The following is a 144,179-nucleotide window of genomic DNA, read 5'->3' on the forward strand; positions in this document are numbered from 1 at the left end:
ATTTTTGGAAAAACTTTCCATTTTGTATTGGAAAAAGGACCTAAAATGTTTTTAAGAATTTTCTCCACTGTTGATTTTGTGATAGTTTCAAGCCAATGAGTATAACAAGAAATGAGTCAACATCTGACTCACTAAAAAAAATATCTCCAACATCAACTCTCTATTTCTTTACATTTATATTTTTTGGAGAAAAGTAATCTTTGCTTGGATATTCTTAGTTCTGACATCTTTATTCTGTCTTTCTCACCCCAATCCATGGTACCCACATCACATCAGACCCAACTCCCATCTACATTTTGGTAAAATTATACAGACTCTTATGAAATGCTAATTTAAATAGAAAATTAGAATAACATTTCTTCTAAGATAGGAGAATGGATGTGGAAAACTCTTACTGGGAACTCTACAGACTTAAAACCAGATAGTGACAACTCTAAGCCCATCCATATATTTAAGTGGGGATTGGTTCTATGAAGAAACAGAGCCTAAGTGATTGTTATGGAGAAAGTAGAACACCAATATAGAAATGAAGGTTCTGAATATATAAAGCTTACCATCCTTATAATGCAAGCCACAAATTAAATTCCAAAGGCCACTGGCATTTCAGGAACTTGTAATAAACTTTAGAATCTTGACTGAATTTGCAGGCAGTTGAGGTGTAATTAGAAGGGTAAGACTAAAAAAAGAGAGCCTCCTGTTTCTGTACCAAGGCTCTGCTAATGCCAAACTCCTAATGAAGTTAAAGTCTTCCTCTGTGGTAGCCCTTTCAGTCAGAGAGATATATAGGTGCAGGGAGAATAACATGGAGAAGATGACAAGGATTCTGGCAACAGAGACAAAGTATAGCTTACAAAGACCATGTGTGAAGCCATGTGAGAAATAGGCACTTTGAGAAATTGGAGAGCCATGGGATTTTTGAGGATTTATGCAACAGAGCTGTGCTGAGAGAGGATTGTTTAACATTGCTTATTTCCTTGACTTTTTCTAAAGATATATTTTGCTCTATTGAGTCTGGCATATCTCAGAATTTAGAGCTATACAACAGACGGATTATTTTTTGAGAGGAAGAAAATAGATCGGATCTTAATCCAATGAAAATATATACGGCAAAATTATATAGCAAGCTATTAAATTGATTTTGTCTTCATTGAAATTCTCTTTTTACTGATTAATTGGAAGTCCAGGCTTTGTGATAGCTTGTCCCAGGTAATATTTTCAGGGTGCCAAGAAACAGGAAGTCTCTGAAATATTATACATTTTAAAAAGCCTAAATTATATAAAGAGAAAATTATTTTTTAAAGAGGAAATTCTTAATTTCGACCCATAGATGAGAACTTACAGCTTCTGTGAATGTAAATGGAAAACATTACATCATTTTTGTCTCAGTTAGCCTTGACTACAATTTAGCATTTCTTTCAATTATGAATGTCAACAATACTAACAGTACCTGGGACTTTGTTACCAATAGACATTACAAATATTTTCTATCATGTCATAGTTGTTGCAGATACCTCAGAATACTTTTGATGATTATCATGACTTCAAAATCACTATAAGAACCATCTTTATATTATATTTGTTACTATGTTAATGAAGGTACTCAATATCATATCACAAATTGTTTAGAATATTTTGATAATGTGTTTCAATATAATTGGTCTTCCTTCTTTTTTTTTTTAAAGCATTAGTAGTATTATTCTGAGAATGGATTCATATGCATCACCAGGATGTCAAAAGGGTCAATGGCACGCAAATGGCTAGGAACTTTGATTTAAAAGTATTCTGAAGTGTTAATGTTTTTTTAGAGATGTCTCAAACTGGGAAGACAGAAAACAGTGAGTCCTATAAGCACCAGAAGCCGGGGCAGCATATTGTAGGCAGTGTCATGGGAGACACCAAGTCCTCAGAGATACGGGCTAACTTTAACACCCAAGAAAATGTATTGTAGGCAATGAATATTTCAGACTCAAAATAGAGTCTTATGTCCCTCTAATGACCCCAAATCAGTACAGGGTCATCTAGTCTGAAGGAATCATATGGCAGAAGAATGGCTATCTCAAGTAAGATTAGGATGGAGCAATGATATATAATCAGTGGTTTTTCCCAGCTACTTTACAACATCTTTAAGAGCAAACCTTGTCATACAGGGCTGGCAATGTATAAAAATGTCTGAGTTTAAAATCTCTATGAAAAAAAAAATAAAAATAAAATAAAATCTCTATGAAAAAATAAAATCTGTATAAACCTGGTGCATAGGGAACACAGAAAGTTTATTTAAATAGAACTGTATGAAAAATTGCAGATCATACCTGTATTTGGGGATGAAATATAAAATTACTACACATGATATCTTTAAGAATAAAAATTTAAAAAACTGAAATACAAAATTATTACACATATCTTTACAAATGTAGTCACATATCCAAAGTTTAGTAAGTTAACCCTAACAAACTTTACCAAAGCATACAGTTTTATGGATAAAAAAGTAGCATCAGTCATTTTCAGTTTTGAGAGAGGGAGTGTGTGTGTGTTTGTGTGTATGTGTGTGCACGCACACGCATACATGCACTTTTGTTAAGTGAACCAATTCTATCCTAAGATTCATGTTAGCCAAATTTAAATGTTGGCTTTTGGTCTCATGAAAGATTAATAAATTCACTGGCTTTTTCATTCTTTACCCTGCAGGAAAGACTTGTTTCTCTTTTTCTATCTGTGGTCATTCTCTACTGTACAATAAATAAAAGTCAAGAGGAACTTTGGTTCACTTCCCTCAGGTGCTCTGAATCACTCTTCTAAAGCTGTTATTACATTGAAGGACGTAAATGCTAGTACATTTACTTAGAATTTGCTTTGAGCTTTTCCAGTGAACAGATATGAATAAGGCCTTAATTTTGCAACCATCTGTTTTCCTTCCACAGCTACAGTTAATAAGAAATATATTCTGATTTTTGACTTGTAATTCTCTTTTCTGAGTTAGATTTTTCCTTTGCTTTTCCAAAGTCTTAGGTACTGAAAAACTACTCCGATGTCAGTAAAAAGTGCTAAGTACAAACACAATTATCAAGGAGGCGGATGGAAAATTTTGCTAATTAATTGTGAACTCTGCCAAGTACAATATGCATTGTTACTCAATGCCAGATATATTAACAGTGTATATTTTTAATGAGATATGACATTTTTTCTCAGAAAGTGTGCATGCTTTAAAAAATAAATAAATTCTCGGGGCAAATTTTCCTCATTAGTGAAAGGTTACTTACCACAAACAAGGCTGAGAGCAGTGTCCTTACTTCCCATCTTTCCCTTTCTATTCCTCCTAGTTTGCTTCACTGTTTTAAATTTAAGATGAAAATGAGTCGTGAATTTTCTGATTGTATAATTAGCCTATAAAACTGGTAAAAATATTTGATTAACAGTTTTTGAATGTGCTGTCAAATTTTGCATGTGATTACTAGATACACCTGCTAAATGTAAAGATCTGCCTGACGCCTATTAGTCAAGGAAATTCAGAGTGTGTCATGCTTCTTTAAACTGGAAGCACTTGGTAGCAGTAGTGGGCTAGGAAGGAAAAGAAGTTTCATTTTATATAATCTCATGAGTCTATTTCAGGAATCCAAATTTCATTAGTATTTCAGTTTATGTATTACAAAAGAAAAAGAGAGAAAGAGAGTTGGTACTGGTAGATGGTAAATTTTGATGTGGTTCCAGGAGAAGAAAAATGCTAATTCTACATAAAAAACTATTAAGTATATACAACTAGATGCACCCCACATCTTTTGAGAAATAAATAATTCTGAAAATCCATAGGAAATTAAATAGAAGAATATTTATTTTATTATGTTTTAAAGATTTTATTTATTTATTCATGAGAGATACACAGAGAGAGAGAGACAGATACAGGCAGAGGGAGAAGCAGGCTCCCTGCAGGGAGCCCGACGTGGGACTCAATCCTGGGTCTACAGGATCGCACCGTAGGCGGAAGATGGCGCTAAACCACTGAGCCACCCAGGCTGCCCAATAGAAGAATATTTAAACCATAACTCTTCTGGCATATCTAGTAAGGGTCATGAAATATACTTGTATTAGAAAGTCTGGAGTTAAATCAATCAGAGTTCTTTATCTGTCAAGAATTTCTCTGTTGACCTCAATAATCTGTTTCATGTAACCCTTTTCTTTATAAGAATGTTAGCAAATTTGATACATGGATTTTTTTCGGTCTGTTTTTTCCCTATAATGTTCCTATTCTTGACATATTTCTGAGTTTTTCCCCCAAAGGCAGACCACATGATGTTTCACAGTCACGTACAATAGACACAGCATTCAATTTGGAAGATTTATGAATTTCCTAATTAAACTCATTAATTGGAAAGGCATCATAAATATAATGGAAAATAAATTCTGTTTTTACTACCATCCATAGGTATGTTACTTATGTACAATTTTGCTAAATGAGCCAGAAATGCATTCCAGAGTATTACCTATTCAATCTTTCTATTTAATTGAGATTAAAGGTTAAATAAGAAAGTCAAGCCAAAGAAACAGAGCATCAAAGTAGCAAGGCATAAGAAGAAAAATCAGTGAAGTGAAACCAGGCCCAGCCACATGCTTCTTGTTAGAAACTCAAATGTTTTCCATAAAGTCACAGAGCATTGTCCACATGATGAAGATTTTACCTTGAGAATATTACAATCACTCCAAAATAAGAAAAATAGCAAAAGCAGATACTCCAGGTATAGTGGAATCTGTGCATGCTTATGTGAAAATGCTTGGTATCTGACATTTCAGAATTTCTCTGCTGGCCAAGTAGAGGAACCAATCAGGGTGGATTTAACAGTATATGAGCAGTGGTTCCTAATGATTGTACACAGCTGGCAGCAACATTACAGAGACAGTACAGGGGAAGAGAATGACAGGGAGACCAAGGGGCCCTGTGAGTTCTCCAGAGACAATGTCATTATATGAAATGCTCTGGCCCATATGGAAGGGATGTTGATCATTGGCCTTTGACAAAATTTAAGTATTTTTAACAGTATCTGAATCTTTTATATGATTGATTACTGTATATGTTAGAGCTTCAAGAAAGATATCTATTTAAATCTCAAGAGTAGAGATCAAATTGTAGTTTACAATTATTTTTTGGTAAGTGATAATAAGAGTGAAATGAAGACTATATTTTTATTTTTTTATTTTTTTGAGATTTTATTTATTTATTCATGAGAGAGAGAGAGAGAAAGGCAGAGACAGAGGCAGAGGTAGAAACAGATTCCATGCAGGGAGCCCGATGCAGGACTCGATCCCAGAACTCTGGGATCATGCCCTGGGCCAAAGGCAGACACTCATTTGCTGAGCCACCCAGGCATCCCTATTTTTTTTTTTTAACTACTCTCTTAATTAAAAGTTGTAAATAAAGTATAATTACTTTTAAATTTCTAAACAAGAACAATAGATTGTAAACCATCCCTGTCATTCAGAAGAGCCAAACATAATCCCCAGAGGACACATCTAAGAATGATTGTTACATTAAGTTTTCTGAGATAATTTGAAGACACTCTGCTCAGTCCAGATTTCTGATACACCCAAATGTAAACACAAATTGCCTGTGTCTTCTAAGTAGTTAGGACTACATTTAAATGGTAAAATTCACATGCTTTGAGTGTACCTTAGTACAAGTCTGCATTCCTAGTGGTAACAAAAAGATGTTATACTTTAATGTTTTGGGGAAAAATCCCCAAAACATGAGAGTTATAACTTATTGGTCAAACATCTTGACTTACATATTAATACTGACCTGAAGATAACCATACATGTTTACAACTACACAAAAACACTTCAACTTAAATTCCTATTTTACATAGGTTAATTGTAGATAGAGGTAATTTGGTTAGTTCAGAAAGGCTTTTCTGATCTCAGGAGTCGAGGCATTGGTAGAAATGATCTGGCCAAGGTATAATACCTTTAGGACCCATTGAAATATCTGCCATTTGAGACACCTTATGAAGTTAATAAAATTAATGATACTTTGGAAAATAAAAGGGATTCATAAATGCTATTCATCTCAGAGTTTTTATAGTCAAATCTTCTATCTGCTCTCTTACTGGAAACCAATAACATATATTTTGGAGATTATCTATGATTTATTTTGGGTAACTTTTAAATGTTAAACTCTTTTTTCTCTCTACCAAGTTTGGAAAATTTTTCACAGTCTTATCTTACAGTTAGATATTCTCTCTTCTGCTTCATCGAGTCTATAGTCTTAGAAAACAAACTATTCATTTTATATAAATATCATGTCCATATTTCTATTCCTAAAATTTCAGATTTGTTCTTTTTTACATTTTCATATACTTATTCCATTGTCTCTTAAATGTTTTTTCTTTATCTCATTGGATGATCTTAAGTCAATTGCTGTATATTTTACATTCCTTCTAATAAGATTTTTTGTTGGCTTTTCGAACTGATGTTCATAACTTCAGAATATCTCATGAGCTTTCTAATGTTTATTGAAAGCACTACCCATGGAAGTTTCTTCCAGCACATCAGTGGTATGGATTTGAGGTTGCATTTGCCATGATTCCATAAAATACACAAGAAATGTATAATCTTAGTGGTTGTTTTTATGGTTTATGTAAGGAAGAATATTACAGACGGTTTAAGGACAGATTCAAGCTTCATCCAGGGAAATTTTTGTCATGATTTCATAGAAGAACTAGCTGGGTGCTTTGAGTTTACAGAGCATAGATAAAAATGTGTCAAACACATCTGAATGCAAGAAAAACTCATAGATGTTATCTCTACCTAGGTCAATTTGTAAACAAGAAGAAAGCCTTCTCTTTCTTCTTTTTTGATATTTTGAGTAAATAATTAGCAATGGTCATAAATTATAAACATTTAAGCTTGATATGTCATAGTTTGTTTATATCATATGGAGTTTATTTATAAATTTTTTTCTAATTAGAAAAAGAAATTTTATATATAAAATGGCCACCATTAAAAGTTTTTTACATATGGCCCTATATATATGGTTATTAAAAATATAAGTTACATATATAAATATTTGAAATATATTTATACATAAATTATATATATTATATACATATATACATTACATACATATTATTACATACATATATAATCCTCCTCTAATTTGGAGTTTGAAGTTTTTTTCTGAAATTTTGGCAATTAATTAATTAGTGGTTGACATGATTAATACAGTTGTTTAACATTATGATTTAAAGATATAGCATCGTTAGAGAAGCAGACTTTTATATGATAAATAAATGCCTTGTTCTTTCATATTCATATAATCTTAACTATAAAAGCAACAAGGAGACCTACTGAACTCATAGCATATGTAAACTATACAGTAGAAACACTGACAGCTTTAAAAGATAAATGACATATAACTTGAAAAAAACAAATACATACTTCATTTAAAAATATATTTTTTCCTTGTATGTAAGTGATGAATTACTAAATTCTACTCCTGAAACTAACATTACATTAAAAAAATATTTTATTTATTTATTCATGAGAGACACAGAAAGAGGCAGAGACATAGACAGGGGGAGAAGCAGGCTCCTTGCAGGGAGCCTGATGTAGGACTGGATCCCAGAATCCCTGGATCAAGCCCTGAGCCAAAAGTGTAGATGCTCAACCACTGAGCCACCCAGGCGTCCCCTAATATTACATTAAATGTTAACCAACTAGGATTGAAATAAAAACTTGAAAGAAATATATATATATATATATTTTCCCAACAGACATATATGATCTTCAAATGTCTTATTTCAGTTCCATGTGCCGATTGTGGTGACTGTTCTCATTTACTGTCTTTTTGACAATTTTGAACTTCTATTTCAAAAATATTTTAAGTGCAATATTTTGAATATTATATAATTTGTGATTTGATTATAAAGCAAATAGTTAATGTAGTCATTTAAGATAGTAGTTTTGAACTAGAGTTTCATAGGAAATCCTGCCTATGCATATATTTGGCTTTATCTATTCTTGTATGAGTATGTGTGTACTTGTTTGTTGAACAATTTGAGTGAAAATGGTAGACATCAATCCACTTTACTTCCTATTTAATGTAAACATGTGTATTACAAAATATCAAAAGCAAGAACATTCTTCTACATAACCTCATGCCATTATCACTGCAAAGATACAATATTTTGTGGTATAGGCATCATATTCAAATTTCATTTACTATCATTATTAAATCTACTTGTTCATTTTTTATCTTTTGCAATCTATGATTCTCTTAAAGCTCCTCCATTGCATTTGATATCACAGCTTTTTAAGATTTCTTTAATATAAAATATTAATCATATATATATATATGATTCTTACTATTGACATCATGAAGAGTTCAAGCTACATGTCTGGATTGTATCCTAATGATTGGATTCAACTTCTAGATAGAGATACTAAAAATATATTGTATTTACATTGCATACTTCTAAGGGCAAACTACGATGAAGAGAATGAAATATGAGATATAGAGTGGTATGGGGGATCCCTGAGATATTACTTTTAATGGAATTGTCAGATTTATTTCCTGATGAATGTGCATATATTTCAACTCTACCCTCCAAAAAATAATAAATAAAAGTCATGAAATTACAGTTGCTATAAGTGCCTTAATGGTTAGAATTTGACTTTTAAACACCACCCCAGGTCTGTGGCAGGATATGTTCAAGATGAGCCTGGAACATCTTACAGTCTTAAAAAGCAAAGAAATGTTCACAAATGAGCACAATTTAAAAGAACATAAGAACTGGCTTTATTTTAAATTTTGGCACAATTTTGAAATCAAAAGAAATAACAGTGGTAAAAAATTTGACAAGTTGAGTTAAAAAAAACACTTTATGTTACCATGCTGCTTAAGAGAAAGTTATGAGACACAGTAGTGAACTCTTCTAGAAAATAATGCCAAATTATAAGAGTAGATGAAATGTACATAGCCAATAGGCATAATATATGTGTATATATGTCAGAAATGTAGTTCAAATTTCAAAATAGTTTTTACTGTCTTACGTATATTGGTTAAAATGGACATTTCTCTATTATTATATTTTTGTTTCAGAAAGACTATATGTTAAAGTTAACATGAATAGGCTCTGCCCCATTAACTGAATGTTTTACATATCTAAATTATTAAATTACTATTTTAAAAATATTAATCAAATGTTATGCAACCTGTGGAAAATATTTTAAGTTGTGACGTATAATTAATGTTTGTCTTTTGTTAAGTTTATTTGAATGATTAGAAGTATCAAGGAGCTGTCCAAGGGAATGTCTCTAAAAAGAGCTGATGTTTCAGAAACTAAACTGTCTCAATTAACTTATAGACAAATATTTGTTTTGTTACCATAACAAGTGATTAGAAATTATTCTTTTATAATTTTTGGCAATTTTTATTAATGCTTAAATATTTCACTTAAAAAGAAGAAAAATTAGGTGGTTTTCACTGTTTCTCAGTATCTTAGTTTGAGTACCTTAAAAAACTAGCCTGAACCCAAATATACATGCAATTGATTTATTGCAGTAGGTGGGGGCACGGTCTAATCCTAGAGTGAGGGCAAAAAGGACCTAGGTAGGTAAGGAAGGAAAACAACAAAAGGAAGTGTGTTACCAACCCTTAGCTTCATAAAGAAACACACTTGTTGGCTGTCACAGGAGGCTGCGGCAGGAGTTGTTTAGAAACACTATATATGAAATCATTTCCTCAGCATCCAAGAAGGGAGAACAACGTATCCACCATTCTTCTTTCTAGTTTCCTATTAACTGAAGTTCACGTGCATGAAAACGAGAAGCACTGAGGGTGGGAGCAGAGCTACAATACGTGATGTTTGAAGGCAGTAGCAGAACTCAATAAGTCTGTCTCTGTGTCGTGGAAATCCAAACTTCTACTTTGTAACCCAAGAATGGCTACGTAATTTGTGAACATAAGTGTGAAATGAAAATGTGGACCTCTTATTGAAAAATTATTAAGAATTTCATCATGGCACAACAGAATATGAACCTAGCCCAGGGTCCTTCTGAGCACAGAGCCCTCTATGACTGCACAGGTGAGACACATGTGAAGCCATCTCTGCCTTGGCCTATGCAAATGTAATTGTTGCCAAGTGATTTTCCTGGAAGGTTAGAAAGATTCTGTCCTTCACCAAAGTCTAGCCAGGCTTATTGGACCTATCTTCTTAACTAGGCCTAAACCTTGGCCTATAAAGTCTTGAACAGAACTCTAACATAGTTTCTAGTGGCCACATCCCTCAGAAGACCTGACCTCCTTCAGAAAAGGAAGCAGAAAACTCAAGGCAACCAGAAGAATTTACTGTTTCTTCCAGAAATCACTTAAAGATAGTGGGTCCCTACATCCCAGTCCCTGCGAGAGCATAGGAACTTAAATTCCATAAGCAGCAATTAACAATGCAAGATGGCTTTTACCTAGATCAACAAACATCTTTTCCCTTTTTTTGTTAATTTTTTTCATTTTCCTGACCCAGTGAGCACCTGCTCAACTTCCTTCTTATTCTCCTGTTCTCCCTTTAAGACTCTCTGCCATCTTTGTAAAAATTGAAGTTGAGTTCAGTTTACCCTTCAATCTGTTTTCTTTATTTTTTGTTTTTTATTATTATTTTTTTTTATTTATGATAGTCACAGAGAGAGAGAGAGAGAGAGAGAGAGGCAGAGACATAGGCAGAGGGAGAAGCAGGCTCCATGCACCGGGAGCCCGACATGGGATTCGATCCCTGGTCTCCAGGATCGCGCCCTGGGCCAAAGGCAGGCGCCAAACCGCTGCGCCACCCAGGGATCCCTCAATCTGTTTTCTATTGCAATAGAATCTTACTGATTAAAATCTGTATTTACCGCTTTAAATAGTATCAATCTTTGTTTATCTTTGACAAAGGTCATTGGAAGCATGGATCAGAAAACTATGGCCCAGTGAATCTGGGGAGGCCCTGAGTCAGGATCTATTACCCCGAAAAACTAGTTTTTGAAAGAAATACTTTTAGATTAGATGAAAATTACTTTTGCACATCTTTTCTGTTAGCTTCTTAATTATTATTTCTTAAAAGCATTCATTATTGGTAGTTTTCATTGAATAAACTCTATAAATCATGAATCATTGGCAATTATGACAAGTTAGGAAAGCATTTAACTTATTGAATTTCCTGGCAGTGAAGCCTTTTTTGCCTTTCTTCAAATTCATTTCTGAATTTGTCTGTGTCACATTTGAAGAATAGTACATTTGTGATACAATATTGGTAATGTGTAATGGGATTAAAACATCAGGGATCATTTGTCTTAAGGCTTGTACCTGATTCAAATATTTATATGTTTTTTTTTCCCCCTACATCTCTTAGTACATTTTTAGAAGTTGGACTTTACAAGTTCTGGCTTCAGACTTCAACGTCATATAAAGAGTAGTATTTTTCATATTTTAATTTTGTCCCAAGTACCCTGAATACAGCTTCAAGAAGTTAAAAAGTGGGTATTTACATTAAACAAACATATTGGACCAATTTGAATAAATCAGATCTTATTTAAATCAAAATTAGTTATGTGCAACTTTTTAAAAATACTTTATACAAGTATGCATGGTTTTACAAAAAATGAGATCTTTTTTACTTGGAAATATATATGAAATTCAACATATACTTTTTTTAAATGACATGATCAAATCAGTTTATTTTATTAGTTTCACTGTTAAGATTTTTCTTGTTTAAGTAACAACTTAAAGGTTGTTAATATGTTTCTTTACTATTGTTAGCTCCATTCATAATTATGTCTCCTTGAATTTATTAGCATCATATTTTTCTTTTGGTATTATAATCCTGATTATAAAAATTGCATTATTTATAATACTTTAAAATATTTCCTCTTATTCTAAAAAAACAATGTCTCAGATACTTTGTATGACAATATTAAAATTCAATCAGGTAAATTAAGGCTAATTTAAAGTTGTATATCTTCATCAAAAAATGAAATTACATATGAAAATATGGATTGATTGCTTGAATACATTACCCACACACATATATATATATTTTTTTAAGATTTTATTTATTCTTGAGAAACAGAAAGGCAGAGACATAGGCAGAGGGAGAAGCAGGCTCCCTGCAGGGTGCCCAATGGATCATGATTGATCCCAATGGATCATGATTTGCCTGAGCCAAAGGCAGATCCTCAACCACTGAGCCACCCAGGTGCACCAACACAAACATATAAATTGTTTACAGACCTATGATTGGACTACAGACAGATTCTCCATTGCTTCTGACTTCAATATTTTTTTCTCTTTCAATTCAATTTTTAATTGTTGATACACTGATAGTATATTTCATTAACTAGACTTACCATTAGACCTTCAAATTCTTCAAAAACTGCTCTGGTTAGAGTAAATAGCTTCTAGAAACTTTTTACCATATTTTTTCTATCAAGAAATTTAATCAAATTTGTTGAGATATTAAGATGTATTGTTATGATCGAGATGTTTTAAATAGTTTAATATTATGTAGAAAGATGTTTTATTTCCTTAAAAGTATTATTTTAAACAGAAGTTACTTTGAGAAACCATCACTACTCTGGGATTTTTTTTTTTTTTTTTGGCAAGTCACCAAAACAGAACAGAGAGTTCTAGAACCAGGAAAAAAGCCCCTAAGATCCTGAATGGAAAATAAAGTATGTATTATTTTTTGTCCTGTAGTCTAGTCTTACTATATTTTTCCCAGTTGGGAAAATACTGTTCTAACAAATGTCATCTTATGTGACTTCATAAAAATAAAAATTAATTAATTAATAATAAATAAATACATATATAAATAAAAACCAGAAGAAATGAAAAAAAAATATGGAATTAAAAGAAGCCTTTATTGTCTGTTTTGTTTTGTTAATTAAAGAATCCTTCATGTTCACAGTGGGATGTCCTCATTGCCTTTCTCTTATTTCTAGACATTTAGGAAAAGGATCATAGAAATTGACCCAGCACATCAGAATACTCACATAGGGGAGGCAATATATATTTTTACTACTGATAGATACACCAATACAACAACAAAAAACTATCAATAAAAGCTGAGCCTTTTGCTTTTACTTGTCTCTTATAATTTTTGTCTTTTTACTTCAGCATTATAGGCTCACATTTATTTTCTTAGAAATGCAAACCTATTTTATCAAATGTAAATCTCAAAGTTCAAACTTGAGCTGTGTATTATTGACAAGCCAATTTCCATTAGTTTATTTATTTATTTATTATTTTTTTTTCCCATTAGTTTATTTTTAAAGGAATTTTGACTATCCACATTTATTATCTCTAAAATATGATGATTCTGTGGTGTGGAAAACTTTGATTATCTAATATCCCCAAAATAGTCTATCTCAAAGTAGACTCAGAGAAAAATTCACTAGTTTATTTTAAACAGAGTTACTGATCAAAACTTAACCAAAACACAATGATTTAAGAATTCAACAATTTTGTCATAAATTTAATATTTATAATCAAAAAGTTTTATCGAGTGTACACTGTACTCCAAAATATTGTAAGGACTGAAACAAAAGTGAATAAAATATGGCTCCTGTTCTGAAAAAGTTAAAAAAAAATGTCAGACTGTTTTATTTTTTTGACTGCTTTATATTTATTCAAAATGCATTAAATATTTGTAAGGGCATTAGAAGATGGACCATAAGATATAACCTAAAAGAAAACCACTGTATAACAACTTTATCTTAGGGTAAATAATAATTTACAATTGAAACCTAGTTTCTTCTGCACTTGAGGGCCTATAAAATTAATAATAGATCATGTTAACAGTACTATTCAAAATGTGCTACTTTCTAACTATAGCTACTTATATCATATCTCCAGATATCCTAAAAATATTAGTTATTTCTGAACATTCCCAAGTGTTGTCTCATGTGTACACACAAAGAATACTTATGGTTGTAGTTACAGCAAGAGCATATAAAATGGTCTTAATCTCTTGCTCTAGTCCTTCATTTCAATCTGTTGCTTGTAAAGTCCTCTGCCCTTTAGTTGCAACTTTTGTCAATTCAATAAACACTGATGGCTATGTGAAGGTGGTGCTTCTCCATGCACAAAATGCTCATACCTCTAAAAGTACCAGATTGTCACTATGTTTTTGGCATATGCAATATGTTAAAGCTTCTGGGCCTGTTCAAAAGTAGACCAACCATCACACTGCAGAATACAGAAGCAAAGCTGCAGAAAAAACAAAAGGGTGCAAGGTGACAAAAGGTACTTCAGATTCTGTGTTAACTCTTTCTCCATGAGGCTCAGTAAGAGTCTCAAGGTTTGGTCTGGGATGTGACACATGTGAAAAATAATCTCTGCTTTACTCTACTTTTTCTAGCATGCAGGTCTTTAAACTCTTACAATTAATTTACTGAAATAGATGCTTCAGGGTCACCCTGATACCTAAGTTCATCAGATACACATTGTGATATCTGAATGTGGTCAGTGAACTAAACCTGAGCTTATAGTAGAAAATTAGGTTAATTTAAAAATTTTTAGGATGTTTGTATTTTTCTTGAAATTACCACTGACTTTCTGCATACTGTTATAGAAGATTAAGTACTGATAGTAAGCTACTTTGGGTAAATATTTCATTTTGTTCAACTTTAAAAATTCAAACATAGAGTTCTAGCCTTTCAATGTTTAATATTGCTCTTCCTTGACTTATGATGGTTTATGCCCCAATAAACCCACAGTAACTTGAAAATATCGTTAGGTTGAAATGTGTTTAATACAGCTAACCTACTGAACATCATAGCTTAGCCTAGCCTCCCTTGAATGTGCTCAGAACATGTATGTTGGCCTAGAGTTTGGCAAAATCATCTAACACAAAGCTGTTTAATAAATTGTTGAAAATTTCATGTAATTTTTGCATACTATACTAAAACTGAAAAAAAGAATGTTGTGTGGTATAGAATGGTTCTGAGTATATTGGTTGAATTTCACCTTCAGGTTTGTGTGGCTGACTGGGACCTATGATTCGCTGCCACTGCCCAGCAAATGAGAGAATATCATACCAGTAGTAAATCACTAGCCTGGAAAGAGATCAAAATTCAAAATAGTTTCTACTACTAAATGTTTAACACTTTTTCACCATTGTAATGTCAAAAAATAATAAGTAGAGCTATTGTAAGTCAAGGGCTGTCTATATGGCTGAACAATTTTCAAATAATGCTAATTATGAGCAAAGTGGCTCTATTTAATCATTAATAGCCTGAGTTACATCCAAAAAAGTCCAAGAATTGTACTTTGCTCAAAAGATAACAGCTAAATAATTCAACTCTGGAAGCACAATATGTATCAAAGGAATAGCTGATTACTATACCACTACAACTGGCTCATAAAGATCCATGCTCTACTATATCAAATATGCAAAAAATGTGAATAATAAATTCAAATCAATGTTCTGTTGATTGGGATATTAAAGGACTTTTTTCTCTTTCTTCCAAACAGGATGATAGCTATATTTTATGCCAAGTATGTCTCTATTTCTTCAAATTATCTAGCAATATATCATGATACCCTTGTGAAATAAGTTGAGGAAAGTGAAGAGAATGAGAATATTAAGGAAATTGATAATATGATGAATTAGGTAGTCAGTACCCATAAAGTTGATGTCAATCTAGAAAGTGATCTCTAGTGGACAATCCAAGTCTCTGCCTCAGGCTTTTCCTAATCAATAATTTTTGTATATACTTTGGTGAGGATAATGATGGTATACAAAAGGATTACAGATGACAAAAAAATTTAAAATATCACAAATAAAAATATAACAAATATATAGAAGTAGAGAGTCAGCGTAAAAGAAAAACCTGGATAATAGGTAAATAAGAGGCAATAGGTTAAATTTATTTATTTATTTATTTATTTATTCATTCATTCATTCATTCATTCATCTATCATCTATCTATCTATATCTATCTATCTATTTATTTTAAAGGCTTCATTCACGAGAGACACAGAGAGAGAGGCAGAGACATAGGCAGAGGGAGAAGGAGGGAGCCTGATGTGGGTCTTAATCCCAGGACCTGAGTGGAAGGCAGATGTTCAACCACTGAACCACTGAGGCATCCCTCAATAGGTTTAATTTAATACATGAAACATATATATTCTTTACTTTGAATGCATTAAGAATGTAGGAATTCTCCTAAAGCAGTTGGTATGAAAACCAAAGGGATTGGGATCCCTGGGTGGCGCAGCGGTTTGGCGCCTGCCTTTGGCCCAGGGCGTGATCCTGGAGACCCGGCATCGAATCCCACATCGGGCTCCCGGTGCATGGAGCCTGCTTCTCCCTCTGCCTGTGTCTCTGCCTCTCTCTCTCTCTCTCTGTGTGACTATCATAAATAAATAAAAATTAAAAAAAAAAAAGAAAACCAAAGGGATTGATTAAATGAAATATAAATCAATAGTGCAAATTGTCTTTCAAATATTCTAATTGATATGTCAGGTATATCTAGTTAAACTTATTGTGATAGTCTCCCCCTCTATAGATGTGTTAGATGAACCACACCTGAAACATTGTGTTCACTTCCAGGCATCACACTTGAGAGGAAATATAATGTACTGATATTGTCTTGAGACTAGTAACAAGAATTTTAAGGAAAGCAGAGACCAGGAAGGGGAGGGAAAGCAAAAAACAAAACAAAAAACAAACTAATTGTTCACTGATTATCTACTCATTACCACATTTTCTCATAAACATTATCCACTTACATTTGCATATGCCCTACAAGATAGGTAATACTTTATCTTATTTATAGGTGAATAAACAGAGAAATAGGGAGTTGAGATAATGGGTCATGGTCAAAGATTTGTTAAGAGTTACAGCCAAATTAAAAAAAAAAAAAAAAAAAGAGTTACAGCCAAATTTGAATGTATACCTGTCTGATTGTCAATGACTGTTACTGGGCGGGGGGGGACTATGTTGTCCCTTCACTACATGAAATTTAAAATGTTAAGTGAGGATCATATTCCCTTAAATTTATTTAAAATATTTGGAAGTCTGTCAGGTTTCAAGCACTGAGAATACTCTTTACAGTGAGGAGTTTATGATCTTGCCATGGGGATTGACTTCCAAACATATAAATCCTGGAATTAGGGAATGATAATATAATCCTAATCTGTTCCCCTTTGATTATGTTGTTTTGTTTGTTGTTTTGTTTTGCTTTTTTTTTTCTTCTTCTTCTCCCCATAAATCAGGATTGAAAGAATTGCTTAGATTTGAGAGGCAAAATAGGATTGGATTTCTGGAACACTCTCCTCTGTACCAGAACTAGGAATTGGATCAGGGATAAAGGGGTGTATACAGAGAGAAAGTTTAGCTGGACAGCTGCTGCCTCACATTCTGTTAAGTGAAGACTCAAAGAGCACAAAAGAGGGATGGTTTCTCACTGTTTTACTACGCTAGGTCTACACGGACAGATAAATGGGACCGATGTTTGTCAAATTTGATGTAGCTCATCCATCAGCTACTATATATTTCTCTTAATGTGCGGGAAGAGTAAGAAGTGAAATAGACCATCAGATATATGGTGTATTTCATACTCAACATGAATTCTCACAGCTAAAAACTCTGCTTTTTTCTGACTTCTCTCTGATTAGGTATATGAATGTAAATAGGCTTTCAAACCATGCACTGATGCAAGGTTTGAAAGGTGGAATGTAGATGGAAGCAATATTCCTGCTGCTTTTTGCAGGTTTCTGCTGGCAAGCCAGATTGCAGAGATGTGAGATTTTCTGAAGTGGCACTGCTAGATCCAAGCTCCTGTGTGGCTGTTGGAATAGCTGATAACCTTTTTGTTCCTAACCTTTTGCAACCCCTAAACTCAGCAGTGTATTCTTAAGCTAATGCAGCCAGTAGCATTTTTCTGATTCCCTTCCTTCCTCTTCGGGCAGAGGGAGTAGAACCTCTGGCAGGTTAATTCTTTGATATTTTGGGAACTGTGTCAAGACACCTAATTAGTTGGGCTACTCCAGCATGTCCAACACTATTTAAGCATCTATTTCTTGCTTTTGTGCCATTTTCTGTCTGAAATACTAGAATTACATCTGTTTTCTTCAGTGAATGCAAAATGATAGTATGTTGAGAGATGCACTCTCCCTATTGCCATAAATGAGAAGAAATTTCTTTCTTTTGGATAATTGAGAGGGTGAGAGAAGAAAAGACATTCTACCTCCAGTGACTACATTACATATGGCACTAAAAAAATACAATAATCATAGATGAAGAAGCTATTAATTCTGCCTGCAGGATCAGGGAGGCTTTACAGTAGATTTGACATTTGAATGCAGTGTTGAAAAAAAGAAAAAGGATTTTATGAGGATGACATGGTGGAGGTGGAATATTTTAGCTCAAAGAAATAGCTAAAATAGATGCAGGGCCAGTTGAAAGTTCATAATGTATTTAGGGAGTCATGGATCAGCCTATGGCTTATGTGATTGAAGAAGTGGACAAAAGTTTAAGCATGGTGGGAGATAAGATTGGAAAGCACATTTGGGGCCTGAAGCTCAAGTATTTTGATATGATTTTAACACCAGAGAAATAGTTAAATACTTTTTCTTGAACAATATTTATATGTTTGTGTATTACAAGCTGATTTTAAATGATTACACATCTATTTGTTAAAGAAATAGCTCTTTGTTATGGCTGCAGAGAGAAATTTAGGAATCAGGAAGCAAAAGTTATAGCTGTTAGATGTGGTAGGTTGGAGTATTGTTTCCAATTCTTTACTTTCTATATCAGAATTATACCTCTATACTTCTAGCCATGTGTCCATGCAGCCCTTCCACTTAAAGTAGATGATATAGTTCTCTGCCTTCTTGATAATAGGCAAACTTTGGAAAAGTTTGAGTTTGCTATGGAAGATAAGTGGTTTGAAGGAACAGGGTTCCAGTTCCGAGGAAAAATTCAAACACACTAACGCAGTTTGCCTTGCCCTCTGGTACTTTTTGTAACTTCCATGAGAAGAACACTTCTTGAATAACCAGCCTTACAAGGATCCTGGGAATGTACAAAGCATACCTGGCCTCAGCCCAGAATCTTGGGCCAAGTCCATCCAAATCTAGCAAAGTCAAGCTGACCTGCGTACCACCAAGAAGAAAATAAAGGTTTGCTGTTGTTATGAGATTTGAGAGTACTTATTATGAAGCAAAAAAACAGACTCATTCTCCAGAAAAGCCATTTAACAATCCAACCTCTTTGAAATAAATAAGAAAACTTTGGAGGCACTGTTTTCAGGATTATTCAACTAGAAGCTGGCGTTCTTTCTTTTCATCTCAACTGCTATATACCTAGGGTTAGCCATTGTTACTTCTCCTTGGAAGACTCTAAAAGCCAGTAAATACATCCGGTTATTTAAACCATGTGTCACATGGCAGCAAGAATGACTTTTTACAAAGTTGCTGATTTATTTTATCCCTTTAAAAGAAAATACTTAGACAGAAACCCAAACTCCCAACAAGACCTTGCATGATCCTCTACCATTTCTTCCTCTTATTTCTGTGCACCCTATCCTTTCCTACTGCACTTGAATCACATTCAACTTTTTCTATGTGATTAACATGCTTGTCTCATTCTCATATAGTGTCATTGGAATTACTTTCTGCCAGATGTTCTTTTCCCTTCATCCTCCTATTGCTGGTTCTTTCTCATCCTTCATATATCACCATAAATCTCCTTTTTGTGCCTTTCCTAGTCATGCTGTCATTCTTTATTTCAAAACCAGCAATTTGTTTATTTACTTAGTTAATTTCACCACATAAATGTATGTTTGGTATAAGTAAGAACCATATTTGTGTTGTAACCTTATTGTCTAGATTTGGTGTGTGTATATTTGCCCAGCAAAAGAAAAAAAAGATTAATGAGTAAATAATATGTCATTAGAGACATAATGGTGTGGGCCAAATTATTGGATAAAGATTGAATAAAATGAACTCTAAGATCATTTTATTTCAAAAACCTTTTGTGTAATTAGACTTGCATGCTTTATTAGAATGTTACTGGGAGAATTTAAGACCATATCTAAGTCCCTTCTTTCTGCATTAGTTTTGAATGGTAAACTTTGAACTAACACAAAGGGAATAGTGGTGAAAAGGAAATAGTTCTCCTGTACTATTTCTGATCTCTCCAAATTGTACCAGAAAGCCACCAAAGCATTCTTTGCAAATTACAGCACTTATAACGTATATGAAAGAGGAAGGCATTTCCGTATTTCAGATGGCATGTTCTTCTCCAATGTGGGCTTGACTTCATTTTTCTTGATAATTTATTGACCTCTAGAGACATGCATGCAATTAAATAAACAGGCTGTCTGAAACACAGTGGTGTGACAATTAAATTAGGCTTGGAGGATCATGTAAATTTTAAATCTTAAGTATTGGAGCAACAGAACCTACTGCCACCGGTTAAGCACCATACTGTATCAGCAACTTCTCCTTATAATCTATTTCATAGGAGAGAGAGAGAGAGAGAGAGAGAGAGAGAGAGAGAGAGAGAGAGATGTACTATTTCAAATTTGAAACATTAAGATAAACAGGCTTAGGCAAAGATGCATTAAAAGGCTTGGGAAGATACCTAACAGCCAAAAACTGGAAATAGCACAAAAGTCCATTAACTGATGAATGGGTAAATACAATGTATTATATCTATACAATGGAATATTATTCAACATAAAAGGAATAAAGTAATGATACATTATATAAAAGAAGCCAGTCACAAAATTATACAAATGTAAGATTGCATTAAATGAAATGTCCAGAATAACAAATCCATAGAGATAAGTAGATTAGTAGTTGCCAGGATTTAGGGAAAGAGGAAATAGGGAGTGACAACTAAATGAGCGTAGGATTTCTCTGAGGGTGCCAAAATAGTCTAAAATGAGATAATGGTGATAGTTGCATAAAGCCACTGAACTATATACATTAAAGAGGCTGAATTTTATAGTATTTAAAATATATATCAATAAAGGTGTTATGAAAAAGAATGCTTGTGAGTCAGACCTTAATAGAATAGGGTTATTCTCAAATTAGCTAGAATCATATGGATTTGTTTCTGACAGAAGACATTTTCAAATTAACTTCTCTGCACTTATGGAAATATATCACCAAGATTATTTACTTATTTATATATCCAGCTGTATATCAGTAAATTTTCCACTGAATTTTTCCATATAGAAATGACCTATACTTCACTAATTCTCAATACTTGTTTGCCTCAAGCTCCTTTTAATAAAATAGTTCCTTAGTAGTAGATAAAATATTGATATCATTGAGACTACTAATCTATTCTAGGAAACTGTCAAATAATTAACTCCATACCTAAGTATAAAACAAAAAAAAATGTTTTTTCTATAGAAAAAATAGTGTTGCATAATGTCTGCAATTATTAATTTATAATTTTAAATGCCACTTGATTTAGCCTGGGTTTTGAGGGCAAAGATTAAATCTTACTCTTTATATCTTTAGCCCCCAGAAGAGTCTGACACATGTTGGGTATTTTAAAAACGCTTGTCAAATATATACTTGATTACAAAGAAACAGAGTATTTTGAATTCTACTAATCAAAGAACATTATATTGAAGTTATAATATGTTCAAAATTTTTTTTCTTTTAGGGCATTTTATCATCCTTAAAATTAGAACTTGCTCACTTTTTGAATATTGTAAACTAAAGTATCATTACTTCTTACACATTTTGTTGATTTATTTTGTGTCTAAACAACCTTTCATTTTAACAACTTTTTTTTTTTTTGAGATTTATTTATTCATTCATGAGAGACACAGGAGAGAGAGAGGCAGAAACATAGGCTGAGTGAGAAGCAGGCTCCCTACTGGAAGCCTGACCGAGATTCTATTCCAGGCCCCGGGATCAAGCCTTGAGCTGAAGGCAGACACTCAACTGCTAAGCCACCCAGGCATCCCAACAACATTTTTTTTTTTAATGTCTAGACAACCTCCCACATTCTAACCCATAAAGCTCAAATTGTTACCTATATATGATAGCCTGTGGGACATGAGTGTAAAGATGTAGCACACGACAGTATTTCTATGGGAACTTTTTCTAAAGCATGTTCCATACAGTACAAATCTCCTGGCCGTGGCTTATTTACTTAAGGAAAAAAAAATAACACAATGAAAGGTGATACATGCAGGTAAAATTAGGCATTTTGCCTACTACTGCTATGCTTCCCAAAGCATCACAAGAATCACTGGAATGCTAAAGACTGAGGCACCTTTGAAAATAAACCTATTACTTCGATTTCCTGGTTGTGATATTATGCTAACGTTTTGCAAGATGTTACTATTGGGGGAAACTGTATGGAATTTATATGGATGTTATCTGTATTGTTTATTACAATGAATGGGAATCTACAATGATCTCAGAATAAAAAGTTAATGAAATACACACAAACAATTTGGAAGCACCCTAGGTTTTGTCCTTTTAGCATCACATAAATATATTTCTTTGTAGCTAAATAGTTTATTTCATTAACAAGCAAATTTATTTAGTTTTGTCTAACCTGGTATTTTCAAAACATATCCTATTGAAGATTTCTTTCAACATTTATGGCACATTTTGCTAAACACTGTCTAGAATATTCCCAGCTGAAATGGTTATGTTTGAATTGCAAAATTTGGGACTCTCCAGTATAAATCAGATTTTTCCCATTTTTTTTTCTTCTGCTACTTGAATCTTATATATTTGGGGATCACAGCTTATCCCAGTAACAACTAAGAATTTCTAGTTTGTCTGTTTAAGGATAAGAATGATTATATATTTTTTTTTGTGCCCCCAATGCCTAATACAAAGCTATGCACAGGATTGGGAATGAGCTAAGGATGCCTGTGCTGGTAGTTTCTGTTTTCCTTCCCACTATAGGGCATAGGAAGGGTGTAATGTTAGTGACCAGGGTGATTTACTAATGTAAATATCACCTAGTCCATTAGAGTCAACACTGGTTTTCAAATGAGGTTTAAGAAAAGTTACCAAGTAGTTTTTGCTAGGGACCTGAAGCTTAAGAAAAAAGATATTAGGGAAATATTTCAATTATTACTTTTGATTCTGTGTCTGAAGATTAAAAAAATAGGACAACTAGATTAATGGAACACAATTTCAGATACATAGTGAAATATATGAATAGTAATTCAGAAAATCAGAAGATAGAGGAAAGAAAGATGTGCTCTGAAAACTCATGATCTTTAATACTGAGAAGTATATGTATTTTAGTCCAAAAACTCATGTATAAGAACTATCAGGTTTTTTTTCCCCCTTCAAATCAATTTCATTGAATTTCTTTTTCACTTATCCTAAGGAAAAATAAATCAATTTTTTTTTGAGGGATCACACTTTCTTTAATATTGTGCAACTTTTCTCACATAGCATGAAGACTGAGTGAATCACACCTTTCTTCTGTTCCCATATCTCTCTTATACATTGTTATTAATATTGGTGTTTCAAATGCTATTTTCATACCTTTGTATATTGCTTTTATTAGCAACCTCAGGACAAGGACTATTTCTTAGTTATCTCTTATTTGATGATTTTTGGACATATCCCATTATACGATAGGCACTGAATATATGATCGATCTCACGTGAAGAGTGCTCAAATGATAATAATTGAGTTGTCACATATGTAAATATTTTCTAAAGAAACTAAAATTTTTCAAAAGGGAGAATATTGTCCTGTGGAACTCAACATCTTGTTATTGGTGATATCATTATTTATATTTCAAATTTAATGCAACATAAATGAATTTATAGAATAGTGAAAAATAAAGCACTTCATTGAATTTATCTAATTGTGCCTGAGGCTGGAAAGGGTTAAATGCCCAGTCTAAAAGAAGAATGTTTCCAATTAAGGAGATTGAAAAAAAAATTTAAAAAAGAGGCCACTAGAACACTGGAAAAATGTATCAGCTACAATTTGCCAGTAGGTTTTATAAGAACAAAAAAATAAAAAAATAAAAAAATAAAAAAGAAAAGAAAAAGAAGAAAAAAAGAATGGGAAAGAAAAGCAAAAGCAAAAGAAAGAACCTACTTTTCTGACTATGGGATACTATTTCTCTGCTTTATCTATTAAAGGCAAATGAAAGTAGAAAATATCATCTTTGCAAACCAGGAAACAGATTCTTCACTATAGAGAACACTTATGGGAGTGGGGGTGGGGATGGGTGAAATAGGTGATGGGTATTAAGGAGGGCAGTTTTTGATGAACACCAGGTGTTGTATGGAAATTGTATATCTGAAGCTACTATTACACTATGTGAACTAACTAACTGGAATTTAAATAAAAGCAAACAAATAAATGCCATCTTTAAACTGTTTCTCCATCTGCTTCCAAGAACAAAATGTCTCCTCATTCTCATTTCCATATAGTCAGCTTAAAATTGTTCTTCTTCACTCTTTGAGGTATTTACCTATCTCATCATCAAACTCTCTAAGCTAACCTTTCTCCCATTCTTGGAAAGCTCACTCTTATTTGAGTTCTCCAACAAGTTTCTCCACCTGCCTGTCATCATCTGACTTTTTCTTGTTTTTCAGTCACACCCTCAACATTACCTCACTGGGGACCTGGACAGTATCAGACATAGTACCAACCTAAAATCACATTTTCCAAAAACATTTCACTGTCAGTTTACAAGCTTCTGATTCATATACTTGCTTAAAATATATAATCAGACAAATACCAGAATTGTCAACCCCATAAAAGCAACTCTATTGATTTCCTAGGACTGCTGTAACAAATTACCACAAACTGGATGATGGATATAACAGAAATTTATTCTCTCTCATTCTCGGAGCTGCAAGTCTGAAACCACTGTGCTGACCTGGCCACATTCCAGTGGTAAAGTCTGTTGATTAGCTGCAATGCTTTGAATATCATCTTTCCTCCCTAAAATTTATGTTCACTCTATCCTCAGAATACAACATTATTGGGAAATACGATCTTTTTAGATTTCATTAGTTACAATAAGGAGATTCTTGTTTAGAGTGGGCCCTATATCTAGTAACTTAGGGTCCTTATAAGAAGAGCACAGTACATAGCCACAAGGAAGGCCATGAGCTATACGGGTAGAGATGGAGTGATGTTGCCACAAGCCAAGGAAACACAAGAAGTCATCAGAATCTGGAAGCTCCCTTCCTTTACTTTCTCCACGCCAAAAAAAATCCCACCAGGTTGTCTAAACCTTTGATTTTATTACCTTTTTGCTATTCTTCTCCTCATGTTCTCCTTTCTAACTTTAATTACTTAGAGTCTATGGTCCATTGATTTCATCCCTCTAGCATGTATGCTCAATGCTCTTCCTCCCCTTCAAAGGAAAATGTGTGAAATTAATCTTAGAAATATCATCTCACATTATTTGATACTCATCTTTTTAAATATGAAAGCAGTCATATATATGTGTCTTATGTTTATATGTGCATATTCACTTATAAAATAATCTGATCATAAGTCTAAGTCTCTTGAAAAATTCCAAATTATAAAACTAGTTATATAATATTATATTAGTCATATACATAAATTTATTTTAAAATGTATTTTCTTCCTTTAATTTTTTTTCTTTTATCACTTTCTATTTTAAATATTTTAGGCTTATTACTCACCTCTGAAACACTCATATTCTTGTTTTTATAATTCAGAGACATTATAGATATAACAATCATACAGTGGATTTTAGAATTCTTTACTATTTATTTTATTTAGGTACAATAAATACACTTTTCCTTTTTCATGGTACAGTTTGTCTTGATGAGTAAGTTCCTTAGTAAGACTTTTATCTCACATTAATTTTTCTGACAGCAATACGTAGAAAAATATTCCAATTTTTAAAATGGAAAGTACTTGAATTTGTAAGCCATTTGGTATTATTCCTGATTTTCAGCGTGAGATACAGATAGAAATTACGTTTTTTCCCCCCTGTGGCTACCAAGATATCCTACCTCATTTTATTGAATACCCCACTTTTCTTTTTATTCATTTTTTTAAAAAATTTATTTATTCATGAGAGAGAGAGAGAGAGAGAGGCAGAGACACAGGCAGAGGGAGAAGTAGGCTCCATGCGGGGAACCGAATACCCCATTTTTTCCTGGCAATTTCATATTCTACTTTTACCATAATGTATATTGCCTTTTCCATTAATATGTTCTTTAATTAATGAAAATGTTTATAATATAAATTATTGTCAAGTCAATTTAGATTCTACCATCCTTTACTTTTTTCTGACATTTTCTGTTTCTACTTTTTTATTGTTCCATATGAATTTTATAATGAACTTGGTAATATTTCCTTTATATCTCAACAAATAAAGCACTATTGGGTTTTTGCAGGAGATATAGAACAATAAACAAATATCTCACTTATTTTCTGTTATCATAAATAGGCTCCTTTCTACAAATCTGTAGCTATTGGGCGATTCTTTTTTCAGCCTCCTTACTCTGATTACCTAAACCACTAATTCAAGAACTTTGGCTAGGCCCTCTATCCATCCTAGTTCCCTCACACAATGTTGCAAAAACATGCTGGAAGAGAGTTTTGTTGGGACTCTTTGAAATCCATTACTCCCTTTGCCAGAAAGTCTCACCACTCATTTTTACTCTTTATGAGCTCCAGCGAAATTTAATTATTTAATTTTTCTGAATTTCCTATTTTAATTTTCTTGTAAATTATAGTTTCTTTTCCTAAAATCATTTTTGTGTTTCTTGGGATGGCTGCTAGTTAACATAATAATTTGCTTCCCCATTTTGTAGAAGAAAGGATAGTAAAAATAATTAGGTTTAGGGGCATTCGCCAAGTTATAATTAACTCATAACTATTATTAATAGCCTTTGTTTAACAAAATAAGATAAAAATGATAAAAAATTACATATTGAAAATCTAGTGTTCATACTTTCATCATATATTTGTGTACAAGCTCTCTATGTTTATATATATATGTATTATACATATATATAATGCCACTTTCTAAATTAAAGATATATACTTATATTAAAGTAACAAATAGTTGTCTACAAATACAATAACTGCACATTGTTTCTTTGTTTCTGGATTTTAATGCATCTGTCAGTTAATAAGACATAATTGTGGTATGTTTTATGGTATAAATTAAATGTCACTGAAAAATTGCTAATATCCTCACTGGGTAATCATGAAATCACCTTCCACATTTACTGTGTTAGATCTCAAGAGGGTATTCCCTTGCATTCTAATAATTTTGGCTAACACAATTTATTACCCAAGACTGTTAGTTTTATCTTTATAGTAGAGATTAATTGACATTCAATTTAAAACCACATTGCTAGGCCTACTTTACTCAAAACCACTGAGGATGTTTCTGGATTAGGTCCCATATGCCAAACTTGTAACCCCAACCAAACTATAAAAGTGAGACTTGGGTAAGAACTAAAGCTTTAAAATCTATTTAAATATTTGCAGATGGATTTTTTATCAATTATCTCTTGAATGGATATGAATATGTTCTTGCTATTGTCTGTCTATATTTTTCACAGCTAGAAGATTTTCTTATCAAAAGACAGATACACAGATGGTAGGAAAATAAATGAACAACCAAAGTATCAAACTTTTAAAAATTTTTTCTAGGACTTCTGTTCCCAACTTCTATTATAGCAACTACTTTATCAAGTCAAAGAATTGCCCATTGATAGAAACTATGATCAATAAGCTTTGTAAGACACTGCTCACTATAGAGAAATGAATTGCACTTATCATTGTAGGTCATCAATGAAAATTAAGAGAAAATGAGTCCATGAAGTCAAACTTGTGAGTTTATTTGTAGAGTTATTATAAATTATTAAATCCATATACATAATTTTTTATTAAAGGTATAGACAGTTTATTCCATGTTTAAGTACAAAAACTCCTGCATTCCTGCATACCATCAGCTCTTAGACTGCTGTTGAGCCTTATTGGAATGACTCATATCAGGAACTCTCATCTACTAACCAGTAATTAATTTAAAAACAGAGATCTTTGAATTCACATTTCATAATTATAAAAACATGACCCAATGGCATGATGTCGTCATTTCTCACAAACTTCATTAGGCATAACTTGAAGATATTGTAGGTTTGATTCCAGACAACCGCATAAAAGTAAGCCAAATGAATTTTTTGGTTTCTTAGTGGATATAAAAGTTATGTTTTCATGATCCTGTATTTTGTGTGCGATAGCATTATCTCTGAAAAATCCCAATGTACATAACTTTATTTAAAAATACTTTTTGTTGGGTGGCCTGGGTGGCTCAGCAGTTTAGCGCCGCCTTCAGCCCAGGGTGTGATCCTAGGTATCCTGAAACGAGTCCTGCACTGAGCTCCCTGCATGGACCCTGCTTCTCCCTCTGCCTATGTCTCTGCTTTTCTCTGTCTCTGTGTCTCTCATGAATCAATAAATAAAATATTAAAAAAATAATTCATTGTTAACAAATGTCAATCATCATCTGAAGTTTCAACAAATTACAATCTTTTTTCTGATGGAGGGTGTTTCCTTGATGTTGATGGCTGCTGACTAATAAGGGTGGTGGTTGCTGAAGGTTGGAGTAGCTGAGGCAATTTCTTAAGATAAGGTTCACCACATTGATTCTGACTTTTATTAACAATCTGTCTGTAGCATGGGATGCTGTTTTTTAGCATTTTATCTATAGTAGAACTTTTTTCAAAATTGAAGTCAATCGTTTCAAACTCTGCCATTCTCAAACCCTCTCAAAACCCTGCTTTAACAACTGAATTTATGTAATATTCTGACTCCTTTGTTGTCATTTCAATGACCTTCACAGAATCTTCCCAAGTTGTAGATTCCATCTCAAGAAATCACTTTCTTTGATCATCCATAAAAAGCAACTCCTTCATCCATCAAAGTTTAATCATGCAATTCAGTCACGTCTTCAGGCTCCATTTCCAATTCTAGTTCTCTTGCTATTTCCACCACATCTGCACTTACTTCCTCCACTGATGTCTTGAAACTTCATTTGTAAAAAATGCAATATCTGCGAAGTGCAATAAAATAAGGTATGACTGTACTGAAGATCTCTCAAGATTCTCTGGGAACAGATGGCATCATGAAGGAGAGAACTTTCTCCAAAACTTCAGATTAAGCAGCAGACTTCCATATGTAGAGAGCTTCCATTCAAGATTCCCAGACAAAGACACTTCAATGCCAAGAGCCACTATCAAACAATTTCTTTGTATCTACCTTCTTTTTATAGGTATCTTCTTAATTTCTTATAGTTCAGATTTCTAGATTATTAGTTATCAATGATATAAACTTTTAATTTTAATTATGTGATTTGATTTTCAAAGTCTAATTCTTGGTATTTTATCAACATCTGACAAATACGATAAAGACTAAAACAAAATGTAATTAAATTTATAAATTGATGACTATGTCAACTTCTGGGTCCTCCAGTTAATAAGTTCAGATGAAGGATGGAGTTGGTGTTCTTTGTTAGGAACACATAATATAGGTGGGTTGCTAAGGGAAACATTTTAAAGCCTTTTAGCAAATCAACTTGCTATCCTTGGCATCTTAGTCCTATGTTCATTGAGTCCTGTGTCTACACAACAGCAAACTCAATATATGATTGAAGTCAACACACATACACACACACACACAAATGAAATCATACAAGAATATAGGATCTCACTCAAAACTCAACTATTCCTAAGCTTATGGATCTCATCAGTTTTTCAAACATATATATTAAGTAGCAGAGAAAATCTGGACTCTGACTCTTTCTTAAGCATGTCGGCCCTGAACCCAATGCTAGATGAAAAGAAAGTCTGAGAAAGACCTTGAAGAACTAAAAATTTCCCCACTGAGCCTTGCAGGACTTTAGCCCTGTCTTAGTTCTGTCTGTTATCACAAAAATACCATAGATTGAATGGGTTAGATAATAGAAATTGATTTCTCACAGTTCTGGAAGCTGAGAAGTCCAAGATCAAGGTGCTGACATATCTGGTGTCTGATAAGAGCTTACTTTGTAGTTTTCACATGGCTCTCTTTTTGTTGTTTCCTCATATGGAAGAGAGCAGAGGGAGAAGCAAGCTCTCTAGTGTCTCTTCTTAAAACGGCAGTCATTCCATAATGAGGGCTCAATCTCAGACTTAATTACCCCACCTCCAAATACCATTTATTGGACATTAATTTTCAACATATGAATTTCGGGAGAGACACAAATATTTGGTCAATGGCCACCCTTAATTGTTCATTTATGATACTTTTGTTAACCTCATATTGTCCTAGCAATATCTGCTAAACTGAGGCTAGTCTTGCTACATTTTTATCTTGGCCCATGACTAATACAACTTCAATTTCCCCATATCTACTGAGGAATTCAATGGCAAACAATTTTCAGAACAAAGTGTACTCTGACCAAATTTCCCCTATCTGTGCTACAAAATCTTTAAATTCTTTGCTTTCTGCAAAACAGTTATTTTAGAGTTTTTCTCAGGTTTTAATAATTTAACAGAGATTTAGCTAGAGGCTTTTGGTCTGTGCATTTTCTTTTCCTGTACACATATATAATAATACATAAACTAAAATTTCATGAAGAATACTTTCAAGTCTTTTAAAAATTTCTTAATTTCATGGAGAATACTTTCAAGTCTTTTTAAAATTTCTTATTTTCTTATTTAATGGGACTAAAGATTAATGCTACTGGTTATTTAAAATAGATGTGGACATCACATCGCTTCAATGGAAATTACTCAACTTTTAGTTAAAGAATAAATCATCAACTAAAAAGCAAGAAAAAAATCACCTTGAGTTAATTTTTCACTAACCATTAACTCTGGTCAAAGGTAGTCTGTGACTGAAATAAATACAAAATAGAGTCCATGCACAGTCTTTGGATTGTACAATGAATATTGAATAGATGATTTAATTATGCTTTTCTTCATTTTTGTTGAAATTTCTTTTTTTTTTTTTTAATTTCCAAGTATCTTTAATGTTTGCAGCTGAAGAACCTGGCACATTTCTATGGAAATACAGAAGGAAGAAGATAAAATACAAAACAGGACACAGGAACATGAAAGTGTTCAGTCTTCACTTGTTTCCATGTCCTGTGCCCAGAACTTTATTAGATTTACCTCAACCATATATTATTATTAAACAAACACTGGAATTCACATATCACTCTTTAGTGTGCATTTAGAGTAAATAACTGTAACGGGTATAGAATATACAAATATGATTAATATATATGGCTGCTGCTTGTGAGAAGCTATACATTTCAGAATAAATTAACATAACTTTCATTTCACATAGTAAAAGGAATCTAAAATCCTTTAGTAACTTGTTTTTAACAAGAGGAATAATAACAATAAAATCCTAGATGAAGTTGACCAAAATTAGCCTAACTGTGTCTATCTCAGATTAAACTGTAGAATTTGTAAGGTAAGTATTAAGATAGTATCATAATAAGATATACTTTTTAGGTATTTATTCTTTAGAAATTATATTTCATTATAATCATCATTATCTACTTATATTTTTGTAACACATCTGGGCCACTGTAATGTTTAAAGAAAAACAAAATATACAAGGTAAATAAAGAGAGAAATAACTGAGTTTGAAAAGCAAAAACCATAATAAAAACCTGAATGTGTTATATAATGTGGTAAACCACAGAATGTCAAAGATAGTTAATAATGTCATTGCTAATTGAAATTTAAAGCATAATCTAGTTTGCTACCTACTTCCACATCTGGCTTTTCTCTTCAATATGCCTTCACATAGCCTTCCAAATTTTGTCCTAGATCAATGAAGATGACTATCCAGAGGCAAAATCAACTTTTACCCACAGGTTGAGTTGGACAGAAAGAAAAGGTCTTTGGATTCTGCACAGCTCCTAAAGTCTTTTTATGATACTTTAAAATTACTTTTTAGAAATTTTGTAGAGAATATTTAATGCCATTTATGGAAATGAAATCCTCCACAACTAGAACTCATATGTCATTAAATAAATCATTGATAATATACACATTTTACTTGCAAATTGCAGTTCTCAAAATGTAATGATAAAGCTAATATTATTTACTCAGTCTATAAAGGTGGACTTTTTTTGTAGTAATGCTACTACAAAAGAACAAGAGAAATGGTAATTTGTTATGTATCAATGAGTAATGGAGTCTGGTAAGAATAACAAACACTTCCATAACATTTATAAGACTCTAAGTACCCGATGTATTATTTACTTAAGGCTCTTAATTAATCCCAATTTAAAGAAGAGAACATTGAGAGCAATGAAGTTTTATAATTTGCACAAGGGAACACATGTATTAAAGGGGAAGCTTAGGTTGAATCCTAGACCACCTAGTCAGAGTCAGTGCTCTTAACAATGATGTCATACAAAAGAGATATGAGGAAAAAGAGTAGAAAGAGAGAACTAGGATGGGAGAAAAGAGAAAGCAGATACAGATGATGATAATGATAGATGATAGATAGATGATAGATAGATAGATAGATAGATAGATAGATAGATAGATATAGATAGATAGTAGATAAGAGGGAGAGAATAAATAGACAAATGGTAGGGAAGCTTACAAATTACTTTGCTCTCTGAATAGTCTCTCGAGATGACACTGACAGGCATAGTTAATCTACATAAGAGTGATGATGACTGGTCCTATCCCTCTTCAGCAGCCTTCCTGTCTGTCTATTCAGAAACACTTGGAAAACATCTCAAGTACAGCATCAGTGAAGCAGTGCCTAGCCTTATAGCCACACATATCACAGGTGGTAAATCAAATGTCCTCATTGTTGATACAAGTAATTTTAACATCTATATTTTAGTTCTGATGGATGAACAGAGGGCATTGGCCTCTTCCTGAATGATTGCAACTGCATAAAAGAGCCATGGCTTTGGGTTATTTTATTATAGAAAGCATCTTTTGCCATGGGTCACTGCAGGTTTTATTTCAAGGAGATTAATCCTCTTGAAGGAGAAAGATAAATTTGTGGTATATTACATCTGAGTAGCTCTCACGGATGTGCAGAATTAACTGGTAATGATGCTTACTGATGCTATTGAGGACAAGGGATATTCAGTCCAGAGCTGCATTCATCATGCAGAGAATAACAGGGACTGTTCAAGGATCCCTTGCACACTTCTTTCCCTATTTCTGTGCAACGTCAGCTATGGACTGTGGGACAAGACTTGACATAGGCTTTAACCAGGGAAAAGAAGTAGATCACTGCTAGTGCAGATATTGTTTAACCTTGCACATACTTATGGATTTCTACACAACAATATTCTCTCAGTTGTTTCAGAACAAAAATGGAGTCAGCTTTACCAATCCAATTCCATACACCAGAAGATAGATTTTTTTTTTCTGGTATATTCTTCTGAAGAGATAGAATTAGATTGACAAAGTGGCACCTGGCCTTGCCTCCAGCTTTCTGCTTAGTGGGGAGTCTGCTTTTCCTTCTCCCTCTGCCTGCCACTCCCCCTACTTGTACTCTCTCTCTGTGTCAGATAAATAAATAAATAAATAAATAAATAAATAAATAAATAAATAAATATTAAATAAATAAGAATTAGACTGAAAAAAATAACTTTTATCTAACATCGGATTGCAATGATTATAGTCTTTTAATTATTCGAATCCTTTAAAAACTGAGTTGAATACTTTTGTATTCTCTTCTCATGTGGGTTAACAAGGACTTAGACTACATTATATATCAAAATGTTAATATATAATTCTTTCTCTTTATATTCCTCTAAAACTTTGTATATTTTAACAATTTTATTTAAATATTTTTTAAACCAATCTTTTTCCATTAAGTATGTCCTCTTAAAATGTTGATAGTCCTTTTAATCTCACCCAACCTGTTTCATGTCCTGCTATGGATCTTTGTACCTGGACTACAACCCACACACTAGAGATGGAGTCATATACCACCTATCCTCAGCCATTTTAAAAGAATCCATTTTTTATCTCTCTCTGTTTTTCTGAGTTACACCTTTTTCTGATTTTCCTCATTTCTTTTTTTCACTAATGTTTCATCCCTCTTTCCTCTAGAGGCATTGCAAAAGTCTTAGTCTCCCTTATTTGCTGTCTAAAATTAAATCATAATTCCTTTTTAAGCTCATTCATTCTGGATGAGACAAGAAGTCACATGCGGTGTTAAGATATGAGACTACCTTCAACAACTATAGAAACAAGAAAGAAATTGACAGTCCTCTTAGTTACAACAAGTAGCTCCTTACATGACCAGAAATTTCTATGTGAGCTTGATACCACTGAATAAACAACGTCTTCTAAAATTAAAAACAACAATAACAGCTACAAAAACTCGATAATCTCTAATCACCTATGCTAAAGTTTGGTATAATAAGAAGGTCCATGAATCTCGAGGGCTGTTAACTCCCAGTCAACCAAAATTCTGAGAATGAGAATAAACATTTCCTGGTTTAATGATACTTACAGTAAATGAGTATTATGAGTGATTTTTCTTTTACAAACATTAAAGAGTTTTTTTTTTTTTTGAAAGGAAGTGAAGAAGGGGGGGCAGAGGGAAAAGGAAAAAGAATCTTAAGCAGGCTCCACACCCAGCAGGGAGCCCCATGCAGAATTCCATCTCACAACCCTAAGATCATGACTTGAGTTGAAATCAAGTCAGACGTTTAAATGACTGAGCCACCCAGGTGCCCCAAAACTTTAAATATTTCAGTCTGCAATCTGTTTAGGTTTTTGGAAAAACTTAAAATGAAATGGAGAGGAAATCAACTACATAAGCAAAAATCAACATTTTGTTGAAAAATATTGGTTTTCAATGACATCATATTATTAGTCTGTCTGGAAAATGTTATCTCAGTCCAAATAAAATTACATTTTATCACACTTTTACTGCCACGTGCCACAACTTTTGCAATTCAAAGTATATTCTTTTCTCTCTACCATGTAGTTATATTTTTAAGGTACATATTAATTCTAATATTTCTATTGTCTTTTAATGACCATAACTCTTCAGTGAAATAGATACAAAATAAATGCTGAAAATTATATGTTTATGTCCTGTATATACATATAGGTGTTATTTTGTATTTTATATATGTTTAAGCAAACTTTAAAACACCTAAACTTTGATAAAATTGTATACTTTTTTCATTAATCTGCAAATGCCACTCATCATATTCTAATATGATTTATGCACAGACTTTGATAAAAAATATTATATTCTAACTAACCTTTAATTCCATTTTAGAGCCTCTGCTCTCCTGCTCTGGGACATAGTATTGAGGCTTCAGGGTAGCCAGAGATTAACATTCTTTCTAGAGTGATTTCTTGAATAGTTTTTAGCTTTTCCCATTCATTTGTACATCATTATTGAGCTCTCATGTGCATAAGATGCCAATCTTAAGTAAATGGAAGACATAGCCATTTCATCAAAGGATGCTTAAGTCATTAAGGGATTTATTAAATTTGAAGGGGAAGTTTCATTATATTGACAGTTTCATTATATTGAACGTACATTATAACAGAAATTTTTACTTTGTGCTATAACCTTACAGAAAAGAAATATTGATGCAGAGGTGTGGAGAAAGCTACCTGTTCTTCAGCTATCCAGAAAAACTGAATCAGAGTTGGCTTATCCAACTATCATTTCTCTCTTCTTATTTTTTCTGAAACCCATTTACACAATATTCAAATTTTCATCTAACTTTACAGATGCATTTGATACATTTGTTCACTTCCATCTTCTTAGACACTTTCTTCACATGGCTACTAAGAACTAACCTTCTTTTTTTCTTTCTGCTACACTGGTGTTTCTTATTTTCCTTCTTCACTGGTGCATCATTTCCCAGACCTCTGATGTTGGACTTTCCCATGACTCAGTGAACTAATTTCTTTCTTCTATCTGTACCCACTTCTTTGGTATTTTTATACTGTTTCAGGACCTTACTTGTCATTTATAGCTAATGATTCATTAATTTAAATCTTCAATTTAGTCTTCTTTCCTGAACTCAGGCTTCTAGATTTTTCTTTTTAAAATTTTATTTATTTCTTCATGAAAGACACACAGAGAGAGGCAGAGACATAGGCATAGGGAGAAGCAGGCTCCATGCAGGAAGAGTGATGCAGGACTCAATCCTGGGACTCCAGGATTATGCCCTGAGCCAAAGACAGATACTGAACTGCTGAGCCAACCAGGCGTCCCTCTGGCTTCTAGATTTTATATTGAACTGCCTCTTCCACATTTCACGGTATCTCAGAATTAATGTGTTTCAAAACAAAATCCCAAGATTCCTTTCCAAATGATCTCTATCTACAATCACCCCAATCTCACTTAGTGGACCTTCTTTGGTGGACTTCCCACCTATTCCGTTGCTCAGGAAAAAATGTCTCTTGAGTTAAAATCAATCCTCATATTCTATTGCTGTGCAGAAGCTTTTTATCTTGATTAAGTCCCAATAGTTCATTTTTGTTTTTGTTTCCTTTGCCTTCATAGATGTATCTTGAAAGAAGTTACTGTGGCCAAGTTCAAAAAGAGTGTTGTCTGTGTTCTCCTCTAGGATTTTGATGGATTCTTTTCTCACATTTAGATCTTTCATCCATTTTGAGTTTATCTTTGTGTATGGTGTAAGAGAATGGCCTAATTTCATTCTTCTGCATGTGGCTGTCCAATTTTCCCAGCACCATTTATTAAAGAGACTGTCTTTTTTCCAGTGGATAGTCTTTCCTGCTTTGTCAAATATTAGTTGACCATAGAGTCGAGGGCCCATTTCTGGGTTCTCTATTCTGTTCCATTGATCTAGGTGTCTGTTTTTTGCGCCAGTACCATACTGTTTGATGATCACAGCTTTGTAATACAGCTTGAAATTCGGCATTGTGATGCCCCCAGCTCTGGTTTTCTTTTTCAATATTCCTCTGGCTATTCAGGGTCTTTTCTGATTCCACACAAATCTTAAGATGGTTTGTTTCAACTCTCGTAAGAAAGTCCATGGTATTTTGATAGGGATTGCATTAAATGTGTAAATTTCCCTGGGTAGCATAGACATTTTCACTATATTAATTCTTCCAATCCATGAGCATGGAATACTTTCCCATCTCTTTGTGTCTTCCTCAATTTCTTTCAGAAGTGTTCTGTAGTTTTTAGGGTATGGATCCTTTACCTCTTTGGTTAGGTTTATTCCCAGGTATCTTATGCTTTTGGGTGCAATTGTAAATGGGATTGACTCCCTAATTTCTCTTTCTTCAGTCTCATTGTTAGTGTATAGAAAACCACTGATTTGGGGGCATTGATTTTGTATCCTGCCACATTGCTGAATTGCTGTATGAGTTCTAGCAATCTTGGGGTGGAGTCTTTTGGGTTTTCTTTATACAGTATCATGTCAATCTTCATATTCTAGAATATAAGCTCCAAGAGGGCAAAAATGTTCTCTTTTTATTCACTGATGTTTCTCCACGACTTAGAAAAATGCTTAATGTATTGTAGGTTCTCAAAAATGTTGAAGTGAAATGAAGATTTATCTTTTAAAGTTTTTTTTTTTTATTATTTTTAATTCATAGAGACACACACAGAGAGAGAGGCAGAGACACAGGCAGAGGGAGAAGCTGGCTCCATGCAGAGAGCCTGATGTGGGACCCAATCCAGGGTCTCCAGGATCACACCCTGGGCTGCAGGCAGAGCTAAACCGCTGCACCACCAGGGCTGCCCGAAATGAATATTTATCTTAAAGTTACACCTAATTAATAAGGATATGAAGTCAGCTTTATTTATTTTTTGAATTACAAAATTGAAGCACATGCTATTATCTACATGGATGCTCCTGTGGTCCAAGTTACCATTATCCTACGGCAAGATTATTGCTATAGCCTATTGTTCCTTTTGTTTTCCTCTATAGTTTATTCCACAAACTGGTAGTTAAAATGGATTAAAACACATATAGCTAATCCTTCTACTCAAACCTCTCCCTTTGTACATCGTATAGCTAACAATAAGACTTATATACTTAAAGCAACCAGTCTGTCTCTTTATAACCTTTCTGAATGCATCTATTATTCTTGGTTTACTGTTATCTGGAATCACATACTCCTCACTGTTTCTCAAACTTCAGGTATACTTCTATCTCTGGGCTTCTGCACTCTGTTTGCTGTATCTGGAATGATCTCCTTTTAGGTATCTGTAGGATGTATCCCCTCGATACTTTATTACAATACTAATAAAGTATTTGAATACTTTACTCAAATATTATGGATGAGGTCTTCTTTAACCTTATCCTTCAAATTACTACCTCTCTCTAAACTCTGATACAACTTCCTTGATTTATAGTTTTCTTTTTTACTTCCTTTGTCTGAACAGCTATTTTGATTTGCTTATTTTTTTATTACCTTTTTTTCCCCACTGAAATGTAAGCTCCATGAGATTAGGAATTTTTTTTTTATTTAATAATAAATCATCAGTGCCAAGAATGGTGCCCAGTACATAGCATGAAACTGCTGTTTCCCCAAACCTCACTTTCTTCCTGAGATTGCCCTGACAATCATATCTGGATCATCTTATAACTAATCTTCCTGTCTCCATTTTTATATCTGTGTAGTAAATGCCTACAGATACATCTTTTTTAATCATGGCTTCTTCCAATTGCTTTCCATCTTTATCTTCTCCTCATAGCTATTTCCTTCACAGCACTAAACAACATCTGAATTTATGTTGTTTATTATCTTTCTCTTTCATTCTCTTTCTTTCTTTCATTCTCTTCTCTTTGTTCCTTCCCTACCTCTTCCTTCCTTCCTTCCTTCCTTCCTTCCTTCCTTCCTTCCTTCCTTTCCTTTTTTCACAAGAAGAAAAAAAACTGCTTTTAGTTTGCTTTATCCCATTATCTTAACAAAATGACTGATGCATAAGTATCCCTCAAAAAGGACTTTTTGAATACATAATTAAAATCGTAACTATAGATACAACTGAAATGTTAAGATTATGATACTTCTGAAATAAAATGCATCTCTATTGTAATAACATGTTTTTCTTTAAATAAAGGAATCTTTAATAATAATTTAAGTTCTATTATCATATGATTAAAATAAATCAAACTACTATAGAAGTATAACACAAATTTGGAACAAAATGAATGTTTAAATGTGATAAACGTCATTTTCTCAAGCATTTAAATTAAATTAGAATTGAATATTACTATTAAAACTTTCACATCTTTGGTACATAACTTTGGAAAATATTGATATGGTAACTATAATTTGCATCATTCCAATCACCTTCTGATGCTAGAAGGGAGTTTTCTTTGTGGACATTGACATGTTCTACTTTAACACATCTTTCAAATTCCCATAATGATTTCTATAGGGCCATTTATGTTTCCTTTCTGTCTGACAATATGGTCAGGCCATTGACCACTTCTCATGAGTTTGTAAAAACAGAGACATCATGTCAAGAAGCATGCAAATTAGCCCATCTTCTTAGATTAGAATGGTAGTCTTCCAAACAGGTTGTTGTCCATTTACCTTGGAACTGACATCCACAAACCAAGCAGCTCCTTGTTGGTCAATTGAATGCTGTTCATAGGGTACAATCCATGTGATGATAGAATCTGGCAGCTCCTCCCACTGCTCCAAAGTCAGTCCTAAAGAAAAAAAAAGAGTCTTCCTACTCATAACTCTTTCCTCCTTGCATTCCCTTCGTACCATGATCCTGTATAAACCATTTTCATTTTATTATAGAACTATTCTAATCATTGTTTCCCCATGAGAATTTTTTTTCTAATATTACCCAAGACATCATATATATTTTAGATTTCAAGACTGCTTAATGCCCTTTGGTCATAGCGGCGGTTTCAATTAGTGTTGGATAGCAAGCTAGTAATTGGCCCTCAAATGGACAATATTTAGTGCAAAGTTCCAGCTGATGTCTTTGAAGGTGCTATCAGGTTTTGTCCATAAGCACCAGTCTATACTCTACATGGAGGTATCAAACAGATAATTTGTCTGTGCCTAGCCTCTATTCTACACTGTAGGGACTCAGGAAACCTTATTTTTCTCCATATAGCATGTTTAATTAATATTGCTTGAAGGAAAAAAAATATTGCTTGAAGGGCAGCTTTACATGCCTTATGTTTTACAGGAATAGTTTCCCTGTCAGATACAATGTATATCCCTAAATATATCCAGGTAAGAGACACAGTCACTTTAAATGTATCAACTTTGTCCCAGCTTTCACCTTAATTTTATTTTTCTTGTACATTGAAATTAAATTCAGAAATGGAATCTTACTATCAAAACTTTCACATCATTGATACATGACTTTGGGAACTGTTTATATGGAAACTCTAATTTGTATCTTCGACAGGATTCATGAATGTAATTTGTTAGGAGATGAGAGGATGAAAGTTAAACATCTGTAAAATAAAATGAAATGGAAAAAAAAGTATGCAAAGTGCAATCTGCTTATAACATATTTTCATTTGTTTCTGTTTGCTTGACTTTCCATCCATAAAGCGAATTAGATTTTGATCTCATATAAATCTCCATAAATTCAAAACTGTGTGAATTTAGTTACAAAGTTTTTAGAGTCAATATAGGTCAATATAGTTCTCATAAATAACTATTTGGATTAAGATGAGTTCTTTGGATTTATATTGTTCTAATTTAAACAGAAATGTAATTTAACTTATTCTCTTTCATTTCATGTAGTGTTAACTAGACCTCAGCTTCATAATTTGGATTGCTGTCTATAAAGAGTCAGAAACAATATATCCACAACAGGAAAAAAAAATGTCAGACTGTGTCATTGTGGCATTTGTAAGAAATAAAGATGAATGGATTTTTGACATCCTGGATGTTTGGATAACATTAAATTCAATAGTTTCTCTAATAAAACCATACACATTCAAGTATTTACTTCCCCTTTCAGTTGCCTCTTTTGGACCTGGAGTCTCCTTAACTAATTTCATAAAGATTTGACAAAAGATAAAAGTACTTTGTAAGAATTTAGACAAGAATAATTCACATTTTTTTCCCCAGAATTGTCCCTTAATAATACTCTTTCTTCTATTTCTGTATTTTTAATTACTCTTTTTTTTTCATTTTACATAAGAATGAGGTAGAAGATGTAGTGAAATTCCTTTTCAAATGATAATTTTAAAAACAAAATCAATACACTATAGAAAAAAACAAAACAAAAGAAATACCTTTCTATCCCATTGGTTCATGAACTTGTCCTTTTATAAAATATCATACTAATTTTCTAATCTTATAATATTTTGATCAATTTTATATAAGTATATTAAAGGCATTCTATGACATCCTTAATGATTATCCAGAATGATTCTATGTCCTTCTTGCCTTTGGAACCAGATGCAGCCTCTCTTACCACATAAATTGGATGTGAGGCCTCAGCAGGTCAACCTAAATGAGCTCAGCCTCTATTGTTCCTAGTGACATACCCAAACCCAGGGAGTCACAACAGGATAATCATTCTGCTTTATGGCTTTAAATCATTTGACAGCTTCTGCTTCCTGTGTGGCAGAAGAAAGTACTGAATATCTCTTTGAGTCCCTAGAATGTGCCATTAACATAAATAGTATTTATTCTCTGTTGGATACAAAACTGATTGAAAACAACATGACCATCTTGTGTCTGATTCATCAAGAATTGTTTCAATTAAAGTGTTAATGCCATGATATTTTCTGTATAGCACTCAGATGGATCATCTTGTACTTCCCAACCTATTATTAACTAAAAATTTATATCTGTCTCCATGCAATTTCCCTTAGATAAAAGGATGGCCATGGACTCGATATACAGTTATACAAAAAGATCTAATTTAACTTATGGTTCTTTTTATTTCACATGCTTATATATTTTTAAAATATTGAGTTAAGGGAAAGGATGGCTACATAGCTCACAGACCTCCAAAGAGATTTAGAATATTCTCTAAATCTCTAAATATGTGTTTACAATTCCAAAAGGGAAAAAAATCCTGAATGGTAAACTCAGAGATACAGTCTTATCTACCCCCTGGAGAAATATATTTACCCTCTGACACGTAAGGACGTATATTTACCCTCTGACACGTAAGACCTTCCTCCACTCTTAGGAGAGTAGCTATTCCCAATTCTATATAATGGAGACATTGGTATTTCTAATTTCCTTTCCTGAAGGGGAATCCTTCTGAACATGTAGGGTAATGACATCTGGCTCTCAGTATATCACCTCTGGGATGTTATCATAGAGGTCCAAACCCACCAAGTTACTTTGCCTAGTGTCTTGGTTCTCATCTCTGAGCAAGGTGCCTCATGTTTCTGCTAGTTAGCTAATAATATCTTTCTATAAGTACAATGTGCACATGTGTGTGTATTAGGTATACTTTAGAATCTTTAGTAATTTTGATTTAATTGAGTATAGATTCCCAGGTTTAGAACCTGTAGTGTTTGTTACTGGGCAGCAGAGTTGATTGATGCTTTCCACCTATACTGAAGAAAAACAGCTCTAAAATTGAGATTCTTAAATAAGTAAATCTTGAGGGAATGTCATTCTCAAAGGCTATTTAAGAATTGTTTCTCTTGGAAACTTGAAGTGGAAGAAAGAAATCTAAATATGTGCACATTTTTGTCTTTGGTACAATAATATCATTCATCATTTTCTTAGCTTCAGCTTCCTTATCTCTTGGAAGATAATGCATGATAATTGTCTGATTTCATTCACAGGACCATCACTAAAATTAAGTTGCAATATGATAGGAACATTTTGTATGCTTTGATGTGTTATCCCAAGAAGTTATTTGAGATAAACTTACCTTTCTATTCTCTACCTTTTTCATGTTCTACATTCATAAAGCTTTGAAGAACAAATATGCAATTTGAGAAATGCTGCATATTTTTCCATTGCTTGAAGGTTTACAACATTGTATAATATAGAGAGTTCTACAAATTCCAATACTGATTTTTTCCTACTTGGAGTTTTACCAAGTTATTTGACCATAGAAAGCTGTTTTCCTTAACAGCTTTCCATGGCATACATATCTTAGTGAACGACAGCAAACCAAGAACTCTCAATAAGTTTTCTTTAGACTCCTTAAGGAATGATGAATATTAATGGCTCCTAGGTCCTGTTGTCTAGTAACTACAAGAAATATTCTCCTTTTGAGGAATCATGTCGACCTTTATAGCTTTCTTTGCTCTTCTATGGGTGGAACTGCTCTTTTTTCATTCCCATATTATTTCTTCTGTCAGCTTGACAGAGGATGCATGAGTCCTGTGAGAGCAGGACTGGAAAAGTCTGAGGGAGGCCCAGTAGTTGTGAAGGAATGCCCTCAATGTCAGCAAATTTTCCAATCTTTATTATATAACATGATTTCTTATTTTCTGAAGGTTAAGATTTCACTTAAAAGAAACAGAAAGATGTTGACTTTGACCATTCACAATTTTGTTACAATTTCAGGTGTTCTGTAATGAAAAGAAAAGAAAAATCTAACTTCGATACCACTTTTATTTCTGTTCTCTGTGCCTCGTTATTTGGCACCAGGAGATGTGCATTGATGCCAAGCTGTTAAATTTTTGACATTGCCAGGTCTGTTGGACTGGTGCTATACGTCCTTAGATTGAAGCTATTACAACTCTTGACTACTTTTCTCCATCTCTTCCTTTCTATGCTTAGCTCCCTAAGGGCTGTTCAATCAAGACTCAATAAAAATTGTTGAACTGTTCAGCTTTTTATTGAGAGTCTTGATGCTTCAGCCCCATAGGAGCCCACTGAAAAGAGGATTAGCCTCGTTACCATAAAGAGGCAAAGAGAATGCCAAGGACAAAGAAAGGCATAAAACTTAAGACTGTAATTGACCAACTTAGTTGATTTTAGAAAGGAGGAAGGTGTGCAAGATACTAACATCAGAGGAAAGCTGATACTCTAAAAAGACAAATAATTTATTAAAAAGAGCTTTCATTTATAGCTTTCATTTATCCATATTTATTTGTATTGATACAAGTGGTACCTGTTAAGTATAATAATTTTCTTCTACTAAATAATTCAGTGTACCTTGATATGGAGGAGTTTAATTATGTGCTAGTGCATACATAAAGCCCCACTACTGAGAGAGGTCATCTTTTGATTCTCAAGTAATAGAAATATAAACACAAAAATAAGGAAATTAAATTTGATATATTATGATCTTCTAATTCATCCTCACCATTTATGATTCACCAAATATTTCAATGATGTCTTTTAGAGTAAAAATGATTCAATTCAAATAATATGTCACATTAGGTATGTCTCTAGCTTGCTTCAATCTTAAACAGCTCCATGGTCTTGCATTGACATTCATGACCTTAAAACTTCTGAAGATTATCAGCAGTTATTTTGAAGAATGGGCCTCTGTTTGGATTTATTTGATGTTTCCTTACTATTTAATTCTGGTAGTGCATCTTTGGCAAAATATCATAAAAATAGAAATAATGATGTATTTTTCTCATTCCATGAGAAAATGGCAGGCACACAATTTAATTTCCCCTGATCACTGATGATATTAACATTGATCTCTTGACTGAGAAGGTGTCTGATGACTCCACTGTAGAGTTACTATTTTTTCTTTTGTAATCAATAAGTATTTTGTGGAAATATTATATAAATATTTCATTATTTGTCAAACTTTCATCCATTAGTTTTAACATCCTTTGATTTGTTTTATTTGGCTGAATTAATTATGAAAATAATGGTTTTGCCTTTGTGATACCCTTTAGCAAGAGATATTAAATCACAGAGTTTGGAACATGTAAAAATAGTTCATATTTACCTCACTTGGTGGAATATTCCCACTTAGAAGGCATTTCCTCTTTTCCTAGACTGGGATTTAATCTATTATTGTCCTGCTAGGCTCTGTTTTAGTATATTAAATATATTTTGTTGCTAAATTTAGAAGTTAAGAATGTGAGTTTCTAAGGAATGTATGCTCAGATCATTGCTGGAACTGCAATTTCACCCATAATAATTGTGCCACCTGGAAACTCTTCTGTGATGTATTGATCATTTCATAATGATCCATGTAATCTTCCCTTCACCAATGTGTCCACATTTCTGGTATAAGCTAAGAGAAAATATTCTCAGAATATTTTCACATTTCAGCCTGCTTCAGAGTAAATTATAAATAGCAAGATAAAAAATAATGAATGTAATATCTATTATTGTTATTGTTGATATTATTATTATTATTAAAATTATTGCCTTAATTAAACAGTTCTTCATGGTTTCCTTGATTTAGGTTTCCTAAGTTGTATTCAGTCCAGTCTGGTCCTTAGAATCTAGTCTCTCTTAATCTATTAAATTTCTTTTATGAGGGTCATTCTTTTTTTTTTTTTTTTCTTTTTCTTTTTTTTTTCTTTTAAAGCAGGCTCCACTCCGGGAGCCCGACGTGGGACTCAATCTCGGGACTCCAGGATCACGCCCTGGGCCAAAGGCAGGCGCCAAACCGCTGAGCCACCCAGGGATCCCCCGAGGGTCATTCTTTTTGATCTAATAGAGGCTAATATATCAAAATGTTTACTTATATTTTAAAAATTCATAAATGTCAAAACAATGAAAAAAAGAAATATTCTAAAATAAGACAATAGGCAAAAAAAATAATGAATGTTATGAGAACTATCAGGAAAATGCATAAATAAGAATTGAGGAGAGTTCAGAAATCCTTGTAAACAATCATGAAAACCAGTTATAATTCCAAATATAGGTACAACAGAAAAACTAATCAGTATGGGGGAGTTTTCTACCACACGGATTAGTGTGAAAATGAAACTGCACATTCAAGGTCACTCTGGGCGTTTTCCTGCATCAAAGAAACAAGAAGTCTGAGGAATTTCATACACACACCCCTTTTCCTGCCTCTCAGACTGAGTTCAGGGACCTTCATTTTGTTTTCCTTCATGATTTCTATTCCCTGACGTGTTCTCAGCTCTCAGGTAATGGAGGTTGCTTTTCTTAAAATCACTTTTATATAGATTATTTCAGAAACTAATCATGTCTTAAAAATATGAAAAGTAAGCATAGGTTTGTAGTATTCATTTACACAAGTGTGCAGATATTGAGTTTTAACTTTTATGTCTAAGGGCAGAACAGAAAAGACAAAGGAACTTTACTAGAGTAGGTCAGGGGTGTGTGTGTGTCTGTGTGTGTGTGTGTGTGTGTATTAACTTTTTACCAGATTGTGGAAGTTAGGAAGGGACAAAATAATTTAAATGAGACACAAAGCACTAGTAAGAATTTCAATTGAAGGGATGTTCAGTTTCTAAGAACAGATCGTGTGTTTATATTGAATACAAAGAATTAAGACAGCACATGGTATATGTAGGATTTAAAACCAATAGTAAATCTGAGTTTAGAGTTAGAAAAAAAGATGTGCCTGGAGAGAAAAAGCAGAAACTGAATTAGAAAAAAATAAAAACAAAAACAACCCAAAACCTTTTATGGTCATCTGGAGGAAACTGGAATTTAACCCAAAAGTTTTGAAAAGGTCATAAACACAGTGAGATATAAGCTTTCAGAAAAGGACTCTGTTGGTCATGCAGTGATAGGACTGGGAAGAGGATATATCAATACACTTGATCTTGAGGCCAGTTGCAAAGCTGTCACTTAATGAAGAATAGCAATTGTTGGGGTATTAATGCAAGTGATCATAGGGAATTTGGATTAGTAGAGTATAGAGATTCTAGAGAAATTTTGGAATGATGTTTATAGGGCAAGATCATTAAATATGGCTGGTGGTTGGTAAATGAAGAATACAAATGACTTGGAGAAGACATACAGTAATCCCTCCTTTCCTATTTCAGCTACTAAATGGATGACGGTAACTTTCACTAATAGAAGGAGCAATAGAGCAAAGGTAGATTTATAGCAAGTTGGGGAGAATTCAAGTTCTGAATTGTCTTTGTTGTAAGTGCCTATAGGGCATTTATGTGGAAAATTTCAGTGGGCATTTAAACCTACAGTGCTAGAACTTACAGGAGAGATTGGAATGGGGATATAGATTTGGAAGTCATAAACAAGAACAAGAACAATAAAATCTCCCAGGGAGAGCAACTAGAAGGATAGGAAAATAACTGTGATAAATGCCAATATTATTAAGGCAAGTCAGAGGGGAGGATGTCACAAAGTCACCTGAAAAGGAACAAGTGAGATAGTAGAGAGCTAGGAGAGAGTAGTGGCACATTATTGAGTGCAAGGCACTTAGCAGAACACTTCAAAGTTACTTCTGATGTTTGAAACCTCAAAGCAAAACAATGTGGTTTGTGCCACAGGGAAGCAATTCTGTGTGGATGCAATTTTTAGTGTAAACAGCTCCAGAAGGATAACATATAAATACAAGAGTATACTTATGTCTGACTCAGGATAAATAACATTGATGGCATGGAAAAGAGAACAAATTGGTTTCAGAATATTTTAAGAAAAATCCAAAACACTAACAGTATATGTGTTTTTTTTAATTGTCAGAAAATGTCTTACTACCTACAATATTTCTTATAGCATAACTCATTAGTGTTTTCATCTTAATAGTATATTTTATCAGAAAAAATAAATATATTGGAAATGCTTCTATTTATGCCTGTGTGGAATTTATTACTCAGGTCTTAATTACCTTATTAAGAGACAGAGCTAAACAGGATAGCACTTCAGATTTCAGCCAGAAATCCTGGCGGAAAAATTCTCACATCTTTCAAAATGACAAGTAAAATGAGTCATCTTCATATACAGTTCCTCCAACATTTTCATTGCCAGCAATTCCATTCTAATTTCAGTGTTTGTAGCTGGCATCACATGACACAATGGCAACTACTGTATATTTCTGATACAGCATGACTATGGCATATTTGATCTCCTTTATTTCCCAGACACACTCAAAGGAAAGAATCCTACTTCTAAAGATGGTGTATTTCAAAAGCAAGAGTTCATATATTGCTATGCAAGCAATGGTCTTACTAAGACATGATATAATTATTGGCTTAATAATACATGTATTTTCAAAATAGATGAGCCAAAAATATTATACTAAATATTGATGTATAACAGTAGATCCTAGTATTCAGTTTCCATCTCCCCTGTCCAAAATCCACTTTTATATGGGCAGCAATATGAATAAATAAATAAATAAATAAATAAATAAATAAACAAACAAATAAATAAATAAATAAATAAATAAATAAATTCCAAGTCTTTTACACAGCTAGTCAGGACTATGAGACTGAGTTCTTGCCAGTGAGCAGTGACCTAAAGCTTTTCGTTAGAATTTCTAGAAAAGTTCTCCAAAGAGGAAGAGACAGCTAATTTATATGTTTTTGCTCTTCTGTCATTCATTCTTCCTAACCCGTGAAATACAGAAATAATAGCTAAAACTCTAGAAGCCATCATTCAGGCATTTGAAAGAGGGTCATATCCTAGGGATAGTGTAGAGATTTCTTGACAACACTGTAGTCCTGTCATTCTAGTCTTTATCTTCTATTCTGGACTTTTCTTTTTAGGATGCTAAAATACTCTTCTTTTTCATCTGAGTTACTGTTTTGGGGTGAATGGTAGGCAGAATATTGAGGTCCCAATCCCGTGAATCTGAATATCACCTTGTATAGCATAAGTGACTTTGCAGGTGTGATTAAATTAAAAAATTTGAAAAGGGAAGATAATCCTTGATTATCTGGGTGGACTCAATTAAGTTGAAAGAATCCTTTAAAAAGGAAGCAGTAGGAGATTTGATTACAGAGACATGCTATCCTGGAGCTGCTGGTTTAGAGATGAGGAAAGGGACATGAGCCAATAGGACATGAGGGAATGCAGCTCTAGAGGTGGGAAAAAAAAAAAACAAGAAAACAGATTCTCCCCTAATTTCCAACAGTAGTGCTGCTCTGCCAACACCTTGATTTGAGTCTAGAGAAATGGATTCTGGATTTCTGACTTCCAGAAATAAACGAAAATTAATTGGCATTGTTTTAAATCCCAAGTTTGTAATAATTTGTTATGGCAGCAATAGTACACTAATACAGAGTTCTTGTTATTTGTAAGGGAGTATAATTCTTAAATAATGCAGTACACAATGATACTCTTAAGCACTAAGGATAAATTGTTTTAATTTGATGTTTTAACCCCTTAAAGAAAAGGAGGATTCTATTAATCTATGTGGCTGACGCTAATAAATAGTAGCTAGAGCATAGGAGGTATTGAATAAACATTTGATAAACTAAAATGGATTTCAGCTTTCTTATCATTGTATGTGTAAGGAAGCAGTGCTTTGAAAAAGAAAACAATTGGTTATTTTCTCCTCCATAATGTGAATATGACATTGGATCATATTTTTCTGTTTTGTGGTTGTACAGGTGTACAATAGCTAACTGTTTAGATATAAATAATATTATAAAATGAAAATGCTTTTTGGAATTCATATGATTACATCAAATGATCAAATTTCTAACTTAAACACTTGTTTATTCAATCTGAATTATTACAACATCTTCCAATAATTTCCAAAATAAAGTATGTTGTTGATTTCAGTTTGACTTAGGTCAAAATCTATTGATATAAATATAGTAAATAAGGTGATATAAACTTCTTGCTGAAGATAAGTTATTTACTTTCTGACATTGTGTCTATGTAAAAATATATACACCACACATAACTACTATGTTTCTCAACAAAAACAGAGCAGATAATCGGAAGTTTAAAGTTTATTAAAAAGTTTAAAAGAGTTATTTTACTCAATTATATTTCTAAATATGTAGTTGATTCTGAAAGTTTTCTAGATTTTAAACTTATTTTGTCTAGTAGATTTTAAACTGTAGGGTAGATAAGAAACAGAATCCATTGTTACAATGGAAATTTGATGCTTTCTTCCTGTGGATTCTAATCCAGTAGGTATGTATAAAATGGAGAAATCTGTATCTGAACAACCTCTCCAAATCATCTGTACACCGTTGGTCAGACATTTGCACCAATGTACTGAAATACAGTTTTGCAGTAACCTTTGCTTGACAATTAAGAGACAATTTGAGTTACATATCTTACTCCAGTACATTTTGTTTTAGTGCAAATATTTTTTCTGAAACTCATAATGAATAGTATTATAATTGGAGAATTTCCATCCTCTAAACAACTGGATCTATTCATAGTCTCCTGTGTAGACAGCTTTATTTGAGGGAGAATTCCCATGGTGAAACATTAAAGAACATCTGTCATCTTTGTAGAACCTCATAAAACAAGGGACCCTGCAAGTTTTAGTAAATGGATTATGCTACATAAAGCACTCTGAAAGTACCTTCATGCATTGAAACACCATGGAGTGCATTTTACAGTCTCCTAGTAGTCAAAGGTGGTTAATATTATACTGTAATCTGCATGATAAATTTTCAGAGACTTGCTGGGAAAAACAAAGTATCTAGGGATTACCATAAAAAAATAGTAAAATTGAACATATTCTTTCAAGTATAAGAGAGTATATTTAATTTTAGATGAACTCTAAAATATTTAAGAATAATTAATATAAATCCAGTTTGTTTCATACACATATGATTCATTATTTTTATAGCTAAAATAATGCATTTATAATTTCTTGAGTTGCTAATAAATAGAAACCTCTGTAAACAATAGAAGCCATATTTACTGTGTCCCAAATATTTACCAGGCACTGTGCTGTACATTTAAGTCATATAATGGACCTGTGAGATATTGTATTAGTCAGCATTCTCCAGAGAAACAGAATCAATAGAATGTATACATATGAAGAGAGATTTATTTTAAGGAACTGGTTCACATAATTGTGGGGGCTGGCAAGTCTGTTATCTATAGGGCAGGACTACAGTCTGGAAATTACAGCAAGAGTTGATGCTACAGATTTGTCTGAAGATTGAGTCTGAAGACAGACTGAGAACAAAATTCTTTTTAGATATTTTCTCTTAAGACCTTCAGTTGATTACATGAGACCCATTCACATTATGGAAGGTGAATTGTTTTACTCACAGTCTAGTGATTTAAATGTTAGTCACATCTAAAAAATAGCTTCTGACCAGTGTCTAGACTAGTGTTTGACCATAAGGTTGGATAGAGTCTCCTAGCTAGGTTAACACATTAAATTAACTATCATAGGTAGGTACTACTATTATTTCACTTTACAGAGGAATAAACTGAGGCAAGGAGAAATTTAAAATTTGTCCAAGATAATAAAATTTGTAAAAGTGAGGTCCAAAACTCAAACCCAGGCTGTGAAATATCTGGAAATATATAATTCAGTTCCCCTTCCAGGAAAGACTTGCAACCCAGCTGTGTGTTGGAGAAGAGACATGAAGTGTGTGGGTGGGTAGGGAGAATTCAGTCAGTGAACAGATAGCCTTCAGTTTCCAATTTCTTTTGGGTCTGCTTCAATTACAGAAATCTACTCTTTCTGGGGAGGTTTTTATCTGAAGAGTAAAGCATGGATATAAAGGCCAGGCCATTTAGGCTCCATGTAGAACAATCCAATGGGCAATAATCATTCTAGAGTTCCCTTCCAAATTACTGTGGCTCTGTTGACACTACATTTGACTTTTATCAGCTACTCTGCCCAACTCTGCTTCTTCTCTTTCTTTCACAGTGGTTAGTTAATTCCTGGGTACCACAAACTCCATCTTAGTGTCTTCTTCCAAAATACTCAAACTGTAACACAGGCCATCTTATCCTGAGCATGAGTTGCTAAACCATTCTTGAAGCATTTTATATGGCATATAGTTATAGCCCTTCTTCTACAAATATAGAGATTCTTGGGCACAAATGTAAGAATTAAATCTTAACAGGCTGTGGAAATTTGGACTTTAGCTGGATAAAATAGAAAATACATTTATCAAAAGGTTTTTGAATCCTACCCTTTTTGACTATCCTACTTTCATGCCTCTTACAACTATAATGAACATGGCAACTATATCTAGTAAGGATCAAGGGCAATTAGAAAAACAGCCCATGGCAAGTAGTTCATTGCAGTGAGATTAATATGGGAAAATAATTGCAAAGGCCTGAAAGAGATGGAAGAGAAGTGTCAGTGAGAAACTCAGAGATTAGAAAATTTAGGAAACACCTTTAGAAATCAATGGTGTTCTTGAGCTCCAATGGGAGGCTGTATGGAGGCAACTAGAACCATAAGGAAGCTCTCTGACAAGAGCTGGGAACACAGAGGGAGATACTGAGAAGGAGCTGAAATATCAAGAAAATGTTTCCTAAAACATGGAGGGCTGGACACACAAATGCTGCCCGCCTCCCTGCCCCCACTCCTCCTTTTCTCCTTCCTTGCATTCCTCTACCAGTGCCACCTAATGGTGAGGAAATCTGGCAAATGTAGTGGGGCTGACCAGCCCTCTGAAAGACTGGACAGAACCGAAGAAAGGGGGAAGGGAAAGGTCTTAAAAGAGATTAATGACAGATGCATCACCGAGATGTCTACTGAAGTCTGTGACAATGATTTTTAATTACAGAGACAAAGACCAAGTCCCATGATATGCTGCCATTCTTATCACTATTATCAGCCTGTGTCAGTGTGATTAACCAATTAATCCCAACACTTCTTCCATAACACATTTCTTCATCTTGCCCACAAGATCTCATGGTATAAGTTAAAAATTTGCAACAGAAATTAAGACATGTTCTCTGGGAGCCATTCATTCATCAAGTAAGCCAGTGGTTGTTATGGAAGAAAGCAAGCTTCACTTGTTTTTCTGTTTTAATCTGCAAGAGTCACAAATTTCTTGCAAGCACTCTGGGAGAAAAAGTAGACACTTGGTTTCTGAGATTTTGTCAGAGTAGCAAAAGAAACTACATAATTTATGTAATAATAGTATAGGTAAATGCAAGGCTATTCAAATTCATTTACTAAAGTGGAAAAAAATCCCTTTCCTGACAACAAACTTCCTTTAGATCATTTGAACATTGTGATGTTTTACATGCTTTCAAGTTGAAGGTTGTTTACAAGATTTAAAAAACATCATGTACTAAATAGCTCAGAACATTTTGTTATCACTTATGAATATCTCAGGAAATTTTTCTTCTGTTCCTTCCCAACAATCATAGTAAGAGAGAGTGAGTAAATAAATCTAAATTCCAATACATTCTTCTCCCACCCTTCTGCTCCCTTTGTTCCATAAGAGCCTAAAGTCATAGATACTCTTATCTTCAGACTCCTTTCTCTTATCAATAACCTAATTATTAACTTGTACATTAAAAATGAGAAGTAATCAATATGTGAGTTTTCTTACTACCTAATAGGTTACTAATACTAGTGTGACTTATAGATTTAAAAAAATTAAATCAGTGTTGTGCCCAAGATTGCGAATCTGAGAAACCACCAAGGAGCCGACACCAATGCAAGTGCACGAGGGTTTATCTACAAGCTCGAGCTTGGGTCCAAGTGGACCCAACAGAGCAGAGCAGGGACTTGGACCCTGAAGTGGGTTACAGCTGGGTTTTTATAGGCTGGTCTAGGGGATTTTCAGAAGAGATGGAGGAATTTCTCAAGTTCTGTTTACATTCTGATATGGGGCCTAAGGGCATTGAGCTCTGTTCTCATTCTAATATGGGACTTTCTACCATGGGCAGGCATGGGCTCTGTTTTCTTTCTGATATGGGATTCCCTGTCAAGAACTTTGAGGACATTCTGCAGTTTTTCCCGTAAAGTTCAGCTCTTATTCACAGGGGCATAAGATGGCTGTACTTGTGCTAATGCTAAACTTTAGGTGGGATGGCCTTAATTTTTCTTGGCCTCCACATTTCCCCTCTCAGAGGAACCTAAGGAAGGACCCAACCATGGGTCCAGGATGGTCTCAGAGTAAGTCAGTGGGTAAGATTAAATCATGATTCAAACCAACCTTGTTGCTGTTCTCGCTCCCGTTTACATCTAGCCAAACCTTTTCTGACTTTTTCCATAGATTCCCAGACTATTCCTGAGTGGTCAGTAAAGAAGCAACACTCCTCATTTGGGGCAACACATAACCCCCACCCCTTGCTTGCAAGAGCCTCTCTACAGTTAGGATGCTCCCATCTTTTTAACCCTTAAAAGACTTTAAAAGCAAGGCTGAATTGGGTGCACATTTAAAAATGGCTAACGGGGAAGCAACATTAGTGGGGTAAGTGAGAACGGCACAGTCTTAGCTTTAGGGGATTGTCCTTGTCTGGTTGGCCTTTCTATTCTGGAACAAAGTCCTTGAGAACAGCATGTGGATCAGCTGGCTGGACGTGGGTGTAGTGGACCCAGGGAGTAATCCCATCGACCTTGAGAGTGGTGGGAGTGGTCAGGATCACAATGTAGGGTGCCTTCCAGCGAGGTTGAAGTGTCTGGTGTTGGTATCTCCACACGTACACCCAGTCACCCAGCCGGTATCGATGGGGGCCCGGGGGTAGCCCAGTCTCGTAGAGGCCCCTCAGCTTAGGCCACACCTGCTCATGGGTTCGTTTTAACATTTGGAGGGAGAAAAGGAGTTGGTGATCAAATTCAGCAAGCACCTCGGGTTTTAAATTGGGGATAATAGGTGGAGGAAAACTGTACATGATCTCATAGGGAGTCAGTCCCATCTTATATGGGGAGTTCCTCACCCTATATAGGGTGAAGGGGAGGAGAGTCACCCAGTCCCTGCCAGTCTCCAGGGCTAATTTAGTTAAGGTCTCCTTTAATGTTCTATTCATCCCCTCCACCTGTCCTGAGCTTTGGGGCCTATATGCACAATGTAATTTCCAATCTGCCCCAAGTATGTAAGTGCCACTCCTCATGTTACCTTAGAAATGAATTCTGGGCCTTTGTCTGATCCAATCTTAACAGGAAAACCATACCTTGGTAAGATGTCTTCCAGCAGTTTCTTGGTCACGGTCTGTGCTGTTTCATGTTTGGTGGGAAAAGCCTCTGTCCATCCTGGCGGACAGTTTGCGGTTGTGGGATCCTCTGCTCTGCAGACCTGGGCTTTTTTAGCTGAGGCCCAGTATCCTAGAGCCGCTATGGTTTGTAGCAAATCCCTGGTGCTTTGCAAGCATGTGTCCTGGTCCTCCACTGCCAACAGGATATCAAATGAGGGTGCTTGGAACGGAACTCACCCAAGTCTTCATGTAAGGCCTCATGGAAGATGGTCGGTGAATTTTTGAATCCTTGTGGTAGTCGAATCCAGGTGAGCTGGCCATTGATGCCTTTCTCAGGGTCCATCCATTCAAAGGCGAAGAGATCTTGGCTTTTGGGTGCTAAAGGCAGGCTGAAAAAGGCATCTTTTAAATAGAAGAGGGTGTATGTGTTTGGGACCATAGGGTGCATATCCTCTACTCGCCGGTTAACTTCCCTTAAGTCCTGGACTGGCCTGTAATCATTAGAGTGGGGTTTTGAACTGGCAGCAAGGGAGTGTTCCATGCTGATTGGCAGGGCCTCAATAGGCCAGAGTCCAGTAGTCGCCGTATGTGGGGTGTGAGTCCCATACGTGTTGCGAGAGACATGGGGTATTGGTGGACCCTGACAGGGTCTGCCCCTGGCTTTAGTTCCTATGTATATGGCCAGTCGGTGCCGAGCCAGCCCAATTCCTCCAGTTTCTGCCCATGCTTGGGAAAATTCCCTCAGCCAATGGTCAATGTCAGTCATTGGGGCCGAGGGCATTTGGTGGAGACTATATTCATCTTCTAAACTCAGGACAAGCACCTGAATAAGGTGCCCCTCCTTGTTTAGGATTTTTGCCCCTTTGGGGTGGAAGCAAATTTGTGCCCCCATCTTGGTGAGCAAATGCCGACCTAACAACAGGTAGGGACACTCAGGGATGACCATGAAGGAGTGGGATACCCAGCCCATGCCAAGATCCACAGTTCTTCGGGTAGTCCATGAGTATTGTTTGGTGCCCATGGCCCCTTGCACCCATGAAGTCTTGTTTGCCAATTTCCCTTGGGGTTGTAATAAAACCAAGTGTTGTGCACCAGTGTCCACTAGGAATTTAATAGATTGCCCCTCCACTCTGAGAGTTGCCCTGGGCTTGGGGAGGGGTGCCAAACCCCAGTTCCCCTAGTTGTCCAGATCCTCCATCTCCAAGATCTTGGCAGGGGCCTTAGGTCTTTTGTTAAGACAGTCTTTCACCCAGTGGTCCTCTTCTTTGCAATAAGCACATTGGTTTTTGTTCAGCTTAGGGCGCTCCCGATGGGGACCAGGGCCATCCTCCTTACCTGTCCCTGAAGCCAGCTTCTTGAGGTGCCTCCGTCTTTCCTGGGGGTCATCCATGGTTGTGGCCAGCAGGATTTTGGCCAGGTTTCGGGTCTGCCAGTCACTTAGTTTGGTTTGTTGCTCTTCCAGACTTTCTTTATTATTATTGACTCTTTTTGCTACTGTAAGTCCTGCAAGCTCTTCTCTCCTAGTATTCTCTCTAAGAAGGCTGCTGGACTCTCAGTCTTACCCTGTCTTACAGAACCATACCTCAGCCAGATTGCTTGTGCCTGGTAGCCTGGAGACCTGCCATTAGAGTCTGGCAGTGGACCCGGAGTCTCTCCTTACCTTCAGCTGAGTGTTGCGCTTTGGGGAGTAAAAATGGTTTTAGCCAAGGAGAGGAATTCTCAATCATGTCCTGCCAGACCAGGATGTAGGGCACCTGGTCAGGGTGGCCATCCGGTTTGTCCCTGAAGATCACAGCCTTAACCTGTAAGATAGTAGGTAGGTGGAAAGTTCCTTCTCAGTGCCATCCCACGCCAAAGGTTGGCCATTCTGACATGCTGTAAGTTTGAAATTTCCCTCTCTTTATGTAAACAGTTATGACAGTTAACAAAGACACAGTAACACAGACAAATGCACAGTTAACAAGGACATAGTAACACAGACAAATATTCTCGTGGTCCGCAGAGACAAAACAGAAAGTAATCCGAAGGGCTGGCAGCCAGCCCTCCTTACAGATGAAGACTCCTGTCCTCCTTACAGATGAGGACCCCATCCTCCTTACAGATGAGGACTCCCGTCCTCCTTACAGATGAGGACCCCGTCCTCCAGGTGGGGGCAAGGGACGTCTCCTCAAGACCCCTGGTTGACAGCCCACCAGTGCGTCTGCCTAAGCCAATGCTGACCCCATACAGATTGGAATTCCTACAGGTAAAAGTACAGTTTAGAGCTCTCAGAGAATATGTGTGCAAAAGGTGGAAAATTTGAGTGCACTCAACATGCGTGAAACCCTCTGGATAGGGTCCTGGAGGTCTCTCAGATACCGGATGAGCCCCCAAATGTTGTGCCCAAGATTGCAAAGCCGAGAAACAACCAAGGAGCCGACACCGATGCAAACACACGAGGGTTTATTTACAAGCTCGAACTTGGGTCCAAGTGCACCCAACACAGCAGAGCAGGGACTTGGACCCCGAGGTGGGTTATAGCTGGGTTTTTATAGGCTGGTCTAGGGGATTTTCAGAAGAGATGGAGGAATTTCTCAAGTTCTGTTTACATTCTGATATGGGGCCTAAGGGCATTGAGCTCTGTTCTCATTCTAATATGGGACTTTCTACCATGGGCGGGCATGGGCTCTGTTGTCTTTCTGATACGGGATTCCCTGCCAAGGACTTTGAGGACATTCTGCAGTTCTTCCCATAAAGTTCAGCTCTTATTCACAGGGGCCTAAGATGGCTGTACTTGTGCTAATGCTAAACTTTAGGTGGGATGGCCTTAATTTTCCTCGGCCTCCACAATCAGGTTTAGGGTAATTAATTTACAATTAAATGTACCCACTGGAGCTGTAGATTTTAGTGAGTTTATATAAATTCATATACTCATCTAACCACCACCATTATTGAAATATAGAACGTTTCCATCACTCTAAAATGGCCCCTCATGTTCCTTCTCAGCTTTACTCCTAGCCCCAGGCAATCACTGATCTTCAGAAGCCCCAGGCCTTCTGTCACTGTAGATTTGAATTGTCTTTTCAGACTTCTATATAAATGGAATCATACAGTAAGTACTCTCTCCTGTCTGGGATCTTTCAATCAATATAATGTTTGTGAAATTCACCTATGTTTTTGCATGTGTCAGCAATCATTTCTATTTATTGTTGACCACTATACCCCTGTTTAGATAATAACACAATTCGTTATCCTTTCATTTGCTGATGGATATTTGGGTTGTTTCTAGTTTTGTCATAATGCAGTTTATATGGGAGAGCTTGGTTCTTGTCTCACAGAGTCAAAGAATGAACCTCGCGGACAAAGTAGAGTGAGTAAAGCTATAGAAGTTTATTATTATTTTTTTTAATTTTTTTATTATTTTTTTAAATTTATTTATGATAGGCACACAGTGAGAGAGAGAGAGGCAGAGACACAGGCAGAGGGAGAAGCAGGCTCCATGCACCGGGAGCCCGATGTGGGATTTGATCCCGGGTCTCCAGGATCGTGCCCTGGGCCAAAGGCAGGCGCTAAACCACTGCGCCACCCAGGGATCCCTATAGAAGTTTATTAAACAAAGATAATACAGAAAGCTCTCAGAAATGAGTCAGCTCCTGACAGGGTTGCCACTGGGGCTTTTAGGGTTGATCTTTTATTGAAGGCCAACTAGGAACCTAAATTCTTTTTAACATATCTAGTGATAGCACCACTGAGTAAGGACTAGCATCTTTAATAGCTTACTTCTTTGGGATCTGGTTATTTTTTATTGGTCACAGATGACTGTCATGAAAAAAAGACACCCTCCTCACCCACACCCAGGCAGGATGGTCTGGCTTGTTCCCTTATCTCTCTGGTTTCCTTACACCTTAGCATTTTGGGGATTTTTGTGAGCCTGATTTCATGGCCCCCTACCTAGCCTTGCCTAGTCCCATTTCTCTCTAACTCACAGTGGGAGTGCAAAATGGTACAACTATATTGGAAAACAATTTGACAATTTTTTATAACTTAAATATAAATTTACTATTGACCAAGATGGCCTTGCTATTTCTTTCAGCTTGACTAAACTTTAGACAAGTTTCTTTCTGATATAGGCCCTTAGCCTCTCTTAGAGCATTATTTTACAAAATCTAGAATAAATGATCAATTTTCCTCTGACCCTTTGAGATATTAGCATTCTCTGGTCTCTTGAAGTTTTAGAATCCTGGGAATGTCTTTCTCTAATACCTGGGAGAAATCTAATCATCATGAAAGATAGAGCCCCTGTCTTTCAGCTTGTGGGACAGGAGGGACCCAACTTTCATATATACCCTACCCATTAGCAATCACATTCACCGACCTTCTTCACTTATCTCTTCCAGGATTTTTACACTAGCTCATAGCAGTGCTCAAAAACCCTCTTGCTGGGATGCCTGGGTGGCTCAGCGGTTGAGCATCTGCCTTTGGCTTGGGGCATAATCCTGGGTTCCCACATCAGGCTCCTACCATGGAGTCTGCTTCTCTTCCCTCTGTGTCTCTGCCTCTCTTTCTGTATCTCTCATGAATAAATAAGTAAAATCTCAAAAACAAACAAACAAAACCCCCTCTTGCCTTTTGTTTCAGTGGAATTGGGTTTAATCTCTCTTCCCTATTGCAATAATCTCAAATAAGTTCTTTCGGTTGCCCACTCATTTTGTCTGGTACAATTTTTCTTTGATACCATATGACTAAGAGATTCCATTTGTAGTTCATTTATCAGAGAAAAATAAAATACCAAGACATGTATTTGAAAATGTTAAATTTTACCAAGACTGTGATGCCTTTTAAACAAATATGTTTAAAAAACTCCCTTTGAGTTGTAGGAAAAGGCTTATTAGAACTACTCTTTCCCTTAAGTCTCACAGATTTCCTCCTTGCTTACCTATGAGAAGGCCAGACACAGATTATCCAAAATACTATAATGTGTCTCATAAATAATTTGCTAAACTATTCATTCATCTCCAGTGATCAGTTGGAACTGTTGTGCCCAAGATTACGTTTCTAAGAAACCACCAAGGAGCGGACACCGATGCAAACACAAGAGGGTTTATTTACAGCTCGAGCTTGGGTCCAAGTATACCTGACACAGCAGAGCAGGGGCTTGGACCCAGAGGTGAGTTTCAGCTTAGTTGTAAGGGCTGGTCTAGGGGACCTCCAGAAGGGGTGGAGGAATTTCTCAAGTTCTGTTTACATTCTGATATGGGGCTTTCAAGGGCATTGAGCTCTGTTCTCATTCTGATGTGCGACTTTCTGCCATGGGCATTGAGCTCTGTTCTTATTCTAATATGGGACTTCCTGCCCTGGCTTGGCCTCTGTTCTTATTCTGATATGGGGCTTTCTAGGATGTTAAGCTGTAAACTGTTTTCTTCCTGTAACTGAAGTAAGGTAAAGTTCAGCTCTTATTCACAGGGGCCTGGGATGGCTGTACTTGTGCTAACACTGAACTTAAAGTGGAATAGCCTTAATTTTCCTCGGCCTCCACAGAACAAAATGCCTTTCAATCTGACTTAATCAAACTTTAGTCAAACTCACCTTCCGCCGTGCTCCTAATCTTTGACCCATCCTCCACTTGAGCCAGCATGTAAACCCTTTTTAACAATCTCTCTGAGAGAGAAGAGACTGACCTCAGAGTAAAACATCCTCTGATCAACTCTTTTAGCACATTACCTGCATTCACTCTTTTCATTTCCTCATACTTCTCCCCCCCACCCCCCAGCATCATAGATTTGTCTTTATGAAAGAAAAGTCTTTTTTCTGTTTGGTGTTTAAGATTCTTTCAGACCTCTCTGTTGGGAGCATTCTCCTCCCCATTGTCATGGTCCTCCCTGCCCCCTCCATTGCAATAATCCATTCAAAGAAACTCTCTCTTTTCTTAAGTCCAGATTTGTTTTTATTTGACAATGCTAATGTTCACAGCTTCTTCTGTTTTTTTTATTTTAAATTATTTTTTGTATATTTTTTTATTGGAGTTTGATTTGCCAACATATAGTGTAACAGCTTCTTTTAATGTTAAACACATTTGATTTGAACACACAATAAAATGTGTTTTGTTTACAATGCCCTTGCCAACAACAGAATCACATTGTCATAGATTTATAAAATGTTCTAGTTAAAAGAGAACTCAAGCAGTGTCTAATATGATCTTTCACTTTTCAGGTGACAAAACAGAAATCAAGAAAATGAGGTATCTTGACTAAGATTACAGAATAAGGAATTTGAAAGATAAAGTTTAGAATCTTGACATTATGGCCCTTTGTCAATGACAAACTTGCTTACAAACCACCTGGTTTATATTTAATACTCAAATTTTGCCAAGGACAACATTTAGTGCATTTTGTCTGTAGATTCCAGAATACATCATTTTCTCATTTATAAAAAGTGCAGTACATTTGCCTGTTTTTAAATTCTGGCCCTCATCCTATTATTCATAATACTTCATAGATAGCCAGCAATGATTGCACAATCACACTCTAAATTATTTATCAAGTCATATTTATAATCTTCAGTGTCAGAGATTTTAATTCATTTAATGTTTTCCTTCACTTGTCACAGGCAAGAGGTCCCTCAACAATAAATCACTAACACTTTCTAGTTTGCAAATTGTTCTCTTTAACAAAGAGAAAAAGCAAACATTATTTTTAGTAGTCCTTTCATTTCTTTAAGATTTGCCTAAAATGGTGAGTATATTCATATTCATAAATGTTCTTGTTCTTTTTGATATATTTTGCAAATGCCAGCTTATTTTTGACAATAGACACAGTGGGACTATTATATTTTCATTCTATTGATGTATTTTTCTATAGTTAAGTATCCTTCTTTTACATAATTAAAAAACTGCATGTATCCTTATTAGAGAAATATCTGAGCTGATACATGGTTTCTTGTTGTTTTATTATTTCTCCTTCACTTATTGAAGTGATAGAATTTCATTATCAAAATCTCTCCATAAGATCCTTTGCCACGATCCTAAGCACTTTATGTATTTCAATTCCTTTAAACTTCACAACAAACCCTCAGGATATGTACTATTATTATTCTTATTTCACAAATAATGCAGATGATTATATCATTAATAAGTGGCAAATTAGCTGCTCTTCAGCACTCTACCATATTGCCTCCAATCTCTGCAGATCCTCCATATTATTACATTTTATTACCACAGGATTGTTCCATTATCTTGAAACTCTTTTAAAATCTCCTTTTTCGCAGAGCAAAATAGTAGAATAATGCTATTGCTATAGTAGTAGAATAGTTTAATGACTATACCCAGAAAGTTAATACTTTTCTCTCCAAATTTCTCATCACTACTCTTCAGTAGGCAGGACTTCTTTTTGCTAAAATTAAGTAAAAACTGAAGTTCCTTGGTTATGTTCCCAATCTTCTGGAAGATGACCCTGTCAGCAAGGCAAATAAAGAATTTATTACATGGTTTTATTAGACATACAGTTGGAAGAAAATGATCCCTTTCTAAAACCTCATCCAAATACATTTTATCATGCTTCCACTATCATTTCATTGATTTAGAACCAAATCAAGATCATTGTTGAAAATTTTATCTGTAGAAATAAAAGCCATACATTTGAAGGTAAAAACTTCAAGTTGTTACTGGAGTCATAGCAGTTTAGATAAGCACTGCAATTCTGTCCTGAAAAGGTGCCTATACTGCCGGGGATGGACCATATTAAGCTTGTGACTGGTTGAGATAAGAAACCAGCCTACTCAGAAAAGAAGAGCCACGAGCTAGGAGTCATGTTCATTTCAGATGGGGAAGTGAGAAAGCAGTCCTTACAGATTCGCCTATTACCACATATGTATATTATTGTTCTGCCAGAATTATATGCTTTCTCATTTTGTTTATAAAGGACTCATCAGAGATTTTTATTTAGGTAAAGTGATGATAATTTACTAAGATCCAGATGACTTATGTAAAACATACTTTCTGAATTTAATTAAGAAGTATTTATATTGTTCCCACTAGTTGTATCAAAGTTTACTGACTCCAGATTACCCAACCCATAGATAAGGATACAAAGAAATATTTCAAAACTACCTACATACATGTCTGAATGAATGTATGCTCCCAGATCAGAACTTCTCTTCACCTGAAGTAATATCTAGAGTTTGGCAGAATGTGTATAGATTCAAAAAGTACAATTGACAAACATCCTTGCTACTTTGCATCCTCAATCTAAATTGTGGATTTTAGTGATTTTTTAAATATAATATTTAATGGAGAAACTGACAATCTGGAAAAAAACTCCAAGAAAGCAGAGAACACAGGCAAGGTCTATGATATCATAATAAATGAAGAACAAGTGGAAATTTCACTCTGAATAAAAGAATATTTAGAAGAACAGGATCAATTCCATAAAGTGAAAATTCCCATAAAAAGGAAGCAGAATATCTGTTCTATGCTTTTGCAAAGTACATATTTAGAACTGAAAATTAGGACATCATAAGAAAGAGTGCATAGGAATGTCTGGCAGCAACAGTAGGTAGCCCATGAGGATTTGAAAGTGAGGTAAACAGAAATCTTTCTACTAGACCAAATATGAAGTTAACACATATGGGATCATTGCAGATATGGAAATTTGTATTAATAGGATAAAATATTTCCCATGATAGCATCAACTTTGATTGTAAACTAATTACCTATACCATTACATTGAAGAATCTAACTAATAGAGAGATGGTTAGTAAGCAATAGAAATCAAAGTGAAACACAAGTCACAAAAAACATTGGATTCTTATAGTTTAAACTGACATACTTCTAACTTAAACATAGAGAAAAAATAATTTGGGGCTCACTTTAATGGAAAGATTAGATATGGTTCTAGTTTTAAAAAATATAAGATCCTGGGTCTCAAAGAATACTAGGAAGCCTCTGAATTCTCTACAAGCTCTGTTTATCTATGATTGCCTGTATTCTAAATGTGGTTTTTCAGTACTGTGAGCTCGTTTAATATCAGCAACCTATGTTCTCTAAGCTTAGAAACATCAGAATAAAGACAACGTTTTAATATTTTTTCTTCAGATATCAATCCCATAAATTAATCTGAGTGACCTTCATTAGATATCAACACCTGCCTTCCCTGAGACCAAGCACTGAGAAACAAAGAAATAATGCTAGGATGATATCCATTATATTGTACACCCGAGCTAACATAACATTGTATGTTAATTATATTTCAATAAAAATATTTTGTAGGAAAAATGAGATAAATTATTAATATTATATATCAAAATCCTTCCAGACATGGAAAACAGCATTTATGATTCTTGCAAAAAATAAATAAATAAACTAACTGATCTTTTTTTAGTAAGCTTTAAGTAGTAAACTTTCTTGTGTTACAAGTTAGATCTTAATAATTTAGGTATTTTTTAAAAGATTTTATTTATTCATGAGAGACATACACACAGAGAGAGAGAGAGGCAGAGACATAGGCAGAGGGAGAAGCAGGCTCTCTGCAGGGAGCCTGATACAGTACTTGATCCTAGGACCCCGGGATCATACCCTAAGGCTAAGGCAAAAGGCATATATGCTCAACCACTGAGCCACCCAGGTGTCCCTTAAAAATTTAAGTATTTTCTATAGCACTCACAAGTTATTCTTGGTCTGAATTAGGGAAGTCTGTGATAGATGTTGATTTTAGCCTAATATAGATTCCATCTATTTATATAAAATATCTTATAATTTTACTAATATTTTGTATACCACAAAATGATTTGGGTCTTGTTTGTTTGCTTTTTCATTTTGGCAACCCATATAAAAAAGAAACACATTTTCAGTTTGTAAACCAAAATATTTAGGTCATTTTATACCCTCCTCATTAACCACCTAGTGAAGAAAACCTGATCTGGGTAAACACAGTGAGTGGGTAAAAATCATAATTTTATTTATACATGAAAAAAGATAATACACAAAATCCTGATGTACAAAACTTGATAAATTTCATCCTCATTCATCTACTGAGTCATTTATTAAGGATTTATTGAGCACAAAGTATGTGCTATGCACAAAACAAATGAATTGATAACTAGAAAAAGCCCTTTCTTCAAGTTACTTATAATGATTAAGGAGTGAAGACAAACTAGAAACCATACAGATTCTGACCAATTGTGTAGAAATAAAGTTCATGCCTATTGGTTGAAAAATGACTAAGGAGACTTCAGAGATTTAGAAGATAACAAATCTCACTGACAAATTTCCTTCTCTGTGGTTTCATGAAATAATGCTTTTAATTCCACGCCTCAGAAAATAAAAATAAAATACGAATGTAAAAATGACACATTGTTAAGAAGAAACTAGAGTGGTTTGTGTTTTCTTGAATAGGGTTATTATTTTTTAATGTAATAGCTATAAACCCCCCCCCCCCCCAAAAAAAAAAAAAGAATTTTTTTCATTAGATTGTCCAGGCCTTGTGGCTGAAGGCCATACTGCGAAAACATTTCCTCAGGTAGTTTTACATTTAATTTTCATCAATTGTGATGAGCACCAGGTGTTGTATGGAAGGACTGAATCACTGAATTCTACACCTAAAACTAATACACAGTGTGTTAACTAACTGGAATTTAAATAAAGACTTGAAACTACAAAAAAAAAAAAATTTAAGACATCAGATATTTATCTTTAATTTTGTCTTTGCCAACCAAAGTTATGAGATTGTAGGCCTAATTGACACAAATAAATGTCTAAGATTATGTAATATTGAATACTACTTAAGATATATCTGTGGCGAAAAAAGCTGTAGCATATGCAATGACTAGATATAGAAGATAAAGGTATCTGAGAACATCGGTATTATCTTAAAGCGTAACAATTTTCAAGGTCTCAAGTTCCAACAGAAAAAGAAATTAATATGAATCCAATACATGCAGTAACCAAATCAGGTATGTTCTGATAACATTAAAATATTGTTTCCTATCATTGTTAGAAAGATAAAATGACAGAATATTCAGAATATTCTAGTGATAAGTTAATATGTAATAATCATTTAAAAAGATTTAATACTTTATTCTAGAAAGAGCAAAATGGTGAATAAGAGACATGAATAGGTGTTATTATTACAATTTATTATTACATTTTTCTAAATTATATTTAAATTAATCTTAGTAGACATAATTCCACTAATACAATTCAACATTATAGAAAGCTCATAGGAATAGAGTGTCTTCTAAAGTTAGGTTACCATAACCTCAAGTATAAGACAACTCCCACTTTCCCAATGAGAATACCCTACCAAGCAGCTTTTTATTAAGTTTGATAATGGAAATTTTGAGGAACTTAAAATTTAACAGCAAACAGTTAAGGGATAATAGTTGATGTTACATATGCATATTTAAAATGACGTATAAATCAATGTTTAGAAATTTTGCCATTTTTAATACTAAAATTCATGTAAAGAAGGTTGTTGTTGTTGTTGTTGTTTAGATGACCAGAAGCATTGAAAAGCATGACTCTCTTTTTTAGCATTATAGCCACTTTCAAGTCATTTAACTTAGATTTCCAGACCAAGTTACCTTTCATTTACCTAAGCTGATTGTGACAATGCACTTCTTGAATATCTTAGGGATGCAGTCACTAGAAATTTTATTCCAATTGACTTTTTATAACACATAATACTTGTATAGTTTTAGAAATTATTATTCATTTTAGATGTACATATTTCTGATCTATAAAATTTAACAATTGTTTTGTTGATTTGTACCATCAGTTTTATTAATTTTTGAAAGCCTCGTATGTTTTAACTTCCAGCACTTGAAATTGTGAGGTCACACATTGAAAAGAGTTACCAAACAAAAAACACATTTTATTTAACCTGCTTTCTCCCTCTCTTCCTTCTGTCTCTTCTTTTTCCTCCGTCTTTCACTCTCCCTTTTCTCTCCTTATAACTCACCACCACTATAAGTATTTAAGACTATCATTCACTTAATAAAAATTTCTTCACTAATTATGATATGTACTATGTGCAAAGCTCTGTTCTAGATCGGGTTATAAATGATTAAGACAAAACAGGAAAAATGCTACTGTCAAAATTATTTGAAAAGCACTACACCATAATTAAACTCAATAAATGTTTACTGATTTATATGATATTATATCTATTTTTACACATATGTACATATCCATATATACACACACATATATACACATGTATACATGCACATATATAGACATACACATGCACATGCACACACATAGAAACAGACACATACACACATATAATATTAAAAGTCTTGGGATGCCTGGGTGGCTCAACGGTTGACCCTCTGCCTTTGGCTCAGGGCATAATCCTGGAATCCCAGGATGGAGTCCCACATCTGGCTTCCTGCATGGAGCCTGCTTCCCCTTCTGCTTGTGTCTCTACCTCTCTCTCTCTGTGTGTGTCTCTCATGAATAAATAAAATCTTAAAAAAAAAGTCTTGTCCTTATGGAACATACATTATATTTTTTAAAATAAAAAGGTAACACTTTATTTTATATATTGCATTTATAGTAGATTGATTAAGCTATGATTATATCTTTATGTAAAAATAAAAAAAGTATCAATTATTATTTTAATGTTGGCTAAAGTAATCATTTATGATTGGATTTTATACCCAAGAACAAAGATCTTACACTTTACTATATAGACAAAGCACTTTTTTATATGTCTGTGTGAAAAGAAGCCACCATCTCATGACGTTATCATGGACCAATTTGGACTTTTAGAAGAAACATTTCTAATATAACTGAGTATATTCTATTTATTTGCAGCTCTTTTATGTATAAACAGAATAAAGACATATTATAGTCTCTCATTTGAGAAGAGGTAATTTCAGTCTAATTTCATATGTTAAAACACAAAGTGTTAACTAACAGGTGACAAAACAGAATTAGGAGCTTCAAACAAGCATCTCATTTAGTCTGCAAATTTTGAAGTAACTGTCAACTTAAGGAAGCTGAGACTTCTCTGTTTTCTCAAAAAGTTCAAATGACATTACAATAATGGTATAAATGGTAGAAATAAATAAAAGCAGAGTGAACAAAGCATGGGAAGAAACCACAGCAACAAGAAAAGCCAACACAATTTTAGAAGATGAAGTATGGGTTGATAAATGCTAGCATTATCAAAGTAAGGGATGCTGAGATCTATCAGTACAGAATGTGAAGGAAATCGATTGAGATCAGGCAGGCCAAAAGTTTCATGAATCAGAATTACCTAATACTTGGATTATGAGGGCTGCAAGGCTTGGAAGGAAACAGAAGAACTGAGTGAAAATAAAGCACAAGAAATATTTAAACTTTCACCTCTCTCCCCAGACCAGGAAGGCAGACAACCATCTGTCTTCCACCCAAGCAGAAAAATGGAGTTTTACTTTCTGCAAAGCTGAATGTAAGGTTTCTAGACTCACTGACACCAAGAAGGGATGGGGTAGGGATGATATTTTATTGAGGCCAAGAGAATTCACTTTGAATCTTCATTCTGAAATATCACCAGATATTTTAACAGCAGTTATAGAAGTTAGGAAACAACAGATGAATGTTTTCAACTTTAGAGGGAAAATTATCAGCAAAATTATAATCAACCCCCAAAAGTTGTGAAGACAATGCAGTATAATCTTCACCGTAACAATAAGCAGGGTTCAAAAACTTAAACCTAGTAAGTGTATTATTGAAATTGTTATTATTGTAATGTTAAGCCTTCACATCTCCCTGTCAAGAAGTACTGTGTTCTCACTACCCGCTCTAAATGTCACCAGGCCCAGTGCTGGCTAGATTCACATGATGGTGTTTGTCTGCTCTGGTTATAAAGGTCGAAAGGGTTGGTTCTGTGTCCACTGGCTATTTAGACTGTTATAACTGAGGAGGAATTCCAGTAAATATAAGTTTATTTAGTACTAGTTTCATTCATTCCCAAATGCACCAGGAAAAATAAGGACAATGGACCATGATCTGTCTCTCTTCTATCCGTGAAAAAGTTACCTGCCCTTTCCACACACACCATTCTACCTTCCCTCCATTTAACTCCCTCTCTCCCAGCAGATAAGAATTCTAATGTGCTGCATTTTGAGAATAGAGTTGGGTTAAGGGTAGGATCTGCTATGTATCTAATTTTTTTTTTTTACAATGTCTTATTTCTGAAAATAACATATTTCAGCGTGAAAGTTTTCAAACCTAATATATCACCAAAACACACATGTTCAGGATACTACTGTGATTATGTGTTTTCTAAATAAGATAGTAAGCAGTCAACAAAGGGTCCAGAAATTGATGCTATATAAGAGATCTAACACAAGAAAGACAGCTTTAAGGGACTCCCAAGGAGATATATATGAAGCTGATCTTGACAACATCCAATCCAGACTAGAGCAGCAGGGAAGAATGCTCAAGGAGGAAAGATACCACTAACAAAATAAAAGTTGTATTATCTGATGTGCTTTGTCACACTGAGTGGAGATTATGAGGCTCTCAGCCAGGCAGGAAAGAGATAAAAAAAATATTCATAGATATAAGGACAAACAAGAAAATAAAAGAATGTTATGATTATTTCTTCTAGAGAAAACTATGAGATATTCAAAAAATAGAACATAAATATACTGTATTTTCTTAGTGCAGATAACATTTACATGGTCCAAGTAATATATTGATTCAACTAGAAACTATAGTATAAATATGCTAGGATGTTGGGGAGAAAGAGGAGAAAGTTTGAAAGCACAGTTAAGAAGGGGTAGTTTTAAGAATATAACACTCTCATTGTCTATATTTGGAAATTAATAAATAATAAAAGACATGAAAACATAAAAGTCAGTAGATTATATTATTTCAAATATGGAAGCAAGTACAAGAAGAAACAATTGAATTAACTGAGAGTCACTTGACTTGTGAGTGTGATCCAGGAGTGAAAATAATTTAGAGAAGGGATTCTTGACTTTGGTTATAAGGCTTAAGGTAGCATTAATTTTTAAATTATGGACATGCATTTTAGAAAATAAAATGGAGGACTCATAGTCTTTAAACATTAGGTCCATCAGAAATAGTGGAATGAGATTCAAGAATGTTAGTTTTAGTCCACTGCTTCTTAATTCTTATGTTTTCCTCAATTTTAAAAGTATTTAATTTAAACATTGTAAGAAAGAAAAAAAGAGAAAATGATAATACTGATTAGAATTAGTTAGGAAAGTTACTGAGAAGAAATCCATATTCTAGAGCTACTCTGCCCAACACAGTAGCTACCAGTCCCTTTTGTTTATTGGAAGACTTGAAATATAGCTAGACATATTTTTGATATTTTAAGTAAAATCAAATATGAATTTGAAACAAAGTTTATCTGTTGAATTTTAATTGTTTAATGTGGCTAGTCTAAAATATAAACTTACATGTGTGGCTCTCATTTGTGGCTTATCTTACATTTTTATTGATATATGTTATTGGGTAAAAGTTAGAAGTGAATAGACAGAAAATAAGGTTCTGGTAAGGAAATATAGGGACATTGTACACAAGAGCACAAATTATCAAAGATCATGTTTTATCTGGAGAATGACATCAGCCAGACTGAAACTGAAGATTTTTTTGTGTGAGAAGGGGAAAATGAACATAGTTTGATGCTCAGTTGGAAGTGACGATAAAACACTTAGGCTCTAACAACAACAAAAGACTTCAAGAGAGCATGGATCATAGAATGGACCCAATAAATACTGTATAGATATAAAAAGAGTAAAAGGGTGCCATGGTGTGTTAAAGGGACTATCCAAGCAGTGGTGTTGCTGATTGCAGTACATATAAGTATTAAGAGATGTAAGAGATCTAAGATGATGTTTAAGCATAAGGTCGTGTTTTCCAAATTAGCTAAGTTGAAAAGAAATTGAATACAAAAAATGCTTTGGAAAAAAAACTCAGAACATATGATAGAGAAGAAAGAAAAATAATTGAAAGGACATAATCCTACTAATTTGAAGTTGTGGTTTTAAATAGACTAGAAAGTCTATAAATAATAAAGGAAAACTCTAAATAAGTATATGTTTAAATGGGAATTCATTTTTTTAAAAGATTTTATTTATTTGAGAGAGAGACAGATCATGTGCACACAAATGGGGAGGAGGAAAGGGAGAGGGAGAAAGAAAATCTCAAGCAGACTCTCTGCTGAGAATGGAGCCCAACACGGGGCTGGATGTGGGGCTCAAGAAGGCGCTCCATCTCACAACCCTGAGACCATGACCTGAGCTGAAATCAAGAGTTGATTGCCTAATCAAGAGCCACCCAAAGGGGAATTCATTTTTTAATACATTAAAGTTTGGTTGCAAACCAATTGTAAATAAAGCTAGAATATGACATTGAAGAAAAGATTAGGAACTATGATGTATGAAATGCATTTTGGAACTATTTACACAAAAATAAGAATTGCAACTGTAAAAGCCAATTATTTTCATAAGTAATAAGTGTGAAAAGCTCAATGAGCATTACCTAGAAATATGTCATAATGTGGTTATGTAGTGATAACATCAATACGTATGAACACACAAAATATGTTAGGCATATTATCACTATTAACAACAAAAATCCTGCACTGACATCCTAGTATTTTAAAATTTTTGGGAAATACCATCGTTGTAGATCAAAAGAAGAAAACAGAGTTTTCAAAGAGATCCTAGAATGACCAGACATCAGAGAACAAGACTGCAGAATGATTAATGATTGATCAGGAGCCATTAGTTGTCTTTGGATAACATGGTCACCATATTTTTAATTTTTACAACTTTATTGAGAAATAACTGACAAATATGGTCCCTGGCAACCTCCATTATATTTTGTGTTTCTATAAAATCAACTTTTTTTTTTTTTTTTTTTTTTTAGATTCCGCATATAAGTGATCACATAAAATAATACAATATTTGCCTTTCTTTTTCTGGTTATTTCCCTCAGCATAATATTCTCAGAGTTTTACATGTTTTGTTACAAAAGGCAGGATTTCTCTCTTTTTTATGGCTGAATAATATTCTAATATATATAAAACATCACATTTTCTTTAGTCATTCATCTTTAAAAGGACACTTAGGAAATGTCCACTTATTGGCTATTGTGAATAATGTTGCAATGAACAGGAAAATACAGATGTCTCCTCAAGATCCTGCTTTCATTTCTTTCAAATCTTTATCTATCTATCTATCTATCTATCTATCTATCTATCTATCTATGAATTGCATTGCTACATAATATGACAGTCCTATATTTAATTTTTTAAGGAGTAGTCATACTGTTTTCCATAATGACTGTACCAGCTTATATTGTTACCAATAGTGTACAAGTGTTCCTTTTTCTCCATATCCTCATCAACATTTATTATATCTTATTTTTTTTATGATAGCCATCCTAGCAGGTATGAGGTGGTATCTCTTTTTTTTTTTTTTTTTTGAGGTGGTATCTCTTTGTGGCTTTGATTTATAATTTCATGTTATTTAGTGAGATTAAGCACCTTTCCATGAACTTGTTGGCCATTTGTATCTCTTCCTTGAAAAATGTCTATTCAGGTCCTTTACTGAATTTTTAAATTAATTTGCTTTTTGTTGCTATTCATTTGTATGAGTTTTTTTCACACATTTTGTATATTAACCTCTTATCCAATATATAGTTTGAAAAAATATTCTTCAATTCTGTAGGTAACCTTTTCAGTGTATTGAATTTTTTTTCTTTTTTTTTTTTTTTTTTTTTTTTTTGCTGTGCAGGAGCTCTTTAGTTAGATGCAGTCTCAATTTTTTTTTTTTTAATTTTAGTTTTTGTTGCCTGCACTTTTAATGACTTATCCAAAAAAATCATTACCCATACATGTGTCAAGGAATTTTTCCCCCTATATTTTCTTCTAGGATCTTCATGATTTCAGGTCTTACATTTAAGTCTTTATTCCATTTTGAGTGATTTTTAATATGGGTCAAGTTTCATTCTTTTGCATTTGGCTGTCTAGTTTTCCCAACACCATTTATTAAAGAAACTATCTTTTTCTCATTACATATTCTTGGTTTCTTTGTTGTTAATTGACCTTATGTGTATGGGTTCATTTCTCTGCTATCTACTCATTTCCATTGATCTATGTGTGTTTTTATGCAAGTACCATGTTTTGATTATTGTAGCTTTGTAATATAGTTTGAAATCCAGAAATATGATGTCTTCACCTTTGTTCCTCTTTCTCAAGATTGCTTTGGCTTTTCGGGATCCTTTTTGGTTCCATATAGATTTTAGGTTTTTTTTTTTCTATTTCTGTAAAAAATGGCCATTGGAATTTTGGTAGGGATTGCATTGATTCCATAGATACTTTTGCATGGAAATTTTCACAACATTAATCCTTGCAATCCAAGAACTTGGGATATCTTTCCATTTATTCATGTCTTCTTCAATTTCTTTCATCAATGTCTTATAGTTTGCATTGTCCAAGTCTCTTTCACCTTCTTGGTTAAATTTATTCCTAAGTAGTTTATTGTTTTTGATGCTATTTTAAATAGGAATGCTTTCTTGATTTTTCTTAGATAGTTCATTGTCAGTGTACAAAAATATAGCTGATTTTCATATGTTGATTTTTGCATCCTGAAACTTTACCAAATTTATTTATTAGTTCTAATAGTTTTTCCTGTGGAATCTTTAGGATTGTCTATGTAAAAGATCGTATTGTCCACAAACAATTTTACTTCTTCCTTTCTAATTTGGGTGCCTTTATTTTCTCCTGGCCTAATTGATCTAGCTAGAACTTTCAGTGCTATGTTGAGTAGAAGTTAGGAGAGCAAGCATCCTTGTCTCATTTCAATCACTATATGCTTTTAAACAAGCTTTCAGTAAAATTCCACATAACACATTAACTTTCTATTATTTTCTATTTCTTTTACACTAAAAATATATGCTGCTTTATTTGTACTAAAATTAATAAAATCAAAAAAGTGGGTCAAAGGAGATACATAAAAGATAAATCGTTAAGCAAAATGACTTTTCAGGATATTAAAGTGATTTTTTAAACATCCAGAAAGGAAAAAGATATTCATGTCATTGGAGTAAGCTGATGACTTGACGTTCTATTTAATTCTACTCTTTAGATAATAACTTTATTATAACTTTATTAATATCTGGAGGAAAAATCACTTAAATCTTTTGCCAAAATAATAGTGCTTGCTTACCATTTAGCAATTTTCTCATTCCTATTTTTTTCCTTGAAGCTGTTTGCATATTCCACAGGCTCATTCGTTATGTTTATCTTTTTTACCATATCTAATTGAATGGAATAGGATGATTTGGCTCATTCTGTGCACAGTGTGGTCTCTGCAGGCATGCTTCTCAATTCATTTTAATATCCTAAAAGAAAACCCTATTCCTGCAAGATAACTTTCAGATTAAAATGTAAACATGCCAGTCTATTGCCTTACCTTGTTTGAAATCACAGGAGTCATAAGACAGAAATTCTTAGGGTCTAATACAAATGTCTTTGAAATAAGGATAATGAACTTTGTATTACAGAGAATAAAGCTCCAGAAGAGTCTTGTACTTTATTCTGGTCGTGTAGAGATGCTATGTATCATATTCATCTAATCTACTTTCATATTGTAGCTGCAGTAAAGGAAATAGACTCTTTGGAAGTTATAAATTAATTTTAACAAAACTCAATAAATAAGAGGAAGGTAGAGACTAAATCAGTGAGTCAAAAAGGACTAAGTAATCAGACATTTATGAGTTTACTGTATCCATTTCTACCATCCAAAGGTCAATGTGTAATAGAGGATGATGGTTAAACAATTAGGGGATTAAATTTAAGGAAAAGGAAATGAGATGATGGATTATTATAAATGTTAAAAACTAATTTAATGTCATAAAATGTAGTAATCAGCTATTTATAATTTCAACTTAAAATAGCAAACATTGGAGCTAGACTAATGACAAGAAGAAGCTTCCTACTCATTTGGAGAAGTTTAAACTTGCTGTTACATATGTGTTTATCTTGCTTGTAGTGGTTGTCCCAAGGCTTTCTCTGTAAAGTATGTGAACATGTTTTCTACTATAATTTTGGTATATGCAAAACAAGAGGATGACAGAAAAAATTATAAATAGGTATAATAGAGGTACATTTTGAGGTAAAAGGCTGTGAAAAAACATAGAAGCAAAGAGATAAAAAATCTCTGTCAACAAAAGGAATGTCCACTTTTATGAGGCTCTATCAACAAGCTATGTCCTATTTCCATCTTAACTCATTTTGGCAGCTGTGTTTCAGAAGCCACTCAAGGTTAAAAAGAACCTTGATTCAAAAGAACTATCTGTCAATGTTATTTGAGAAAATAGTCACAGGATATTTAGTCATTGATTTAACTGTAATGATTGTGACTGAAAAACATTTCCCAGGAAAAATAAATTACCTTGTAGGAAATAATCCTTTGGCAATACTACCTTGAAATGTACATACTGTAGTTTTGTTGCATTTGTTCAAGACAGAGCATAAGGCCTTCTAGTATGCATTTCTGAGATCTCTCTGAGTATTCTGGCTAAGACCAGGGTTTAACTGATATTAAAATAAGCCCAGTAAATGGATAAAACACAGTTTTCAAATTTTAGTATGTGGCCCAGTTACCTGGAAGATTTGTGAAAATACAGGTTGTTAAGTCTAAATTCCAGAGTTTCTGAATCAATAAGTCTAGGGTGGAGCCTGATAATTTACATTTGTAATAATGTCTCAAGTGGTACTGATGCTCCTTGTCTGGAGATCACCTTTTGAGGATTAGTTTTCTAAGACACAGTATAATTATTGTTAGCATGATCATTATGAAAAAGATACTAACCACTTAGATCCAATTAGATGATCTTGATTCATATAATTTTATGTATTTGTATATTATGTGACATTTCTATTATTAATATATATTAAATGATATAAATTATTTAAACTGAACACAGACACATTTGTACTTTCAGGAAAATGAGCATTGGACATACCGTAAATAAAAAATTTGAGTATTATTCCCAATTGATTTGCAAATTTTATGTAATTTTATAAAATCTTCATCATTTGAAACCATATGGAACTCTGCAAAGAAAAATATATTGTTTAAGGTAACTTATATAATCTGTATAAACCTGACTTACTGAAAAATTGCAACATATTACACTGTCATTTGTGGCTAAGTAACCTTATCAGAAAAACTATATGGACTCTTAGGTCACCAGAGTACTTCATAAGAGGAACATTTTCACAAGATAAATAGGGTAATTAATATAACTTAGAAACAAATGGAATATATACACAATGGTGAGTTATGTTACAAGATAAAAATCAATATGATGATCTAATAGTCTTCCTGTGGAGATATTAATGTTTGACCACAGTTTTTAATGAAGCTGTAGTTGACGCTTACAAGCCAATTTTTGCAATGAATAAAATGACAAGGTGCTAAATATATTACAATGTAAACCTATAAATCTCTGTAGAAGTTATTGCTCAAATTTTATTTTTTCTTTTTGTTCAGACTGGATATTCACACTTTTTTAAGTTCCTATCTTGGTTTTATCATTTTCCTCTAAACAGTATTATATAAAAGATAAGATGAGCCACAGGAACAATATGATCTAAGTAACTTTTTAACTTCAAAGAGAGAGCAAGAAATTTAAAGTCACGTTGGATATTTCTAATTATGATTTTTTAATGATCCTTGCTAAGGTAGTTAATATTAACACTTCCTGTCCAAGATAAATCAGGATGGAATTAGAGAAATTAAGCAAGTTATATTCACAGCACCATGTACAAACACAAACACACTCTCCCACACATTATGCACTTCTGTAGAGTAAGTCAATATGAATTGAGGGATCAGACTCATGTTTAAGGAACATAAATCTCAAATGTCAAGCATATTGAAAACCATACAATGGCCATGCCATTATGTATTCTATTTCAGAAGCTTTTTTGCAAAAGGCTCTTCTGTGACATTGGTTTGCCTCCATGGAGAGATATCTATGTTCCCTCTGTCTGAACAGTGACTGACTTCGTAACTATCTTATCCAATGGAATACGGCAGAAAGGACACAATGGGAAATCTAAGAAAAGGTAATAAAAAGTACAGTTTCTACTTGTGACTCTCCTCTGTGTTTGTGTGTGTGTGTTTCATTTTTATCTCTAATGCTTCAAGCTTTTATCTCTAATGCTGCAATGTTTCACATTCTATATCCTTACATTTTTTTGTTCTTGTTAATTTCTGCCCATTTTTGCTGATCTTTTTTTGATACTACAAGGTCAGGTGCACACAAGTTTATTAAAAAAAAATGTTTTGGAGGCTCTTGTTTTCTTTCTTTTAAAACTATCATTCCCATTTGTCCTTCCACAGCTTTTTTATGCTTTAAAAATCATTTGAAGTATACCAATATTATTGTACCAGCTGTCTTCATTTATCATTTAAAACATTTCTATTAGAGTCTGTTTGTAATAATTCTCTTCTAAGAGTGATATAGATCAATCATAGCATCTTTTAAATCTCAGTGTGTGCCTATTAATAAGTATTATTAATTTATTAAAGATAGCTATGATAATAAATATTTGAACTATTTCTAAATGTCACTTTGTATTTTGCTTACAATGTTCCCTGTGTATTATTTTCCCCTCATCTTTAACTGAAAGATATATGTTAATATATATATTTTTCCCATGATGGTTTTCTTCTTTAATAACTTACCTTAAATATTTTTATGCCCCAAAATGTTTATTGTTTCTGTCCTTTCCCAGATTACGACAAGGAACATAACATGTCTTAGTTTTCTCTGAAATGTGTTCCTGGATCTTATTTGTTATTGTTGTATAGTATTTTAGATGAGTCTTTCTTAATTCACCTGCAAACTGATCATTAGTATTTCAAATTAATTAGATGAAAAATCATATGTTATTAAGTATTTGCTAACCACTCTCCCTTTGATTATTTATGTTTTAGCTGATACATACTTTCAGCAAGTTTCAGAGGAGCTATACATTTGTATTGCTAGGCCTAAAAATATTTTTATTTATTTCTTTAAATCTTAGAAGATATATATTTTATTTCCCCTAAGAATTGAAGTGGTATTCCAATGTCTTTTGGAAACTAATTTTAAATATAATATGTATTTAGGGGTGCCTGGGTGGCTCAGTTGGTTAAGTATCTGTCTTCAGTTCAGGTCAGGATTTCAGGCTCAGCAGGGAGTCTGCTTCTCCCTCTCCCTCTGACCCTTCCCACTGCTTGAGCTTTCTCTCTCTTTCTCTCTCATAAATAAATAAAATCTTAAAAAAAAAAAAACTACTGTAAATGTTCATAAAAAAATCTAAATTTTCTCTCTCTAGTTGCCATTAATATTTTCTTATTTACTACATACTTTTTTGCTTCTTTATGTTTGTTTTTATTTATTCATACTTTCCTTCATGTGTCTTTTCAGTTTAAGGACTCATATCTTCTGTAACTTAAGAAACATTTCATATAATATGTAATTGGATATTGTCTTTTCATCATTTCTTATAGTCCTTTTTTTTTAAAGAAGATATTTATTTATTCATGAGAGACAGAGAGAGAGAGAGAGAAGAGAGAGAGAGAGAGGCAGAGACACAGGCAGAGGGAGAAGTAGGCCTCATGCAGGGAACCTGATGTGGGACTCAATCCAGGACCCCAGGATCACAACCTGAGCCGAAGGCAGACGCTTAACCGCTGAGCCACCCAGGCATCCCTCTTATATTCTTTTCTCATAGAATGTTTATTAAATGCCCACTTGAAACTTTCTTTTCTGAATCCACTCTACACTTTATCTCTTATTAATTCATTTTTATTTCAATAACTGATTTTTATTTATATATTTTTCATGCTTATATGTCTTCTATTCATGTTCAGTTTTTTTTCCCTATAAGTTCTTGTCTTTGGTTATGGATGTAAGTATTTCCTTTAGATTTGAGAAACTTAAACACACTGATAAAGAGCCCTTTTCACATTGCATTACAATTGCAATTTCCTCAGGAACAAAATCTTTAATTTATTGATTTTGTTGGAATTGATAGAGATTTTTTCCTCTGGGTTTAACATTATAGCTTGTATGGGCACCTGGATGTTTAATGGTTGAGCATCTGCCTTTGGCTCAGGTCATGATCCTGGGGTCCTGGATGGAGTCCCGCATCAGGCTCCCCTCAGGGAGTGCTTGTCCCTCTGCCAATGTCTCTGCCTCTCTCTCTGTGTCTCTCATGAATAAATAAATAAAATCTTTAAAAAAAAATTATTCCTCAAGCCAGTGCCCTGTTACCCATCTTGTAGGACTGCGTATGATCTATCCTATCACTTTAAAAAAAAACTATTTGTTATGAATAACAGTCTTGAGTAGTGAGTAGTGGGCACGTTTTGTAAATCTTTAGTTCACACAGTGAGCCTGGGTCAAGTCCGAAGCCATTGTTGTCTATTTCCTATTCTAATTTCTACCTCCACAATCTGCTTTATTTGTTTCATTTAAGGTCCACAAAGAGAATTTTTTATAAGTATTATGTTTGGATTTGTCTATAAATTATTAATTTCATTATCTTGACCAGAATTATAAATATATATACACATGCATATATATGTATAAACATATCCACACATACACATATATGTATGTGCATGTATGTGCTATGTGTGTATATATACATATATATGTGTATGTATGTATATATATGTCTTTTTGAGAGAGAGGAGAGAGAGAGAGAGCACTTGCAAGTGGGAGGAGGTGCAAAGGGAGAGAGAAAGAGAGAATCTTAAGCATTCTCCACATCCAGCATGGAGCCCAACTTGGGCTCTATCGCATGACATGACTTGAGCCAAAAACCAAGAGTCAGAGGCTTAGCTGACGAAGCCACCCATATATATGTCTTATTTTAAAGATTATGATATTCTCTTTTGAATTGGGGTGCAGGGTATAGATATTATATGAAAAGGGGATTAACTTTTGTAATGCCTTTTCTATATCTTTATTTCAGTGTTATACTTGTCATAGAATGATATAAAGACTATTCAGTGACTGTTTCCAAAAACTGTGATGCTGTCAGATACTCTTTTTTGCAAGACTGTCAGAGTTCCCAATTTATTCTAGTAATAAAACTTCTAATTTGTGAAATATGACTCCATTTAGGAAATACTTTTCTAAGATGTCTGTTTGCACCATATGCACAGAATTATTAAACATTTCTTCAATAGTTAGGATATGCTACAGTTTGAGAACTGACTAGATCTCAAAATAATGTGTCATCTGATATGTAGACTCATGAAATACTTGGTTTCTAAAAGGAAATATTCTAATGAGATTAAATGTACTTAACAGTGAAGTATATCTGTTGCTAACTGAAAATGTATTATCAAGAAAAATTAACAAATCTTTCCAACTGCCATATACATTCTTGAATATGGTGCATGTGTCTACTTCACCACTTTTTCATATTTTAGATAAATTAGTGGTTAATGTTAGTGTGTATATAAATAGTATATATGCTGTATATACAGTATATTATATACATATACATATCATACATCATAGGATGTATATATATTATATACACACCACAAACTTTCTCACACAAGAATTCTGCACCTTTTGTGCCCCTTCTAACACAACTTTACAGAAATGATCATCTTGTAATTGGATTCTTTATCAAGAATTGTTTGATATAGCAATCTGATTGCAAACATGTTTTGGAGAACTGTCAATCTGAAGAAAAGAAAGGAGAATCATAATAAAAAGTAGAAAACAATAGAGTTCTTCAAGGCAAAGAGAGTATCTGAATAGGGTCTACAAGGGAACCTTTTGTAATGCTGCTACTTAAAGGTTGGAATATTAATCAAAACTAAATATGAGGGATCCCTGGGTGGCGCAGCGGTTTGGCGCCTGCCTTTGACCCAGGGCGTGATCCTGGAGACCCGGGATCGAATCCCATGTCGGGCTCCTGGTGCATGGAGCCTGCTTCTCCCTCTGCCTGTGTCTCTGCCTCTCTCTCTCTCTGTGAGACTATCATAAATAAATAAAAATTTATAAAAAAAAAAAAAAAAACCAAACCTAAATATGAATTCCCTTTCTTACCTTTACATCTGGAACTTTGATTTACTTTTTTAAGCAATCCATATTCACAAGCCTTATTTTTTTTAATTAATTAATTAATTAATTAATTTATTTATTTATTTATGGTAGTCACACAGAGAGAGAGAGAGAGGCAGAGACACAGGCAGAGGGAGAAGCAGGCTGCATGCACTGGGAGCCCGACGTGGGATTCGATCCCGAGTCTCCAGGATCGCGCCCTGGGCCAAAGGCAGGCGCTAAACCGCTGCGCCACCCAGGGATCCTCCCTGCGCCACCCAGGGATCCATACAAGCCTTATTAAAATTAATTCTTCATTTCATTTTTAACATGGCTTCTCAAAAATTATGATTTCAAAACTATAACATTCCTGTTTGCCATCATTATGAACAAAGACCATGAAGACTTTAGAGTGTAGTCAAAGAAAAATCACCTTAAAAAGAAAAATCTACTATAGCTTAAAACAAGGACAAATTAAAATAATCTATTTTTCTTTCTAATGTATTTCTTAAATATCTAGAGCTTAATGTTTTATACTTAAAATTTGTTCATCTAAAATTATTAATAAGCAGCATTTTCTATGAGAGGGTTAACCTCTTGAAAATAAACAATTTACTTATGTTCTAATTCCATAAATTAATTCCATAAATCCATCTAATTCCATAAATTCCATTAAAGCTTTAATTCCATAAATTTGAATAAATTAACTCAGTTGAAGACTTGCCTTATTATTTGGAGGCCCATACACTGTCATAACTTCACAAGTAGGCTATGTGTGCCCTTAATCTCACATTCTTATCATAGATGTATCATGTCACCATCTACTAGGTACACACACAAACATCCTAGAGACATCTTAGACTATCTACTTCCCCTTTTCTCTACCTCCTACGGCTAGTCAATTACCAGCTCATATGCTCTACTCTCTAAACATACTTAAAATCCATCCCTCATCTCCACATTCTTTTTTTTTAACATATTAATACTTTTTATTTAACATTTATATTTAAGTAAGAAGATAGGTACATTTAGATTTTTTTTTTCATTTCCACACTCTTTAATAATTTCCAAAAAGGGGAACATTGTCAAATTTCTCCTTCAGATTCACCGATCCCATCTGGCATAAGTGATTGTTCAAACATTTTCAGATCTCATAATACATTGTTCTTAATAAAACCATTTGAACGGCCCCTCCATTTTCTTTAGAATAAAACTCACTTTCATATTAAGCCCATTTATGATTTTTTCCTCAATGATCTCTTCTGTTTCATTCCTTATCATATATTTACATAATAATTATTTTACATAAATTATTATTACATAAAACATATTTACAGTGCTTGCTAGGTATCATATACTGTTCCAAATGCTTTACAAAACCCTGCCCTGTAAGTTGATGTAGCTCTCATTTCCATTTAACAGATGAGGATGCTGAGGAATAGAGCAGTAAAGTCACTTGGCCATAGTTACAGCTACTAAGTGGCAGAGCCTGAATTTGAATCCAGGTTCCCCTCCAGTTCTAGAATCTTGGCTTTTAATCATCCTTCCTTCTGCCTATGTTCCTTCTACTTCGTGAAAAAATTAATCATACTGGAAAATCATAATTGTAGAGGGTTTTTTTTTTTCTACTAGATGATTCATATTTCCTTTTGCCATGGTGTCTTCAAGTATTCTATACTCTGGAATGTGGGTGTGTGTGCATGTGTGTTTCTCTCTCTCTCTTCTCTCTCTCTCTCTCTCTCATATTTCTCATGTTACAAAATGAACTCAAATAGGAATTCTCTGAGACTTTAAATTTCAAACGTTTCTCTGATTCCTTTTTCCCTTGCCTTCCCACAGTTTAACAAGATATCAAGTGCACACATCTTTAACCTAAGGGGAAAAAAAGAGAAAAAAAAGCAAGCAAGCAAGCAAGCAAGCAAGCAAGAAAGAAAGATTAATATTATCACTTCTCTATTTCCACAAGTATCTGTGTAGTTCTAGTCATACATCCCTATTCACAGGCTGCAAAAAGGACAGTTTAACAGAAGCCAATTCATAGTATGGCTGGGGTAAAGAGAAACCACTTGTATTGATATTTTTATATCAATCATTAAACAAATTGTAATGTGACAAATTAGTTTTATTTGTAAGGTACACAAAGCAACTAGCTGGATATTTTTAGCAGCCCATTGTTATGGATGCCATTTTGGCACAGTTAAATAGATGATTAAGGTAACCAAAGGGGGAAAGATTAGTGTTTTTTAGTCAACTAAAGCAAACAAATGAAAAGAAAGGATATTAGGAGTGCAAATATAAGTTTAGTGACAGTTTCTTTTCTGATTCCTTAAGTAGTATAAGCTTCAAATATTTGTTGTTAGTACACTCAGTGGTTCCTGTATATTTGTTTTGAGAACTGAAATTTAAGCAGGCCTCTAATACTTATACTTTCTTTTGGAATGGATTTTAAAAATGACTATGTATACTGTTGAAGAGAAAGAAAAAAGAATAGTGCTATGAGGATTTATAATGATATAAAGTTTCATATAACAATATAAACTATAAGGTTATTTCTATTATTTCTATATATGGCATTATGTGAATCTAGATTTCTTGCACTTCTAATCTCGCATCCAAAAAACTAGATTAATTATATATGCATAGCTGAGTTGGCAAAAACTTAAGGGATCCCCAGAAATTAAATGCAAAGTGAAATTCCTAATCCTGAGTGATAAGGAAGCAGTCAAGTTGATTTTGCTTTGGAGCAGATTTCAAATCCCAGCAAATTCAGTTTCTGTTTTAACTGCACCCTGAACAATGGACTGGAGAAAAACCTAGGGTTTCACCTTAAGTGAGAGTCTAATAGAAGTCTACATAAAATTGTTTCTACTCTTAGTGTTGGGTGGACCAGAAATAAACCTATTCCAGAGAAGGTGAAATCAAGAAAATTACTTGATTTAAATTTGGCTCTATGGAAAGAGAAAAACATCATCCCTTGAGAAATTACAAGAATAAATTAGATCTCATGAAGTTTTATAGCTGAAATTCTCATAATCTGGACTGAGAGAGTTTCACTTAATTATTTTTAAATAAAACAAAACAAAAGCAAAGGCAAAAGCTAAACAAAACCCTATAAATTGTTGACTAGCATTTCACCTCTCAGCAACAGGAAAAATAAGGGTAAGAAAAAAAATGGAAACATTTCAAAGAATAGGAGAGTGTAAAAAAATGGGCAGAAAATCATAATGAGGAGACTGTTTACATAAGGGGACTAGAATTAATCCATATATATCAGTAATTACATTTAATACAAGGAAGTTAAACTCCTCATTCAAAAGATAAAGATTGTGAGAGTATTTTTTTAAAGCTCATAAAAAGAAGTTACATGTTGTTTACTGTAGACACATCTAAAATGTAAGAACATAGAATGTTTAAGTAGTTGTAATTTGATTTGATAAGCTTTCTCCAAAAGAAAAACATGCCCTTAACTTATGTAAATCAGTAGGTTTAGCAATTTAATCATGTGTTAGGTATATACTGGAAATGTATTATGTGCTTAGAATTGTGCTAGCTTTCCTGAGTAATTTGGGGAAGAATTAGAAAAACAAGTTCTAAAAAAAAAAAAAAGAAAAGAAAAGAAAAGAAAAACATATACTAAGAATAAAGTCATATTTTTTCTGTTGTACCTATAGTGCCCAGACAAGATGAAGAATAAGGCTTGCTTACTTAGGTGAATTGCTTTATAAGAGACTGAGAATAATCATCAAAAATATCTGGGAATTAATCTTATGGAGCAAAGAAAGTTTGCTTATGTGTTTCTTAAATTTGAAAGTTTTTATAAGTTAACAGAAATGTATGACAAATGCATATTAAAGTCTGCATTAAAGATAAAATATACATTTCTTTAAAAAATTCTCAACCTATACATTGTAAACAAAATGTCAAGTGATTAGAAAGCAACAAAGAGATGAATAAGAGGGTTTTTGCTTGTTTATTTTGTTTGTTTAATATATGGCAATATTGTCTATACCTGGAATGCTTTTGAGGGGAAAATATATCCATCGGAATTCATCCAAAACTTAATGCAAGTCCCTATGATAGGGAGAATAATAGTCCCTCAAAGATAACCACATCCTAATCCCCAGAGTTTATGGATATGTTAGTTTATAGGACAAAGTGGAATTAAGGTTGCAGTTGGAATTGAAGTTTCTAATCAGCTGAATTTAAGATAGGAAGTTTATCCTTTGTTACTTGAGTGGATTTAATATAATCATAAGTGTCCTTAAAAGTGAAGGAAGGGGGTCTTGAAACAAGGAATTCAATCATCCACTAGAATCTGGTAAAAGCAAGGAAACACATACTCCCCGAGTGTAGCTAGAAAAATATGCATCCCTACCAACACCTTGATTTTAGTCCCATGAGATTCAGACTTCTGATTCCCAGAACAGTAAAGTAATAAGGTTGTGTTGTTTTAAACTGCTATGTTGGGAATTTGTTACAACAGTAATAAAGGGAATATAGTTCCTAAAAAGAAGATCAGATAATGTGTGACAACTATTACTTCTATTCTAGCATCAGAAAGGTTTAACAAGATCTAAATTATTCAAGTCAATCAAACCTTATTAGAGCACTGCTATGTATTTAACATTTTGCAGTGGCAACAAAAATTAGGTTTAGTCATTTAAAGTCTGTTTAAAGGATTGGAGGAAAGAGAATATACATGCATTAAAATATTAAAGCACCTGTTAAACTAGAGTCAAATATGGCTCAAAGCAATGAGAGTCTGGATGTTCATCAGAGTAAGAACCAGCTCTGGGACTAGTCTGAATGGAATAGGAAAACAGCCACAGTTTACCAATTTATGAATCTCTCTCACACATAACTTCTCACAGGCTATTGCTAGGTGGCTCCATCTCTCATGGTCCCAAAACACAATCTTTCTATCTTTCTTTCTTTCTTTCTTTCTTTTTTCTTTCTTTCTTTCTTTCTTTCTTTCTTCTTTTTGGGGAGGGAGGATTCTTTTTGTTTTTTGGGAGAGGAGGGAGGGGAGTGGGGGGAGGGAGGGAGGCGGGAGGGCGGCGGGAGGAGGGGAGGGAGGAGGGCTTTCTCTTTCTTGAGATCTTTCTTTCTGTTAGGTTCTGGTCTTTCTCTTTCTTTCTTTCTTCTTTCTTTTTCTTTCTTCTTCTTTCTTTCTTTCTCTTTCTTATCTTTCTTCTTCTTTCTTCTTTCTTTTTCTTTCTTCTTTCTTTCTTCTTTCTTTCTTTCTTTCTTTCTTCTTCTTCTTCTTCTTTTTTCTTCTTTCTTTCTTTCTTTCTTTCTTTCTTTCTTTCTTTCTTTCTTTCTTCTTTCTGAGAGAAGCAGGCTCCAAAAGCAGGCGCTAAACCTCTGAGCCACCAAGGTGTCCCATCCTATGGCTTTTCTTAACACCATCCACTGCTGCTTGGCATGCCTTTTCACCTCTTTCAAAATGTAGCAAAAGGATCTTTTCTTTTTTTTTTCAAGGATACTTTTTATATGTATCTCTCTCTTGTATGACTGTTTTGCCTTTTTGTCATAGGACTCAAAACTGGTTTATCAACAAGCCTCTTTTTTCCTATTATCAGTTCTTCAGTGATTCCTCACAAAGTGATTTCTATGAAACCATTCCTTGTATTTCAAAGAAGTAGTGTGTGGCTCAGAGTAGGCATTACAAAAAAGTAGGGAGTGAAGTAAGCATGCGATTCTTTTTTATGCCAACACATCAAATTTTCAAAAAAAATCATAAATTTTAAAGAATATGTTTAAACTTCAGAGAAAGGCACTAGCTTATTAAAACTTTTTCTTTATTATTTTGGTCAAGTAAATCTTTTGTCAGGAATTCTTTATAAAAGACAGAATTAGGGATGCCAGGGTGGCTCAGTGGTTGAGATCTGTCTTCGGCTCAGGGTATGATCCCAAGGTCCTGAGATCGAGTCCCACATCAGGCTCTTTGCATGGAACCTGCTCCCTCTGCCTATGTCTCTGCCTCTCTCTCTGTGTGTCTCTCATGAATAAATAAATACAATCTTTAAAAAAAACACAGAATAAGTCTCTGAAATACAATTTGAATTATGTTTTCTGTCAGTCAAATTATTTGCTGCTGCTTAATTAAGATAAAAGCTTATTTTCAAGCTAAAGGAAAATAAATGGGTCCTTCATAATAATACCTAGAACCCTAAATAAGCCAGATGGGATTTTTTTTTAGAATTTAGTAAGAAAAATGAAAAATTGAAATTAAAAAAATGATTCCATATTCCAATGAGCTTAATTTCATTTCCTATTGCTTTCGCTTCCTGCAAATATTAGCATAAGTGAATAAAGCATACTTTGTTAAAAAAATAACATTTTATGTAAATTTAAAAAAGGGAAAGGCAGAAGTATTTTTTGGCTGATTTGAATCATATTTCAGTGAGTAGTGAATCTGTTGGAAGTATGTTTTAGGGAGGTGAAAGTTACAATACTGCCTTTATTTAAATTCCTGTAAGTCCTACAGAAAAATACGTAAAATTATCATGAGACATTTAAAACAAAAACAAGGGCAGCGCAGGAGGCTCAGTGGGTTAGCGCCGCCTTTGGCCCAGGGCATGGTCCTGGAGTCCCAGATCGAGTCCCACATCATGCTCCTTGCATGGAGCCTGCCTCTCCCTCTGCCTGTGTCTCTGCCTCTCTCTCTCTCTGTGTGTCTCTCATGAATAAATAAATAAAATCTTAAAAAAATAAAATAAAATTAATACAACAAAAACAAAACCTTTGGGCATTTAGAGGAAATAGTAGGAAACCATAATGTTTGAAAAACAGACTGTCCCAAGAGCTACACAAGACAGGGCCAGTAAGGGGGAAAAATAATAATCCCAACATGTTTAAGAATTTTTGACTTTTCTTCCCTCCAGAGAATTGCATTAACACACACACACATTACTGATTCAGTAGTATTTGCTAGAGCTGTTCCTCTATTTCTTGTTGTACTTCTTTTGCAGTAACACTTTCCCTGTCAAAATGTTTCTAGGGAACAAAGAATAGGAAATTATATGCTTGAGGAAATGTTAAATGTAAAAGCAACATAGGTTTTACTGCCTAACTAAAATAAAAGTCTCAAAAAAACTTAAATTTTCTATAGAACAAAGTAAAAAAATGGGAAGAGTCTCTGCTCTCCATGTTTAATCCTCTTTATTTTTTAAGTTAAAGGACAAGTTCCAATGGCTACTAGAGTAATCATTTCAGTGAGTTAGATTGTCTATTCATTGTGAACAGAGCTGGCTCTTGAATTATAAATCAGATTTTCCATCTTAATTACAGCAGATCTTAGCAAAAACTATAAACTAAATGCATTTGAAATCTATTTCTTTATCACCAACCAACACATAATCAACCATACTTTCATAAAAATGTGAGCATCATAGTAAAAAAATCATTTTGTGTTCCTTTTATCCTATGATCAATAAAAGTTTGTTTTAATTGAATATTTGTCTAGCTCCTAAAATAAGACAATGTTTTGTTAGGTAGCAAGGATGTGGAAAATTGGTGGATTAAGCAATTTTTTTTACAGTGGGGTCACTGTCCTTTTAGAAGAAGCTGAGTATATTGTATCTGTAGAAGGAAGAGTAAAATGGATTTTTGATTATTGGAAGGCAAAATGGATTTTTGATTATTGGAAGGCAACTGGCTCTCTCTTCAATTGTTTTATCTCCTTCCTGGGCAGAGAGCTAGACCTCATTTCCCACTCTCCTTTTTAGTTTAATGTCACTTATGGCTGAGTTGTGGCCTGTGGAACATGAGAAGATAGAAGTTCCACTTTTAGACTCCTTTCATGATTGAGGCAAGAAAACCTAGGGGAGGAAAAACAAAACAAAACCTTGGAAGCTACATATTGAAGTGAGCCATGCCCCAAATGGAAAAAGTCTTAATGCTGAATGAGCATTTGGAAAAGGACTGCTTCCAGATATGAAGGGGGCTACTCCATTGAGATGTGGAGTTTTAATCAGCAACTTATGATTACACTAATTAGTGCAAGGATTTACTACTATAGCAGATCACACTTTTTGAGTAAATACTTTCTGATATGCATTTTCCAGATAGAGATAAAAAAGATGAATAGGGGAGTGCCTGGGTGGCTCAGCGGTTGAGTGTCTGCCTTCAGCTTAGGGTGTGGGACCAGAGTCCCGAGATGGAGTCCCACATCGGGCTCCCCTCAAGGAGCCTACTTCTCCCTCTGCCTATATGTCTCTACCTCTCTTTCTCTCTGTGTCTCTCATGAATAAATAAATAAAATATTAAAAAAATGAATAAAATATTTAAGAGTTATTCAGTAAACATAGAATATAAAATTAAACTTGGTATATATTTTAATCCTACCACAACTATTTATGACCATTAGTTATTTAAACTTAAGAATATTCATCAGTTAATTGTTAATTGAGGCATCTTCTTTTGGGGAGTGTTTTGCAGATGAAAGAAAATTTGTTAAATTTCTAGTTCCATATTGTTAATACTAAGAGAGAGCTCAAATGCTGGCCTCAAATATAAGAGGATACAGTTACTATTCATAAATAGCTCTGTTTTAGTTTCTGTCTACAGACTTGATTTATAGTAAGTTACAAGAAGATATGTATTATATGGTAAAAAATTAAATTAACAAATATATTAAAATTAATTATTATTTTTGCTATTATATGTTATATTTTAATCTTTTGATTTTATGGCTTTAGTCTTTTGGATACATTTTTTTTTTCCTTTTCTTTTTCTCTTTCCTCAAAGATATCCCCTGTAGGACCACCTCTTGACATTGTAACACTGTGGTTTAATATCAGAACAACTTCTAAAGAAAAGGCCTCATAGTTTAAGGTTACAATTTGAACAGCACATTTTTTCTTAAATTACATTGAAAAAGAAAATGAACCGTTTTGGAAAGCTGTATCCTGTACCTGGTTATGAAACTCAATATCTGAAAAGATGTGAGTACACATTTGAAAACTTGACTAAGTGTATGTCTATTAAGACTTTTGAATTAAAATAAAGGGTTTCTGTTATATCTGTGTGCTTTAGGAGAATCATCTTTGGTAAGCAAATAAGTATTTGAAATAAATACTTGGAATTCATTATATAAATGAAATAAATACTCAGAAATTATATATAAATGAAATAAATACTCAGAAATTATTCCAATAAATGGAATAAATTAACAATTTAGCTTATAAGTGACACAGGTAAATGAAATTTTAACTACAGGGAGATAAAAATTTGAATACTAATTATAGTACATATAATCTATCCATGCTTACTTTAGAATATTAACATCTCTCCTCCCTTATGAAAAAACAAAGATTGAAAGCTCCTAACATGTGTTTAGTACATTTATTTTTCCAACAAGTTAGAGGTGAAATGAGAGACCACGGTTCTAGTTTTTAATAGATCTAGTTGTAGTGTATGAAGGAGTTTTTACCTGAGAGCAAGTTATTCAGATTTGGAAAAGAGATACTAGTTTGTATGTTACAGAGATGAAGGGAAGCAATTTTCATGTACCTCTGACTTGCACATGGCATAGTATTTTGCTACCTCCAACTGAAACCTGCAGACTAAAGGAAGAGTCCTTTAGGGAGACACATTAGGAAATACATGGAAAGCATGTATTTACTTACTGTAATTGTAGTCTCTGAAGATCATTCAATTTAAATGGGAAGAACAGAAACCTGGGGTAGGAAGAATGGAAAGTTCATGTAAGATTTTATTCCAATTTTAAACTCTTGCCCCTTAGTAGTTTTATTATCAATTTCAAACACTTTTTGGGGGCTGTTATACACATTTTTAAAAAACAAAATAAGCTCTCTGTGGATTTTTCTGAATTTGTTTTCCAACATTGGAAAAGCAACATGATTACTTGGTAATATGCTGTGACCTGCAAAGCTGCCTTGTGGCCATTTTTTTCATATTCTGACATCATCTTTCTCTGAGTAAATATTTTACTCCTTGGATTTAGTTAAACAATTCAAAACAGCATAAAGTAATCCAGTGCAACAGTTAGTATTTTATGTTCCTTTTATTCAGAGGTTAATGTATTATTTTGTTCATTTATTGAATACATATTTTGAGAGCACTAGAAATTCACCACCTACTGTTCCAAGCCCTGGAAATGCGATGATAAACAAGTTAGATCTGATGATAGTGTGGCAAAATGGTCAGGAAGTTCTTACCAATAAATAGAAGCAAGTGATTTTCAAAAGTAATAACTGTGTTTCAAATAAAATAATATAAAATAAAATAAAAAAACGATTATAGGAGACTGACTTGAGGAAGGGAGGGTTTCCTTAAATAGAAGTGTAATGAAGGAGTACTGGAAAATGATATATTTTAATTAGATCAGAATGAAAAAAAAGCAGCTAGACATATAAACTTCCTTATATAGATTACATTTAGCATAGGAAAAAACAGTTTAAAGTACTAAGATGAAAAGAATTCTGGAAAATTGTGGAAGAGAAAAAGGAAAGAGCATGGAGCATGTGAGAACAGGCACAGTCAAAGACATTGACAAGAGGTCTGAGTTTTAAGGCTGGTCACCTTCTCAGTGGAATGTAAAGACTCTGAGTGAGAGCTGGATACTCATTTAATACCTTTTGAAATACACCTGCCAGTCCTTTGTGGTCCAGAGGTGAATCAGGGAAACCAGTTAGGTGATAATTTAGAAGTTTAGGGAAGAAGAAAGAGTATATTGGACTAGGGTGGTGGCAGAAGTGTTGAGAGGTAAAGGATGATCCTTTGAGATAAGATCAATAGTATTGCAGTTAACTTGGATGAGGAGAGATCTGGGAAATGCAATTATTAAGGGTGACTGCTATGTTTTGGGGAAATAGCTATAAGTATTTATAAATATGATACTGGGAAGGTTGGAGGACAAATTAGTGTAGGGAAGTAGAAGGGCATATTTTCCAATTGTAGATGTGAAGTTTGAGATGTTTTATAGGAAATCTAACTGAAGATTAAAGGTGCTATACCAGGTAGGGTATCTGTATTAATCTAGACCTCTAGCACACATAGGGAATAAGGATATATAATGATTTGGCAGTATGTAGATGGAATTGTCATGAGAGATTTGAATGGGTTCACTTGGAGAGAAATTGAAAATAAAATGTTGGGGAAGGACAAAGAAAAGGAAAAGAGAGGAGCTAAAACCTGAGACTCAGAATGTCCTTTAGAGGAAGAAGGTCCAGCAAAAGGAATTGAGAAGGAGGATTTATTCATGAGAGACACAGAGAGAGAGAGAGGTAAAATCATAGGCAGAGGGAGAAGCAGGCTCCTCACAGGGAGTCCGAGTCCAATGTGGGAGTTCCGGGATCACACCCTGAGCCAAAGGCAGATGCTCAACCACCGAGCCACCCAGGCATCCCAAGAAGGAGGATACTTTTAAAAAGATTATTTAGTATATTTCTGATCCTTAGACCAAATATTAAGACCAACATATTAAGTGGTAGTGTGATGATTATATGAAAGAATAAGAATGACATTTCTAGATTGAAGAACATCTGAATTAATCATTCTTTCTGAGTCTCTCTCATTCTCTCTCCCCTCGTCTTTTCTCCCTCTCTCATTCCCTAAAGAGTAGAAATGAACCAATATAATTGTAATTACTGATTGAATTAATAACAAATTTTTCCTTAATGTTTGTTCATGAAAAATGTTATTTCTTTTAATTCATTTTTACCTTTATAGAAGCTCTGAAAAATTTAAGAGTAAGTTGTATGTTGAATTGCTCTTTGCTTTCACAAGACAATGTATAGAAATATGCATGTGTGAGACACAAAGGGAGACAGAGAAAGGGAAGGGATGAGGGAAAGAGAAAGAGAGAGAGATGGAATTATTTCTCTTCCCCTGGGGGGTTTAGGCTTATTTGTTGTCATTTCTCCAGCTCCTTTAGGTGTAACGTTAGGTTGTGTATCTGAGAACTTTCTTGATTCTTGAGAAAGCCTTGTATTGCTATATACCTCCTTCTTAGGACCACCTTTGCAGCATCCCAAAAGTTTTGAACAGTTGTGTTTTCATTTACTTGACTTTTTAAAAATTCTTTTAAACTTACTTGTTAACCCATTCATTCTTTAGTAGGATGCTCTATAGCTCCATGTATTTGAGTTCATTCCAAATTTCCTCTTGTGATTGAGTTCAAGTTTCAAAGCATTGTGATCCAAAAATATGCAGGGAATTATCCCAATCTTTTGGTATTGGTTGAAATCTAATTTGTGGCCCAATATGTGATCTATTCTGGAGAACGTTCCGTGTCTATTCAAGAAGAATGTGTATTCTGTTGCTTTAGGATGGAATGTTCTGAATATATTTGTGAAGTCCATATGGTCCAGTGTGTCATTCAAAGCCCTTGTTTCCTTGTTGATCTTCTGCTTAGATGATCTGTTCATTGTATTGAGAGGGGTATTAAAATCTCCTACTATTATTGTATTATGTGTTTCTTTACTTTTGTTATTAATTGGCTTATATAGTTGGCTGCTCCCATGTTAGGAGCATAAATATTTACAACTGTTAGATTGGATAGACACCTTAATTATGATATAGTTTCCCTTCCTCATCTCTTATTACAGTCTGGTTTAAAATCTAATTTGTCTGATGTAAGAATTGCCACCCCAGCTTTCTTTTGATGTCCATTAGCATGATAAGTGGTTATCCACCCCCTCATTGTCAATCTGAAGGTGACTTTGGGTCTAAAATGAGTCTCCTGCAAGGAGCATTTCAATGGGTCTTGCTTTTTTATTCAATCTGATACCCTGTGCCTTTTAATTGGGGCATTTACCCATTTACAATCAGAGTAACTATTGAAAGCTATGAATTTAGTCATTGCATTGCCTGTGAGGTCACAGTTTCTGTATACTGTCTCTTCCTTTCTGGCCCACGTTACTTTTGGGCTCTCTCTTCTCTTAAAAGATCCCTTTTAATATTTCTTATGGTCAGGTTTGATGATCACAAATTCTTTCAGTTTCTGTTTGTCCTGGAAGCTTTTTATCTCCCCTTCTATTTTGAATAACATCTTAGCTGCATAAGGTATTCTTGGCTGTATACTTTCTCATTTAGCACCCTGAAAATTTCACGCCAGTCCTTTCATGCCTGCCAATTCTCTGTGGATAGGTCTGCTGCCTGTCTAAAATTTCTACCCTTATTGGTTACAGAACTCTTGTCCTAAGTTTCTTTCAGGATTTTTTCCTTGTCTGAGATTTGCAAGTTTCACTGTAATATGTTGGTTTTTATTGATTTTGAGGGGGATTATCTGTGCTTCTTGGACTTGGATGCCTGTTTCCTTCTTCAGATTAGGGAATTTCAATCAATTTTTTATTGATTTTGAGGGGGATTATCTGTGCTTCTTGGACTTGGATGCCTGTTTCCTTCTTCAGATTAGGGAATTTCTCTGCTATAATTTGCTGCAATATACCTTCTGCCCCTCTCTCTTTCCTCTTCTTCTGTGATCACAATTATTCTAATATTGTTTTGCTTTATGGTATCACTATCCCTTGAATTCTCCCCTGGTGACCCAGTAGCTGTTTTTCTCTCTTTTTCTCAGCTTCTTTATTCTCCATTATTTTGTCTTCTATATCTCTAGTTATCTCTTCTTCCTCCTTTATCCTAGTTGTTAGAGCCTCCATTTTTAATTGCATCTCATTAATATCCTTTTTTATTTTGACTTGATTAAATTTAGTTCTTTAATTTCTACAGAAAGGGATTCTCTAGTGTCTTCTATGCTTTTTTCAAACCCAACTAGTATCTTTATATCATTATTCTGAACTCTAGGTTGGACATCTTACTTATGTTCATACAGATTAGGTCCCTGGCAGTCAGTGCTGCCTCTTGTTCTCTTTTTTGAGATAAGTTTTTCCATCTTGTCATTCTCTCCAGAGAAGAATAGATGAACAACCAAAAAATTGTAAAATGGTAAAAATAACCCCAGAGAAATATACACTAAACAAATCAGAAGAGATCAAAAAGTGAAAAAAAAAAAGCGAGAGAGAGAGAGAGAATATAATTTGACGGGTGAAAATAATAGAGCCATACACTTGATCCTGTATATATTTTGGTCCACTTGCTAGAAAACTAGATCCCAAAATTGTAAGGAAAGAGATACTTAAATATGTACAAAAAACATCAAATACAATGAAAGTATAGAATGTAACTGTAAAAATGAAAATTAGAAGACAAAAAAGAAGGAATATAAACAGGTGAACAGAACAGAGCAATACACTATATACTGAGTGTATTTTGGTTGGTTTGCTGGAAGATACTACATCTCAAAATTGTAAAGAAAGTGTATATATATATATATATATATATATATATATATAAAACTAAATGCATTGAAAGGGTAAAATGTAACTGTAAAGATGAAAATTTAAAAAGACGTCAATAAAACAAAAAGAAGAAGAAGAAAAGTGCAAATATGATCAGACATGTGAAGAGAACAGAGCCATACACTAGATTCTGGGTGTATTTTGGTCTGTTAGAAGAAACTGTATGTAAAGAAAGAAAAACTTACATATATACAAAACTGAAATATAATGAAGTGCTAGAATTTATGAAAATGAAAACATCAAAGATTTTTTTAAAAGGTGATAAAATAAGAAATTGGTTGAGAAAGGAAGGAGAAAAAATTAAAAATGAAAGACTAAAGAATCCTGGTTAAAAAAAAAAAAAAAAGTACATGAATTCTATATGCTGTATTCCCTTAGCGCTGGAGTTTTGCAGTTCTCCATGATCAATAAACTTGTTCTTGGCTGGATGTTCTTGATGTTCTTCTGTGGGAGGGGCCTGTTGCATTGATTCTCTGGTATCTGTGCCTTGGGTGGAACTACATTACACTTGCTGGGGGCCTGGCTCAATTTGTCTCAGGATTGCCCTAAGTGTCTTTTGTTTCTTAAAGGCTTTCTGCATAGCCTTAGGGATTGAGGGTGAAAATGGCAGCCTCCCAATCTCTAGCCCTGGAGCTGAAATTTTGAGGCCCCACTTCCCAGTGTGCCCACAGGAAAAATCACTCCTGTCTCCCTGGTCTCCATCCACATTCAACGCTCACCCAGCTTGTGACAGAGCACTTCTATCTCAGGCATGTGACGCCCTTTTGAGTCCCCAAACGCTGCAGACTCCTGTGGCACCTCCAAGCTGCCCTTTCTGGGGGAGGAGAGGGAGTCTCACTGGTTCTACTGCTTGCTGGGCCCCTGCTCAGAGATGAGTCATGCCAACTATGCCCTGGTTAGAGGTTTATGGCAACCCCCAGCTGAGAGCCCACTTTTGTGTGCTCACTGATTGCAGCCAATTTCCCTGTTGGGCCTGGAAACTCTGCTACACTACACTCAGGCACCCCTATATTCCTATGAGCCTGAGGATCCTGGGACCACATTGTCCCACTTAGGATTCCACCCCACTTCACCACCTGAGCACCTTTCAGGCAGGGACATCCCTCATTAGAGCACACTTCTAAAAATTCAGATTTTGCACTGGACAACTATATCACTTTCTGGTGCTGGCTGTCAGAGTCTTCCCCATCCCCTGCAGTTTATCTTCCTTATTTTGCCTTAGATTCATTTATCTGTGCCTCCTACTTTGCAGAAAGTGGTCACTTTTCTATTTGTAAAGTTATAGCTATTCTTTTCTTAGATCTCTGATTGAGTTCTAGGTGTCCAGAATGACTTAATAGCTATCTAGTTGAATCCTGGAACCAGATGAAACTAAGGTGTCCTACTCCTCCATCATCTTGGACTCTCTCTAGAATTTCATTAAATTTAAACGGATATTTTATTAATTATATAGTCCATATAAAATCTGCATATGAATCCCACTTTTAACTAATTTATTCAACACATATTAAAAATACTAGTCTCAAAGCTTAATCAGTAAATGTTATGGATAGTTGAACTTCCAGAAATGAAAATTAGACAAACTAATCCTGTGAGATATTTTATACCAGGGATACCTTTCTTGTATTTTGAAACACATTATTTTGACAAAATCTCACTGGTGTGCCCTGGAATGATGGGTCCCTGGTTGATGAGTTCTTATGCGGGTACTGCTTTATACATGCTGAATGATGCATGGTTCTCAACGCTCTTGTTTTCCATTTTTCTGAGAATTATTTTGCTTCCTTTATGATTCCTCCTCCTTCTGCATCTGCACACTTCTCCACAAAATGCCCTTGTATATTTATAGTTTAAGTGTTCTAAAGCCAACTCTGGCAGAAAAGTTAAAATTTTCTGATGATTAATATAGAAAGGAATATTTTGCCAACAACTAAATGGACCAATAAGGAAAACAAATGAGGCCACTTTTATCATTCATATAAGCTACTCAGAATTAATTTGACATCTGATTAAAGATACAGAAAAGTATATATTTTGCCAAAGCATAAGGATAAAAGTCATGTAATATTAATGCTAAGTGATTAGTTGGAAATGCAAAACAAGATTTGTTTGATTAACTCTAGGTGGTGCAGTTCTTTAACAAAGAAACATTTTCATTGTTTGAATAATCAACATGGTCAAATTAATTGCACATAGTTTTCTAGTTCAACGACTTAATTAAGCTTATATTGACAGTCCACTTTCACAAACTACTATGGCCATTACTTTTAAATGTTGACAGTATTACTTAATTCTGCTTAACAGACACAATGAGAGTATCAACCCTTTTTACTGGCTATCATTTCATTCAAAATTGCATCTCTTATATTTTTTAATAAGAACTTTATTCAAGCACCCATTATTGTTAAAAATTCATATGGGTGAGTGAAATATATGATTATTAACAATAGGCACTGATTGTTCAATATCTGCATGATAAAATCTGAGATTATTTAGGGTAGGTGACTGTATAGTTCTCTTGCCAGATGAAAGCTCTTTATTCAAACTGATGTCAGTTCTAAGTAAAGCCTCCATGGAATAATCAATAGTGATTTTACAAAACTTTTTTTTCTTTTTAACAATACAATGTCATAATTTTTTTGACTTTAGAAGACATAACACATCACTACTAAAACAAAAATATTGAACTGAGAACTCATCCAAAGTGCCTAAGGCCTTAACAAGAATGTTGGTTTACTAACAAATGCAAAAAGAAGAGACAAAAGAGTTTATAATATATAGAGAAATGGAGTAACAGTGGGTAGTTAAGCAGATAAAATCAAAGAAAGAAGCCAACCAAAAGTACACTGTTAACAAATCTTAGTAGAAGAACATGATGAAAACAAATGCAAAGACTTGGAAAGTGAGCTTGAGAATATCAGGCAAGGTCGGATATAACTAAATGACAGCACCAGTTTTATCTCTTTCTCTGCCTTTGAAAAAAATATTATTTGAAATAGCCAAGTATTTGTTAGTCAATTACTTAAACAAGGATTAAACTAAAATATCCTTAAAGTCCCATAAAGCTTGAAATTATATGAGTATTATATGTATAGCACATTCTATTACATTATTATATAATATCCATATAAACTATGCACAATGTAGAATCACCAGGCCAACTTCTGTAAGTGTCAAATAAATATTTTTTGAATGTGTAAATAAATCACTGTATTCATCACTTCTTGTTCTATGGAAGGTGGAAGGAATCTTCCAAAGAAGTTTCTTGGTAATAGGAGTGAAGATCAATTTTTCCAGTTTTCTAAACAAGTGTCAAAATTTCTTTACTCTTCACCTGCAGATATTTATTAACAAAACTTGGATTTTCCTGCTGAGCTGCTGACCAAAATAAGGGTGGTAAAAGAATGTACTCAACTCTGACATTTTCTCAATAAGGACATGATATTAACCTCCCACTCAATAAAATAGTTCCACCCAATTTCCCAGAATGAGTTCTTAATTTAATTGGTCATTTGAAGTGCACTTATGTATAAAGAGAGTATAGCCTTATATGAAAGGAGGAAACCAATTACAGATTAAAATTTTTAATGTCAAACAGAAATGAAAGAAGAATATTGATGAAACTAGTGAAGGTTAAGAAGAAGATATTACCTAAAGTAAAGATGGTTGAAAATCATCAGAGAAACCAAATGTACAGAATTTAATGATACATTTAAAATTATATCCTTAAAGGATGTGGACCAACATATTTAAATATTTAAATATTTGGAAGAACTTCTTGGGAAGAAAGTTCCAAAGACCTAGAATATATTTTAAAAGAGTGGTTACAGCTCCTTCTTTAGGAAATAAATTACAGGCCAGCCCGGGTGGCCCAGAGGTTTAGCACTGCCTTCAGCCCAGGGCCTGATCCTGGAGACCCAGGATCGAGTCCCACGTCGGGCTCCCTGCATGGAGCCTGCTTCTCCCTCTGCCTGTGTCTCTGCCTCTCTCTCTCCTCTCTGTGTATTCTCATGAATAAATAAATAAAATCTTTAAAAAAAAAGGGAAATAAAGTACCCTGAAATACTGTAATGTAATTGTATCATGTATGTTCTTAGTAGAAAGCAAAACTAAATATTAAATCACAAAAATCTAGATCTATAGCAATACTTGACAGCATTAATAACCATTTTATACATTGCATCAAGAAGATTGTATTATGTCTAAATTTGATTCTAATTTATAGGTTGAGATCCTATGAATCAGAGAAAAAAACTTTCTTCAAGATTTAGGAACTGATTTGAAAAAAAAAATCCTTTCCTTGCTATCATTTTGCATGAACGTTTATTATGATATTATATGGTCAATTTTAACTTTTTCATATTGAAGATTGCATTTTAAAATAAAACTTGAAGTATCTGATTGCTTGAACTTACATTCCTTGAATCAGTAGTGAAATTAACTTACACTGAAACAACTGTATATAAGACACCTTTATTCTGTGTACTTACCTGTTAATAATTTGAGATAAAACATGACAATTTAAAGAAGTTTCCTTGGGAATCCATAAGAGACTCTTAACTATAGTGAATAATCTGAGGGTGGCTGATGGCGAGTGGGCGGGAGGCCTGGACTAAATGGATGATGGGTATTAAGGAGGCCATTTATGTGGAGAACCAGGTGTTACACCTAAATGATGAATCACTAAATACTACCCAGGAAGCCAATATTACATTATATGTTAACTAAAATTTAAACAAAAACTTGAAACATTAAAAAAGTTCTCCTTTATCTGCTTATTTCTTAAATAATTATATGTGAAAATATAAGTCTTGAGTCTACTCAATGTTTCCTTTAAAGAAATATATGTATTTAAAGTTTTTAAAATTTAATGTAGCCAGTACCTAAAACTTAGTGATAAAGCTCAAATACTGCAAGGATCAGCATGATAAACAGTGAACTTTAAAAATAAACTATCTGGAATAAAAGTTTTAAAAATCAAAATTCCTTTATCCAAGAGGTTTTTTTTTTCCCCCAAGAGCACAGCATTCTAAATCAAATAATAAGATTTTTGAGAGTCTAAATTTACGCTAAAACTTTATTTTCATTGTACTGTTTTCTATTAAGAAAAAAGAAAAATATTTTACCCTGAAAAAAAGTTTTGCTGGCAACCTTGTTCCTTTTTTTATTTCATTGCAGGGTGGCTACTGCTATTCTAGAAATGTTCAGACTTTCCAAACCTGATTACACAGCTTGCTTGTCCTTCCCTCTTTGTTTCTACACAGGTTTCCACATAAATACATACTTCATGATGATTTGGCAGACTCTTCTTACCCAGAATAGACATGTAGTGATGCAGGGGAAATGACAGAAGAGTCAAGTTCCCCCGTTTCTCATATAACCCACCATTTGGAGTGCTTTTCTTGTTTTTAAGATTTTGTTTATTTATTCATGAGAGACACCGAGAGAGGCAGAGACACAGGCAGAGGGACAAGCAGCCTACTTGCAGGGAGCTCCCCACAGGGAGCCTGTGGGGCTTGATCCAGGGACCCTGGGATCATGACTTGAGCCGAAGGCAGATGCTCAACCACTGAAACATCCAGGTGCCCCTGGGCTGTTTGCCTAATAAAGCCATAACATAGAGTATTGTCTATAAAAGCATGACAGTCACTTTGAGTGTGTCTTATAATTCTGGTGATCCAGACCAATGAACTAATTTCAATTTTTTTTCTGTAATTAGGTGGGAAAAACAGCACCAATCAGACATTTTTAGACTTCCTAATTTAATTCTATTTTGTTCTTCTTTGGGGTATTCTTTTATTTGGTCTCTGAAGACTTGTTCATTGCCCTCTTGCATAGTCGCTTTAATTTTTATAACAACTTAGATCCTTCATAAACCATTTTCTTGAATTAGTAGAATAAGAATTCATCAGAAACCACCCTAAATCCTAGTACATAGAAATAGTAAAGTTTGATACAGCTCCCTCTGTGTTCAGATAACTCCTGATAGGCATTTCTGGCCCAGCACAGATATTTATTTAATCCATCACTGTCTCATGTTTTAACATTGTTCTTTTTGGGGCAGCCTAGGTGGCCCAGCAGTTTAGCACTGCCTTCAACCCAGGGTGTGAACCTGGAGACCCAGGATCGAGTCCCACATTAGGCTCCCTGCATGGAGCCTGCTTCTTCCTCTGCTTGTGCCTCTGCCTCTCTCTCTCCGTGTCTCTCATGAATAAAAAAATAAAATCTTAAAAAAAAAATAAAATAAAATTGTTCTTTTTGTTACTACACAGTGAATATGTCTACAAGACAATTTTATGTTGTTTACAAATATAAATATCAGTATGCATTTTTAAGTATTATGTATCTTGTTATTAAATACAATATCAAAGCATAGACATTGAATACAAATTGGCTGAATAACTACCTTTGTAAATGAGGAGAAATCAATTAGTATTCAAGATTTTAAAATATGTATCAAAATTTAAAATTATATTAAACTGCTGAAGTGTACAATGTTTTTCTACTTTTAAACATAAGAGAAAGTTGTTCAAGTCTATGCTGTGGACAGGTCCTGAGATTGGCTACATCAAGGATAATACTTCCCTGGATAAATGAATTCTTAATATATGCCACAGTTTTAACTTGTTTGAATTTTTACCTGCCAGAATGACATAGAGTAAAATAGCAAAATGACTAGCAAGGTATTCCTCTTAGATTGTGATCTTGATTAAACCAGATAACATTCCTGAGCCTCATTTTCTTAATCTGTAAAATAAGAATTATAATAATAGATTTAAAATATTCACAACAGTTCTGGGAGAATTAGATGAAAGGAGAGTCTTAAAATCTTTATAATCTCTAATATATTTTACAATGAAATTATATTATTGGTGCAAATTAAATCCATTAATAAATAATTCTTATCATCTAACATCTATGTTATTCAAAATGTGAGTTTATAAACTAACTGCTTAACATCACCTGGAGGTTCTAAAAATTGCAAAATCTCAGGCTATTCCTCAGAAACACTGACTCAAATCTGTTTTTTAACGGTATACCCAAGCAATTCACGTATATGTTAAAGGTTTGGAAATGGTGGTTTAAAATATGCTTGAAATTGGGGGTGCCTGGGTGGCTCAGTTGGTTAAGCATATGACTCTTGAGTTGGACTCAGATCATGACCTCAGGGTCCTGGGATTGATTCCCCTATGGAGTCTGCTTGAGATTATATCCCTCTCCTTTTGCTCCTTCCCCCACTATTGCACTCACACACACACATACACACTCTCTTTCTCTCTCTCAAATAAATCAATCTTTAAAAAAATAAAATAAATAAAATATATTTGAAATTTAGATAAATGCAGGGGAAGCATTACACAATTTTTGCGATAAAACACATGTTCTTATTCAAGATAACAAACATTCACACTTCATAATAGCTATATGAACACTTTTTGGCCTTTTGACAAATAAACAGAGTTGGTTTTCATTTCTAATTTGAGCTTAAAAGCACAAGATATTTTCTATGCTGTTTCAGAGATGCTATAGAATATGTAGGAAAGAGGGACTAATTTCTCAAGGTAGTGTTTCTTGCTACCAACATTCAAAGAGTACTCTTGCGGGAGGTGAATGGGATTAAATGTATGTGTGAGGTTTTCTTTTCCCTCCATCAGATTTCTATTTTGACTGCTTCCAATAACTAGTTTTTTGGGGACTATTATATTTAGTTGTCTGTCTCCCTATTTGAATCCTATTTTTTCTCAGACTCTTGGCAGTTTGTGAAGTTTCAGTAATGAGGAGAAAGTCAAAGCTTAGCAAGTCTGAGTCAGGGAATTATAAAAGCTCCAAAGAACAAAATAACAATGTGGATGCAGACTTTTTTTTTCCCCTTTAATTTTTGGTGGCAAAAAGTCTTTTACAGCTTTCTATTACTCCGGTTGCAGTTTGAAACCTATAATCTAGGTGTATAAGAATATAGATGCTTCTTTGTTAATAGTGTTGAGTTCCCGGTATTTTACCAGAATACTTAAAAGGCAGAAAGATAATTTTGTGTAGGTCTGGGAGCTCATAAAAAAAAAAAAAAAAAAAAAAAAAAAAAAAAAAAAAAAAAAAAAAACCTTATAACAACTCCTAACAAAATATTATTTTGAATGTAGTAATTGATCAAGGGAGCAGGATTTTGTCTGAATGTGGTGCGACTCAAAACAGTATAACTAAGGGGCATCTGAAGGGAGCAGTTAAGCCTCTGACTTTTGGTTTTGGCTCAGGTTGTAATCTCAGGGTCATGAGAGCCAGCCCTGAACTGTGCTCTGTGCTTAGTGCAAAGTCTGCTTGAGAGCCTCTCTCTCCTTCTGCCCCTCAAATTGATGCTCTCTCACATTCTCTCTCTCAAAGACATAATTAAACAAGTAATAAACAAACCTTTTAAGAAAATAAATAAAATAAAATTAAAAAAAACAGTATAAGTAAAACTATCTCACTCATTTAGCAAATACTTATTGAGTACTTACTCAGTGAGTCACTGGGCTCCACGTTGAGTATATTGTGTTGAAGGAAGTAGATAGGGTCAGTGATCCTATCAATATCAATTGAAAACAAATAATTAAATATAATTTTTTGGTAACACAAATTTACTAATTGATCTGAATATGTTTCACATAACCATGTAATAAGAGGGGGATCCCTGGGTGGCTCAGCAGTTTAGCGGCTGCCTTTGGCCCAGGGCCGGTTCCTGGAGGCCCCAGATTGAGTCCGGCGTCGGGCTCCTGGCATGGAGCCTGCTTATCTCTGCCTCTCTCTCTCTCTCTCTGTCTATCATAAGTAAATAAATAAATATTAAAAAAACACAAAATCAAACAAAAAAAACATGTAATAAGAAAACTTACTGGGAAGTACTTATTGTATTAATTGTTTAGGAAATATCTTTCTGAATAAGTGAGTTTTAAATATAAATATCTTAAAATTAAGCAGCAGTCAGTCTCATAAAGAGTGGGTCAGAAGTAAGGACAGCTGTGGGTATAACATATGGAAAGACTAAACTGGGAGCTTGACAAAAGGCTGTTAGTAATAACTGTCAGAAAATTAGCAGAAAAAATATACAAAATGTTTGAACAAATCAGATGAATGATTTCTTACCATCAACATCATCGCTGGGAGAAGAGTGCTCCAAAATTAGGAATAACCAAAAAGATATACTCATTTAAAATATGTTTCTTAAAAAGAAAATTTTCATGAAAATTAGAAAAAACAGTTTGGACTGTGGGAGTTCATCCATTAATTATTAGTTAAACAATTATGGGATATCTGGGTGACTCAGTGGCTGAGCCTCTGCCTTCAGCTCAGGGCGTGATCTAAGAGTCCTGGAATTGAGTCCCATATCAGGCTCCTTACAGGGAGTCTGCTCCTGCCTCTGCCAATGTCTCTGCCTCTCTGTGTCTCTCATGAATCAATAAATTAATCTTTAAAAAAAATAAGTGAATAAATAATTATAATAAACTAAATGTTGAATATCTACTATTTCCTGATACTGTATTAACACCTATATGTATATTTCTGATTTTAATTAAAGTATCCTGTTTTATGCATTAATTTTTATATGAAAAATTAAACTCAGTTATGCATTACCTTTTTAACTAAACAGTCCTTTCTTGAATTGATTTAAAAACGTATTAAATAATCATCTGTATTTATTGAAATATCAGGAGTTATGAATGACCTCTAGGACTTCAATTACATATTACACATATCTGTCTCCTTTTCCATGTTTAATTAGATATTAAAAGAGTAAAATTATTTTTGATCCTGCTAATTATAATAGCTCCTAATTCAGTCATTTAAATACCCTATCATTTTGTGTTGAGTAGAATTCTTATTTCTGGCTAGTTGTCTCAGTCAAATAATCAGAGCAGATTCTAGCAGTCGTCAATACACCAATATCATCTAAAATTATAATATATAGGAAATAAAAATCGATATGTGTAGACCTACATCTTTACCTAATTCTATATGTATACCTATCTGTATCTCACCCTCTAGTCATGTCCTCTGTTTTTTTTATATGTGTCTTCCCAGGAGTTTTTAATGCATGGACTTAAATGTTATTACACATATACATCCATAAATGTGTCCTTGTATCAAAATAAAATTTTAAATTTTATGTTTTCATTTCAAGAAATTATTTTGAATATGCTTAATGTAAAAGATATAGCACATAATTGTGCTGGTGAACCATAATTTACTTAAAGATTCTCATTTGCTTATTTTCTGCCTTTTTAATATTCCAAATAATACTGATATGAATATTCTTTTTCATAGTAATTGAAATAGGGAAATGATATGTGAATATTTTGCTGGGATAAATACCTAATGTGGAATTGCTGATCAATAGATGTTTATGTAATTGTGCTAGATATGACCACACCACCCTTGAAAGTGTTGAAAATTTCCTTCCTAACCTGTAAGAACAATCAATACTGAATATTGTCAATATTTACATTTTGTTAAATTGAAGTCATGTTAACAGTATTTTAATTTATATCACTTTGATTGTTTGTCTAAATAATACTGTCCAGATTTTTTAATCATTATCCTAGAATTTCAAAATGGTGTTTCTTTATGAGATTTTATTCCATATAAAACTATCTTCTCAGTGTATAGCATAATTTAGGGAGCCTGATTTAAATTTGTAACTAATGATATTTAAGAAATGTAATCATGACTAGTAGCAATCATCCAAAGATTTGTAGTAATGAATTAAATTTAAAATTAGGGGATCCCTGGGTGGCTCAGCGGTTTAAGCGCCTGCCTTCTGCCCAGAATGTGATCCTGGAGACCCGGGATCGAGTCCCACGTCAGGCTCCCTGCATGGAGCCTGCTTCTCCCTCTGCTGGTGTCTCTGCCTCTCTCTCTCTCTGTGGGTCTCTCATGAATAAATAAAATCTTAAAAAAATTAAAATTAATATTTTAGTTATATTTTTCCTTAAAGAAATTTCAAAAACTTAGCAAACCACTTTGTTTCATTTTAGATAAGTAGTATATGATGATGCTGATGATAATGATACAATTAAAGACCCCTTGAAAATTTAAGATCTTTATGCCAGTTTGATCTTTGTAGGAAATAAAAATGGTAAGAATCTTTGTCTTTTAATCTCCCTTGACTTGGATTTTTTTTTTCAGTAAACTATCTCCTAAGCCCAATCCAAAGATTTAGGTACATTTCTGAAAGCTAAATAAGACATTAAATCTAGATTTTAAAAAGAAATCATTGAAGAAATTAAAGAAGGACATTTTTTGTAAAATTAAAATGATCATTTTACTAAATTAAATCAGCCTATGTTTTAAGGGAAAACATTACTTTTTAAGTGACCAATTAAAGAATATATATATATATATATATATATATATATATATATATCAGTATACTTTATTTTTCAATGTATTAAGCACATTTTCAAATATGCAGTGTTAGGCTTGGTATAATAATTTTTATTGTGATATACAAGCTATAGTTGCAGGCCTCAGAAAGCATACAAGTTAGTAAAAAATGTATAAAATGATACCTATGTGTAGGTTTATAAACCTATATATATCTATTTAATTTCATCAGCACTATATGGGGGTTACAAACTCATTGTTTTGCAAGAGGAAGCTGATAGCTGTCATTTCTAAGGAGAATGAATAGAGATTTTCTCATGGATTTACTCCTTTAAGAAAGGTTGGATTTTTAACAGATAGATGGATATGCCTTTTAAACCCAGAAAGAACCATCGACAAAGACTTTAATAATACTGATATGCTCTTGTATATTTTTTGTTTATGAAATTGATGGGGGACTATTGAAGATAATAGATATATATACCTGAAAGAAACAAGAACACAGAATTTAACTTTGTTATACAGAAATACATTACACAGAGTAGAAGGAAGATGATGATATACCAATTATCTTGCTTTTTAGAAGGTCAAGACAGAAGCTGAGATGGTTGAAATGAATCAGTATGATTTTATTTACTTTTTTATTTTATTTATTTTATTTTTATTTATTTTTTATTTTGAATCAGTATGATTTTAAGAGATAAACTGGAAGAAGAGAAATTATCCACCACAAAAAAAAAAAAAAAAAGAAAAGAAAGAACAAGGGTACAATTACCATCATGAACATAGTCCAGAAAAATCTTTTTTAAATTAAATTTAGATATAATTGACATATAATATTAGTTTCAGATATGCAACATAATAATTCAATATTTACATATATTGCAAAATGATCACTACAATAAGTCTAGATAATATCTACCACCATAAAAAGTTACCAAGGACTTTTCCTTGTAATCCCTATAGCAACCGTAATTTACACCTGTTTACATTTCATATACACATTTTCTTATATTGTTGCTATTCGTCCCTGTGCATTAGTCTTTTTCACAGAGTCTCTAAATACTTTGAGGTTAGAATTAGGTCGTTTTCTTTTCTAGATCTTCTATTGTTATCACAATGCTGAGAATGTGTTTGGTGAGCTCCAACCTTCAAATAAGAGATTGAAATAATTTACCTCATGGTTCATTTACATCCTTCAAAGTAACACTAACAATGAGGGCATCAAATGTTCAGTAAACTTGATGTTCAGTGATTGATCTCATAACACATATTCAATTTCTTCACAATAATAAACATCAAAGAAATTTTAAATCTGAAATATATTCCCTTTGACATTTTATATGTATAAGTGAAAATGCAAAGTAGATATAAATTTTTGACACTTCTATTAAAGAGGTACTCTTTATAAAGATGCTGTATTTGGGCAGCCCGCGTGGCCCAGTGGTTTAGCACCTGCCTTCAGACCAAGGTGTGATCCTGGAGACCTGGGATCGAGTCCCACGTCAGGCTCCCTGCATCAAGCCTGCTTCTCCCTCTGCCTATGTTTCTGCCTCTCTATCTCTGTGTCTCTCATGAATAAATAAATAATTAAAAAAAAGACAATGCATTTGAATCTGTAAAATATTCTCATCCTGTGTTATAATTCAGAATGCTTTAGCATTATATATTCTTATATTATAGGTAGTTGTTTAACTTTAAAGTTGCTGTTATTTCTAGCCTACAGATTGCAACCTTAGTAAGGAATAAGGTAAGAAGTAAAAGCTAATGGTAGCTCTTCCAGAAAATTCTATTTCTTGACATGGCTTGATTTATTTATAAAAATATGCAATAAGTCACTTCATTAATACAGAAATCTATGTACAGTTAGATGGTTTAATGATGTCTGGCTTTTAAATATACATAAAAAAAGTATGGGCCTTGTGGAAAATGGAGTTGTATACCATAATAATGTCCAAAAATAGTTTTCAAACTATTTTATCATTTAAATTATTAAGGAATCAATAATTATACTTAATTAAAATTATGGTATACTCTTTATTATGATTTTAGATCTTGACTAAAAATGATTTAGAAATGGTATTATTTCCCTTTAAATGCCACATAAAACATAGATTATAAGTATTTATATTACATATTAATTTACAAACTGGAGCATTTAGTTTCAACTTTGTAGACTTCATTTGCTTTTTATTTTAAGTAATATAAATAATAAATGAGCATATGGGTTACTATGAAAAATGTCCATTTTCTAAAAAGGAAAAAGTTTTAATTCATGTAATCAACAAATGCTTTTCAAAGTCTTTACTGGCTGGTTTCAGTCTTACATCTCATCTCCTGAAAGACGCTTGGAACTCATGTTGGCAGGCTCTGTAGCATGGTGTTAAGAGCTCATGATTTGGATTCAGGCTGCTAAGAACTGAAGCCCGAAATACTCTAACTGTGATCCTGGACAATTTATTCACTTTTTCTCTGTATCTAGGTTTCTCCTTTACAAAAGAAGGATAATGATAGTAGCTATGCTGGTGAAATGCTTATTTTTTTTTAATAATGTAGTAAATACCCAGCAAATACTTATTGTTCTAATGTTTATTTGGATTTTTAAATTTTCAATAAGCTCTAATATTTGAACAAATAATAACTTGTCATTCATAACTTAAATTTTCAGAGCACATTCTTATGAACTAATATTTAATGCGAAAACTATTTTAGAGCATGTAGTGTTTATCACATTGACATTTATATGAACCTGTCATTTTACAATTTTGTAAATTTTACTGGACCTTATTGATAATTTTTTTCTGGAAAAAAGTAAATGTATTTTTTCTTTGTCCTAATTGTCTCATATAAATGAAATTTTGTCGCTTCTTTAGTAACATATTTTTTCTTGAAGACTATTTAACAAAAACTCTGAGTAACTATGAATTATTAAGGTAAAACTACTATTCAACGAGTATCCTGACCAAATCGTTATGATCAGTGTGGATGCTTTTTCTCTATTTTGTTTATAACTAGCAATAATTATAATCAAGAGGTTTAGACATTTTTACAAATGCTGACAGAGTGCTCACTTAGAAAACGCATGACATCTGAAGATTTATGAATACATGTGTACACCCAAAAGGTAGTTTGATCTGAAATAGATGACACTCAACTACTTCCTGTTAGAAGTAAGAAAATGTGTTAATTGCATTTAATATAGTTTATTACACTGTAGTCAACATGGGCCATCTGTCCACACAGCTGCCTCTTAGTGGTTTCAGCAAAGTGAGTGTATGTATTTTAAGGGGAAGCACAATTGAAAAAGCAAAATAGTCCACATTGATTGACTTTGTGTTACATGAATATGTGCTATTTTTTTTTTTTTAATTTATACCAAGTAAATATAACGTATACCAGATTTTCTCTTGGGATAAGAATTGACTTTGTTAGGAATGTGTCTTGATAAATTTCTTGATTGAGAAATAACTGTGAGGATTTGCATTGACTAAAGAAAAAAAATATAAAACCTCAAACTACTGTGCTTAATATATATAAGTAAAAATGTGGGTCTGGAATTGAGGAGAGGGGAGAAAAGCAGAGAGAGAAGGACCAGAGGAGGATGAGACAACATGGCAGGGACCTAGAAATTTGTGTTGGGGAAATGAGTTGGAGTACCTTTTTTTTCTTCCCATGTACCAGTCTCTTTTATTGCGTATTAATACTCAATTAGGATATGAAAGGATTCGTGGATGGATGAGAGGCAAAAGTCAAGGTCAGGGTTGCAAAATGTGCCCCCTTCACACTAGGCCCTCATCAATGGTACGGTAGTATCTGCTTATGTTTAAGTTCCTTTTAAGAATGAGAGTAGTTGAAAAGTCCATAAACTGCCAGCATCGTAGGAATCCCAGTGATTTATTCAGATTGACATACTTGTAATACCAGAAGTAACCTCTTTGAATTGTTCCAGCAATGCCTTTGGGATGAAATCCCGCATCAATATCCAGCTTGACAGCTCTCCTAGTTTGTCATCCAGGAGCTTCTTCTTCATTGGTACAGATGATCTGATCTTGGAGTCCTGGGTGTCCCCTATGTCAGATTCAGGAGAACTTGAGTTGAGGTACTTTTAGGAACAAGAATGTTAACTATGCAATCAATTATTAGCATTTCTGTGATGTATTCCAAGTCATTTAAAGTTTAGTAAGGTCTATTTACACACACAAAAAATTGTCATGTCTAAAAAATTATCATGAATATTATGTTTTTGCTTGGTAAAGATCAAAGACAAAGCTGTATTGATTTCATGATGTGTTCAGGTAAAGATCAAAGGGAGAGCATTGGGTGATGAAGTCAATCCTATACTGGATAAACTTGAGTGAACACTTCTAGAAAGATAGACATAATAATGCAAACCTATTACCCCCTCTAAGTTCACAGATATCTTGAGATGAAGATGCAACTTCCCCAAGCAGATTAGCCTTAATTAATTATAATTGAATTTAATATAATTAATTTTACTGTAATTGGTATATCCTCATTGTATGGGGAAAAGTGGCCTCAGCAGGTAACTCTGTTGTGTTGCTTTTTGAAGAATGACACTAAAAGGTAAAATCATTAATTTCAATCAAAATATAATGAGTGCTTTTCTGTGCAAGATGATTTTAAGTCATTGCATATATCACAGTGAATAAAAGAAACAGAAATCCTTGTCCATGTGATAATTACATTCTAATGGAGAGAAGAGCCAAAGAAAAAAAAATATGAGTCAAATAGATATTATGTTAGTTGATAACAAGTATTATGAAGTAAATAAAGTTGGCAAGGGAGTATTAGAGAGAGGATGCAATTTTAATTTGAGCAAAGACTAAAGGAAGTGAAAACACAAATCAGACAGAGATCTGTGTAAAGAGTTCCAGACTCAGGAATGTGTAGTAAAGACTCTGAGGCTCAATTTGACCTGGCTATTCAAGAAAGAACAAGGAGAGTGGCTGGGTGGCTCAGTGGTTGAGCATCTACCTTTGGCTCAGGGTGTGATCCTGGAGTCCCGTGATCGAGTCCCACATCAGGCCCCCTACGAGGAGCCTGCCTCTCCCTCTGTCTATGTCTCTGCCTCTCTCTGTATGTCTTTCATGAATAAATAAATAAAACCTTAAAAATAAAGAAAGAATAAGGAGATCTGGAATCACATATTATGATAGTGCCTTGATGTCAATTTTTTCTTTGATGAAAGTATCACCAAATTTGTAAGCACTAGCTTAACTAATCCATGTGGTTTTATTTCATAAACAGAAATACTGGATATTTCAAATTGTTCTGTCTGAAACATTTATAACCCGTAATCTATATAAAATCATATACTATCCTGCAATGTTATTTTAGTATTACTTTTTTATCTCTACTCCATAAGCAAACTAGGTATTATTTTGGATTTCTGTTATTTGATGTCATGGTTAGACAGGAGAATGAACAAAAGTATGTGAAGTATTTCTGGAGCTCTTTATTCTCTTTTATCAGAATAAAACAGATAGAATGTCAGAAGTACCAGAGAAAAGAAACAGAAAATATCTTACAAAAATATTTATGCATTCGTTTCTTCATTTCAGCATATTTATTGAGAAATTACTGTATGCCAGCAGTATGTTAAGCACTGAAATTAATGGTAATATAAACAGACATAATTTTATTAAGAAGATGGTAGAAAATTCATATAGTTTGTAGATGATACCGAGAGAATCTGAGGAAAAAAATATATTTTATGGAGGATTATAGTGTCAGGGAACTTCTCTTGTCTTGGAGATCAGAGAAGGCCTCACAAAATAAGATGTCAAAACTCTTATGAGATAAAAAATTATTTTGGTCAAAGACAGTGATCGAAGATACTAAATGATACTGATAATGGCAGTTTTTCCATTTCTAAAAATTAGCCACAAGATTGGGCAAAGTGGATACAATATCCACTACGTACAGTTTGGACACTGTAGTAAAAATGCAGATTGAGGTTCATAAGAGAATGAAGGAGAAGAAATAGAGACCATAGAGACCAGACCTATACCTAAAGCCAAGACCCACTGACAACCCCTTAAGGAATTCTGTGTTGGGTGATGATTATTATTAAAATAATATTGGGGTTATATAACATGTTTCTTTATTTATAACCACTTTTTTAAATTGATGCTAGAACATAAAGTTGATGTCAATCACCCTGTGGATTTTCTTTCGTAGAGAGGAGAGAAAAGGATTTAATATAGATGTGAAAGAGATGGCCTTCAATAATACCCATTCATCCAGAAGGCGAAGCATGTGTTTTCATGCAAGGAAATTCATACACTCAGGAGATAAAGAATTTCTCTTCTTGTGTCTTCAATTTTCTCAGTGGGGATGGGGGGAGCAAGATTACCAGTAAACTGGCAATTATATTAGAGGCTGAGTTAAGGAGAGAATATATGAAATAGTTACTGAGTCGAATAGTCTCCTTGAGGATAATAGTAATTAATTTAAATTAAAACCTTCAGGCAGCCATGTTCAGAGACTGGGTTTACAAGTAGATATGGGTGGGGGTTAGGTGAAACTAAATGTTGGAGTTTCATCAAGTGCATGTGATGAAGGGAGAGAGTTGTAGGGAAGTTGAGGGTGTATACAAGGGAGAAGGCAAATGATGGGACATAGAATTTACTTGTGTGAAGGGAAGAGTAAGCCATCAGAGGTTCTGGACATTACAAATGTAAATAGATCAATGCATAAAACATTTCAGTCATGTTCAAGAGTTATTAGAGATGGGGTAATAAAAAGAGTGAGCTGTAAAGATGGAGTGGTGTCCAGAGAATAGTGTTGATACTGAGATTATAGTAGCCAGCTATTGATATTGACAAGGGTAGGTAAGGAGCAAGGGATTAAATAATGGGCACTGGAGGAGAGGGGGTAAAAGAATTGTAAAGCCAGAGTATCAGATACATTATCTACCTAGATTTTGAAATTAACTATGACTTAGCATAGAACTAATGTTACAGAAAGTTTAAATGTTTCTGCCATAATCCACATCCAGCACCTTGACTGTGGACCAAAATTATCACACATTTAAAATTTGAATATCAGGGCTCCTGGGTGGCTCAGTTGGTTAAGCAGATGATTTTGACTCAGGTCATGATTTCAGGTTCCTGGGATGGAGTCCCATAGGGCTCCATGCTCAGCATAAAGGCTACATGTCTCTCTCCCTCGTCCTCTGCTCCTCTCCCTCTGCTCCAAAACCACCATCAACACCACCCCCGCCACCCCCCAGGCACCCTTGCACTCTGTCTGCCAAATGAATAAATAAAATATGTTTTAAAAACTAAATAGAATTTGACAATCATTTCAGATCATTTTGTCTCCAAAATTGCTAAAATCTGAGGTGGTCATGAGGTATTTCAGGAAAATGTATCTCAGTAGGTGTGACATAGTCTCACTCCTCATACATAAACAGCACTTTCCCTTAGTGAATGTTCAGAAAATCATTTGATTAGCAATTTCCCTCCATATGCAGAACTGTAAATTGATGTGCACTTCAAATTTATTAAACTGTTGCACTCTGACTCTGGCTTTTGTTTTACCCAGAGTTCAGCATTTGTTTAAAGCGTATCAACTCTCACCACTGGCAGAACAGGCAAGAGGGCCCAGTGGTACATTCTGTGCAGCCAAGAAGTGACCTGGTGATGGTGATCCCATTTGGCAGATAGATAGTGGCCTAAATTTAGGATGCCAAAATGTCTTCCAGGAGCCATCAGTAACTCTAAATCTTTCCAATGCTCACTTTATAAGAGCTGTGATAATCTGTAAACTTTGCATCATTGGAGAAAGGTAGAATTTAAGGTAACTCATCTTTAACATTCAGTGTGTTTAGACCTCTGAAGATGGAAATATTTTATAGCACTGTTTATATCTATGTATGAGAAATGCATTACTAAGAAATCTTCTTAGTAAAAACTTATATTAGTTTACAGGAGTCCTATATAATGTGTGGTATCAACAAATTACAAAGAAATGGGCTTCACACTCATTCCTAACTAGTCTTAGGGTAATATGAAACTAATCAGATTTTCTACATATTATTTACCCATCATGTCCCTCATTGGTTATCTAGGTACCGAAGTAAATAAAGCAGAGTGAAAACCAGGAGATACTTTCTGCATAATCATTATGACTTCTCCTAGATGGCTTTGTTTGCAATAAAAAATATTCTGATAGGACCAACAACAATGCATTTTTGAAAGTAGTAGTGAAATGGAATTAAATAAAGCAAACTGAGGCATGAGAATGTTTCTTCTGTTATAAAGGCAGAATTAGTTCTGCCTATTCAATAATTAGAATTATTTCATGTTAGGTTAATCCTAACATGAAATAAACTCTTCTATTAAATTCACACTATCTTTTATTTGCTAGAGACAGGTTTTCTAGGTATATACATTGTAGCTGTTTTATTGTTCTAAAATATTTTCTATTAAAAACAGTCCTACAAAAAATATTTTATATATAGGGACACCTGGATGGCTCAGTAGTTGAGCATCTTCCTTCGAGTCAGTGTGTAAACCCAGAGTCATGGGATTGAGTCCCACATCAGGCTCCCTGTGGGGAGCCTGCTTCTCCTCTTGCCTTTTTTTTTTTTTTAAGATTAAAAGCCTTTTATGCACCTGATATCATCTGATTTTTCTCAGTGACTCCCCAGCAACTCCTAGGATGGCTCCGAAGCCATGAGACCACCAGCTGTCTGCTTTTCTGGGGGTTGGGAGAGCCAGAGCTGGTCTGAGGACCACTGGGACTCTCTTAGAGCTCAACCTACCAACCTCACAGCTGGTGTCGGGTCCCACAGAGGCTCTGGACAAGAGGGGGCTGATTCTCCCTCTTCCAGGGGCACACATCACCTGCACAAGCACACAGTGTGTCAGGAGCGACGGCTTTGTGTGGTCTCTGAATGCCTCTCCCTCTCTCATGAATAAATAAATAAAATCTTTAAAATTTTTTCATATATTAATAATTCTGCAAGTGAATATATCTGCATATAGATACCACATACTTCTCAAATGGAATTGATAGATTAAACATATGATTTTTCATGTTGATAAATACTGATACAAAGTTTTCTGGTGGTTTGTGTCAATGTGTATTCCTAATAATAATGTGTAACAACAAAGAGTTTCTCACAAATTATCAAAGATTTATATTAATTATTCTAAGTCATTGCCAATCTGAGTTCTGAAAATGATATAGGATTGATTGTTACATACATATATTTTGTTATGCTAGAGGTCAGATATTTCTTTTTTTTTTTTTTTCTGTGCTCTCCTGTTAATGACTGTCACCATTTGTTGTTCTGTTAATATTTTATTTATCAGGGCAGCCCAGGTGGCTCAGTGGTTTGGCGCCGCCTTCAGTCCAGGGTGCAGTCCTGGAGACCTGGGATCGAATCCCACGTCAGGCTCCCAGCATGGAGCCTGCTTCTCTCTCTGCTTGTGTCCCTGACTCTCTCTCTCTTTCTCTCTCAAGAATATATAAAAATATATATATATATATATATCTTTTATTTATCAAAGAAATATGTATATTGCAGGACTTACCCCTTTGTCATTTATTGCAAATATACTTTTGCCAGTTTTTTTGTTGAGTTTATTTACGGAAAAATTTAGTCTTGCTACTAGTTAAAAAATAATATTAATATATTTATCTGTCATTTTCATCTTGATTGTCAAATTCCAATCATGCTAATAAAAGCCTTCTCTAGTCTAATATATCATATTTCAAGATTTTCATAATTTTTGTAGTACCTTTACAGTAAGCTCTTTTAAAAAAATATGTAAATATTGATTATCCCTGTCTCTTACCTTACTTGTAATGGACAATGTAAAATTTTTTAAAAATTTTAAATGACTATACAATTGTGAGAAAAAAATTAGTATATAATTAATCATTTCCTTACTAATATGAAGAACTGCATTTGTCAGTTGACACAAGGCTTTATTTGCTATTTCCTCTTGATTTGTGTGTTCCTGTTGTGACATACAGATAGACATAAATACAGATATTTTACTATTATACATTTGAAATGGTTAATATTTGGGAGCTCCTTGTTTGTTCAATTCTCTAGTCACTCGGAATATTTTTTCTCTAATATGAAATTTGGGGAAATTTCACTGAGTTGCAGAAATATTCCTTTGGTATTTGTTTTAGATTTTATTTATCTATTCATGAGAGACACAGAGAGAGAGAGGCAGAGACATAGGCAGGGGGAGAAGCAGGTTCCTCACAGGGAAACCCATGCGACTGGATTCCTGGATCCCGGGATCACACCCAGAGCTAAAGTCAGATGCTCAACTTCTGAGCCACCCAGAAGTCCCCTCCGTTGGTATTTTGATTGAACTGTTTTTGAACTTTAGACTTACTGAGTGAGACTTGGCATATTTATTCCTATCCAAGGTAAGCTTGGGGCTCCATTTGTGAAACTCTCCTTTGTGTCACTACCTAGAAACATAAACTTTTTTTTTTTTTCATATTGGCCATTTACAACTTTTATTAATGAATTTTCCAATGTTCTTTTCATTTATTTGGCAAATGAGATTGCTATCTACTCTTAACATTATGTTATCTAGTCAGTTGCTGTCTTTACATGGTTACAGTATCCATACCTATAGTTTTGTGACCAGCCATTTAACTGAATTTTAATATTGTGCCCATAGTATTTTGGTATTAAATTATCTTTAAATTTTCCACAACTCTAACACCTGTTGATATGAACATTTTTTTTTTCTTTTCAAAATACATTACTACTTTTTTTTTTTTTCCTTTTGTCAAATTTCTTTAGACAAACTGACAGGGTAAACTTTAATGAGAGTGGTGTGTGCTTACTTCTATTGCTCATAAATAGGTTTGGAACATTTTTCGTGGATAAATATTAAGCACACTCTTAGAATAGCCTTGCTAAAAGATTAAGATTCACAGGCAATGGGGTAATATAAATTATATGTTTGAGAAAAACGTCCAACATCAAAACTTAGTGTTTTATTTGTTTTATGACTAGCCTTGTTTTTGACTGAAACAACTTTCTCTGGAACTAACTGATAAAATTTAGCTTCTAAATTCCAACAAACCCCATTCTGGTAGTAGAAACTACACTGTGAGACTTGTGATGCACAGTCTATGTGGCAACACCTCTGCTCCCTGCCTCATTGCCATATAAAGAGGGAATTACATAGGAAAGTATCTTTTTCGTTGCAGACAAATGTGGCGAACTTTAATAATGTCCTTCCACATTTATCTGCATGGTATAGTTTCTATTACAGAGCTTCAAGATCCTATGGGCACCCATGGAAACAGACTGTTTTAGCCATCCATCTGAAACTTGGTCTAGAGCGCTCCCAGGATTTCATAACACGAAGTGGAGGAAAGGCAAAGCCAGGGTGAGAGATGTCAGGGACAGCTTGCACTCTCTGCTTGCATGGATAGAGTTCTGGCTTACATCTGGGCAATGCAAAGTATAGCTGAAGTAGGCATGACTGCAGCCTGTTTGTCAGCACCCTTCATTCATTCAGCAGCCTTGCTGCTATGGTGAGGGGAACAATGGCAGGCAACTTCTATGAGAAAAGCAGACAAAGTTCCAAGGGATGTCAGGGAGCTACAGATGCAGAAGCATAATGGTGCTACCAGCACGCAGTCTCAGGACAGATCCACACTCATTAGCAAATGTTGGTAGTTAACCACCTTCATAAACTTATCACCCACCTTCTTCTTCCCTCCCATCTTCCACAGTTGAGTTGAGACTCAGCTGAATACAGTGCCTGGAAAAGTAGGACCAGGAGTAAGAGGAAGGCAAATACCCCAATGAAGCAAGGAAATTCTAATATTATATTGAGATCAGAAATGATGTAGTGACAAAAATTTTCATAATTGAATTGTATTACAAAATCACCAGATAAAGTAAATTTACCACAAAGGATGAGCTATGTTAATTGGTAACATAAAAATTTCTCTACAACTATCAAGCCATATGGTGCTAGCACATGATGTTGATATCATTTATTAACAAAAACAAAAATATTTTAGTTTACACACAATTCATACCTGATACATATGCCAAAGTCTTGTTCTCCAACTTAGTACAATATATTTTTTAAAATTGTTATTGCCTAGGAGCTACTCCACACAGATTTCATTATAATCATAGGTTTCAGGGCCACAGCCTAACCTTTTTTTCTTTTCTTTTCTTTTCTTTTCTTTTCTTTTCTTTTCTTTTCTTTTCTTTTCTTTTCTTTTCTTTTCTTTTCTTTTCTTTTCTTTGTTTGTTATACAGCTTTCTGGATGATTCCCAGGTGTAAAGGATGTTAAGAACCATTGCTCTCACACAGGACTTACACTTTCATGTGCATGTGAATTACCAAGATGTCTTGTCAAAATTGCAGATTCTGTTTAAGTTGGTCTGTCAAGTTGCCTACTGATGCTAAAGCAAGGCTACACCTTTTATAGAAGACTCCCTAGCACCTTTTAAATGAGTTATTGGAATAATCGATTTTGAGAAATTTTATTTAAATTCACTTTTGAAATATCTATATCTTTTTTTTTTTTTTTTTAATTTTTATTTATTTATGATAGTTACAGAGAGAGAGAGAGGCAGAGACACAGGCAGAGGGAGAAGCAGGCTCCATGCACCGGGAGCCTGACGTGGGATTCGATCCCGGGTCTCCAGGATCGCGCCCTGGGCCAAAGGCAGGCACCAAACCGCTGCGCCACCCAGGGATCCCTCTTGTGTTATGTGGGTGTGTGGATGTGGGGAGTGTTGGGGTGAGTATGAGAGAGCGATCATGCATTGTATTGAGAACTTATTGTCCTTTCTACAGGTCAATTTTCTTGTAAATTATCATCTCTTTACAGACTATATTTCACTTATATTTGTGTTTCCTTTTTTTTTTTTTTTCATTTGTAATGTTTCAATTTGGTGTATTCGGGGTATTTTTTCCTTAATTAGGTTAGCTAATGGCAGATGTGTGTTATATTTTTAATGAACAATTTATGCAGTTCTTTGTAAAATATACATTTTATCATTTTATTGTTTTTCTAACTTATTAATTTTATCTTTATGACATTATTTCTTATGCTTTCCTTACATTAATTTTATTATTTTCTATCATTTTATTTAATACACAAAATTTTCCTTATTTAGGAATATGTCTTTAAGTCTTTAAATATATCTCTAGCGATTGGTGGACAAACAACTATCTTTAGCCATCTTTTGCTATAACCAGGAATTGGAGGAAATTACCATGCTCATTGCAGTTATTCTCTGTGTTTTGCAATTTGCGTTTACATTTTTCTCTTAATTCAGTTGCTATCTTTTTCTTAAATTTCTTTTTTTTTTCTATTAACTAGTAAGGAAATTTTTTTCCATTTTAATAAGGAAATGTGATTTTACTTTCTGTAAAAGCTGACATTTTTCTATTTGTTTTAATGTTTGGGTAATTATTACAATATTTCTATGCACACTTAAAAATATTTTTTTTTCTGTTTTCAAATATAGTTTCTGTTTTCAAATCATACAGATTTAGATGAATCTATTAGATCAGAACTTAACATTTTAATGATTGGGTTTAGAGAACCCAATACACTTTAAAATTTTTTATCCAATTGATCTGTTATCTCACTTGTATTTTACTCTATTTCTCCATTTATTTCTTACAGGGTTTTAGTGTTCATGTGATACTTTATGGTTATGGTATATTCATGATTATTATATTTTAGTGCCCCCTTTCTTTTCATTATTTATTGCTTTTGCTTTGAAATCAAACTTTGCTTTGTTCTCTTTCCATGCAGTTGTGATATATTTGGCTAAACATTTAATTTCTATCATTTTGAGTCACTTTGTGTTATGTATCTGTAATATTACAAATATTATTATTCTATTTTTAAAATTTAACTGTACCGAGACACCTGCACCTCGATGTTTATAGCAGCAATGTCCACAATAGCCCAACTGTGGAAGGAGCCTCAGTGTCCATCAAAAGATGAATGGATAAAGAAGATGTGGTCTATGTATACAATGGAATATTACTCAGCCATTAGAAACGACAAATATCCTCCATTTGCTCCAACGTGGATGGAACTGGAGGGTATTATGCTGAGTGAAATAAGTCAATCGGAGAAGGACAAACATTATATGGTGTCATTTATATGGAGAATATAAAAAATAGTGAAAGGGAGAGGCGGGGCAAGATGGCAGAAGAGTAGGGTTCCCAAGTCACCTGTCCCCACCAAATTACCTAGATAACCTTCAAATCATCCTGAAAACCTACGAATTTGGCTTGAGATTTAAAGAGAGAACAGCTGGAACCCTACAGTGAGAAGAGTTCACGCATCTATCAAGGTAGGAAGATGGGGAAAAAAGAAATAAAGAAACAAAAGGCATCCAAGGGGGACGGGCCCCACAAGGAGCCGGGCTAAGGCCGCGGCGAGAGCCCTCAGGACAGGAAAGCCTCAGGAAAGCCCCTCCCGGAGAAGCAGGGGCTTCACCAATCTTCCCTGACCAAAAGGTGCTTGCAGGAAGCTCAGACAGGATCCCAGGAAGGGCAGAGATGCCCTCAGGCTCCCAGGGACACTAACAGAACACCTGCACCCCGGGGAGAGCACGCCACACCCCACGGCCGAGCTCCCTAAAGGGCTGCAGAGCGCCAGGTGGACCTGGGAGCAGCTCGGAGGGGCTCGTGCGGAGGCTCCCTGCGAGGGGGCTGCATGGCCAGGAGAGTGATTCCAACAGCGCAGGCTCCAGAGCACAGTGTGCCGGGGACACAGCCCAAGATCCGGTGCTCCTTCAGGACAGGCAGAGGCTGAGAGGGCCCAGGACAGCAAGGACACTCCCGCTTCCCTGCCCGGGCTGAGTAGATCAGTCGCCCCCCCAGAGCATACAGGCCCCTGCAGACTGAGAGCTCCGGTAGTTACTTCAGGAACTGACTCCAGAGCTGGGGAGTTGACAGCTGCTACTATTGTTTCTCCTGGGGACTCACAGGATAAAAAAACCCCATTGAGCTTCACAGTGGCTTCACAGGATAAACAGGTTAAACAACTTTCACTGAGCCCTGCACCAGAGTGGGGGCTGAGCAGCTCCCCCAAGTGCTAACACCTGAAAATCAGCACAGCAGGCCTCTCCCCCAGAAGACCAGCTAGACAGACAGGGGAAAAACAAATTATTGACTAAGCAGCACTGGAAAGTTCCAGGGTAAGTCGAGGGATTTACAGTATACAGAATCAGAGGATACTCCCCCTTGTTTTTTGTTTTCTGTTTGCTTCTCCCCCCTCCCTTTTTTTCTTTTCTTCTCTTCTCTTTCTTTTTTTTTTTTTATTTTTCTTTTTATTTTCTTCTTTCTCTTCTCTCTTTTTCTCAACTTGTTTTTGGCCACTCTGCAGCGAGCAAAATGACTAGAAGGAAAAACTCACCTCAAAAGAAAGAATCAGAAACAGTCCCCTCTCCCACAGAGCTACAAAATTTGGATTACAATTCAATGTCAGAAAGCCAATTCAGAAGCACAATTATAAAGCTACTGGTGGCTCTAGAAAAAAAGCATAAAGGACTCAAGAGACCTCATGACTACAGAATTTAGATCTAATCAGGAAGAAATTAAAAATCAATGAAATGAGATGCAATCAAAACTAGAGGTCCTAGTGAGGAGGGTTAACGAGGCAGTAGAACGAGTTAGTGACATAGAAGAGAAGAGGATGGGAAAGAGGGAAACTGAGGAAAAAAGAAAGACAGCTAAAAGATCATGAGGATAGATTAAGGGAAATAAATGACAGCCTGAGGAAGAAAAATCTACATTTAATTGGGGTTCCAGAGGGCGCTGAAAGGGACAGAGGTCCAGAATATGTATTTGAACATATCATAGCTGAAAACTTTCCTAATCTGGGAAGGGAAACAGGCATTCAGATCCAGGAAATAGATCCCCCCCCCCTTAAATCAATAAAGCTGCTCAACATTTCGACATTTAATAGTGAAGCTTGCAAATTCCAAAGATAAAGAGAGGATCCTTAAAGGAGCAAGAGACAAGAAATCTCTAAATTTATGGGGAGAAATATTAGATTAACAGCAGATCTCTCCACAGAGACCTGGCAGGCCAGAAAGGGCTGGCAGGATATATTCAGGGTCCTAAATGAGAAGAACATGCAACCAAGAATCCTTTATCCAGCAAGGCTCTCATTCAGAACACAAGGAGAGATAAAGAGCTTCCAAGATAGGCAGGAACTGAAAAAATATGTGACCATCAAACCAGCTCTGCAAGAAATTTTAAGGGGGACTCTGTAAAAGAAAGAGGAAGTCCAATGGAACAATCCACAAAAACAGGGACTGAATAGGTATCATGATGACACTAAAGTCATATCTTTCAATAGTAACTCTGAACGTGAATGGGCTTAATGACCCCATCAAAAGGCGCAGGGTCTCAGACTGGATAAAAGAGCAGGACCCATCTATTTGCTGTCTACAAGAGACTCATTTTAGACATAAGGACACCTACAGCCTGAAAATAAAAGGTTGGAGAACCATGTACCATTCAAATGGTCCTCAAAAGAAAGCAGGGGTAGCCATCCTTATATTAGATAAACTAAAGTTTATCCCAAAGACTGTAGTGAGAGATGAAGAGGGGCACTATATCATACTTAAAGGATCTATCCAAGAAGAGGACTTAACAATCATCAATATATATGCTCCGAATGTGGGAGCTGCCAAATATATCAATCAATTAATAACCAAAGTTAAGACATACTTAGATAATAATACATTCATACTTGGTGACTTCAATGTAGTGCTTTCTACAATCGATAGGTTTTCTAAGCACAACATCTCCAAAGAAACAAGAGCTTTAAATGATATACTGGACCAGATGGATTTCACAGATATCTACAGAACGTTACATTCAAATGCAACTGAATACACATTCTTCTCAAGTGCACATGGAACTTTCTCCAGAATAGACCACATACTGGGTCACAAATCAGGTCTTAACCAATACCAAAAGATTGAGACTGTCAGACCTGCGTATTCTCAGACCATAATGCTTTGAAATTAGAACTAAATCACAAGAAGAAGTTTGGAAGGATTTCAAACACGTGGAGGTTAAGGACCATCCTGCTAAAAGATGAAAGGGTCGACCAGGAAATTAAGGAAGAATTAAAAAGCTTCATGGAAACTAATGAGAATGAAGATACAACCATTCAACATCTTTGGGATACAGCAAAAGCAGTCATGAGGGGGAAATACATCACAATACAAGCATCCATCCAAAAACTGGAAGGAACTCAAATACCAAAGTGAACCTTACACCTAAAGGAGCTAGAGAAAAAACAGCAAATAGATCCTACACCCAGCAGAAGAAGAGAGTTAATAAAGATTCAAGCAGAACCAACGAAATCAAGACCAGAAGAACTGTGGAACAGATCAACAAAACCAGAAATTGGTTCTTTGAAAGAATTAATAAGACAGATAAATCATTAGCCAGCCTTATTAAAAAGAAGAGAAAGAAGACTCAAATTAATAAAATCATGAATGAGAAAGGAGAGATCACTACCAACACCAAGGAAATACAAACGATTTTAAAAACATATAATGAGCAGATATACGCCAATAAATTAGGCAATCTAGAAGAAATGGACGCATTTCTGGAAAGCCACAAACTACCAAAACTGGAACAGGAAGAAATAGAAAACCTGAACAGGCCAATAACCAGGGAGGAAATTGAAGCAGTCATCAAAAACCTCCCAAGACACAAAAGTCCAGGGCCAGATGGCTTTCCTGTGGAATTCTATCAAACGTTTAAAGACGAAACCATACCTATTCTACTAAAACTTTTCAGAAAGATAGAAAGAGATGGAATACTTCCAAACTCATTCTATGAGGCCAGCATCACCTTAATTCCAAAACCAGGCAAATACCCCATCAGAAAGGAGAATTATAGACCAATATCCCTGATGAACATGGATGCAAAAATTCTCAACAAGATACTAGCCAATAGAATACAACAATACATTAAGAAGATTATTCATCATGACCAGGTAGGATTTATCCCCGGGTTGCAAGGCTGGTCCAACACTCATAAAACAATCAATGTGATTAATCATATCAGGAAGAGAAAAAACAAGAACCATATGATCCTCTCAATAGATGCAGAGAAAGCATTTGACAAAATACAGCATCCATTCCAGATCAAAACTCTTCAGAGTGTAGGGATAGCAGGAACATTCCTCAGCATCTTAAAAGCCATCTACGAAAAGCCCACAGCAAATGTCATTCTCAATGGGGAAACACTGGGAGCCTTTCCCCTAAGATCAGGAACAAGACAGGGATGTCCACTCTCACCACTGCTGTTCAACATAGTACTGGAAGTCCTAGCCTCAGCAATCAGACAACAAAAAGACATTAAAGGCATTCAAATTGGCAAAGAAGAAGTCAAACTCTCCCTCTTCGCCGATGACATGATACTCTACATAGAAAACCCAAAAGCCTCCACCCCAAGATTGCTAGAACTCATACAGCAATTTGGCAGTGTGGCAGGATACAAAATCAATGTCCAGAAGTCAGTGGCATTTCTATACACTAACAATGAGACTGAAGAAAGAGAAATTAAGGAGTCAATCCCATTTACAGTTGCACCCAAAAGCATAAGATACCTGGGAATAAACCTAACCAAAGAGGTAAAGGATCTATACCCTAAAAACTACCGAACACTTCTGAAAGAAATGGAGGAAGACAAAAAGAGATGGAAAAATATTCCATGCTCATGGATGGGCAGAATTAATATTGTGAAAATGTCTATGCTACCCAGGGCAATTTACACGTTTAATGCAATCCCTATCAAAATACCATGGACTTTCTTCAGAGAGTTGGAACAAATTATTTTAAGATTTGTATGGAATCAGAAAAGACCCTGAATAACCAGGAGAATATTAAAAAAGAAAACCATCGCTGGGGCATCACAATGCCAGATTTCAGGTTGTCCTACAAAGCTGTGGTCATCAAGATAGTGTGGTACTGGCACAAAAACAGACATATAGATCAGTGGAATAGAATGGAGAATCCAGAAGTGGACCCTCAACTTTATCAACTAATATTTGACAAAGGAGGAAAAACTATCCACTGGAAAAAAGACAGTGTCTTCAATAAATGCTGCTGGGAAAATTGGACATCCACGTGCAGAAGAATGAAACTAGACCACTCTCTTGCACCATACACAGAGATAAACTCAAAATGGATGAAAGATCTAAATGTGAGACAAGAATCCATCAAAACCCTAGAGGAGAACACAGGCAACACCCTTTTTGAACTTGGCCACAGTAATTTCTTGCAAGATACATACATGAAGGCAAGAGAAACAAAAGTGAAAATGAACTATTGGGACTTCATCAAGATAAGAAGCTTCTGCACAGCAAAATAAACAGTCAACAAAACTAAAAGACAACCTACAGAATGGGAGAAGATATTTGCAAATGACCTATCAGATAAAGGGCTAGTATTCAAGATCTATAAAGAACTTATGAAACTCAACACCAAAGAAACAAACAATCCATTCAATCATGAAATGGGCAGAAGACATGAACAGAAATTTCACCAAAGAAGACATACACATGGCCAACAAGTACATGAGAAAATGTCCCGCATCACTTGCCATCAAGGAAATACAAATAAAACCAACAATGAGATACCACCTCACACCAGTGGGAATGGCAAATATTAACAACACAGGAAGCCACAAATGCTAGAGAGAATGTGGAGAAAGGGGAACCCTCTTACACCGTTGGTGGGAATGTGAACTGGTACAGCCACTCTGGAAAACTCTGTGGAGGTTCTTCAAAGAGTTAAGAATAAAGCTACCCTACAACCCATCAACTGCACTGCTGGGCATTTACCCCAAAGATGCAGATGCAGTGAAATTCTGGGACACCTGTATCCCAATGTTTATAGCAGCAATGTCCACAATAGCCAAATTGTGGAAAGAGTCTCGATGTCCTTCGACAGATAACTGGATCAAGAAGATGTGGTATATATAATATTCCACACAATGGAATATTACTCAGCCATCAGAAAAGATGAATACCCATCATCTGCTTTGATGTGGATGGAACTGGAGGGTATCATGCTGAGTGAAGTAAGTCTATCGGTTATTTACATATCAACTGAGGCCAACCCACTCTTTTACATTGGACAAAAGGAGGAATCCATAATATTTACAGCTTGACCTTACATAAGATAAAGTTTCCATCTGGACCATCATGTACATGGTCCCTTGGTGTTCCAAGGAGACTCTAATCTCTGTTAGAAGAGTTTCCTGTACAGACAGTTTCTTCTGGAAACCTTCCCATACAGTCATTCCCCAACATTTGAACATATTGCAATTTATTCTTCTGCTCTGTTGTTTGATGATGTTTGGGTTGTTTCTAGTTATGAGCTATTATGAAGCAAATGCAGCTTTAAATATTATTTTATATACTTTTCACTGTGTAAGCTCACACAATTCACTGTGGTATAAATTACAATATTTTTTATCATAAGGTAAGTATAGTTTTTATTTTACTAATGAATGATTTATTGCCTAAAATATTTTCATCAGTTTATGATAGTCCAGAGTTCTTGTAGCTCCCTATTTTGCACATAATTGATATAGTCAAAAGTAATTTTAGACATTCCGGTAGGCATAGTTTCAAATAACTAATATTTATTAACTATAATTTTAAGCATATTATAATATACTTTTATAATATACTTATTGGAAATGTAAATAAATATTTTAGCAAACTTTCAACTCTCTCCTTGTCTTTCTTCTTCTTCTTCTTCCTCCTTCTCCTCTTCTTCTTCTTTTATTTATTTTTGCAATGTCTATCTTTATCCACAATTTAAAAGAATTTTTTTTTTTTTTTTTGTATTTCTGTATACAAGTTCTTGGATGCTGATCAGAATTATAAATATAAAACTACATATTGTGGCTTATTTCTCATGTTCTTAAAGGTGACTTTCAATAGGTACAACTTCTTAGTTTTTACTATTCTATTTTCTTTAATGGTTGGTATGATTTATACATTGTTTTAAAATCTGTTTATACTCTGTGGTTATGATAATATTCTCAAGGATTACATTTTCAAAGTTTCACTTTATATTAATTTACCCATTTATTTAATTTGCTTTTTCACTTAGTTTTATAACCTATCTACACTTAACATTTTATTTATTTATTTATTTATTTATTTATTTATTTATTTATTTATTTATGAGAGACACACACAGAGAGAAAGAGAGAGAGAGAGAGGCAGAGACACAGGCAGAGGGAGAAGCAGGCTCCATGCAGGGAGCCCAATGTGAGACTTGATCCCAGGACTTCAGGATCACACCCTGGGCTGAAGGCAGGCTCTAAACCGCTGAGCCACCCAGGCGTCCCTACACTTAATATTTTAATATACTGGAAGAAGGCATCCATATTTCATCATTTATACACTCTTATTTTCCAATACCATTGGTGGAAAGGACAGTGTTTTCCACTTTATTAAAGATCTTTCTTGCTATAAATAACTTATCAAATATCATTATGTAATGGTTATATGTATATTTTAATTCCATTTCTCTATTTGCTAGGCATGCACCAATACCAGGATGACTGACTTACTATAGCTGTATTATAAATATTGATAACATAAAGCTTTCTACCTTATTGTTCATATCTTGACTATAAGAGGCTGTTTTATTTTTCTTATGAATCTTAAAATCAATTTGTGGAGATTTCAAAAATGTTATTGGGATTTCGAGTATAAATGCAGAAAACAATATAGAGATAGTTGACAAATTTAACAATGTTGAGACATAATCATCTATGACAATGATATAAGCTTCATTTATTTAGGACTCTTTAATGTCTTTCAATGAAATATTTAGGTCTTTTGTAATCCCTCTTAATAAAATAATCTGAAGCAATGTTATAAATTTTTCATACATGCCTTGAATATATATTTTTATATTAATCTTAAACATTTTTTGTTAGGTGCTATTTTATTTAATGTTTCTTTTTCTGTTTTAGTTGGTATGTGAAAATGAAATATTGGGTATATTTATTTGCATTAATAAACCTTAATAAACTCTTAGTAATTCCTCAAAATTTATCTTTTGCTCCTTTGAATCTTCTACATGAATAATCATATTCCCTTCTTTTATAATCATTATGATATATACCTTTTTCTTTTCTTTTGCATTAAAACTTCTCACTTAGTATTGAGAGAAGATGTAATCATAGTGAATCTCTTTATCTTCTTCTGAATTTCAGAGGGAAAGGATTTATTACCTGTATTGATTGAATACAACGTGATAATGATTTAATAGATTTCTACATTGTGAAAAGATTACCACAATTAATTAATATACCATTACCTCCTTTAATAGCTCACTTTAAGTATGATGGTGACCCAATGTTTTTGTTATATATCTTTATAAGTTTAACTAAGTTTATTTCTATTTTTAGTTAACTAATAAAGTATATTTTTTTCTAAAGGTATTAAATTTGTATTCATGAAGGATGTTAGATTTTAATTTTTCTACTGTATAGTATCCTTACTGATTTTTTTTTTTGTCAAAGTTTTATGGGCCTCGTAAAATGAGTTGGAGAGCATAACATGTATTTTATTTTCTCTAGGCTTTTATGTACTAATAGAATTTTTTTTGGTTGAGTTTTCAGTGAAATTCACTAGTAAAGAGAAGTAAATTTGGATATTTTTTCTCAAAATTTTTTTTTTCATTTCTCACTGCTCTGTTTAGACATGATATTTATTTTACAAATAGTTTTGGTAGTGATATTAATTTAAATATGTTAAAGTACATTAGTGGGCAGCCTGGGTGGCTCAGAGGTTTAGCGCCGCCTTCAGCCCAGGGCATGATCCTGGAGACCTGCGATCGAGTCCCATGTCGGGCTCCCTGCATGGTGCCTGGTTCTCTCTCTGCTTGTGTCTCTGCCTCTCTCTCTCTCTCTCTCTCTGTATGTCTCTCATGAGTAAATAAGTAAAATCTTAAAAAAACCAAGTACATTAGTTAAGATATCACAGCTATACTACAAAAAAAAAAAAAGATATCACAGCTATTTAAGAATTAAATATCATAAAACCAATATATTAATAAAATGCAAGTTAATTTCATGTTTATGTAAAATTGTGAGTGGACATCATTTGTTGCCAGATATTTCTATTCTAATCAGTGACTTCATAGACCCAGGCCCCTATTCCTATGGCTTTGCTATCTACAATGTATGGAGCTGAAGTGTGTGAAACTATAAAAGACTGAACATAGGAACTTTATGAGATCAACTTGGAAATGAAATACTTGCATCATATTTAATTTACTGGGACTCAGTCACATAGCCCTTCCACACTGCATATATGGTCTATCTCTTTGTCAAGAAAAAGAGATTGATTAGGAAAATTAACATTGGCACAGTATATTGTTTCTAGTAATTTACATATTTATTTTATATATTTAGATGATACTTCCTAAAAGTATTCATAATTTAGCATCATTATCTTGCTAAGTACTCAGTTACAAAGTTATTTCCACTTTCAAATCATTCTATTCATTATTTGTGTCATATATTTTTTGTTTGTTTCTTGGTCAATACAACCAGACTATTAGCAGTGTGTTTCTCTTTTGAAAGAACTAACTCATGGTTTTCTTGAACCACCTGATAGATATCTATGCGTGTGATTGATTTCTGCTCTTCCTATTTTTTGTTATCTGTTTTATTTCATGCTTCATGTGTGTGCGCAATGCATGTGTGTGTTAGTATTTATTAATATTGGTCATTACACTTGATATTCAAGTGTACTTTTACAACTTTTTAATCTGAAAAAATCTAATTGAATATTATTTCATTTGCCAATAAACCAACTAATTTGCACATCTTTTTGTTTCTCAGCTATTTAATTCTGAGAATGCTAATATCTCTTCCATCAACACATTTTGGAATCTATCCAATCCAATTTCCCAACTAAGAAAATACTTATCATGATGATTTTTATAATATATATGGCAATGAGAATGAGACTGTAGGAAGTAACAGATAATCCTAAACAGTTTGTTATTCTCTGAAAAACAATTCACAATAACTAGTGTTGCTTACAGGGTTTCTATGCTCTGATTTACAGTTATGTCCATCCCCAATTGCCCCAGTACACATTACAGAGTAGGTAAAATTGGTTCCTGTATCAAAGGATATACTTACTCTCCTAGGAAAAATTACCATACTTGAATTGGTACACTTAAATTTAGATGTCTTTTGCTCCTAAATATTTGAATTCTATTTAATGTTTGAGATAAGGCTACTCATAGAAGAAAATCACAGATTGTAACTGTTCAATAAATCTTTTAACCATTAACTTCTCAAGATTCCAAATTCCCATGATCTAACATTCTGTTGAATATTACAAATCTTACTTCTATTATATATCCTTCCCAGAAAATTAATGAGATTTGTATATCCCCCAAACATTTTAACACACTGAAGACTCTTGGCCAAATCACCCAACCCTGGATGACATCCCATCTCAGATCTTACTTCAACAATTAATACATCTAAATCATTGCATAAAAACTAAATGCTGTGTTGTGAGTTCATAGATCATTCAAAGGCAGATTTTTTTTTTTTTTTTTTTTTTTTTGGCATGCAGCTAAAAATTTGTACAGGTGGAGAGTACAGAGGATGTGAGATGAACAAGGGAAAGTAGGAAAGAGACACACTCAAGTTTGGAAGATAAGTGAAAACATGTGTGAGTGGCAGATTGGCGTAGGAGGCAAGAAAGAGGTGTAATTATCTTGGTAGTAGATTAAATGCAGTGCCTAGGTTTTAAGTTTATCTACCATGTGTTTACACATGTATTTCTAGCCCATTTTAAAGAACTGTGAGTGGGATGAAAGACTCAAGTCATACAATTAAATACTTATGTAATTTCTTTGTCCACAATTTCTGAGTTTCACTCATAATTCATTTATTATTCAAAGTATTTACAAGTCCTTCAATTTGGGACACAGATGTAGGGTGCACAATGCTTGCCTTCATGAAGCTCACAGAAAAATAAATGAATAGATCTGAATATGATGAACCTATTACAAAAATAATAGTATGTATTTAAGTGGAGAAAGAGAGGAACATATGATCTGGTCACATTGAATGTTGGACAAATTGGGGGACTTTTCCTTCAAAAGGATCTGTTTATGTGAATCCTGTAGAATAAGCAAGATTTCTTACTTATACATGCTAGAAGAGATCAGTGACTTGTAGCAATTGATATGTTCTGGGGGAAAAAAATACCTGCAAAGACAAGAAATCTGAATGAGCATGATGTAATAAATCAAATTTAAGTGATGAAGTGAAACTGGAAAGGTCTTTTATGACACTTCAAGGTTTAAGTAATTAGATTGAAGTGAGGTCAAATTACTTTTAAGAAATATAAATTATATGGACATGGAAAAGGAGAAACATGGATGATAGACTGGAGAGGAAGAAATAGTACGAAGATAAATTCAGAAAATTCATTAATAGTACTTTTTGACCAATACTATGAGGAGCAGTGAGAGTAAAGGAATGATATGTCATTCAATAGAGCATGGGAATCTCGGGTGATTCCCCGATTTCAGGTATAATTGGCTAGACAATTGATGCAGAAAGTAGGAGAACAGACGATAGTGTAGGGGGTGCCAAAAGGTGGATGATAGTTGAATGTTAGCCTTCATAATTACAGATATACATGAGATACCTAAGTGAAACTCCTTGATATAGATGCTTAAAGAATGACTTGGTATCATTAGTCTCTTGTGTTAGCTGAACATGATGATATGAGTGACAAAACCAAGTAAGATTTAGGAGAGGAAGATGCGTGTGGGTCTGTATGGCCATCTTTAAGGATAGAACCTGAGAAAACTATCATTTCGTGGGAAGGCCAGGAAAAAGAGCCTAAAAGAATGGAAGAGAGACTTTCAGTAGTGAGAAGAGGGGTTGGAGGAAAAATAAACTTTTTGCTTAGAACCCAAGAAAAGTGAATTTCAAAATGGAGGAAGTACAAATAATGTCACAGAAAGGAATGTAAAATACATAATGGTCTATGATGTATCTCATATACTTATCCTCAGAACAATTATTAGACATCTAGGGAAGTGTAGTGCCAACAACAAGTTATCAACAGAAATGTAAATGGAGGGGCACAAGGGTGGCTCAGGGGTTGAACCTCTGTCTTTGGCTCAGGTCATAATCCTGGATTCTGGGATCAAGTCCTGCATCTGGCTCCCCACAGGGAGCCTGCTTCTCCCTCTGTCTATGTCTCTGCCTCTCTCTGTCTCTGTGTGTCTGTCATGAATAAATAAACTCTTTTTAAAAAAAAAAAAAAAGAAAGAAATGTAAATGGAGGAAGAGTAAATAAGAAATTGGGAAGTGGAAGTGTAACCATAATCGACTACTTCCATTAAGAGTAGATTGGAACTTAAGGACAGGCTGGACAGAAGGAGACATTTTAAATAGAGGAGGAAAATTCTTATTTCAAAGATGAAGAAAAAGAAGTAAATGTATCACCCACTATCTAATAAAATGTAAAATAAAGATAAAAAGCTATGCAAAACAACTAAGCTGGTTGATTTTTAAAAAGTTTATGAATCAACAAATGTATTGTTGAATTTAAAAATAGAAATGATTTATGTCAGTAGGATGAGGCCAGTTTATGGATGGCATTGAAAGTCATCAAGAGATTAGACCTGACCTCCTTTTTTAGAAAAGTTAAATGGATGTTACTTGTACCTTTCCAGGCAGAAGGTTATCTTCTCTCTTTGGCAAATGTTCAAAAGAGAAAACTATTATTATTATTTTTTAAAGATTTTATTTTATTTATTCATGAGAGACATAGAGAGAGAGAGAGAGGCAGAGACATAGGCAGAGAGAGAGAGGCAGAGACACAGGCAGAGAGAGAGATTGGCAGAGACATAGGCAGTGGGACTCAATCCCGGGTCTCCAGGCTAAGACCCTGGGCTGAAGGCAGGTGCCAAACCGCTGAGCCACCAGGGATGCCCAACTAAGCTATTATAATTTTAAAAATATTTTCTAATATTTTGAATATCATTGTCTAACAGGTTACCTATATTCAGTCTGATTGTATTATCAGCAAAATTAGATACCATATGCTCACTGGCTATGTTATAGTAGCTTCTGGTATGTATACTAGCCACCTATAAATTACTTTACATCTTTTGATAATGTGAAAATTATCTTCTATTTTATCTCATCAGATAAAATCAAGGAAAAAAAACAAATAAAAAATATTAATCTAATCATACCTTTTAGTTTCACAGAAGAGACATGAGGAGATATTTTATGTATCAGGAGATAAATATTACCTTTTTATTCCAATTTTTGTTTTCTTAGAACATTAATAGTCATGAAGACTCAACCATCATCACTGCCTCAATTTTTGTTACCTCCTAATAAAGCCTCATCCCTTGATACCATCACATTGGGGGATAGGGTTTCAGCATGTGTTTTTGAGGGAACACAAATATTCAGTCTAAAACAAAACTTTCCATGTCTTTTTAGATTTTTTAATACAGAAAATAGTTTGAAATCATTTAGGAGAGGTGAAGTCAAACTACCCAACTCATTTTGAGAGTTCATATTCCTGAGGTTTTCTAAGACACCAGTGCCTCAATGTGGCAACTTGGCTGTATGAGTGGGTCACTCCTTACACAAACACAACACCTTTAAGAATAAATGGAAGGAGTATTATGAATATGCCACCAGCAACAAAGTTACAATGGTGGCTGGGTTTACGCCAAATGACCCCTCTCACCATCGCTCCGTGGTTCCCTGTTTCTACAGGCGCAGGACTCAAGATAGCCTATGATTAAAACACATCAGTACAAACTTAAAAAGATCAGATGATGAAAATCGGTGCAGAGTGAAAGTTTTTAAATAGTCTTCCAAGTAACCTTTATATTGATTTTCATGTAAATCTCCACTTTAAATTAGCTCAATGTGTCACTTTGGCAGGTAGTTTTTTTCTTTTTTCTTTTCCTGCTCTTATTTTCTAGTGATCACTGAATAAATTTTTCTAGCCAGATCAACCGAACTAAGCAGAACAAAGGATTGCAGATTAAAACAACCTTGGACTTTTTGTAATCCTTAGCTGTTACTTTAAAAACAAAGTATCTCAAAAGTCTGTGTGTCTGGGTCCTATTTCGATTGCCTTAAATTGATATTATTTTTCCCTTTTTGCTGACTTACCTGCTTTGATTGTAGTATGAACCCTTCTAAACTTATACCCACAGTATTTTAAATGTTATATTTTGAGTAATTTGTGAATATCATTTATCAAGGTGATAATTGTTTAACGAATATAGTATAATAATGAACAAAGCTGTACATCTTTTCTAAATAAATGGTGCAGAAACAATGGAACAATGCATTTTTAAGCAATTCTAGTTGCATTTTAGACTCAGATGCATGTGATTTCTTTGATTTCCTGCCTATGAATGTCAAACATGTTTCTATCTGTCCTCACACATGCTACTATGTTTTTGTTTTGTTTTGTCTTGTTTTTTAGCTGTCATCACACCCATCCTAACATCCTAACGTATGGTATGTAAGACTAAGTTCACATTCTCTGCAGTCTGTCTCAGTCCCATTCTGTTGGGGATTACTGGGTATTCATATCTGTATATTGTTACTATGATCCAGTCTCAACCTTGTTTAGAAAGGATTCTGTTTCAGTATTTGCTTGAATGCCTTTTTGGTGCCTTCTGGTCTTTGCATCCTGATTCCAAGCCAGCAACCTGGATAGCTAACCATGGAGACACATTTTAGCTTTTAATGTTGCACCAGGTAGGTTTATTTCTTGCATGTGATTTTTAACCTGCCGTTTTTGGTTTTCAAGACCATTTGCATTAAAACTATGCCCTTCATTCTTAAATGCCCATCTGTTCCTGCTGTTTATTTCTAGACTTAAATAGTGAGTGACATCATTATAATTTCTATGGCAACCAACTGCATTGACATTAAAAGATGATACAGCCTTCAGATAGTATAAAAACAGCAGAAGCTTGTGAACTGTTAAAAACAATGTCTTCTGTTCATGCAAATGTCTTTAATAAAAATGGAAGGATTTGCTGTAACTCTTTGAAGGCACATATACTATGAGGCTCCAAAATTCTGAGGAGCCCAAGAAAATATTTTATGTACTAAATTTTCTTTTTTTCAACTTTAATATTCTTCCAGATTCCATACAAACACTCCATTTTTTCTAATTTTGGAATGGGAAATCATGAAGGGATAAAAGATATAAAAATGTCATTGTGAAATTGTAATATAATAGTGCATGGCTTTGCTCAAATATCCTCTAAGTCTTAAAATCTAAGATCATATAGAGCTAGGCCTTTATATTTATGCCAAAAATGGAGATTGTGCTAGCAGGAAGTATCAGGAACCTAACTGAATAAAATAAGTAATGAAAATGAAAGGATAGAGATTCAGAAGCAGGTAGTCAGAGACACACACAGTCAATTATATGGTGTGCTTAGGTCATAGTCAAGGCCAGTGTGTGTGTGTGTGTGTGTGTGTGTGTGTGTGTGTGTGTGTACGCACACGCACAAGAAAGAGACAGTATATTGCACAACATGATGAATAATCTAAATAAGAATGTTGGAATATTGGAATGGAAGTTATGATGTACTACACAGATATCTACCCAGGCTCACAAACCCCCAGCTGCTGAGAATGTTGTCAGACAACCATTCTCAAATGAGAAGCCAACCAAAAATTACCTTCAGCCAAATAAAGCTGTCATATCTAATGTCACTGGGTACCCCATGTTCAGCCTGTGTTCTATGGCACAAATATAGAGGCCACTCTATATGGAAGAATATAGAGGCCCAGCTATCTTTCTTCAGGGTTGGACAATTCTAAAGGGCAGGCCTAGCTCCAGATTTCCCTGAAGGTAGACTGAGACTTTTGTGCTATGACTGTTTCACAGTTTAATTCCTCTTTCTACCTAATCATACTTGCTTTATCTTCCCATAGGTGATGATTACTAGGGTACCCCTAACAATTTCCTGCATAGAAATCTCTATCTCAGAGTTTAATCCCTAGAAACTTGCCCTAAGATAATTGATGTCTGAAGTAGTCCAAAGAAGTAGACTCTAAAATTAGATTTTTGAGGTTTATCATCTAATGGCTAACAGGCAATAAAAAGATCAACACAGCTGGTAGGTGGTTATTATCCCTGTGGTGATCTTGATAGGGAACAAGTGGGAGATAATGCATTGGTGGGATCAATACCACATCATTTGAGAAGTTCAGAGGAAGTCTTTATTGTAGGACTATGGAATTGGTTGGGTATTGCTGGGTCAATGGATGTACTAGAGAAAGAAAATGAAAGGCTGAGGGTGTGAAATTAAAGCCAAATCTGAAAGCAAGTAGTCTCTTTTGGCAACACAAAGAGTCTCATTTTCTGCAGCCAGGGGCCAGAAAAAAATTGAAGGCTTGGAACTTAATTAATAGGGAAAGCAAAGTTCCAAAGGAAGTTGAATTCTTAACTTCAGCAAGTTGGCTACATAGAGATTAGGATCCTGATTAGGAAGGAATGATCCCCTCAGGAATGGCATCAGGACACTGGAAAACCATAAGTTCCCATATCCTTGTGAGCTCTCCAGGTGGGCAGGAGTGCCCATCACTTTTTTTTTTTTCATTTTTTTAAGTTTTTTTTTTTTTTGGGGGGGGGGAGGGAGGAGAGAGAAAGAGAATGGACATGGGTATGTGTCAGGAGGGGCAGAGGGAGAGAATCTTCTGAGCAGAATCCATGCTGAGTACACAGCCTAATGCAAGGCTTGATCTCACAACCTATGGGATCATGATCTGAGCTGAAACCAGGCATCAGTTGCCTAACTGACTGAGCCATCCAGGTACCCCCCCCACACACATACACACAGTTTCTTTTAAAGCCTAATACTACCCTACTTGAGGGAAACGTTACTAGAGCTTCTGCCTGTAAGAAATAAGCAGCCCATTCACCATCTATTCCCACTTCCCCTTGAGGATATCAGAATAACTATATTAATTAACCATACGGTTTTGCTAAGGAAATGCTGGACCTGTTAAAAGAGGAGCTATGCTTCAAATGAATTGTGGGAACTAACCAATATGTATCAACAGGAGCCTGGAGAGTTTGTAGTGGATTGGATTCTGAAGTGCTGGATCATGAGGGAGTAGAATATAAAGTTATAATATAATATAAAGTTATAGCAGAAGTTTATTGATATGGGATTATTCTCCTTGATATAGGTATTAACACTATGGTAAGACCTTCAAGAAACTGCTTGCATATTACTAGAATGATCTTTGGAAGCCTGGAAAGTGTGATGACTAACACTAAGATAGTAGAAATGAGAGAAGTATCTTGGTAAACAGGGAAAGAAAAGATCAAAAGACTCAGAGAAGAAGGTGGATATTTTAAATAAGACCTGAACACCCAGTAACTGACTGTGTTACCTGGATGCTGAAAGTGATCTGAAAACACTGTATCTATTAAACCAGTAAGCACTCTGCTGGAGAAAGAGGCAACAACATCACAGAGAAGCTCAATGTTGGGTTTTCTCTGCAAACCAGAGCTGAGAGTACATGATGCTGCCACAGAACTGAGGTTCTAGAGAGCAGTGGAGATGAGAAGTTCCCAAAATATTTCATGCTGATGCTTAATTATTAAAGGAGTTGGAGTATAATTAATATAATGAGTGCCAAATTATAGCAGCAAGATTACAATGGCAATTCCATACTTGGGGATATAGATTTAACACATTTTTTTTTTTCCGAGTGATATGGAAGGCTGCCAGCTTTGAGTGAGTCTAAGAACAAAGAAGGACCTTATAGCAGATTGAAGTCATTTGAATTAAACCTAGTTAAAAACAGCCACTGGAGTGCTTCTGAGTTTTAGGAGAGGAAAAGTGGACTATGGGACATCAGGTGACTATGCAGCTGGAAATCTTCTATGGCTTGGATTCTGTTAAACCAACCAAATCTTCTGCCCAGCAGCAATCAGTCTTAAGATAGAAGTTATATCTTAAAGATTATGAATGATATCTCAAGGATATCTTAATTATTGAAAATGAGAATGTCCTGACCTTCCCTTAATTCACACTTATGGCTGGATAATGGAGTGGTCATCCCTTATGACCAATAGATTGAGGGGGAAATAGGTCACCCTTAGTTAGAAGGTGGTTTGACTTAGTCATTGCAAACTAAGAATGGAAGTCTGCTGCGCTGAACGATAATGGCTAGAGAGAGTGCTTCAAGTGGTCAGATCTTTAGGTAATGTTCCTTGTCATTGACTTTTTATTAAAAGAGAAATGACCAGAGCTAAGAATATATACTTACAGACTCATGAATAATTTGGCTAGTTTATTGGAGGCCTAGAAGCAAACTGTAATGTTAGGGACAAAGAAATCTGGAGAAAAGACACATGGATAAGTTTCACAAATTTTGATGACTTTGTATTGTACGTTAATTAAGAGCCACTATGGGAGAGGCACAAAAATATTACAAAAACAGAAGGAATCTACTGGTCAGCCTTTCTTATCAGTCTTCAGGACTGGCATAATGACATCAAGACTAGAGTGACCGAACTAGCAGGAATGTAGACTACACATAGACTCTGTTAATGTAGGCCTTCCTCAACAAAGCTGATCTAGTTATTGTTGTTGCTGAATATCATAATTGCCTATAGCAGAGACCAAAATGTAAGTCCCTATGGCACTTCCCTCAAGGAGACCAGTCAAACACATGGACCTCCCAAACCCTCCTATCTGAACTGGAATCCATATATGTTCCTGGTCTGGGTTTATGTATCCTGGTCTCAAGTCCTTACCCAGCACCAGTATCTGAGTGCTTACAAAATGTTTAATTTTCTGGCAAAGCACCTATTGTAACAGCTGATCATCCCAAGAGATACAATTCATATCAAAGGAAATGGGCACATTGCAGTGAGATGCACTAGTCATGGTATAACTTGTGTTACCCAGCAGCTTCTGACCTGGTAGCTAGAGCAGAGCATGGCTTCTGACGGTGGAATTGAAGTTGGAGCCTATAATAAATCAATGGTTATAATATGATGCTTTGTGCCCAAGAGATAGAAAACTTGAGTCTGGGAATCCAGTGGTGAAAGTAGGACAACCTTGCTTACCATCACATCTAGTTACCTACTGAGGGAATTTATACTTCTTATATCAATTCTCTGGGTTTAGAAGTGGTTACTATTAAAGAGGAATGATACCACTAGGAGACATGGCGATAGTTCTAATAACTTTAGTTAATGACTGCTACTTGCTTAATTCAGGCTTCCTGTGCAAAGACACCCTGAGGCAAGAAAAGATATTATTCTTTTCTCCTCAATAATTTCCCATAGTTATTAATAGAAGATTGAGCTATAATGTTGGGGACATGGAAGAAGATATGTGGCTGTTCAGGTTACCTTTTCGAAGTATCTCCTGGTATCCTTTCGTGAAACTTTGGCAGTAAATGGACTGTTGTATTTGTCCTGATCCAAAAAATCCTTCTGAGGACTTATACCATTAGGAATGACATTGTTGATCATCCCTCTGCAGAGGTACCAGCTTGGGTTAAGAAAAATTTTGAATGAAAAGTAGTTGAGAGAATAGATAAATATCAGTTGAGATTCTTGCATTCGTAGTCACCACAGAATGTCTCAACCATTAAACTATCTTCTTCCTTAAAAATAAAACAAAAGAAAACACAACAAAACAAAACAACACCAAACCCATGGAGATGGCATCACCAGACAGCAACGAGGAGAATTGGTGAAATGGGGAGGTCAGTTGTGTAGTTCATCCCATTAACCTTATTAAAAGTTTTCTTGGTAAAGGAGATCAAACAGAATGCTATAGCACTGTTTAAACATTTTATTATTAAAAGAAAATTGGCCTGAGTGTAACAAAGGTTGAGCTGAGTAAAATCTTTGGTAGGTCACACAGATCCATTCTTTATGATTGAAGCATTCATCTCTCAGGCTGCTGAATGTGTTGAAAGGGACAGCTCACAGCCGAGCTGTTTTGCAAGAAATGCTACCTGTTTGAGGTCATAGGCTTTCCCCAGGACTCCCTAAATTCAATGACTGGTTTATACAGTGGTATAAAAAAAATGAGCCTTACAGTTTAAAGGCAGGATAGCTTTGAAAGGCCATCCTAGTTCCAGAGCTCTCCATCATGTTGGCTGGGCCTTTGTGCAATTGCATTCCAGTTTAATTCTTTCATCTGTGTAATCCTTCTTCCTTCACTCCCTCACAAATGTTGATTTCAAAGACACTCCCATTCTACATTGAGTGAACCTCCTACATGGGCTCCTAGGCAGCCCAATCTAAGAAAAATGTCTATGAAGTTGAAGTCATTAGAGGTGAATGTCATTATATAGTGAATTTTCTTTTACTGGAAGCAAGTAAGACTAACTCAGCTAACTCCAAGAAATGTACTATAGATGGAAAATTGATTCTAACAGATGAATTCATAATTTGAAAATTATTTAGATGATATGTAATTCAAACTCTCATCGACTATAAGAATCCCCATCCATAATACATTTCTTAGAGTTAGCTAAGTTTATGCTTACTTGCTTCCAGTAAAAGAAAATACACTACATCATGACATACACCTCTATTGACTTTAACATTCATAGGCATTTTTAATATATGTATATAACAAATATTTATATATAAATACATAATAAATATATATTATAAATATGCACATATTTATAAATATGCATTATATATGACATAAAATTAATGCATCCTTATGGGTGTTAAGTACATTCCTATGGGTGTTAAATTGAGAATGACATATTCCTACAGGCTGAGCATATTCCCTTTTTTTTCTGACATTAAGCTTAAATCAATTTAAGTAGGATTATATAGCTGTGAATCTGGATTAAATAAATGACTATATAATTAAAGGAAGGAGAAATTCTGATTAAAAGTAAATTGATATGTCATCACCCCCAAAATTAAAATTTGGTAAATTATAATTACTTGCATTTTTAGAAAAATATTTCATTAGCATTTTAAATGGAAATTTACATTTTTTAAATCCCTCTCTCCTTATATTGGTGCTACTATCAGCACTTTTCTTTCCTAGAATTGTCAGGCCTCTATAAATATGGTTAACTGCTTGACTAAGAAAATAAATTAAACTTTGAAGATGGTAATTTAAACTTCAGTTTATTTGATAGAGGGAACTAATGAAAGGAAGTGAATCAGGACAACACAGCCATGTGGCCTGTTTGCTGACTCAAGTCCATTTGCTCTACATGCTGTTTCCAACTAAATAGAGGTTTTTTCCACAGTGTGATTGACTTGTGATTAAAAGAGCTGTATTACATAACTATAGATACATTCCTACTTATAACAATTGTTGTTACTTTTCTAGCACTTTCAAAGATGTTGTTCTGCAAAAATAATTATCATATCATTTGGTTCAAATCAATTAATAAGAAAATAGTGTGCATTTCTGATTATTAAAAACACATATTAGAAAATTATTAGTGTTTAAATGAAATTTAATTTTACTCATTTTTCTTTATTCTTTTAATTTTGCTTGCCTTATTTTTCAAATCACACTGTCCTAAATTAAATTTGGCATACACATGCATTTTATATATTATATATGCTATCTATATGTTTTATATACATATCATATTTTTTAAAACTTCTGAAACAAAGAAAAATTCATGTTCTCCTCTTATAACAACATTTCCCTTCTGCTCATTTAAGAAAATTTTTTGTGAGGGCACACCATGCCCTATGTTCTTTGACTCTTTTTTGTTTGTTTTTGTTTTAGGATTTTATCTATTTATTTGACAGAAAGAGCAAAAGAGCACAAACGAGGGGAGCAGTAGAGGGAAAGGGAGAAACAGGCTTCCCATTGAGCAGGCAGCCTGATGCAGGGCTTGATCCCAGAACCCTAGGATCATGACCTGAGCCAAAGGCAAACACTTAACCAACAGAGCTACCCAGGTATCCCTGTTCTATGACTCTTGAATTGGCTTTTTCATTTTTCATGAACTTCCATTTAATGAAAATAAATAAAAGATGTCATGAAAAAAGTGCAACAATGGTGAAGATATTATTAGTTAAATATTCATATATTTCCATAACTTTTTTCTTTAAATAATGTATTTCATTAACATAGCATATGCAAAACTTGAAAACATTCATTTTTGCTATGAACACGCATATTTTCATTATGGTTATACAAGTAAAGGAATAAAATCAAATTCACATGCCTCTTGAGGTTGTGCTATGTGGAACGTATCAGAGAAGAAATCCTGGATGATCCTGTAATTGTCTCCTTTAGAATGAGGAATTATCCTCACTTGCTTCTGAGTAGACTAACTGTTTTTCTTAGTTTATTCCTTTTTTTTCCCAAAATAGAATTGTTCTCTTACATTGTGGTATGTTTTATCAGATGGTTTGAAAATATGATTGTGAAATCCCTTATAAAAAAGTTTACAAGGATTGGAAATTTATCATCACATAATAGTGCCTATGTTGGAAATACTACTGTATCTCATTTCAAATTTCTCTTGTATGGACATAGAGAACAGTCACCTTCAGCCTTCTTATTGTTTCATGTAAATGTGTACTAACTCAACTCAATAATAAGTGAGCTAAAGTGATATATTTTACATGTTGGATGAGACAGAGAAAGTCTTCAGCATTGTTTTCTAGTCTCCTTTTACCTCTTCTGAGTGAAGAGAAGGGACTCATGTTTCAAGGGGTGGATCTCAAAAATGATAGAGCCCCCATTATACGAAGCTCTGAGAGCTATATGGCACAGATACCTACACCAGCTTGTAGTGGATATATAGTTGAAACAATATCAACATTTATCACATTATATTATAAAACTTTGGAGGTTGTTACTTTACCCTAAACTAACTTATCTGGACCAATAATATATCTGCATTAAGAGATATGATGTAGAAAATTAATATTTGATTAAGATTTGAGATGGCAATATCAAGCAATTGGTGTAGTGAAATATTATTTTAGAAATCTTAACAGACTTTTATTTTTTCCCAGTTTTATTTTTTTCCTTTCATCTTTATTTAAATTGACATGAAAAAAAATAAATTGACATGATATTTGGGCTTCTTGCTTTCGCAGAGAGATGTGGCAAGATATATTGATATGTGTTCATCTTTTAAGCTTCTTTTTATAGACCATAGCCTCCTCTCACAGGAGAAGACCACTGGGCATAAATAAATGTATTGGAAAAATGGGATTTGAGAAATGGAGGGCTTCCACAGAATGGTGGGAGACAGAGTGGGAATGATGAAGCATTGATATATTCTAGAAAAGGGCTGCTGCTCCTTATGCTCAGTCACAGCCATAGGAGGCTGCATGAAAATCCGGATGAAAAAGATATAGAGTAAGAATAGATATGTGGAGCCAATGGGCATTTCTCTCTAAAGAAGATTATAGGAAGAGCAAGATGTGTCACAAGTCCCCAGAAAATGGCTTTGAAATAGAAGTAGATCCAATAAACATTAAAAGACCCAGAG

At 34.3% G+C, this 144,179-nt stretch overlaps 1 long non-coding RNA gene across 2 annotated transcripts; it reads left to right on the forward strand.

Moving 5' to 3' along the window:
• Nucleotides 1-45,820: 45,820 nt before the first annotated feature.
• On the forward strand, nucleotides 45,821-89,869 carry LOC111098168. 2 transcript variants are annotated; one of them, XR_005367430.1, is made up of 3 exons: nucleotides 45,821-45,950; nucleotides 76,762-76,910; nucleotides 89,654-89,869. It is a non-coding gene; the product is annotated as an uncharacterized LOC111098168 (long non-coding RNA). The 2 variants fall into 2 exon arrangements; XR_005367431.1 differs by lacking the exon at nucleotides 45,821-45,950 and adding an exon at nucleotides 59,922-59,977.
• The last annotated feature ends 54,310 nt before the right edge of the window (nucleotides 89,870-144,179 follow it).

Source organism: Canis lupus, chromosome 12, assembly GCF_011100685.1.
Source record: "Canis lupus familiaris isolate Mischka breed German Shepherd chromosome 12, alternate assembly UU_Cfam_GSD_1.0, whole genome shotgun sequence".
Lineage (NCBI taxonomy): Eukaryota > Metazoa > Chordata > Mammalia > Carnivora > Canidae > Canis > Canis lupus.